Below are 117,518 nucleotides of genomic sequence, written 5' to 3' on the forward strand. Positions count from 1 at the left end.
GACCTTACAAACCCACCCTTCCCTACCCTCAAAGATTCATCAAGCACAAGCTAGACAAACAATTTGGCAAATTCCTTGAAGTGCTAAAGAAATTGTATATCAATGTGCCATTCACTAAGGCACTATCCCAAATGCCAAGTTATGCCAAATTTTTGAAGGAGATTCTTTCCAACAAGAGAAGATTAGAAGATTATGACACCATCAACTTGGGAGAGCAATGCAGTGCTATAATTCAGAAGAAGTTACCTCCCAAACTCAAAGATCCGGGTGTGTTTTCCATTCCTTGTCATATTGGTGATAATTGTGTGGCAAATGCTTTATGTGACCTTGGAGCTAGCGTCAGCCTAATGCCTCTTTCAATATATGAGAAGTTGAATATGGGAGAATTGAAGCCCACAAACATGTATCTTTCATTAGCTGACCGTTCAATTAAGTATCCAGAAGGCATTCTTGAAAATGTGCCTATCAAGGTTGGGAAATTCTACATTCCAGTGGACTTTGTCATTTTAGATATGGAAGAAGACACAAAAGTTCCTATCTTATTGGGAAGACCCTTCTTGGCAACAGCTGGTGCATTAATTGATGTGAAGGGTGAGCAATTGACACTTAGAGTGGGAGATGATCAAATGATATTCAACATCAATCCAGCCATGAAAAGAAAACATGAAGAAGTTGAGTCTTGTTTGCGGGTAGACATTATTGATGAGATTGTTCAAGAGCATTTCAGACAAAGCTATCCACAAGACCCACTTGAAAATTGCTTAGTCCATGGTGGGAGCATTGATGATGATAATCACAACATAGCTGCTTTTGCACAACACTTGGAGAGCTCTCCACCACATCCTGAAGCCACAATTTTTCAACTTGAAGGAGTGCAAAATTTGGAGATCAAACCACCATCATTAAAGGTAGAGGATGCCCCAAAGGTAGATCTTAAACCTCTTCCTTCCAACCTCAGGTATGCTTTTCTTGGACCCAATGAAACATATCCTGTTATAATTAATGCATGTTTGACTGATATTGAGATTGACAAATTGTTGAGAGTTTTGAGAGAATATAGAAGAGTTTTGGGTTATGCAATTGATGATATAAAGGGAATTAGTCCAACAGTTTGTATGCATAGGATTTTCCTTGAGCCAAATAGTAAACCTTCCATTGAACACCAAAGAAGATTGAATCCTACAATGAAGGATGTTGTGAAAAAGGAAATCCTAAAATTACTAGCTGCTGGAATTATTTACCCCATTTCTGACAGTGAGTGGGTTAGTCTTGTGCATGTTGTACCAAAGAAAGGTGGGGTGTGATTGTTAAAAATGAGAATAATGAATTGATACCCACTAGAACTATTACGAGGTTGGAGAATGTGCATAGACTATAGGAAGTTGAACAATGCCACAAGAAAAGACCATTTTCCCCTTCCTTTTATGGATCAAATGTTAGAGAGATTAGCCAAGCATTCATTCTTTTGTTACTTAGATGGATATTCTGGTTTCTTTCAAATTCCAATACATCACGATGACCGGAGAAAACTACCTTTACTGTCCCTATGGCACCTTTGCCTATCGAAGGATGCCATTCGGATTGTGCAATGCGCTGGCACATTTCAAAGGTGCATGATGGCCATTTTTCTGATTTTATTGAAGAAATTATGGAGGTCTTCATGGATGACTTTTCAAGATATGGCACTAATTTTGATTCATGCTTGACTAATTTGTCTAAAATTTTGCAGAGGTGTGCTGATAATGATTTGGTGTTGAATTGGGAGAAATGCCACTTTATGGTCCAAGAGGGGATCGTTTTAGGGCATTTAATCTCAAATAGGGGAATTGAAGTGGATAGAGCTAAAATAGAAATTATTGAAAAAATGCCCCTCCAACCCTTTGTCAAAGGAGTGCGGAGTTTTCTTGGACATGCAGGGTTTCTGGCGATTTATTCAGATTTTTCTAAACTTGCTAAACCCTTAACAAATCTTTTGAATCATGATGTTAAATTTGATTTTAATCAAGATTGTATGGTTGCTTTTGCAGGTTAAAGGCGGCATTAACAACGGCTCCTATCATGCAACCCCGGATTGGACTTTGCCATTGAAATCATGTGTGATGCAAGCGAGTTTCTTTGTTGGAGTATCCTTGGCCAGCGAAAAGATAGAAAACCTTATGCCATTTACTATGCAAGCCGAACCCTTGATGAAGCCCAAGTCAATTACGCCACAACTGAAAAGGAGTTCCTTGCGGTAGTATTTGCACTCAAAAAATTTCGTTCTTATTTGGTCAACTCAAAGGTAATTGTTTTCACTGATCATGCAGCAATAAAGTATTTAATGAGCAAGAAAGAAGCTAAATCTAGGTTGATTAGATGGATATTGTTACTTCAAGAATTTGATTTGGAAATAAGAGATAAAAAGGGTGTTGAGAATGTGGTGGCTGATCACCTTTCTAGGATGAAAACTGAAAATAAAGATGATGAAATTGTGCCAATTGATGAGTTTTTCATGAATGAGCAGTTGTATGTGTTGAATTCTGCACTTCCATGGTTTGCTGATATTGTGAATTTCTTGTCTTGTGGTGTCTTGCCACCTGATTTATCTTGGCAGCAAAAGAAAAGATTCTTGCATGATGTTAAATTTTATTCTTGGGAAGAACCTCTTTTGTTTAGGAGATGCAATGATGGAATAATTAGAAGATGTATACCAGAGGAAGAAATGCATGATGTTATTTACCATTGTCATTCTTCTGAATATGGTGGTCATTTTAGTGTCTCAAAAACTGTTGAAAAAGTCTTGACATCAGGTTTCTATTGGCCTAATATGTTTAAACATGTGAGAGACTTTGTAAGCAAGTGTGATAGGTGCCAAAGAGTAGGCAACATTTCCAAGAGAGATGAGATGCCCCAACAGTCCATATTAGAAGTTGAATTGTTTGATGTATGGGGAATTGATTTCATGGGGCCATTTCCATCTTCTTATGGGAATAAATATATCTTGGTAGGGGTGGACTATGTATCTAAATGGGTAGAAGCTATTGCTACACCTACCAATGATGCAAAAGTTGTGGTGAAATTTCTGAAAAAATTTGTTTTGACCAGGTTTGGTGCCCCACGTGCCATAATCAGTGATGGTGGTAGCCATTTTTGCAACCACCAATTTGAAAAATTGATGAGAAAATATGGGGTAAAGCATAGGATTGCCACACCATATCACCCTCAAACAAATGGCCAAGTAGAAATCACAAATAGAGAAATCAAGCAAATCTTGGAAAAGCGTCAATAAGTCCAGAAAAGATTGGTCCCTTAAATTAGATGACACTCTTTGGGCATATAGAACAGCATTTAAAACCCCATAGGAACTACACCTTATAGGTTAGTTTTTGGGAAATCATGCCATTTGCCGTAGAATTAGAACACAAAGCTTATTGGGCCATTAGAGCAATCAATTTTGATTTACAATTTCTTTGGACACGAAGACTTTTGCAACTTGATGAATTAGAAGAATTGAGACTTGATGCTTATGAAAATGCTAGGATCTATAAAGAAAGAACAAAAAAATGGCATGATAAGCATATCAAGAAAAAGGACTTTAAAGAAGGAGATTTGGTTCTCTTATTCAATTCAAGGTTAAAATTTTTTCCAGGAAAATTAAAATCAAGGTGGTCAGGTCCATTCAAAATTGTGAAAGTTTTACCTCATGGTGCTGTGGAAATTTTTGGTGAAAAATCTGGTAATTTCAAGGTAAATGGGCAAAGGTTGAGGCACTATTCAGTTGGTGAGCCAATTGAGAAGATAGCAACTTGCTATCTTTCTCATTCTCCATGAAATTTTGAGTAAGTATGGTCAAGCTAAAGACCTAAACTTAGCATTTTTGTGCATAACTCCCAATCTTTCTTTCATTTGATTTAAGATTTTTTTTTTTATATACTCCTTATTCAGAGTTTAACATTGTTCTAATTTCCTTGTGCAGATGGGATATAATGCATTGCAAGCAAATGAGCATAAAAAAAAAAAAAAAGCCCACTACCCATAAAAAAAAAAAAAAATTAGTTGCTTAATTCATTAGTGTTTTTAACTTGTTTAGTTAATATTTTGCTTGTGTTGTTTTTTTTTAGTTCCTCATAAAATACATTTTTCTTTTATATCTCTAGTACATTGCTCACTTGCTTTTATGTGCTACTTCGGATTTACACTTGATGGTTACATTTTTGAGCTTAACTTCCTATTTCAACTTTTTGAGTTTAATTGATTTAATGGATTCCATTGCACTGTTTCTTTTGCAATGAGTGCAGCAGCTGTCCAAATTTTATCTAATTAAATTGGCTGCACTTCAATGAGGTAACAATTCTCATCTCAGCTTGTGTCACTTTCAACACAAGTTGTGCTATCGCTTATGCAACAGGGTAATAATTCTTTATGCACATATGAGCTACCCATTTCTTTATCCCATTTCTTTATGCACATAATTATCCCATTCCTTGCACTCTTTTAACATTGAGGACAATGTTCATTCTGAGTATGGGGGAGAGGGTAAATTTTTTGCAAAAATTATTTTTCCTTTTCATTTGCATATAGTGACATACTCATTCATCACTTCATACTTGTACATATTCACATACATACACTTGCATATAGCCTCATATACTTAGTTACGCATACTTAGTTGCATATAGATTGACTTGACATTTACACTCATGCATTTCGTTCATTTAAAATTTTTGGATTTTTTAAACCAGTCTTTGGATTCCATAAGCCACTTATTCAAGCAATCCAACTTGCCTTTAGATGGTTAGTGGAATGAAAGTTCCAGCTGGGTACAAAGTCTTAAGCATTATTCTTTCTCTTATTTAATAGCTGAAAATTAATATATCAATCTAGGTATGCAGTGCTAGTTAGTTATTTTGAGTTTTGAGTGTCTGGATAAGCCTTTAAGGAAGAAAATGGTCATTGTCGTCTCACCATTCCTAGAACAAGCATCTTAGATCTTTCAAAGCGAAATTTTTAACTTGCATTTGATAAGAATATGATTTAGGCATTTCTTCATATTTTAAACCTCACATTTAGCCTTAACCTACCTTAATTTCATTTTAACCCTTGCAAACCCCCTTGAACCTTAAATCCCTAACTTCTTTGGAACCCAAATCATTTACCTAGCCATTAAACCTAAACACTACCACCTATTATGAGAATAATATTTTAGCAATTAAGTGCATAAAAAAAAAAAAAAAAAAAACTTGGAGGATTGAAACATCTTGAAAAGTGCTAGAGTAATTGTGAAAAGTTGATAAAAAAAAAATAGTCACAAAAATATCCCAAAGGTAATTTTGGGTGTGACGTGAAATAGGGACACATACAAAATAAAAAAATATATTATAAAAGTAGTCCCTTTATTGTGTTAGCACTTAAGATTCATTGTGAATTTCTTTCCTCTTGATAAAAAAAATTAGTATTATATAAAAAAAAAAAAAAATGGATGCACTTTGAGTTTCATGGTTAATATTATTCTCATATTTTGTTTACCTTATTCCCTTTCTTTGTTAACCACAATCTTACCCTATTTGACCCCATTACAACCCTTAAAAAGACCTAATGATTCTTTGAAAAATGCTTGTTACATTAGTAGAGTTAGATCTTTTATGCTTGCATATGGGTTTGGCAATATAATCTTTCATACATTACTCACCATCTATTTGAGACACATTGGCTATCTATTTCATTTAGGTTTGTTTTGGCACAATTGACTCTTGTAGCTGGTTGGTATTTGTTGCTTGGGTTGATTGGTTAATTCTTAGCTATTCTGTAATAGTTGAGAGTGCTTGCTTCATTCTTTGTGCTTTTGCTGGTGGGAATTTGGAATGTTGGTGGCTAGAGGTAAGTTGGTAGTTTGGATTAGTGAATTTTTGAGTTTTCAAAGACTGTTTCTATTCCCTTCCAAATGAGTTTCAATGAAATTTTTGCTTGAGGACAAGCAAGAGTTTGAGTATGGGGGAATTTGATGCATGCATTTTATATCATCATTTAGGTATAATTTTTGCACATAATTTACCCTTATTCATAGCTATTATTTTAGATATTAGTATATATTTAGTCAATTTTATAATTTTCACATTTCTTAGTTTAATTTTTGGAATTTATTTGTTTTGTAGGTTAAATCTGGAGAAATTTGATGTATTTTGATCAGAGTAGCCATTTGGAGGAGATTAAAATCGAATTGCAAAAATTTTGAAGTTGAGAAAAAAAAAAAAAAATGGCCGAGGCGACACAACTGCTGACAACCGAATTAGCTCATGTCGCAAGTTGTGTCGATCGTCGATATTCACGCCGAGAGCGACACAACCATGACACAACCGGCTAAACTTATGTCGTTTTCTTGGAAAATTTTTGACGTGGCATTTCCGTTACTCCAGCCTTTTTACCTCACTTTCTCTGGATCCTTCCCCCTTTTACCCATTCTAGAACAGTCCCCTTGCCTATATAAAGTGCCCTTTATCACTTTCTTTCCATATAGAGAGCAAGGGAGTCATTTTCGGTAAAAGTGAGAAAGAGAAAGAGGAGCATTTTCTGCATTTTCTGCATCTTCTTCCAGCAGCAGCAAGGATCACGTTTCTGCACTTTTCTGCAGAGATCCTGCTGCAAATCTGCTGGGTTTTTCTACCCCTTTTAGTTTACATTTCCATTATTTCTTCATTTCTTCATTTGGGTTTGTCTTTAAACAATGATTTGTGAGTAGTTTATTGAGATTCTAGAGATGGGTTTGTAAATATTGATTTGTTTTGTGGTTTTGAACTGATTTAGCCATTTAAATGAAGATTGTTATATTTTGATTTATTGCTTGTGTGCTTATTTCCTTGCTTGATGAATGGGCCCTCATTAAGTTAAGTTTTAATCCTTAATAGATGGACTGAAAAGTGAATATTGGGGATAGATAATCTTGCAATAAACTTTATTTTCTTGGTGTTAGAAATAAGCTAAGAAGATTAAGGGGAACTTTCCAAAAATCAATTAGAGCATTAATTGGGTTTTTGTTAGATTTGAAATACCGTGAAAACAGGGTTTGATTTAATGAAAACCGATTTTGAGATGCTTGAAAAAGGTTTCAAAAATTTAAGAATTGATTTCCCTCAAAATTGCAATTCTCATGTGTTTGGCTAAATTAGGGATAAACCACATGCAATCAATATGGAAAATCCAATCTCTAGAATCATTTTATTTCATTGAATTTAGATTTAAATTCTCCAAATCTCATAAATAGCAATTTCAATTTAAATCCAATTTAAATTTAATCTCTAGAATTACTTTATTTTTATTTTTATTGAATTTAGATTTAATTTTTCTTAATTTCATAAATAGAAATTTCAAATTAATTTTTGGTAATCTAGTTTAATTAATTTTAGTTAATTGTTTGGTTTAGCATTAATTACTTAAATACCAATTTTAATTGCAAATTTCATTTTACATCTTTAATTTTTGTCTTAATTTTAATTTTTAGATTTTATTTTTAATATCTTTTAATTTTTGTCATTCTAATTTGCTTATACTTTTATTTCCAATTTAAGCACAATTCCCTGTGGGATCGATATCAATTTTTAAAACTATACTACTGTGACCCGTGCACTTGCGGATATACACACAGTATCAGCTAGCTCTTCAAGTAACAAAGCATTTGGGAAGCTTCCTAGCCAACCAGAAAATTCAAGGGAGCATTGCAAGGCTATTACATTGAGAAGTGGAAAAATATTGGAGAATGGAGATAAAAAAAATTGAAGAGGAAGTTGAAGAAAAGAAAAGCAGAGAAGGAGATGAACAAACTGAAGCTGAAGTTAGAATTGAAGCTGAGAAAGAAAATTTAGTGGAAGAAAAAGGAAGTAAGGAGAGGGAGAGCAAAGAGGAAGAACCTAAATATGTTGCACCTAAAGCCTACATGCCACCTTTACCATTCCCACAAAGGTTTCAGAAAGCAAAATTGGATAAACAATTTGGGAAATTTTTGGAGGTATTGAAGTCTTTGCATGTGAATATTCCTTTCACTGATGCCTTAGCACAAATGCCTTCATATGCCAAATTTTTGAAGGAGATTTTATCTAACAAGAAGAAATTGGAGGAATTTGAGACTGTAGCTCTCACGGAAGAAAGCAGTGCTATTTTGCAAAATAAGCTTCCACCCAAACTGAAAGATCCTGGGAGTTTCTCCATACCATGTCACATTGGGGATATCAGTATAGATAAGGTTTTATGCGATCTTGGAGCCAGTGTTAGTCTGATGCCATTATCTATCTATGAGAAAATGAAGATTGGAGAAATAAAGCCTACTACCATATCACTACAGTTAGCAGATAGGTCTATTAAATTTCCAATTGGGGTAGTTGAGAATGTTCCTCTGAAAGTTGGGAAATTTTTCATACCAGTGGATTTTATGGTATTGGAGATGGAGGAGGATGTACACATTCCTATTATTCTTGGTAGACCTTTCCTTGCTACTGCTGGAGCTGTGATTGATGTAAAAAATGGGAGGCTTACATTAGAAGTTGGGGAAGAGAAAGTAGAATTCAATTTGTTTCAAGCAATGAAAAAGAAAGATGATTCAAACTCATGCTTGAGAGTTGATGTGATAGATGAAGAGGTTAGAGAAATGCTTAAAAAGTAACATCCTAAAGATCCCTTAGAAGCTTGTTTGGTTCATAACATCAAAAAAGGGGATGAGATTGAGGAAGCTGCAGAATATGCTACAATTTTGGAAGGAAATCCACCATTGCCTATGGCTGATATTGAAAAGATTGGGAACTTGAAGCAAGAAACGACTTCATCATCAAAGTTTGAAAAAGGTGAAGCACCTAAGGTAGAGTTGAAACCTCTTCCAACAAATCTCAGGTATGCTTTTCTAGGGCAAAATTCTACATATCCTGTGATTGTTAGTGCTAAATTGACTGATTGTGAGGTTGAAAAATTATTGAGAGTTCTTAGGAAGCATAGAAGGATAATTGGTTATACCATTGATGATATTAAAGGAATACATCCTTCTGTGCATGCATAGAATTTTGTTGGAAAATGACCATAAAGCCTCTCGAGAATCACAAAGGAGATTGAATCCAAACATGAAAGAGGTTGTGAAAAGGAGATCTTGAAATTGCTTGATGCAGGTATTATTTACCTGTTTACAAAGCAATTGGGTAAGTCGATTCATATTGTACCTAAGAAAGAGGGCATCACAGTGGTGAAAAATGAAAATGATGAACTAATACCTACAAGAACTGTAACTGGATGGAGAATGTGTATAGACTATAGGAAATTGAATAAGGCAACTAGAAAGGACCATTTTCCATTACCATTTATAGATCAAATGCTTGAGAGACTAGCTCATCATTCTTATTTTTGCTATTTGGATGGCTATTCAGGGTTCTTTGGATCCCTACTCACCTAGATGATCAGGATAAAACTACCTTCACATGTCCTTATGGTACCTTTGCATATCGAAGGATGCCATTTGGACTATGTAATGCCCCTGCTACATTTCAACGATGTATGATGTCCATATTTTCTGACATGATTGAGGGAATTATGGAAGTGTTCATGGATGATTTTTCTGTGTATGGTAAATCTTTTGATGAATGCTTATCTAACTTGTCTAAGGTTTTGCAGAGATGTGAAGAGTTCAATTTAGTTTTGAATTGGGAAAAGTGCCATTTTATGGTACAAGAAGGAATTGTTTTGGGACATCTTGTGTCAAACAGGGGTATTGAGGTGGATAAATCAAAGGTAGAAATTATTGAGAAAATGCCACCCCCAACATCTGTGAAGGGAGTGAGGAGTTTCTTGGGGCATGCTGGATTTTATAGGAGATTCATCAAGGATTTCTCTAAGATTTCTAAACCTCTTACCAATTTATTGAGTAAAGATGTGGAATTTAATTTTGATACTAATTGTATGAATGCTTTTTGCAGGATAAAGGAAGCTTTGATATCTGCTCCTATTATGCAGCCACCCGATTGGTCATTACCTTTTGAGTTAATGTGCGATGCTAGTGATTATGCCATTGGGGCTGTTTTGGGACAAAGGAAAGATAAGAAGGTGTATGCAATATGTTATGCAAGTAGGACCTTAGATGATGCTCAAATAAATTACTCTACTACAGAGAAAGAGTTTTTGGCAGTAGTATTTGCAGTAGATAAATTCAGGTCCTATCTTGTGGGGTCTAAGGTCATAGTATACACGGATCATGCAGCTATCAAGTATCTCCTTCAGAAAAAAGAGGCTAAACCTAGATTGATAAGGTGGGTGTTACTCCTTCAAGAGTTTGACTTGGAAATTAAAGATAAGAAAGGAGTAGAAAATGTGGTAGCGGATCATCTATCTAGATTGAGGCAAGAACAAGGAGACAATCTGGGAAAAGAACCCCCAATAGATGATTATTTTCCTAATGAGCAACTGTTAGTAATCATGAATACAAAAACCCCTTGGTATGCAGATTTTGTGAACTATCTAGTGTGTGGAATCCTTCCACCTGATCTAACATGGCAGCAAAAGAAGAAATTTCTTTTTGATGTGAAGAATTATGATTGGGAGGAGCCATTTTTGTTCAAGAAATGTGGAGATGGGCTGATTAGAAGATGTTTAGCTGATGAGGAGATAGGGAATGTTATCAAAGATTGCCATTCTTCACTTTATGGGGGTCACATGAGTGCGACAAAGACTGCAGAAAAAGTTCTTCAAGCAGGGTTCTTTTGGCCACACATGTTTAAGGATGTGAGGAAGTTTGTAAATGCATGTGATAGGTGTCAAAGGATGGATAATATCTCAAAGAGAGATGAAATGCCCCTCCAAAATATACTGGAAGTGGAATTATTTGATGTGTGGGGCATTGATTTCATGAGACCTTTTCCATCGTCCTTGGGACACAAATACATTTTAGTTGGAGTAGATTATGTGAGCAAATGGGTTGAAGCTATACCATCTCCAACTAATGATGTAAGAGTTGTGATTAAATTCCTTAAAAAGTTCATTTTTACAAGATTTGGAACTCCACGTGCCATTATAAGTGATGGAGGTTCTCATTTTTGCAACCATCAATTTGAAAGATTATTGCAAAAATATGGAGTGAAGCATAAGATTGCAACACCCTACCATCCACAAACTAGTGGTCAAGTGGAGATCTCCAATAGAGAGCTGAAAAGAATTCTTGAAAAAACAGTGAATAGTTCAAGAAAAGATTGGTCACTAAAGTTAGATGATGCTCTTTGGGCCTATAGAACAGCTTTTAAAACTCCTATTGGAACTACCCCATTTAGATTGGTTTATGGGAAGGCTTGTCATTTACCTTTGGAGTTGGAACATAGAGCATATTGGGCCATAAGAACACTGAACTTTGACTTAAAAACTGCAGGAGAAAAAAGAATGCTGCAACTAAATGAACTTGAGGAACTTAGACTGGATGCTTATGAAAATGCCAAGCTTTACAAGGAAAGAACTAAGAGATGGCATGATAAGCATATTAGGAGGAAAGAATTTCAGGAAGGTGATGTTGTTCTTCTATACAACTCTAGGTTAAGGTTATTTCCGGGAAAATTAAAGTCAAGATGGTCAGGACCCTACACTGTTATAAAGGTATACCCCTATGGAGCTGTTGAGATAGGCAATGAAACCTCAGGGACTTTCAAAGTTAATGGGCAGAGATTAAAGCATTATATTGTTGGAGAACCCACGCAAAGGGTTGTAGAGGTTTCATGGCTTAGTTCCCCAATCAAGGATGCTTAGAATTGGAGTGGAAGGTCAAGCTTAAGACCTTAAACAAGCGCTTCTTGGGAGGCAACCCAAGCGTATCCTTTTATAGATTATTAATTTTCCATTTCACTTCATTTTCAGTTTTTACCCTCATTAAACTCAAAAGTGACATTTGTTTATCTTTTGTAGGTCATTCATGAAGATTGGGCAAGTTTACACTTGTGGCAAAAACAAAGAATTGAAGGGAAGCAAGTATAAGCAACATTCTGCACTTTATCCAGTGCTTGTGACGATAACACCTTTAAACTTGTGCTAAATTACGATATTGCAATCCACTTGATAGCACATGCTTGATTTTGTGTCTTGTGTAAATTCTGTGATATACAACTTGGATGAGGATCAATTTTGATATTTAGGACTGATGAGAGCTTTATTGAAGTGCAAAAATAGTGTTTGTTAGGTTTTACCTTTTAGTGTATATATAATTTTGTAGTATGTTAGGAATTTACATGTTTTTGTTTGAATTGCTGCTAATTTTTTGCAATCTGCAGATTTTTGCTACTGTTCATGCTACTGTTCATGCTGCTAAAAAGGTCAATTTCTATGTCTTTTCTGCAATTCTTGAATGTTTGGAACTTGTCTCAAATGCTGCTGAAAATATGCTTTTGGTATAAGTTTAGAAAGGAGACCATTTCATTGAATGTGCAAAAAGGTAGTCACAATTGGTGCCTAAATTGAAAAATGCTTGCATAAGCTAAATGAATATATTGTGTTTAATGAGTGCTAAGAGATGATGAACTTAAATCCCTCAATTTTATGGTGTTTGTATGTATTTGGAAATTGCTGGGGGTCATGATAGAATTCCATAGCTTGTGGACTGTTTTTGGCAAGCAAAACCACAATTTTTCCCAAAACCTGCCGAAACTTGCTGATGACATTGCTTGTCAAGCAGAGTCTTAAGCAAATTCTGCTGAACCTTATGCTTAACCCCAAGCATGGCCCATCTTACAACAAGTCTGCCCCACAATTTAAAATAGCCTAAGATGTCCGCCAAATTTTCTAAAAGACTCGCCAACACTCCCGATAAACCTCGTCGACTTCTTTTCCCACGCCATTTCTTCCGGCAATCTTTACAGGAAGCCGAACGGTTTCTTTCCTTTCATTAAAATGGTAAGAACTAAAATGTGGTCTTCCCACAAACCCAAACTCAGCAAATTTCGACCTAAAATGGGTACTCCATCCTCATTGCCCACAAACCCTAACCCCAGCCCCAGTCCGCCATTACCTCAGTCACCGCCACCACAAACGCCACCATTACCACAATCGCCACCACCTCAGTCACCGCCACTACCCCCAAGCCAAATACCACCTCTCATTCCGCCGACTCCCCTCTCGCCGCAATCCGAGCCGCAAAATGAAACACCAATTCTCGACACCCATTCCCCAGAACCTGCGCCTACTCAAGCAAAAACAAAAGGCAAAACAAAAAGGGCCGCAGGTAGACCCAAAGAAACCCCTGTCGGAAAAAGGAAACGAGTACCCTCTGTTCCTTTCGACCTAAACTCTCCACCTCAGCCGTCCTCTGAACCAGTTAGCAAAAGGACCAGGTCTTCCTCGCAAACCACAGCACCAGCGGTCCAAACACCAGTACCTCAGTCTCCCTTACACTCTCCAGCACCTGCATCATCTGCAGATAATATCGAGGAGGTAATTTCTCCATTACCTTGGGCTTTTAGGGATATGGATATGAAAAAGGCCTATGAGAAATTAGTTTCTAAAACTATTTTGGCAAACAAGTATATGGATGAGCAGATTTTGAAAGAATTAGGCATTTATGACTCTGTATTTGCCTATTTGAATGCTGTTAGCTGGACTGATTTTGCTAAAATTAGGGAACCAGTGTACAAGGATCTAACCCTGGAATTTTTGAGTTCCCTAAGGCTGAGTTTCAAACCAACAGTGCCTGAACATAAAGATATGATATATTTTCGATGTGCTGGAATTGATAGGGAGTTAGACATGGCTGCTATGAATGCAATTTTTGGTTTTCAGGATTCAGGATATAAAAACATTGAGTGGCAGCAAACTGTTTATGACCCTGTTCAATTCTGGAAGGATATTGCACCTTTTGGGGGTTATTATAGACAGAGGACTGCAAAAGCCTCTAGGATAGTTGACCATGTATTGAAATACCTCCATAGGTTCATTTCTTACCTTTGTTTTAGGAGGGGACACGATATGATGTGTGAGTCTTTGGTGACTTGTTTCTCTTGTGGTGCATGAAGGAGAGAAAACAAGTAAGCACAGCCCATTTCATAGCCACTCATTGGCACCAAATTGTCACAAAGCATACTAAAGGTAGTATAGTTTTTGGGGGGTATATAACTGCTATAGCAAACTCATTTAGCTTTGATGCTAGTCTATATAAATTGCTGCCAGTTTCTGGGGAATCATATATAGACAGCACAATGTTGCTGCATATGGATGTTTGTGAGAAAATAGGCCATACCTATACTCTGTTACAGCAGCATCCTGATACCACTGGTACTACAGACCCCACTACCTTTACACCAGCAGAACCACAACCAACCACTACCCCACGTTTGTGAGACATTTTATCCCTTTTAAGATCCTTGGAATCCAAATTAACAAGTTTCCTTTGTCCAACCATCTGTTCCTTCACCGACAACACAAAAATTCTTGCTACCTTGAAAAACTTAGAAATCAAAATTGAAACCATGGGTCGATGTGAGTTAACCAAAAGAAGAAGCTAGAAAAGAAACTTAAAAAGAGATTTTTATCTCTTAAAAAGAAACAGAAGCAACACCAAATTCAAATGTTGGAGCTTTACAACAAACTGGCCCAATCCTACAACAACTTATATCATTGGGGCCAAGCCATGTTTCAAGAAATGAAAGACCTCATAGAAAATTTGAAGCGCTTACAAGCTTGGATCACAATGAACCTCTTGCGGAACACAGGCGGACCACGATGCAGCAACAAAGACTTGATAGCAGAGCTTGATTAGTAGCAGCAGTTTTTAATTTCTGTTTTAAGTTTATTTTGTAATCTGTTTATTTTAGTTTTCGAACTTTGGTACTAGTTGTAATACTTTGGTAATTAGTTTTTATGATTATACTGCACTTCTTTCCTTTAGTTTACTTTAGTTTACTTTATTTTATTTTATTTTCTGCTATGGACATAGTTACTCTGTGAATGCTTTTTAGTTTAATTCTTGATTTAACTGTTAGATCTTATTTCTTTACACTTTTTCATCTTCTTGCACATTATTTTTGCACTTTATCTTTTTCTTCAATCCTAATTTTGTTGACATTGATGAGTTGCACAATTTTCTTTGAGCCGCATCTGTTCCACATCAGCTGCAGGTAACAGCTTTCCTTACACCATTTAAGCTTATGGTATGTTACCAATGCTTATGCTTCCGCTTTACCCTACGCAGCAGGTTAAGCAACATCTTAAGCAGTGTCAATTCATACATTTGGGATACCTTTTCACATTTTTCTCTCTAAAGCTTCATTGTTAATATCACTTTGAGCTAATTTTGGAATTCTTGACCTTATATTGATTTAATCCCCAATTGTATAAATTTCGTTAATTGATTAGTTTACACAATTTTGCCCATCTTTGCATTCATTTTAAACATTGAGGACAATGTTTCATTTGAGTTTGGGGGTGAGGGAAAAAATTTTTGCAAAATTTTTTAAAATTTTCTTTCATTCATTTATTGCATTTCATTCATCTATATATAGATAATTCATACACTTATACATAAACCACACACATGTCTATACTCATACACATACATTTGCATATAGTTTTCATATAGATTACACTTAGTTTTAATTTGATTTATGCATTCACTTTAGGATCATGCATATCATAAAAATAATTTTTTACCTTGTCCTTAGAGGATTGAGAGTTGCTTTGAAGAGCAATTGAGCTTACTTTTAGAAGGGTTTGATGGATTGAAAGTTCTAGATAGGTGCAAAGTTATTAGATTCTTGCCTTAGTTTATATCTTCTTAGCCAAGGGCCACCCAATCAATTGCATTGACTTTGAGTGCCTAAAGAAAACTCTAGGATGAGAAGTAGCTAATTGATGTCTCACCAATCATAGAACAATCTTTCTAAACCTTTCAAGGCGAAATCATAGCATGCACTTGAAAAAGAAATGATCTAGGCATTCTTTGAATTTTAAACCCATATTTTAGCCTTAGCCAACCTTACTTAAAAATTTCCCTTTGGAACCAATTTGAGCCTACATTTATCCCTCTTATTCCTTTGGAACCCACATTAATACCTAGCCATAAACCCAAATACTTACCTACCCTCCATGAGAATAATTCTTTGAGCGATAGATACACTTAAAAAAAATAATAATAATAATAATTAGTTGGGAGAAGTGATTCAAAGTAAAAAAAAAAAAAAAAAAGAGGCTAGCAAATTCAATTATGGTATGTAAAGTAATTCACTACCCAAGTACACAAAGAAATGAGTTTGGGGGTGAATTGAAAGGGATAATTCAAAGTCAATGTTATCTATGTAGTCCCTCCAAAAGCTTCAAAATTATATGCTAGCATTGGTGAATAGTTGTAAAGTTCCTTCCCCCATTTGATTCAAAAAAAAATAAATAAATAAATAAAAAAATAAAAAATAAAAAAATAAAAAAATAAAAAAAAATAAAAAAAATAAAAAATATATAATAAAAAAAATAAAAAATAAAAAAATTTTGTGTGTCTTGATCTTTTAATAATTTGATTATTCTCATATTTTGTTACCTTTATCCTTTCTTTGTTAGCCACATTATCACCCCCTTAGCCCCATTACAACCCTTGAAAGTCCTTTTGATCTTTTGATAGTGTTTTGCTATATTAGTGGAGATTGGAATAGGAGAATTGCCTATGGGATTGTGATATCACTAATACATTCATGTACTTCTATCATTATTTGGGACACTTTAGTTTATGGATTACCCTATAGTCTATTTAAGCATGATTATTCTTTGTGATTGATTGGTTTGGGCTTGATGATATGGATAATTGACCCAAGGCTAAGCGGTGATAACTTTGGTAAGGATTAAATTCTTTGCATCTTGAAAGTGGGTATATGGCTTGTTGGTGGCTAAAAGTAAGCTTGAGAATTTGGATAAGTAATTTTCATAAATTTAAGGCAAGGTACCCCAAATTGTATTAATTGTTTTAATTTGCTTGAGGACAAGCAAAGGTTTGAGTTTGGGGGAATTTGTTACACTCATTTCATATAGGCATTTTAGGATAGTTTTGCATCCATTTTGCCCTTATATTTTAGTATATTTTATGTTTTTAGCTTTATTTTAGCTTATTTGTTAACTTTAGATACTTTATATTTGATTTTTGTAATTTTGATGTTTTTGATAGGATTTTGTGGCAAATCGAAGATCAATGAGTGCATTAGGAAGTGATTTGAAGAAATTTAGAGTTCTTCAAGCATAGAGGAAAGTTGAAGAAATCAAGCCTTGAAAGAGCAAGTTAGCCAAAATTTGCTTGAGTTTTTGCTTAAGATCCCGCTTAGGGTAAAGCGGCAATGCTTAAGGTGCAGCACAAGTTAAGCATGAGCAAAAAAGTCCATTTTACTCTAAGTCTGCCGAGATTTGCTGAAGGTCTGCTTAACCTTAAGCAGACAGTGCGACCAGAGGCTAAAATTTGCTAAGAAGCTGCTTAGGGTTAAGCCAAGACCCTAAGCGAGAATGCCCGTAACGTGAATAGTCTTTCTTGACTTGGATAATTTTACACCTCATTTCCTATCCACTCCTTGTCTTTTATTTACTTTTAGGGCAACTTTTAGGGACCATATAAATTCATCATTTCCTTATTTTTGCCATAAGAGGAAGGGAAGGAAAAACAAAAAGGAAAGAAAATTATATAGAAAGAGGGAGAGAAGACGCCATTCTCTCTAGGAAGAGGAGTTGCTGCACGAGTTTGGAGCTCCAGAAACCAGAGACCTTGGTTCTTCCACCTGGGTTTTCCTATTTCAGTCCTTTTGTTATGTTTTTCTTTATTCTTCCATCAATATTTCTTGTAAATACCATCATGAGTGAGTAATTTCTTTAGATTTCAGAGTTGGGAAATATGTTTTAGATTAATTTGTGGATTTGGACTGGGTATTTCCTTATTTTATATGAATATGAGTTTTGATTCCTTCCTTGTGTGCTTGATTTACTTACCTAATGTTGGTACCCATTGGGTATTGTGTTAATATTTGATTGAAGGACCGAAAGGTGAAAGTCATTGATGGGTAATCATGGATGGGAACTTAAAATCACCTAGATTTAGAAATAAACTAGGACTTTAAGAGGAATTAATTATTGGTTACAAAACTTAATGGGTTTTAAAGTAATCAAATACATACGAAAGTAGGTTTGGTTATTTTAGAATACACTTTGATTTGCTTGAAAAAGATATCAAAGGGATTTAGAATCAATTTCCTTCAAACTCTATTTTTCCCTAAAAATTGGAATGCCCAAGACAAATCCCAATTAATTTATGCATAAACCCCAACTGGAATCACTTTTACCATAATTAGACTTTCGTTTAAATTACCCATTGTTAATTTTAGTTTAATTGCGAACTAGAATTAGAATTTATTTGTTTGCTCTTTACCCATTTCAATTAGATTAATCAATTTACCTTGCTCATTTACATTTACCATTTATTCATTAATCATTAGCCCAAATAATCGCTTCATTCATAGTTTAGTAATCAAACAGCAAATCCTCGTGGGAACGATACTTGATTCATCACTTTATTACTTGAGACGACCCGTATACTTGCGGATTTAGTCACAACACATATAAAAACAAACTTTGTAGTTTGTGAAACTTCCCAAAGTAACTGGGGACGACACCTGAGAAAAGATTGTTGTGCATGGCTAATCCAATTAGGTTGATGAGATTTTCCAACCCTGCAGGAATATTGCCTGTGATTTGATTCTCCCCAAGATAAAATAGATCAAGTTTGGTTGACAAATTTGCAACAGAATTTGGTAAAACACCTCCAAAGTTGTTTTTACCCAAATCCAAGATTTTCAACTTGGTACAGTTTATCAAAGAGTCGAGAAAAGCTAAGTCATTGGTTGAATTACTTCCCAGATAATTTCCGTAAACTCGAATCCTCCAGAGCCTTTTAAGATGCCCTATATTCTTTGGAACTTGTCCAACAAAGTTATTCCAACAAGGTCAATAATTTCCAGTTGAGAAGCATTGAATAACGAATTTGGAATTGTCCCGGAGAAACTATTGTATCCACAAGAGAAAAATATGAGATTTGGGAAAGTGATACCTATGTTGTGTGGCAGATTCCCACGGAGTTGATTTTGTATAACTGAAAAGATTCTGATAGAAGATATATTGAAAAGGGATTGAGGATTGCACCAGACAGTTGATTTGCTGTAACACCAAAAGCTGTTAAGCTTTTTAATTTGCCCAACTCGTCTGGAATATTTCCCATCAAGCCGTTATAGGATACACGAAAGGAAGTGAGTGATGAAAGGTTGCCCAAGGAAGCTGGGATTTCTCCTCTCAGATTGTTTGAGTTAAGGCCAAGGTTCTCAAGCTTTGTTAAAAAACCAAGTTCTGCTGGGATTTTTCCTGATATGCGATGGTTCCGTCCCAAATGGAGTAACCTGAGCTGGGAACAGCGAGTCAAGTTGATTGGAATTTCGCCTTCCAAAGTATTGTTGTTGAGAAACAATTTTTGCAGGCGAAATAACCTACCAACTTCTTGTGGAACTTCACCATGAAAACTGTTGTTTTGGAGGTTAATAATCCGAAGAAAACTCACGTTGCCTATATACGATGATATAGATCCAAGTAAATTATGCCCTTCCAAATCTAAGGATGTGGCCCTCTGATGCCGGTGACTGCATATGATTCCAAACAAGTTACAGAAAGGGAGGGAGTCATTCCATGAATTGAAGATTTGATTTGGATCGCTAGTTATTCCTTCCTTCAACTTGAGCAAAGCAAGTCGATCAGTCTCATTTCCTGAAGCATAAGCTTGCTTCCACTGTAAGTTCACAGAAAATAGGAGAATCACTTGAAGATAGATGATAAGAGAAGGAGAATGGAAGCTGATACCACGGAACCTCATTTGGTTTGGAGAGACAGGCAGCTTTTAGAATGTTAAGAACTAGTCATACAATTAGAGTACACATATAATAGCAGTCATTTGAAGAAGTTTTCTTTTTTTGCACTTAGGAATTTGAAAAATTGTTTGAACATGTAGTTTTAGTTTAGCTGAGACAATAAGAATAATACAACAATCAGTAATTATCTGACTGTCTTACGTTCCCAGAAATATTGGTTGTTTCATGAGCTAATAGTTCGGTTGAATAGATGTATTTTTACATTTAGATTATTTTCTTTTAATGGGTCAAATTGATAGCAATAGGATTGTTGAAATTTCTCTCTCTCTCTCTCTCTCTCTCTCTCTCTCTCTCTCTCTCCCTCTATATATATATGTATTCCGTCCACTTTCACATGTTGTGTTGTGCATACTCCCTCCGTCCATCTATTTTACTTATAAATTAGTTGCATTTCGTCATCAAACAAATAGTAAAAGTTCTTTGGGAATTAAATACTAAAAAGTATTTAATATTTGCTAAATGATAAAATTGCTTTAGTATTTGTTTAGCATTATAGAAATTTGAAGCCATGTGTTTGTAACGATCTGTATCTTAAAATTGATGGCACTTTGCGTTGTTTCTTCTACCATGTACTGTGCTTGCAGTATTTTTAAAAAAATGCCCTTAAATTTACGCAGAAATGTCCAATTACAGTAATGCATAAACAGTATTTTCTCATACTTACCCTTCGTATGTGCTGGAAAAGAAATAACTATAGTGCTTTGAAAGAAATGCCCTTGCTTTATATGTGTTGCATTGCCATGTATATACAAAATCTTGCCTATAAATAGCTATTTGGTTGCAGGCAAGAGCAAGAGTGGTTTATCGGTGTGAGAATGGTTGAGTGTAGAGATAAATGGAAGACACTGTGGGGAGAAAGGTGATGAAAACAGAGGGAGAGAGAGAGAGAGTGTGTGAGCGCGCGCGCTTAACCTAATGACGAGTTCAAGAAGCAACGCGGTGTCCAAAGATGGCATTGTTATCTAATTTCTACCAACAATTATGTATCAAGATTTGAAACAACAGACATTGGTACGTTTAAATATCTGCACTAAAATTTCAGCTTCCTTCTGAACTTCTTTGACATAATTAATGAAAATTTGAAGTGCAGTACCAGATTAACAGCCATTTCGCCTAATGAACAAAATTCAACGATAAACGAAGGCAATGCACAAATATCAGAAACAAAATAGTACAAAAGGAAGAGGTAATAAAAAAAGGCTGGGTTAAGAAATTAAGTTGAGGAAAAAAAAAGGGCAACTATGACTAAATTGTGTGATTAATGCCTGGTAGAGGAATTTTTATTCAAAAATATGAAAATAGGCTCACACGTCGCAGTGAGTTGAGTGGTGAAGTGAGCGGTGTAATTCGCTCGACCAAGAAAACTTCTAACTTAATTTTAAAATATAAATTATTATTTATAAATATAATTTATGTATATAATTTTTATGGATACTTTACACGTTACCATCCCCTGACATAATCTAAAGACTAAAAAATAAATTTCTCTTAAATATTTACTATAAAAATTATATATAATCAATTAAAATATTTACAGCAATAATAATTAAATATCTAAAAATAGTTAAAGTTGATTATATGAATATTTTTTGCTATTCAATTATGTTTGAAATAAATTTTGTATCAATTTTAATGTTACATCTTTTCATTGTTAATCCACAATTGTTAATTAATTTTCAATTTTAAAAGTAATTTGAAATTTTGTATAAATTAAAATAGGTTGAGAAAATTGCCAAAAAAGCTTATATTTATAATTTTTTTTTTATAATCATACCTTTCTAAAAAAATTATTTGTAATTTTTAACTCTTATTAACTATACCTATCATGACATTACTTGACAAATGATGTGGCATCTTTATACCATCTAGTGTGGTGTTTTTATTAGTGACATAACAGTTTTGTTAACGATAGGGTAGAATTAATAAAAATTCAAAATTCAAAATTTAATTGATATTTTTTATAGTATACGATAGAATTGTAAAAATTAAAAAAATATAAGTTTTTTTTAACAATTATCCCAAATAAAAAAGGAAAAGAGAAAAAAGACACTAATATCCTAACATTGGTCTGCGAATCAATAATAGACCTAAAGACCTATGTTTTTATATTTCACAAGAATTATTATTTTTGATTGGATTCTTTATTTTTATAAATAAATTATTGATACAAAATTTAATTTATTATATGTGATTATTAAAATTAAATATATATAATTTTATAATTTAATTTATTAATTTCAATTTAAATATTATTAAAATTAACTTTTTAATTTGATTTAATAAAATACATCGCTCAAATCAACTCATTTACACCCTTGGTGTCCGCGACTGCACGTGAGTGAATGACGGAAAAAAGTGAATGGGTCCTATGGTGTGGTGAGATGTACCAAACCTTAGTTGAGAGTAAGTAGTAAATTTTGATTTAGTCCTTCTTAATAAAAGTTCTCTTTACTCAAGTCCATTTTGGCTCTGTGCTTCCAATTTCTTTCTGCTCCCTTTTTTCAACACTTGCCTGCATGCCGTGACAATTTCCTCTTCTGTAAGAAGCTCCAAAAGGGATTGAAGCTCATGGAGCCCAATAAAGGTGGAGATAAGTTTATGAAACATCCCAGATTGGACACCAGAACGATGAACGATGATACTACTGTTGCCTCTTCCTCTACCTCTTCCTCGTCGGTGTGCTATCGCCTCACATAGTCACGTTGTTAGTAATCACCATCAACTCATCATCTTCTTCTTTACCCTTCTCATAAAGCGAAGAGTTTCCTTTTTTTTTTTCCCCCTCTTTTAGAGGCAATGCGCTCTGTGCTGCTTTTGCATCAAAATTGAAACTATTGAACCGAACTGTAAATTTGGTTCGGTTTATTAATAAAATCGGTTTCAATTCGGATTAAAAATTTATGAAAATACATTCTATTCGAAGACCGATTTAGCTCGGTTTTGAATTGAACCGAAGTATTGCTCCCGCCTTTATTTATTTATTTTTTTTCTATTTTTACTGAAAGTCAAGCTGCAATCAGGTGTAAAGAGCACTCTGATGAAAAGTACTGAAAAGGTAAAGAATTTGCTTTCCATTCCCTTCCGATTGTTGATTAAACACTTAACCCAAATGATAAAAATGTATACTATTCCCATTAAATAGGTTTGAAGATCGAAGCAATTATCTGCTAAAGAACTGGAAAGTACAAGATTGACAATAAAGACAGACCAGATGGAATTTTGCAGGATAAAGAGAGACAAGATTGAAAGTAAATGTTTTCGTGGATTTAGATAAGGAAAAAATTGTTCACCTGTTCTACCTTTGTGGATTCAGATACCAAGAAAAGTCTTTTTAATCAACTTTAGTTGTCTGCTGACATCCTCCATGCTCATTCGTTTTTTGGGTGATTCTGCTGAACAGGCAATACCAATTTCAAGCACTGAAACTACACAATTTTGTGCTTTCGCACTCATCATGCTCAGGTTTCCATTACTGTTGGACACTTCTTTTTCTTCTGATGCTGTTGTTGCAGCTTTTGTTTCTTCTATTTCTTCTGTGAGGAGGTTGGGGTCCATGACTTGCACAAGGCTTTCTGGCAATGCTGCCTTCACAAAGCTGCGAAGATTTAAGCCATCTTTGAATATTTCATCAATTGGTGATCTTCCTGAGAACATCTCTAATACAAGGATTCCAAAGCTATATACATCCCCCTCTTTCGATGCTGGACAACCCATTCCATACTCTGCAATTTAGAGAAGAATTATGTTAATCTGTTAATAGCCATTATGAAAACAGCAAGTTTGAAGCAGGAAAAGAAAGAAGTCGGATCAGGTCATTACCTGGAGGAGCATAACCAATTGTTCCTCTTATTCCAGTTGTGGTAGACACACTAGACATGCTTTGAGATGATTTGTTGCTTGTTGAAATGAGTCTTGCTAGACCAAAATCAGATACATGAGCAACCATGTCATCATCCAAAAGAACATTGCTGGGTTTCAGGTCACAATGAATAATTGGATTTTTACATTGCTCATGAAGATATTGCAAGCCTGATGTCACATCAACTGCAATATTTAATCTCTGAAGCAGGTTTAAATTCCTTGATTGAGTTTTGCCTTCTATGTTAGGATACAACAACTTCTCCAAGCTCCCATTTCCCATGAATTCAAAGATTAGAGCTCTGAATTCATTAAGTTTGTAATCCATGCTAGAGCAACATGTCAACATCTTAACAAGATTTTGATGCCTGATGCTTACCAACACTTTGCATTCAGAAATAAAGCTCTTGTAAGCACCCTTTTGTTCAAGCTTCAGGACTTCAACAGCTACTGGTCTTTCAACTTGATCTAAAAATCGTTTATATACAGAGCCGAAGCTGCCAGATCCAATCAAATTTTTGGAGGACAATCCATTTGTTGCACGAGAAATGTCTCCATAAGATACCTTCAAAAATTGGTTCATTATTGACGATGAAGATGATGACCTCCGCTTTGGATTTCTTTTCCAATAAAGAAGAAGAAAGGCTAATATCGATAAGAGACACACAGCCACGAGAGTGAGTATAATTTGCCAGATTATAAAAAGAAGACCCTCCTCTCTTGTAGGGGCATTTTGGTAGATTGAGTTCTGGGACACCGCCGCAAAGCTTATTATTACCGGTTAATGATAGCGCACTTGCATTTCCGAAAACTCCTCCAGTTGGTACTTCACCCTCAAGATTACTGAAAGAAAGATTCAGGTAAAGTAAATATGGAATGTCTGTAGATCTTTTGGAATTCGCCCTGTCAACTGGTTTTGTGAAAGATCTAAATATTGAAGGCCTCTCAGGGACGCCAAAGATGGAGTGATGGTCCTTTGAAAGGAATTACCTTGCAGATAAAGGAATTCCAATTGTTGCAGGAATTTCACCCGAAAGATCATTTTCTGAGACATCTAGTATACCTAAATTGGACAGCTTTCCTACTTCAAAAGATAGGACTCCAGTTAAGGAGTTTAGAGATAAATTCAGTATTTGTGTCAAGGATGGAAGAAGTAAAACCTCAGGGGGAATTACTCCAGTCAGTCTGTTATGTGCAATGTCTAAGTAATTTGGCAGTTTCCAATGCTTGAAGGAATGCTTCCTTGAAAATTGTTGTCTGATAAGTCGAGTTCAAGCAAATGGGTAACGTTTCCGATGGAGGATGGAATCTCACCTGACAACCTATTTCGAGCTAAACTCGAACTTTCTAGTTTGTCAAACTTCCCAAGGTAACTGGGGAAGACACCTGATAAAAGATTATTGTTCATGACTAATCCAGTCAACTTGATGAGATTTTCTAACCCTGCAGGAATGGTGCCTCTGATTTGATTTTGCCCAAAATAAAGTAAATCAATTTCGATTGACAGATTAGACACAGAATTGGGGAAAACACCCCTAAAATTGTTTAGACCAAAACCGAACTTTTTCAACTTGGTACAGTTTATCAAAGAGTCAAGAAAAGCCAAGTCATTGGTTGAATTACTTCCCAGATGATTTCCATAAAGTCCTATCCACCAGAGGTTTTTAAGATTTCCTATATTCATTGGAACTTGTCCAACAAAGTTATTAGAACCAAGATCAATTACTTCCAGTTGAGAAGCATTGAATAATGAATTTGGAATTGTCCCAGAGAAATTATTGTTACTAAATGACAGTAATGTGAGATTTGACAGGGAGACGCCTAAGTTGTCTGGGAGATTCCCATGGAGTTGATTATTTACAACAGAAAATCTTGTGATAGAAGAGATATTGAAAAGGGATTGAGGAATTGTACCAGATAGTTGATTTGTTCCAACACCAAAATAGGTCAAGCTTGTTAATTTGCCCAAATCATCAGGAATATTTCCCTGCTAGCCGTTGTATTATACAAGAAAGGCAGTGAGCGATGAAAGGTTGCCCAAGGAAGCTGGGATTTCTCCTGTCAGGTTGTTTGAGATAAGGCTAAGTTTCTGAAGCTTATTCAAAGAACCAAGTTCTGCTGGGATTTTTCCTGATATGTGGTAGCTCCATCCCAAATCAAGTGTCCTCAGCCTGGAACAGCGAGTCAAGTTGATTGGAATTTCGCCTTCCAAAGTATTAATGTTGAGAAACAAATTTTGCAGACGAAATAACCTACCAATTTCTTGTGGAACTTCACCATGTAAACTGTTGTTTTGGAGGTTGATGGTCTTAAGAAAACTCAGGTTGCCAATATATGGTGATATAGATCCAAATAAATTCTGCCCTTCCAAGTCTAAGGATGTGACCTGTAATACCCCTCACCAGTCTACAGTGTAGCCGAGTCCATATTCGGTGTCGGAGCACCCTATCTTGTCCTGTCGTGTCTCTTGTTAATTTTAAACTTATAGAAATGATGTGGGAATATATATATATATATATATATATATATATATATATATATATATATATATATATATAATTTTTTTTTTATTCACAATATATTTCTGTGGAACTCGGACAGAGTCTCCTCTGTTTTATTAGCATCTAGCGGGTTCCACTGGCTACCTATTAAAAACAGTTTCATATCTATTCATAACTCTACATGTCATATCATGTCCTTTCTTTACTCAAATAATTTCAAATGAATATATTTTTCATTCATTCATTCACGTGAAAATTTATATACATACATTCTCAAAATTAATTTACAGTCTCAAAATATAATTACAATTTATTTACAGAGTTCAAAATTAATATACATTTCATTATACATGAACCAAAATGCAAATCCTACTTACATTGGGCCCTATGTCTAAACTTTCCAATGATATAAATTTTAAGTCATTTGGACCTGACTACAGTGAGTTATGGCCAAATGAATGAACATTGTTCATTTGGTCATTTTCTGGATTCACTAATTGATAATCCGTATTAGGTCAATTTTTACGTCACTTTTTAGGCAGAATTTTGGCATGACATATACATGAAAATTAGTCCATTATAGATCATATTTCACCTCCAATTGGCCTCATACCAATTGGGGTCACACAAGGTCAGTTATGGGTCAAAATATATACTGTCCTCAACAAAACCCAACCTGCACAGAAATTGCACTTCCAATTTTCATTCCTCCTTCTCCCAAACTACAAATTGCATACATCACACTTCTTATTAGCATCAATCACATCTCAATTTGGTCAAATGTTCAGCAATAATACATTCAACTCTATTTGATCAAATGTCCAGCAATTACACGTTTAATTCACATTCCATTAAATTTCTAGTATAAATATTTTCATCAATGAACATATAGCCCTCATTTGCTTATTTATCAATATCACAAATTACCATTTAAATTCATGAAATAATCCATCTCCTAGGTACCTCAAAGCTGCCGAATTACACATTCACATAAATCTTTAATATTTATTTCAAAACCTTACTTCAATGTATCAACCTCAAGCATACACATGACAATTAAGTTCTAGTATATGTAAGCACACTAATCAACCTCACTAATCACCATATACATGAAAGAATTAATCATATTCTCATGAAGATTAAGGCTGCCGAATTAAAGATTGCTCCCAACTTCCATATTCATTTCATAACCCTACTTCAAAGTATCTATTTCAAACTTACACATAACATCAAATTGCTAGTATACGTAATTAGCCTAATCAACTTCATTGCCCATCAATTACATGTAAAAATAACTCAAACTTCTTCAACGTCCATGGCTGCCGAATTCATGCCTCCTACATACTCATCAATTTTCATCAATTTTTCTTAGCAAATAAACTCATCCAAAGCTCTAAACAAGAATTAATGAAGGAAAATAGGAAGATTAAGCACTAACCTTTGGTTTACCACTTCTCAACCTTCACCAAAGCTTCTTTTCTTGCTGCTTATAGCCTTCCCATGATGTGTGGACAATTTCTTGTGAAGGGACTAGTGGAAATCATGGTGAGATTGAGAGAAATTGAAGCTTGCATGAAGGAAGAGCTATGGAGGTTTGGAGAGAGCTTCAATTCGGCAAGGTGATGAAGGTTGAAGAAGGTGAATTGATTAGTGGAAATTTTGGTCCACTAATGCCTTTTATACCTCCACTAATGACTTAATAAAATATTAAAATAATCAAGTTTTATTATTTACAATTATACCCTCCATTTTCTCTTAATTACACTATATGTATAAATTTATCTTTTTATGGGGTTTTTAAAATTTAATATCATTTATTTTTAATGGACATTTAGGTCAAAAGTCAACTTTAGGTGTCAAATGACCAAAATGCCCCTCTTTGGGTCATATTCGGACTTTTTTGGTAATACCAATTTAATCTGTGATCCGCCGATTTCTTAAATTTTCGTTTTCCTCTTTGCCGATTAACTAAATTTTCTTTGATATTTCCAATATTAATTATACCTTAGTAGACTTTTAATTAAGTCCTGAAAATTATTTCTCGGGGTTTCCCGTAGTCCTGAGGTCCGCAATTGCCTTCAGTGTAACTTCCCAGTGCGGTCACCCATTGCTACGATTCCGGCACGTTTAACCCAATTGCACTTTATCTCTTTTATTTTCTCTTAATTTTTCTTGTATTCTCTTATCATTTATTTCATCATTTTATGTCTCCTCACTATCGTTTAAGTGTAGTTCCCGGCATTCTGACTGTACGAACAGATATTAGCCGTCGGAACAGTAGAATATACGGACTACCGACAGTGAGGGCGTTACATGACCCTCTGATACCGGTGACTGCATGTGACTCCAAACCAATTGCAAAATGGGAGGGAATCATTCCATGACTTCAAGATTTGATTTGGATCAATATTTATTCCTTCCTTTAACTTGAGCAGAGCAAGTCCATCAGTCTCATTATTTACTGAAGCATTAGCTTGCTTCCACCGTAGGTTCACAGAAAATAAAAGAATCACTTGAAGATAGATGATAAGAAAAGGGCAATGGAAACTGATACCACACAGCCTCATTTGGTTTGGAGAGACAGGCAGCTTATAGAATGTTAAGTAAGAACAAGTTAATTAGTGTATACTGAAATTGCTTTGCATTCGTTGATGTATATACATATATCAGCCTGCATTTCTCTTTTTATCTAAAAAAAAAAATTAAAAAGAAAGAGATTGTCAAGATTTAAACATTAATTATGTAAAATTAATTGTAAGGAATGGCGAAGCTTTCCAGAAAAATTGTTTGAACATGTAGTTTTAAGTTTAGTTGAGATAATATGAATAAGACAAGAAGAAATATTGGTTGTTTGATGGGCTAATAGTTTGATTGAATAGATGTAGTTTTGGTCCTTTTACAATTAGATTATTTAATTACTTTTAATAGGTTAAATTGAAAAAATTATACAATAAAACTAATGCACATACAACTAAGTTTCACTATAAAAATTCATTAAATTGATAGCAATTGGACATCAAATCCCTAATAACTTTTCCAAAACATGAGATAAGTTTTTTATATATTATATAAATAAAAAATTAGAAGAGTGGGAGCCATGGCCTTCTCTAATCCCATGAAGCTCCGCCCCTGCTCATAGTGCTGTCCATCCTTAGCACTCAACACTCACACCTTACGCTTGGGCATGGGATAAATTTTGACAATCGTCCCTGAACTTATCTAGTATAACATTATAGTCCCTTAACATAAAAATGTAACATAAAACCCCTTCAACTTTCAAATTTTGCACAGTAAAATCTCTCTAACTTCTAATTGTCGGTTTTTCAGTTAGATGCTGACCTAAACAATTCTATCATTGAGCTTAGTCAATATTTCACTTTTTTCTCTCAAGTTATGTGTAAATTGAATCATTTTTCTCACTATAAATAGAATGATTTTTCAGGTGTAGAGAGAATAATTTTACAATTTAAATAAGAGATGAGAGAGAAATATTGACTAAGAGCCATGCGGGAGCTGTTCACATCAGTTTTCAACTCAAAAATCAGTAATTGAAAGTTAAAGGAATTTTACTGTGTAAAATTTAAAAGTTTAGGGAATTTTATGTTACGTTTTAAAGTTTAAGGACTGTAGTATTATAACCATATAAGTTCAGGGATAGTTATTGAAATTTACCCCTTAGGCATGAGCTCGCACGGCCAGGACCTATGCTATGTATCAGTAAAAATTAACCTGTTAAGAAGGATATAAACTTGAAACCTGATTATTATCAGCAAATTGGGACAATCGTTTTTTGAGTTACATCAGTTTTGGACTCGCTTTCTGAAATTAGTAGGCACATGTGGATGTCACAAATGGATATCACATATTAAATTCCTGAAATAAATGGTGTTAACATGTTTCTGAAAGTTTATTTTCTCAAAAGTTGCTGCATTTTCTCATCAAACAAACAGTAAAGTTCTATTGGGATTAAATAATAAATTGCTTTAGTATTAAATCTACAGCCATGTGCTCGTCACAATATAAATATAAATGCTCATTTAGCATTGTCTAGATACATCATAAGTATATATGGTATTTGTGAGAGCAAATTTGGAAAGTTCAATCCACAGTGATACACAACGATGGATCTTGGGATGTTGTGCTTGGACCACTTCCTTCAAGGAAAGCATTCTTAATCATATGCAGTTGGTTGGTGACATCTCTCATGCTCATTCTTTCTTTAGGCGATTCTTTTGAACATGTAACTCCAATTTCAAGGATTGAGAGCAAGCAATTTCTCACATTTGCTCTTTTTTTGCTTAGGATCTCACAGCTAATGATTTCTTCATCTTCCTCTATTAGATTCTGATCGTCCTCTTTTGTTTCTTCTGTAAGGAGATTTGGATCCACAATCTGCATTACTCTTTGTGGCAATGCTGCCTTCACAAAGCCATGGAGATTGAAGCACTCTTTGAACATTTCATCAATTGGTCTTCTTCCTGAGAACATCTCTAACACGAGGATCCCATAGCTATACACATCTCCCATTCTCGATGCCTCACAGCCCATTCCATATTCTGCAATTTAAAGAATTAATTTAGTTGAAATGTTAACAATCAATTAAAGATGATTAAAAATGGAGTTAATGGGAGATTACCTGGAGCTGCATAACCAATTGTTCCCTTGATCCCTGTTGTGCTGAATTGATTTTGAGACGAAGGATGGGAAGTTGAGAGGAGCCTTGCTAGACCAAAATCACACACATGGGCAGCCATATCATCATCTAGAATGACATTGCTGGGCTTCAAGTCACAGTGAATAATTGGTCTTTCACAGAGGTCATGAAGATAATGCAAGGCAGATGCCACATCAATAGCTACATTTAACCTCTGAAGAAGGCTTAAATTCTTGGTTCGATCGATATCAGGATGCAACCACATCTCTAAGCTCCCATTTCCCAAGAATTCAAATACCAGAGCTTTAAATTCATCAAGTTTTCCATCCATACTTGAGCAATATGCCAACAACTTGACAAGATTCCGATGACGGACATTCATTAGCACTTGGGATTCAGCTATAAAGCTCTTTGAAGCACCTTTTGTTTCAAGCTTTAGAACTTTAATCGCTACTGATCTTTTTACTTGATCTAGAAATCCCTTATATACAGAGCCAAAGTTGCCAGATCCAATTAAATTATTAGAAGAGAATCCATTTGTTGCCTGAGATAGTTCTCTGTAAGATACCTTCAAAAGAATGCGGTTCATCATTAAGGATTCTGAAGATGACCTCTGAAGGTTGTGGATAGCAGATTTCTTTTCTGACCTCATCTTACAATACACAAGAAAGGCCAACAACAACAAAGCACAAAAAGCTGCAGAAGGAAGTATGATTGCCAGCTTAAAAGCAAGGGATTTCCCTTTCTCCGTCATCTTCCCGGGGCATTTTGGTAGGTTGAGCTCTGGGACACCACCACAAAGCTTACTGTTTCCAGTTAGTGACAATGCGCTTGCATTTCTAAAGACTCCTTCAGTTGGTACCTCACCCTCAAGATCGTTGAACGAAAGATTTAGATAAACTAAAAATTGAATGCTTTTTAGACCTTCAGGAATTTTTCTTGTCAAGTTATTTCGTGAAAGATCTAAATGCTGAAGGCCTTTTAGGGAAGCCAATGATGATGGGATGGTTCCTTGAAATGAATTATCTTGCAGGTAAGCATATTCCAAACTCAAGCATTTTCCAATGGTTGTCGGAATTTCTCCAGAAAGATTATTTCCAGAGATGACTAATGTCGTCAGGCTGGTTAGCTTCCCTATTTCTGGAGGTAGGTTACCACTTAATGAGTTGTGTGACAAGTCTAGTGCCTGTGATAAAGAAGAAAGGCCTAGAAGTTCATGGGGTATACCTCCACTGAGTTTGTTTTGTGAAATGACAAAGCAATTCAATCTTTTCAAGTTTCCAAAGTTTGAAGGAATGGTACCTTCGAAATTGTTTTTTGATATGAAGAGGATAGACAATTGAGTAAGGTTAGCTAAGGAGGATGGTAACTGACCTGACAATCTATTTCCTGTTAAATCCAAAACTTGTAATTTTTGAAACCTCCCAAAGTAATAGGGAATAACACCTGTGAAGATGTTATAGTGCATCACAAATCCAACTAAGTTGATGAGATTTTCTAACCCTGCAGGAATGGTGCCCCTGATTTGATTGCGCCCAAAATAAAATAGATTGAGTTCAGTTGACAGATTAGACACAGAATTGGGCAAAACACCCCCAAAATTGTTTCTGCCAAAGTCCAAGATTTTCAGCTTGGTGCAGTTCTCCAGCGAGGTGAAAAAAGCCAAATCATTGGTCGAATTGCTCCCTAAGTTATTTCCATGAAGTCGTATCCTCCAAAGATTTTTCAGATTTCCTATATTCATTGGAACTTGTCCAACAAAGTTATTCCAACCAAGATCAATTATTTCCAATTGAGAGGCATTGAATAGTGAATTTGGGATTGACCCAGAAAAATCATTTTCACCAAAGCCAAAGAAATTAAGATTTGGGAGAGTGAGGCCTATCTTGTCTGGGAGACTCCCATTGAGTTGGTTTCTTGTAACTTGGAACTTCACTAAAGATGAGATATTAAAAATGGATGGAGGGATTATACCAGATAGTTGATTAACTCCAACAGCCAGAGTTGTTAAGCTTGCTAATCTGCCCATGTCATCAGGAATATGTCCCACCAAACTGTTGAATGTCACATAAAAGATGGTGAGAGACGAAAGATTGCCTAGAGAAGCTGGGATTTCTCCCTTCAGATTGTTCTTGTCAAGCCAAAGCTCCTGAAGCTTTATTAAACGACCAAGCTCTTCTGGAATCTTTCCTGATAGATTATTCCCCTGTAAACTAATCACCCTGAGTTGAGAACAACCTGTCAAGTTGGTTGGAATTTTGCCTTCCAATGAATTGTTGTTGAGAAGGAAATATTGCAGTCGAAATAACCTGCCAACTTCTTGTGGAACCTCACCACATAAACTGTTGTTTTGAAGGTTGATGAACCTGAGAAAACTCAGGTTGCCGATGTATGGTGATATGGATCCAAACAAATTCTGGCCTTTTAAGACCAAGGATGTGGCTCTCTGATGCTTGGAACTGCATGTGATTCCAAACCAATTGCAAAAATGGAGGGAGTCATTCCACGACTTGAAGATTTGATTTGGATCACCCGTTATTGTTTCCTTGAACTTGAGCAAAGCAAGTTGATCCGTTTCATTTCCTGAAGCAGCATCAGCTTGCATCCACTGTAAGTTGATGAAGCAGAGAAGAAAGCCAAGGGAAAGAGAATATGATTTCATTTGGTACATGGCGTATGGCGAGATGGGTGGTTTAAGAAAATTTTTTAGTGAAAGCTAATACGGTCAGGTACAGAATATATAAGCTAAGATGGGTTAAGTCCCATTTGATATCAAGGATAAGCTGTTTTACGGTGCTTAGGAATTGTGGAGTCATGGTTTGGAAAAGAAGAAAAAAAATAATTATGTACCAACACCATGCATGGTCAGGTCTATTAAAATGTTTAAGCAAAAAATAAAATAAAATAACAATTTCTTTTTGTTAATTGAGTAGGTAAGTCCAAATTAATGTAGTTGAATCTGTTATTTAATCTAGAAAATAAAATTTTCCAGAACTGTAGTTTTTCTTTTTCTTGCAGCGCTTGATCTCTTTACTTTGCTTGGGACGTAAGTTTTGACCAGTTATGATATATGTCTCGTCTATTCCATTATTTTTAGTGTAATTGTTGACAATATATCATGATAGATCATAAAAAAAATGATTTAATTGAAATTTTCATTTTATATATCTAATATAATAAAATATTCAAGATCTTGGAAATCAAGAGGAGATGTTTCCAGCTCTTGTTGGATTACACTTCAACTATTTCTAGTCAGGAGTACAAGAACTGAATAACATGATCATCACCTTTTCCAGTGATTTTTCTTCTTTTCATATCTGCTTTTTCCTCTCTATCTTCAACGAACAGAAGCACAGATCGATTGTTGATTGTACAACCCGGTTACTCCATTTGTGAACTTCTTGTTTCTTCTCCTCTTTGTTACTGCAATAAATCCTTCACCATCACCATTTTTTTCTTTATTTACATCGATTGTTTTTGACTGCTTGTTATCATTCGACTGAGTAACCTGTTCTGTCTTTCCTTCATTTCCATAGAGAATTTCTATGATTGCACTGTCATTTGCAATTGCATCTGAAGAACTTTCAAAACTTTCAAACTTCTTCTCACTGGCTAAAGGCTCGCTTCCAGTATCAACATTATGCTGAACTGAATTCACAATAAAGCTAAAAAGTATCTGCCTTGCAAGTTCTGCCTTCTCAGACTCAGAGCTAGTCTTTCTTGGACTACCATCTTGGACATCATTGCTGGATTCCTTATCTAGTATCTCCTCTTTTGCCCTGCTCTTTTCTAGCAAAGAGTTCAACTCATTTGGATCACTTGAATCTCTATTTCTAGGATTTGTTTGCCAAGCTTTCCTCGGTACGAACTCAGGTGCATGTGGATTCATGCTCCTTGAAGGCATTGTCAGGGGAGTTTGATGTTTCAGCAAAGCTTGTCTCATGCGGTATGCTCTTTTATTTCTATAGAACAGTGGCGATCTAGGCCCACAAGGAACTCTAGCAGCAAGTGGAGATGCCACAGGCTCTGCAAGCATGCTTTGACTAGCTCTTACATCATAAATGCTTGTCATGGCAACTGAGTTTAATGGGTGAACCATGGACAGTGTTCCTGGATTGAATGGTTCAGCTGCAGCTGAAAGCTTACTTCCATTTTTTTCATCTGACTTTTCCTGATTGGATGTAGGAGTCTCATCAAGCTCAGATCCAGATTTTTCTGACTCAGTTCCACTATCATGAATTTCATCTGTTTCACCATCATCTGGCACACTATCAACAACAGAGATATTGTTGCTTTCCTCCTCCATTGATGTCTCATGAGGGACGCTGCATGTTTGAGTTTCAGGATTTTTCTCATTCGTTTCTTCCACTGGTTCCAGTAATGGCTTCAAAACTGTACCAGGCGGTGCAACGGCCACTTCTTTGTAAGATACAGATTTAGAAGCCATAACAGACCGGTTTGCTGGAGAAGATGGCATTTTAGGTAGAGATTTTTCCTGCAGTTTCATGGACTCCTCCACAACACTCATCCCACGTGTTTTTGATTTCTTCGGTGCTGACAACTCAGCTGTAATGGTCCTGGGAATTGCTTTGAGAGCCGGGGAAATGACTTCCCTCCTATAGCTGCTTTCTCTAAAGTTTGTATATTCAGAACCATTTATCTTTAGCTTTGATAGTATCGGTCGCCTACGGCCAGATTTCTTGCCACCAGAAATCCCCAACCTCCCTTTAGAATTGGCATATTGCCATCCTTCATCTGATGCAGTCTCTTCAGCCACTTCAACTGCAATTGTAGGCCTGTATATAGCAACATTATCTTTTTCTTCTGATTTTTCACATTGAACCATGTCCGCATTTATGTCTTCTGTGTTGCCACTGGCCAAAGACACTACATTTTCCGATCTTTCATGGAGTATGGCATCTTCAACTATTTCATCTTGATGGGCTTGAGGGGCTTTATCACTAATCTGCGGTACCTGTCAAATTTTAATAGGAAGATTAGTTGCTATTTTGTTCTCTCTAATTAGTAGATCTATTAGATCAAACTTAAACTTCAGAGAGATGAGAAGATGCTAAATTCAGTGGATAGCACTGACTCTGCTCCAATGGCATCCTTAAGGAACGTAAGATGCAATCTCATGCTCAGCAAAAGCAACAGTCCAAATTTCCAGTTTATAGGGAACTCCAATTGACAGAACTTTAATCCAATGCCAAAAGAAATGTCAAGCTATTGTTTGCCCCTTCTTTTTTTTACTCAATTATGGGCAAAGCAAGATCAACCTGATGTCCTCTTGCCTTTAAGAAAGCAAATTGTATAAAATGCTAATTAGACAGAAGTCTTGATGTCAAACACTAAAGTCAACAAGCCTATTTGGCTATTTGATAGTGGGGATATAAAATTCTTTAGGGAAAAAAAATTAGCAACAGACTAACAGATTTTAACATCAAATTCAATGATGAGTTAAAAAGAAACTACATCTTGGACCGAGTTGTGTTTAAAAGTCCTAATGAAATGACCAATATATACTACCTTCGCACGCCGCTGTTTCTTATGTGAATCGCTTCGTCTAGAATCTTGATCAGGACTGATGTAATCCAAGAGATCTGATACGCTGCAAAAAAAGGTCACAGGTGTTGGTACCCCCAAGCTATAGTTGCAGACCTAAAAACAAGTAATCTGGAGAATACCATATCAATACCTAAGGTGACCTTTGCTTGCAATGGATGCATCTGGCTTTGGAGTTCCATTTCGCGCAGATTCTTGTTGCTCTAGAGCCTTTGATTCAAAATATTCAAGCCATGCAGCAGCATCCTGCGTTAGAAAATGCAGCACCTCAACCAATATTAGATATCACTTTCTCCAACGGATTGACAAGAACAGAAAATCTCGAGTAGACGAAATTGCATGACATCAAAACAAAAGGGCTATCTCCAACCATTAACTAAGTTACCCAGCCCCCTTAAAGTTGGGCAAGAAAAACAGTACAGAGACTGGACAATCAACAGTGAAGGTGAATCTCATGAACTTAGTGATTATAAACACTTGGAAACCAAAGCTGGACACTGGTTCACAAGCCAATAGAGATCATGACCATCCATTTTCTGGTTACCTGCGTACGAAGATCCTCTGGTCCAAGTTTTGCTTGAAGTATCTTTAGTGTAGTTTGCTCATGCTGAACACTGAGGGAATATGCTTCCATTAATGACAGAGCAATGGCTATCGCATGGTAACTTGCAGCTGTCTGTCAGACAAAAAGCAAACAAGTAAACAAAATTTAGCCTTTGTTCCTTCTTACAAAAATGTTTAGCTTAAGAGAATATTAGCATGCCAATATTTTACTCAAAATTTTTGGAAGAGTGACTCAGAGAGAGTAAAAGAGAGAGGAGGGGACCTGTATGTGATCTACTCCTAATAATCTCTGATTGCACTTTAGAGCTTCATGCAGAAATCTAAGAGCAACATGAACATTTCCCATGCCCTCTTCCATCATAGCCACGTTGATGTATGTTGCAGCGGTATTAGGATGAGACAATCCACAAGTAAAATGAAGAAGGAACAAAGCACGGTTCACGTATCTGTCAATAAAAATTAGGACCAATCAACACTGATAGCATATTCAATCAAAAAGTTGCATTTGCCAGAAACAGTTCGTCATGAAATATATAATTACAACATAAGAGTGACAACAGATTTAACAATAAAGTTCATTTGAAGAACTTCTGTTTTTCTGGAATCATTAATCATAGCGTATCTAATTAAGTAATGAAATGCGAAAAGATATTTCCAAATAAAATAAAAAAGTAAATTACAGAAGACCTCTAAGTTTTGGCTTCATGTAAGCTTTTTCTCTTACTTTTCAAAAATTAGTTACTTTAGTCTTTATGATACCATTAGTAAAAAATGTAAGATTTGCAGGAGTAGAGTATTTTAGATGAGACGCGAGAAGTCAATAGAAAGCTAAAGTTTTGGAGAAGTACTCTAGAGTCAGAGGGCTTTAAGTTAAGTAGAACGAAAATAGAATACATGCATTGCAAGTTTAGTAAAGGCCGAATTGGTGATAGGGAATGAGTTAGTTTGGATGGAGTGGTATTGCCCCAAAGTAATCACTTTAAATATCTCGGCTCAATCCTTCAAGTAGATGGGGGATGTGAGGAGGATGTTAGTTATAGGATTAAAGCCGGATGGTTGAAGTGGAGACGTGCCATGGGAGTTTTATGTGATCGCAAGATTCCCAATAAGTTGAAAGGAAAATTTTACCATACAGCCATACAACCGGTAATGTTATATGATAGTGAGTATTAGGCAATAAAGGAATCGTATGTGTCTAAGATAAGAGTTGCAGAGATGAGAATGTTAAGGTGGATGAGTGGCCATACTAGACTAGATAAAGTCCGTAATGAGAGTATTAGAGAAAAAGTACGAATGGTGCTAATGGAGGATAAGTTGAGAGAAGAGAGATTGAGATAGTTTGGTCATATGAAGCGTAGAAATACAGAGGCTCCAGTTAGACAAGTAGAGCATATTGGGTTAGAGGATAGAAATAAAAGAAGAGATAGATCTAAACTGACTTAGAGAAAAGTAGTACAACATGACCTAGAGCATTACACATTTACTATAATTTAACCCAAAATCGTTTAGAGTGGAGAAAGATAATCCATATAGCTAACCCCAATAAATTTTTGGGATAAAGGCTTAGTTGAGTTGAGTTGAATTGAGTTGAGAGGCTAAAGTGAAATATTTCAAAATTTCAAGGACTAAATTCTCATCTAACTAAAAATGACAAGAACTAAATTATAATAAAAATTCATGTCTTATACATCAAGGACTAACGTGTAAAGTTGAGGGGAGAAAATGTATATTAGGACAAAAATCAGTAAAATTTTAGTGATTCGCCCTCCAAAAAAAAAGTTCTGGAGGTGTTCAGTTTTACTTACTTCAAAGCCAACTCAATATGTTGAAGACGATAGTAAAACACAGAGAGATCTCCATAGCTTTTCATTGTATCAGGATGGTCAAGCCCAAGTTCCCTCTCATTAATATCCAAGGCCTTTTGCTGATATATAGTTGCCTAAGAAGTAGAACAAATAAAATAAATTAACTAGCAGTTATATCCTCTATTAGTTCACGGAGATGCCAAAAGGAAAACCAAAATGGGTGGAAACCCACTGATAAACATAGTTGAAGCTTATGATAATTCACATAATTAAAAACATTTAATGTTTTGTTCTGAATTGCATCAATGCTCAGGCATGCAAATACCTATTATATATTACTAACAAACTAACGCTCTGAAGTAACTTCTGATTACTACGTTCAATTCTCGAATAGTCATTCTATAATGAAAGGATATTAAAAACTTGAAATTTTCTGTTGTCCAATCCTACCAATTCAATTCAAATTTTATCCTTCAATTTAACAGATTATTCTAATGATAGAGACAAGTGCCTTTGCAAGAAGACTAAAGCAGATACATAGCCGAGAAGTTTTTATTACCTGATTAAAATCTCCAGTGTGGTAAAGGACTACAGCTAGAAGACTATAAGCACTTGCAGTAGTTCGATGATATGGACCACATACAGCTATCATCTTTGCTAGTGCCTTCAATGCAAGTAGATATATTATGAGAACAATTGGTGTCTAATTTAAACATAGGAATTTTTGTATCCATTGAATGTGTTAACACCTTTGTTCCATAATTAACAGCATCCTCCAGCTTTCCTTTATCAAGAGCCATCTTGGATGACTCCAAGAAATTTCGTCCATCAGCTGAAGAGCATCCTACATGCTGTATACCATATAGCATAAATATTCATTCATATTGAATTTACTAACAGTTCATTAACAACAATATTTTCAGATTGACAGAGGACAAGCTCGAACCTTACACACAGGAACAATGCTGATAATGTCAAATTTCCCGAAGGGGTTCGGGCATTCCATATCATAATCTCTTGGAACCAACTCCAACCCGACCTGGTAAAATAATAATTAGTAAGAACCACATTTCAAATTTATTCAGCAGCCAAAATTTAAAAAGATGATACCTTATGGCAAAGTCCTCGAAGAACAGATAACTTTCTCAAGTGCAGAAATTCATCTTTTAGTGTCCAACCAAATCTTCTAGAAAGAAAAGTTCGTAGCCAACGCAATTTGAGAACATAATCATCCTTCATATTTTGGTCATTATCTTCCATGCCACATGATCCGAGCAAGAAATTTAAGGATGAAGCTATGGCTGCAGATAGGTCTGCTACATTCTCCACAGATGCAATAACTGCTTTCACTATGTGCTTGAAAGCCCTAGTAACCATCTCATGGATGCAAAGTGATTGTATGTGAGGAAGCTTATCTGCCAGTTCAACCTGATTTCAACAAGACCAGAACCAATAAAATTAGAATATTTTACTTAAAACATGTGAAAGTATGAAAATTTTCTATGAAATCACTCTTTTCCAAAAGCATTTTACAACTACAAAATAATTTTTACCTGGCAGTATGCCTTCCAAAGAAATATTTATGACTTGCATGATATGGTTTAAATTAGATGGTTGCTTAAAATGAATTATATATATATACCAAACTAACACACACAGAGAGAATGCTTACCACTCGTCCCAGAGAGCACATCTGCAGTCCCCTTAAATGCATGAAGTCAGTCAGTGTACGGCCATCAACAGGGGAAAGTTCAAGTGAGCCAAAGTCTGTTACCTGATGACGCATGAGATCTAGATGATAAACCATACCCAAAACTATGTAAAATTTATTGAACTAGTCAAGTCAGCATAGAAACAAAATATTACCAGCTTTGGCAAAGCAATTTCATCATAATATCTGTATGCCATTTGGATAAGCTCATCCACTAACTGTTGCAAGAAATAAACTGAAAACAGTCAATCTAAAAGATAAGCAAAAACCTGTTGGTCCCACAAGAAGAACTACAATGATAGAAACAAGCAAAGAATGCATAAGGAAAAGGGAGACTTTCAAAAACCTGCAAATGAAGGCCAGTTCCAGTTTCTTTCAGACGCAAGAATGCTTCTTCAGAAATCAATTCCTTCAATTCATTTTCACTGTAGGACTCCCCATTGCTATGCTGTCCTTCATCAGTTCCCACATTTAGTCTGCAAGGACCAGCTTTAGTTTCTTCCTTCTCTAGGGTGCTATTCATACCTTCTTTTTTATCCCGCTTCTTCAAAAACTTAAATTCCTTTCCAAGACCTTTCACAGCATGTTCAGTCTCGGTATCCTCCTCTGAGTGTTTAGAATCAGTATCTGTTGAAGTTTCCTGCTTTTGCAGATGCTGCAACCAACATGAACCCAATTCCCATCTGATGGACCTTTCAGAAGTAACTGGCATCTCCTCCAACTTGGTCAAACTCTCTTTAATTACTTGTCGAACAAGAAACCTATGCGCTTCTGAATCATCAAAGGAGTGAAGAGGTGACTGACCTCCAGATGATTCCTTGACGCAAGACTTGTGGAGTGGAACCCTTAAACTGCAAAGCATTTTTCACTCCATAAGTCCATAGTGAATTACTAAAGCACTTGTAATCAACAAGAGTAAATTAAGTAAACATCTTACACTCTCAATATGGCAATAAAAAAAGGTTCATGACCTATCCTATTCTATTGGCTCCATAGAAACCTTAATTGCACATGCTTGCTCAACGTTTCATGTTTATGACAATGTGTTATATTACCTCCAATTTTCATTGATATGTACATCAAATTAGGACAGCAAAATAATCTGAAAGTGCACTGTTGATATAAAATCCCCCCTATAGCTGATAAGTGACTGATCACATTCCATCACATTATGGTAACAAGGATCCCAAACAATAGAACCAGAATGTGCTTTCCTTTCATTGGGGATTCCAGTACAAGATTTTAATCCTTTTTTTCCATGAGAGCAGACAGCAACAGCCCTCTTCATTGTGTCCCTGGATATGAAGAATACAAACAAGGCTCATATCCGATAAAAGCCACAAGCTAACTTCCCACACCCTACAGTTCATTCACAATTTTCCTCTTTTTGTGATTGGTATTAGATCTGCCCCATAACCACTCTATCGTTATACCACTTGAAATTGGGGCATCACCTAATATTAATTCCTTTTCGCATTATTTCCTAGCATACAAATCCTATCAACAAGCCATGGCAGGTTTGCTCAACTTTCTAATAGAGAAAGAATTGTATCCTGGTTCAGACCTATTAATGTTAAGAGCATTAGACCCTCCATCTGGTTGATCATTGATTTCAATATCTTGAGCCCTGCAATTTCTCTTCTTCACATCACCAACAACTCTTACTGTTGCAGTGTACCCACAATGTCTCACAATGACAATACCCAGTGAAGAAGTATCCTGTGAAAAATTTATGATATCATTTCAGCACTCTTTGCTTATAATAATTTTGAAATGTATTTAAAATAAATAAACCTTTAAATTTGAACTTATCATTTCTACCATTATGAAAGATCTTCAAATTTCACCCAGTTGAGATGATTTGGCCATGTGCAAGAAACAATAATGGGCTGCACCAGAGAGGGTTGTTGAGTTTCAGTGGAGAGGATGTAGGTTTTGGCAGTAAAAATGATTATGTAATGTGATTTCATAGAAAACAGGTTCTTAAAAAGTTGACCGGCGAGATGGGATTGGCAATGCTAGTACTGGAGAGTTAAGGCATTTCTCTACTAACTTTATTCTTGTTTTTCCCCTTAAGAAGGAAATAGACTTGATTTAGTTAGTTTTATTTCCGAAGACAATAAGAATGCGCCATTTTTATTTCTTAAGACAATAAGAATGTGTTATTTATCTACGCAATTATGTACATACATGAGTTTCAGCACCTGAAAAAGACAAATAGAAATCCAATTACACAAACATGTATATATTTATCTATGCATGTAGGTATTTGTGTATTTATATAGTGAAGTCAAGAATGACTGAATGAGCAAGCAAGAAAGGTGGGGAGGAAGGAAGAAGGAGATAGATTGCAGATGGCTCATGTAATATAGATCAGTAGCTGGAGAGAGAGAACATCAAAAATGGTTGGGAACCTATTCAAAAGAACACAATGCACTACAAGAATTGTTTTGGCAGAGGTGTGGCTTTTCCTGTATATCTCCACTTTTAAACTATTTATTGTCTTCCCATGGATATGTTTCATGTTTGTACTTGCATTTGTGCAAGCAGATGGGCGCTTACAAGACAAATGGGGAGAAGGAAGAATGCACTTACATGAACAACTACACTCTCATCTGCAGTTACCCCTTTAAGCAAATTCCTTTGAGCAACTTCCTTAGCAGAGATACCAGATAATTGATGGCCATCGACTTTTTCTGTAGACTTCAAGCTTGCATCAGCCACATCACGTTTTACAGCAATGGACAAGTCTCCCACACGATCTTCAAACAGTATGGAGCCTGAATTACAATTTACTGTTTCTTTTGCACATATATGGGAATCAATGAGGTGGCGTATTGCTCCAGCAGCTTTGAAAATTGCAACATCAACAAATTGGCTATGAAGCAGAAAGGCCTTTCGGTCTCGTCTCACTCTCTCATCCTCAGTCTTGCATGGTAGGCTAGCCAATATTGCAAAGTCTGTGGCCCATGGTCGAAGATCATATTCATCATTTCTTCCCTGCCCTCCACCATTGCCACCCCAACTCTCATCTTCTGCAGGTAGGGATGGGAAGTTTGATGGAGACTCTGCTACAGGTGGAGGAACAAGCCATGTATTTGCACGAAATCCATAGGGAAGATTACCAAACTGGAAAGGTAAAGTCAATGTGATATCGGACATTTTGCCATGAAAATAATCACATCTGTGGAAATCAACATCATGATGAGTGTCAAAAAGTTACCTTATTGTGTTCTACAAAAGCTTTCATGAGGGAATCATATGCCTGCATTATCACAACACATATATCTATTAGTTACAAACGGAAAAATGAGGCAATTGAATTTAAACAAAACCGGGGGATAAAGTCCTGTGGAAACATCTAGTACACACATTAGCAAAAGCTCGGCTCAGACTTTGCAAAAGATCCACCAGGGAGTGACTCTGAGAAAACTGCTTTCCCACAGTATAGAACCCCTTTGCTGATGCAACCACATGGATTAGTTTCCCATTGCAGATTTTGACCTGCATGCAATTAGTCAAATTGCAACTTCAGTAAACTCAGTTGCTAGAGGAAGAACAAAATCCATAGAAGGTTTTAAGGCTGTAATTTTTCTATTTGCACTTCACCATTAACTTTCCCTCATAAACAAGATACAATGTGGATGTGAAGTGCAAGAAAATTCGTGCACCTGAAATTCAAAATAGTCACCTTGGCGCCTCTGCTCTTCATCCTTACTGTTACACCTCCACAAATCTGCATTCAAAAAACTTTGAAAAGTTAAAAACATAACTTCGACAATTCAAAAGGGAGGAGGAAAACACTAAGCTCTAATTTTTTTGGCAGGAAACCCTCAGTCTTGCTTTTCATGTCTCCTTTCTCTGCATAAATTCTAATCCTCAAGTCAACTAACCCAGCATTACAATTCCACTTCATTTTCTTTCACTTTCCTACATTTTCCCCATAGCCAAACAGAAAAGCAAGCGAAAAAATTGAAACACAAAAAACGACACTTACTGTGGATGGGAGGAGATAGGTGAGAGAAGGAGAAGAATTCATAGAAATCCGAAAGCTTTGGCGTTGGTTGAATAGCCGCCATGTCCATATCCTCCGGCCCCGCCACCGAAACAGACGCCTTACCAGATGGCGATGATGAGGTGTGGAGCCCATTGCCAATAGAACTGGGGTTAGCCTTTTTGAATTTGGATTCTGATGGCGGAGTTGATGGCGATGATCGCTTGGACTTGTTGAACCTGGTGGTGCACGCGACGATGTCCAGAAGCCTCCGGACGTGAGCTACGGCTTGAGCTTCCTCAGCATAGTCCTCTGCCCAACGGTCAGTGGCAGAGATGTAAAATAACTAACAAATATTGGGTATTGTGGAACTATATTACCTTTTTTTCCTAAAAATATGCAATATATGACATCATATTATATTGAATTATTCAATTTTAATTTTTTTCATATATAATATTACATATACAAGGGTATCTAAAACGAGCACAAGAGCAAGGGAATAAGGACAAGTGAAAACGACGAGGCGTTTTCCTTGGAAAATACTAAAAAATTACAAAAGCTTTCATTGATTTTGGGAGAACTTTTGTCGCATGTGCGACCTGCCTGCGTCGCGTGGAATGCATACGTCCCTATTATCAGAGGCGGCAGGGAACTTCAGTCGTAGTTTATGAATTGCTTGCCCCTTCCCTTCTTATATAACTTCGACCTTTTTTCATGAAAAATATTTTTTAAAAAAGTTTTTATAATTTTTTTATTTAAAAATATTAAAAAAAATTAGTTTACGTGAAATTTTTTATAAAAAAAATTAAGTTATTTTTTTAAAAAGCATTTTTTATTTTTTTATTTTTTAAATTATAAAAATTTTATTAAAATATAAATATATTTATATATATATAATAAATATTATTAATTTAATATTATGATTAAATAATAAAAAATATTTAAAAAAATATTTTTTATGAATTGAACGAAGTCTTAATTAGAATTAATTTTCAAGCAAAATTGTAAAATTTTTTAATAATTAGACGGTGGGGTAGTGGGGTTGATGAGATTGAAAGGTCTATATCCATTGTAATTTGTTTATAAGTAAGAGATGTCATAAAAAAAAAAAATGAGAGCTACCACATGGGTGGGTGCATGGATGTTGAATTTTCGGTATAATAACTTCACCTACCTTCAACCATTTTCAGCAAACATGGCTTCAAGGTAGCAATTTCTACTCTGTCATTCAATCTCTGCCCTTTAACCTGGAATATATTAATTAAGATTATTAAAATTTTACGGGAATAACATAATAGAAACTATATATTAAATTTTCTGCTACTCACTTCATGAGATAAAGAATAGTTTGTAAGGTGGCATGTTTCTACTTTCACAGCCAATAGCTTCTTCACATCAAGTATCCTGTCAGTGGAGATACCCTGCAGAAAAATTTCAACAGGTTAGCCAACTAATCGTCATTTTTTTACCAAATTGATGAGATGATGTATTCAAGTTTGGTGGCTTAAAAAAAAAAACTAATGGGTAATTAAAACTAAGTACTCTTCACCTTCAGAACAACTTGTGTATCATATGGAGTGATCACAATGATGTCAAGAAGGCTGGGCGCTACCACTGCAATACACAAAGATGACAGAACAGTGAAGCAAAATGAAAACTAAACACAGTAAATTGGATTTTTGAAGCAGAATAACTATTATTATTACCTTTCTCCTCTTTCTTTTTCTTCTCTGCCTTAGCTTTATTTGACTTGCCTCTTCCCGGCCTTGGGGCCATTTCTTTCTCTCTTTGTTCTTTCTTTTTTTTAATCTGGACCAATTAATTTCAGATACCCTTTTCAAAAACCATTGATAGTAGCAACACTATTGTATTTAAAGAAGGTATTGATGTGGAGGAAGATTATGGAATGTTGGCCAACAAAGAAATTAACCAAAAGAAAGAAAGGTAGGGAAAGAGAATGAGAGGAGGACAAAAGAGAGAAGCTAGCAAGAGGACTTGTTATCAAGAATGAGAGAAGAGAAAGAGAGAGAGAGAGAGAGAGGGAAATCTAGAGAAAAGTTTTCCAAGAGGAAAGAAAAAGAGATAGGATAAGGGTTTTGGGTTGGGTTTACCCCCTTTTGTAGATTTTTAAGCAATTCTGGCCGCTCCTTCTTGCTAAAACGTTGATTGCCCTGCTCCTTCCTCTCTCTCTCTCTCTGGAATGACCGCTAATTAGACAGTCAGTGGCTTAGTGCCTTATATCCCATAAAAGACCAAAGGAAACCCATGCAGCACTCGTAGGACAATGACAAAACTGTCAGTACACCCACAAGGTCACCGTTGATAGATTAACACGTGGCAAGCGATGGTGGGTTGCAAGTTGGAGCTCCATTGTTAGCCCGGCAGTCTTGTTTAATAACATGTGGGAGTCTGCCGTTGGCATTGGCTACCAAAAGTTTTTGGATTTGTGGGTGTGATTAAATGGGAATATGCCAATTTGGCGGCAGGAAAGAAGCTGCCGTGTAAGTTAATTATTCAAAATATTAGTTTTTTTTTTAATGGTTATTCGTGCTTGTATTTATTCCTTTGTTATGTATATATCTTACAATCATTGGAAGGTTATTTATAATCCTAATTAGTCATTAGTTTATTAAGTAATTATTTATGTAGTTAAATTATTTTTAAATGACTGATAAGTAACATAGCTTATAAATATATTTATTATTAAAATTATTAAAAATAATATTTAATAAAATTTTAAAATTAAATAAAAATAATATAATAAAATATTTAATCTAATTAGTTTATAAATATAATATTTATAATATTTATAAATATAATATTTATAAACACTGAAATAAAAAAAAGTTAGTCATCAATTTAATTTTTTAATTTATAAATTTAAAAAATAATAAATAAATAAATTTATTTTTAAAGCTTATAAATTTATATATCATCTTATTCGCTTAAAACAAAGCTGAAATATATTTATGATTAATTTATAAAGGAAATATTTTTTACAAATTATATATAATTAAAATAAAAGTATGCAAAAAGGTCTTGAAATGTGGGGAAGAAAATATCCACACAAATTTGATTTTGGGTCAAGGTGATGTAATTTTGCAACCTCAAATTTTTTTCTAAATAATGTTGGCAGGGCAGCCATTATTAGACCAACATATATATAATAATTCCTTAGTCAAATAAAATAATAAAAATATTAAAAAATAATTGGTTAAATTTCCACAGATTGCAATATTTTACAACCACAAGTAACCCTAATTAATTAATAAAAACATAAACTATGACAATTATATATGAATTCAATTCCTACTCATGCATGTTTTCCCTGCAGCTACTCAAGAAATGGAAGAAAAGAAAAAGTTTAAATTGAAAACTTTGAACAGAATCCTTGTGATAGGATTGAAAATGCAGGCAATTCAACAAGGAAAACTGATGAAGTAGTTGACAATAGAAACAAAATAAACCTCATATTTATATATCTAACACACTTGGCTTAACTAAGCAGAAGAGCCAAGCAATCAGACAACCCAATTCAATTCAAATCTGTACACTACAACCCACCTCTCAGGTGTTTTTGTTGACTCTAATTTACATGAATTGGACTGCTTACTTTAACTAAATTTAAATAATCCTATATTTTTTTTAGTTTTAATTAAAATCCAACTTAAAACTTTAAAGCTTTTTATTTGGGTAATTATCATATGTGTTATTCAACTTATAAGTATTTTTATAAAAGTTATTAAATTTTAAATTTTTTTATAAAATTAACTAAATTTTATTTGATTTTATAAAAGTAATTATGATAAAAAATTAAAAATTTTTAAATAAACTTATTGATCTGTCAATTATTTCATAAATAAGATTATATAACTAGTAATTATTAATTAAAAAAAAGAGAGAAGTTTGACAAACTAATAAATTAAAATAATTTTATTTATAAAGTAATTGATAAGTCAATATATTAATCTAAAAATCTTTAATTTTTAGTCATAACAGAATTACGAACGGTTCTCAGGGGTTTCAATTTGAACCAAAAAAATCATATTGAATTGACAAAAATCATATAGATTATTTTGATACTTTAATTCGGTTCAGAACTGTATCAGAACTAAACCAAAACAGAACTGAGAATCAAATGTTTTCTATATATTTTTAGATGTATTATATACTTTTAATGTAATTATATATATATATATAATTATAAATTAAATATAATTTTATATTATATTTAATTTTTTTATATTTTTTAATATACATTAAATTTCATTATAATTGTATTATATATCATATATATTAATTTATAATTATATAATTAATAAATAATTAAAATATATATTATATATTATTCATATATTATTACAATATATACACTTAATGATTATAAAATTTAGAATAGTTAAAACATATATTATATAATTTAATTTAATTTAAAATTTAAATATTAATTTAAATAAAATTTTTTTAAAAAGATAATTACATAAAATTATTTAAAAAATTAAAAATTAAATCAAAATTATACTTAATTAAATTAAAATAAAAAAGTCGAGAATCATATCAAATTAGATCTAAAATAATGAATAACCAATTCAAATCGAACCAAAATTTCAGCTAAATTCTTGTTTCTAGGCAAACCCTCGACCCAACCGCACGCCCCTGATTGCCCATGCAACGAACAAACGGGGGAGGGCACTGGCTTATGCTTTTGCGCAACAGGTATGATGAAATCCTTTCCGGGAATCCAGAGAGAACAAGAATTTGAGTTCTTGATTAATATAATTTATCCAATCTGCTAATAGGTAAGAATCTGTTTAAAGAGAAAACAGAGCAGATATGATGATACAGTACCTGACATGTTTGGGAATTGTCTAGAGAGGTGGATGACAACCTGACTTTCAGAATGCTCAGTTGAAAGTCGTACTTTGTTGATTGATAAAAAAGGCATCCATCAAGGCTTGGGCCAAACTAACCATGAAAAGAAGGCTCATATCAGTTGGTGAACAAGGTAGCCATGTTTTCAACCAAAATTTGAGAATTACCCAATTGGGAAAATCTGGGAGGATTGAAGATGCCATTAAAATTTTTTCGCGAATGTCCCAGAAAAACACAATTACATACAATTCCATGATCTCAGCCTACGGGAAAAATGGCAGAGTTAGAGATGCACGCACTATATTTGATAAAATGCCTCGCAAAAACTTGGTATCTTGGAATACCATGATCTCCGGCTACTTGCACAATGATAAGATTGACGAAGCCTATGAGTTGTTTGTTGAAATGCCTGAAAGGGACCTTTTCTCATGGACTTTGATGATTACTTGTTACACTCGTAATGGGGAGCTTGAAAAGGCTCAGGAACTACTTGATTCACTTCCTTGTAATTTTAAGAAAGAGGCTGCTTGTTGGAATGCAATGATTGCTGGTTATGCCAAGGAAGGCAGATATGATGAGGCCAAAAGGTTGTTTGATGAAATGCCGATTAAGAATTTAGTTTCATGGAATTCGATGCTAAAAGGTTATACCCAGAATGGAGAAATGCGTTTAGCTTTGCAGTTTTTTAATGAAATGCACGAGCGTAATGTAGTTTCATGGAATTTGATGGTGGATGGGTTTGTTGGACTGGGTGATTTGGATTTTGCTTGGGAGTATTTTAAAAAAATTCCAGAGCCGAATGTTGTTTCTTGGGTTACAATGTTGTCTGGATTTGCGAAAAATGGAAAGATTTTGGAGGCTAGGAAACTCTTTGACCAAATGCCAACTAGAAATGTGGTTTCTTGGAACGCCATGATTTCAGCTTATGTTCTGAACTGCCAAATTGATGAGGCTAGTAAGCTGTTTGACAAGATGCCGGAGAGGGATTCTGTGTCATGGACTGCGATGATTAATGGGCTTGTTCGTGTCGGTAAACTTGACGAAGCAAGGAAGATATTGAACAAAATGCCCTATAAGAACATTGCCGCCCAAACAGCAATGATATCTGGTTATATACAATATAATAAAATGGATGAAGCTAGGAAAATTTTTAATGAGATAGACACCCATGATGTGGTTTCTTGGAACACCATGATTGCAGGCTATACACACTGTCGAAGAATGGATGAAGCAGTCCATTTATTCAAAAAGATGGTCGTTAAGGACATAGTGTCATGTAACATTATGATTACTGCTTATGCTCAAATGGGACAAATGGACAGGGCTCTGAAGATCTTTGAAGAGATGGGGGAGAGGAATTTAGTTTCCTGGAATTCTTTAATTTCCGGTTTCATGTTAAATGGGCTATATTTGAGTGCACTAAGATGGTTTGTGTTGATGCAGCATGATGGAAAGAAACCTGATCAATCGGCTTTTGCTTCTGGACTAAGTTCATGTGCTATTGTTGCTGCTTTACAAGTTGGCAGGCAGCTTCACCATCTTGTTGTCAAGAGTGGTTATCTGAATGATTTGCTCATTTGCAATGCTTTGATCACCATGTATTCTAAATGTGGAAGAATCTCTGAAGCTGAGCATGTGTTCAACGGAATTGATCATACTGATATTGTTTCTTGGAATTCTTTGATTGGTGGGTATGCATTAAATGGATGTGGAAAAGAGGCGCTTCAGCTCTTTCAGGAGATGGCTTTGGAAGGAGTGGTCCCTGATCAAGTCACATTCATTAGTATTTTATCTGCATGTAGTCATGCTGGTCTCACTGACCAGGGTTTAGAATTATTCCAACGCATGACTCAGGTATATGGAATGGAATTATTGGCCGAGCATTATGCTTGCATTGTTGATTTGCTTGGGCGGGCGGGAAGGTTAGATGAGGCTTTTGAGATAGTAAAGGGAATAAAAATTAAGGTAAATGCCGGTGTATGGGGTGCATTGCTAGCTGCTTGCCGGACACATAAGAATTTGGAACTTGGAAAATTAGCTGCTCAGAAGCTTTTGGAATTTGAACCTGACAAGACGTCCAATTATGTGCTCTTGTCAAACATGCATGCGGAGGCAGGTAGATGGAGTGACGTGCAAGAAGTAAGGATATCCATGAAAGATACTAGTACGAGAAAGCAACCAGGCTGCAGTTGGATTGAGTTTAGAAATCAGGTGTATACTTTTCTCTCATCTGATTCAAGTTGGCCTAGAGCAGCAGAGATTCGCAGTGCTCTGCAAACCTTAAGTGCTCAAATGAGAAACATAGTTTGTATGTATGAAAGCTCAATTTGACAATTATGATTATTATTTTTTTCCCACTTACCAAGTCATTAAAGGGCATTGGTGTTTAATCTTCTGATAATGTCTCCCTCAATATGTATATGGTGAATGATTTTTTTAATAGTGAACGTGAACCTAGCTGAAAATAGATTCTGTCATTGACAGTCTCCATCCAAAAACTCAATCCCTTGAAATTTTTGTTATCCAGAGTATCTTCTTCCCCATTTCCTTCTGTTTTCAATCACCTCTCATGGAAGATGCTTTAATATATTATTCTATTGATAAATTACGTGCAAATATATTGGAAAAAAACATATTATCAGAAGAAAAGATGGTAAAATGTCTGTTGCATTCGAAAGCTACAATTGAGCTTTCAACTTTCAGGTCAATTCTAGTTAAAGAATATATATATATATATATATATATATATATATATATATATATATATATATATATATATATATATATATCAGTTCAATTCCTGCTGTGCTGACACTTTAAATAGTAAAAAAAAAAAAGCATCTTATTTTCTTAATAATGATTTTAACAATAATGTTAAACGAAATTCTTAATTTTTAAGTATTTTAAAGGGCAGCCCATATAGAGACAGCAGCCAGTTCTTTTGTGAAAAGCATGAATAGTTTTCTAAAAAAACTTTTTTTGAAATACAGAGTTTCCCGGTTAGATGTGCCAGTTTAACTGAAAAACAAATGTTTCGATTTGTTTCTAAAGTAAAAAATAATGACTTTCTATAATTAAATTATATCAATTTTTTATAATTAAAAGTAACTAATTATTTTAAAAAATATTTATTTATAATAATAAATAAATAATACATATTAAGAAAATTTTAATATCAAAATAAGTTTTTATATAATAGTTTTTAGTTATAAAAGATATGAATAATTTTTTAAATTTTTTGAATTAAAAAATTATTTTATATTATTGATGAGTGAATTTTTTTTTCATAATTTTTCTTATTTTTTATAGAAAATTAAAATATAATTTTTTTATAAAATAAAAAATTAAAAACAGAAAATTATTTTCTTAAAACACCCCAAAATTCTCTTTTTCTAATGAATGAATTAGTGAGAATAAATTAAAATTTGACACCAGATATAACTTAATGACTGAGTGATTATTTTGTAATATAGAAGGCTTATTTTAAAAATATTTACAGAACAATTGTTAATTTTTCAATAATTTTTCTAACCCAATCAATTTATTTTTATTATTATTAATATTTCAGTTATTTATTAATTTATTTAATTATTTATTTTTTCACAATTATTTTTCACTAAATTAAATTATGATAAAATAATAAATTGTGATATAATTATATCTTTCATCTTACACTTTTGTTAAAAAGAAAATGCCGACAAGGGAAGAATGCTGGTCATTACTAATTAGGCAACCATGGATCCCAACAAATTCCGTTATAACGCCACCGCGGTCCACCAACGGTCTCCAAATTCTCACTGCCACAGTGCCATCCAATCTACGCTCAAGCTTCCTAGTCTTCCACTTAACAGTACCGGAAACGGAATCTACCGACAATGCTGGAGCTACCGGAGGTGGAGGCGGCTAGAAGGGCCCAAGAGGAGCACTGCTTAGGCAAGATGATCAAGAAAGATATCATAGCTGATGACCCTAAAGTCATCGACGGGGTCTCTCCCTTGGATTTCGAGTCTTCTCTTGTGGGAAAAAACCCTAATTTCTGCTCTTCGCAAGGGCAAGAACCCCTGGCTCCAGCTTGATTCCCCTCCCTTCCCTTCCTTTTAGTTCATTATGCTGTCAAATACCTAGAAAATTGAGGATATATTACTGAATTTGAATTTGTGTTTTCTGCAAGTGGAAAAAAGATGAGAAACTGTAGGCTTTAGTTGTTAGACTGCTGAGTTTTTGGATTTTCAATTGAAGCTTTTATTTTGTTGCGACACGCAAGTGAAGAAATAATAGGATAGGAGGAGGCTGTGTTTGGTTGTTCAATGATTGTGAACGGATGAAACTGGGAGCTGAGTTGGAAATGTGTTATACATTCTGTCTTTAAAACCATTTCTATCTTAATTTCTTTTAAATAAATAAAAAAAAAGTGAAAGTTCAAAAGTTTTTAATCTGTTCGTCGTCTCATTGAGCAACTTGTATGATTGAGGAAAGGCATTTTTGGTAGCCCGATTGTGTATAATGTTAAAATTTGCTTTACAGGGATGGCTGGTGCTATATATATTAAGGGAGTTGCTGTTACCAAATATAAGAGGTGAGTCATGTTCTGCACTGCCCAGGACCGCAGGTCCTCGCAGCAGCTTTGTTTTGTATGCAAAATGAATTATTTTATGCTGAAGAAATGATATTAAAAAAAACCAATTTATATAGTTAAATGACTTTTGTTTATCCTGATGAGTTTATGCAAAGATTCAAGTAACTGAAATTTGAGTGGCACACTAGTCAATACTTTTTTTGTTTTTTGCCATAAATTTTTTCATTTGATATCATGTTTAAGTTGCTTCTAGAAATAGGAAACTGTAGTTGAAAAAGAAGGTCCTAATTTTTAAACGAATCATAATTTATTTATTTATTTGTTAGCACTAAACAAATGAGAAAGCACACTTACTTCACTAGCTAAAAAGATAAGGAGTAAAATTTGATTTGCCTTTCTTCTTAATTTTCATCATTCCCAAGATACTATAAACATTGAGTATCATACTCAACTCAACTAAGACTTTATCCCAAAAATTTGGGGACGGCTATATAGATTCGCTTTCTCCACTCTAAACGATTTTGGGTTAAATCCTCAGAAATGTGTAATGCTTCCAGGTCATGTTGTACTACTCTCATAAACATTGAGTATCATATCATATCAAAATATTTGAGGTCATTAATAAGATCTTATTTTCAATTAAAGTAACAAGACTGACTGACTTATTGCACGACTATATTTTAATTAACTTTTCAATCAGGTTATGACCGTAATAATGTATGTAATGACAATGTATCTAATTGGTGATTTTTTGTGACTTGATGCATCTCACTTCAGATGAGATATCATTGTTTTACTATAATGATTTCCACTTGCAGAATAATCTTTTACTGTTAATTTTGGTGGAGTATTTTTCATATGTCTGCCGTGAATGACATTGATGAGTGGGCATCCAAATATTCAAAGCTATTCATTGAAGTAAGAATCTGCAGATTATCATGAATTGAACTATTTTATGTTTTTATCCATGCTTTTATTAGATAACTAACTTATTATTTGTATGGGGTTCATGCAAGTAGTGCTATTTGAAATTTTACTTGTAGCAAAGTTAGTTAATTTATTCGTTTATAGTCCAACAAAAGTACACTGGATATTGTTGTATGCTTCTTAAGTTTCTGAGGTTTGGTTTTCAATTGAATTGGGGTTGTATATTTTGATCAAATGCTTAGAATTTATAAACTTATTAAATTATAAGTGAGACCTATTGCACAGTTGCATTTTTCAAGTTAATCATTTTTTTGAGGATCTAATAAAATATGGTGGTCTTGTTTAGAAAAATGAAAATTATGCATAAAGCATCTTTTACACATGGTATAAATGAACAGCAGGATTAAAATCTGGAATATTGCAAATCATATTACTGTTTTGGACTTTACAATGTGTCTGTGAGACCATAAACCTGTAGTGGTGAGGGAGCATGCACTTATCTTTTCAAATAATTTAGCCCCTATTCTACCAGTTAATCAATATGGAATACACTTGCAGCTAGATGATGGACTGGAGCTTTCTTTCACTGGTAAGAGGCGATTTGCTAAAGTCTGTTTGCTCAAAGAAGTAATTTACCATTTGCTAGTCTTCATAAAGTTTCTGCGTTTAACTAACTTCGTAGACATCTTATTGATTTTTCATCACTTGATCTTTATTTTATTCTGTTTTTTGGGTGCAGCCAACTTCTGTGCCTCCAATTTCTGAGCTTGGCCCTAATGCATTATTGGAGCCAATGAAAGTTGATGAATTTAATGAATCCTTACACAAGAAGAAAATTGCAATTAAGGCGCTGTTGCTTGATCAGGTTAAAAACTCAGCTTATTTGCTTTACCATTTCCAAGATAATACAACTTGAAGGTACAAGTGAACGAGGCAGCTATGACAGAGAAAGAAGTCACCATAGGTCAAAGTTTTAAAATGCATAGTAAAGAATCTCTGTTCAGTTTGAAAATATTATGACCGAAAATTGGTAAGAATTGAGGTATGGTATATATTGCGGCATTTAAAGTTTTAGATTTGATCATGTGCATGGGGGGGCAGTGTCTATGAGATTAAGAAGCAATAATAATCTAGATAAAGAAGTTATAACCACATTTGCAGTTCTAGAGGACCCTGAAGTGCCAGGCATTGGTAGGTTGGGATAAAAATTTTTTAGTTGAAGAACTATAGATTGCTGTTTCAAGTATTTGTAGTACACTTGGAAACCATATAGATTAGTGGGCCCATTGTTTCAAATGCTTTAAATATAATGTTCAGTACTGACTCTAACCTGTGTCTATCTTTGCAGAGTTTTATTTCTGATATTGGAAACTGGATTGCAGATGAATTGCTATGCCAAGTTAGTGGTCTTTAACACTAATGCCAAGTGTAGTGTTTTATTAAAGCTCTAACCAGATTCATTGCTCAATGTTTTCCATCAACATTAAAGCTTTGAATTTAAGTACATCCAGGCGTGTTTTATGTAACTTATTTTTGGTGAAACGCTAGGCTCGCTGGATTTCTTATTTTGTTCTTTTAGCTTTTAATTCTTAATTTCGGATCATGATAAAAGGATTTCTTGCTAGTGTATGGAACTTTAAGAGTTTCTAAGGCATAATTTACATTGGAATTGCAGGATTTTGAAGGGATAATATGTTAGTGAAGTGTGTATAAATGGAATGAGATGTGAAACCGGACAAATACCTGTACCAAAATGTAAATAAAATTTATACAATTTTAAAATGTAGACGTACTGGAAATAGATGAAAGTATTGTCTAAGATGGCTTGGTTATGATCACCAAAAGGTAACTGGTGATGTGGTAGCAAGGAGTTGCTTGACCAAAATAATATGGAAAGTAAGTCTTGCTAAAACACTAGATGGGAAGGAACATCATTGTGACATTGCCTACAATAGAGAATGTGGCTGCTAAAGACCACAACTAGATGGGGATTAAGGTTTTGTGCAGTCCATAACTGTTTCTTGAGATATACTATTGTTTTTGCATAACAATATCCTCGTTTTATGAATTGTCTTTCATATCATTGCTTTGTTGCAGTCCAGAATTTATCGACTACAAACTGCTTCCAGCTTGTCCAAAGAAAGCTGTGAACATTAACCAAGTGCATCAAGGAGGTAGGAGAAAAGTGTTCTGCTTCCAATCAAGATTCAAGAGTCATATTGGCAGTTGTAAAAAAAAAAAAAAAATTGTTTATAAAACATGCAATTTTCATGAAGAATAGAAGAAAATATCTGTAGGTTATTCAATATGTGGTTCAAGTTGATGCTAATTGTAGCCACTTTCCTCTTGAATGATTGTTTCATTTTCGATGGGGCAAAATACCAGGAACAGCTAATGGTAAGAAATCTTTCATATGAGAGATCATTTTAATGAAAAAAATTGTTTTTACAGGTCATTGAAAAAGCAATAGAAATTGGGGCATAGAGTAGTCAGTTCCCCAACAGTTGAATTTTTCATTCCCAAGAAAAGAAGCCTGGGAATGCTTTTGTTGATGGTTTGGCTCCTAACGTACAGGATATCTCATATTTTCTTCTCTCTTTCTCTCTATGCACAAACATATTACATTTTGTTTTAAGAGTGGTAAATATTTAATTGTTATCTAACATTGTATCTTAACTCACCATTCTTTCTGTTTTTGCTTCTTAAACACTTTGGATTGAATTGTGTACAAATATTGATGAGTTTTTTTGGTTATGGAAGGGAAGAAAATTGATTTTATCACTGCTAGTGGCAGGGTATGTTATTTTAAAACAGAGCTTATCAGATCATTGTTGTTGCTCTATTGAGTAATTGTCTTCTTTATCTTTTCATATCTCAGTATGTATAAGTACTTAGTTGCCAAAGGAAGAAACATCGTTAGTTGCTTTATTGGTTTATATCTCAGTTTGTTAAAGTACTTAGCTAGCTGGTGAAAAAAAATAGATCCATAGTTTACTTTATGGACTTGTATTTCTGGTTTTAGACAACGGCCTGTGTACCAGAGTTGCAAAAGTTGAGTGGAGGTCAAGCTGTGAAAGCAGCAGGAAAACCGAAAAGACAAATGCCAAACAAAAAAAAGGGTGAGAATGATGATGAAGATGAAGGTGAAGATGATGCCAATGAAGCAGGAAGTGGGGAGGAGGAAGAGGAAGCTACTAGAAAGGCTAAATCACAAAGAGAATTGAAGCCTAGAGGTCATGTCAAGACACGTCCAACAAAACAAAAGTCCAAGTCAAGTGATGACAATGATGAAGAAAATGACAATAATCCTGCTGCTGCTGATGAGGATAATGGTCTTGATGATGATGATGATGATGAAAAAGATCAGAAGAAGAAACCACGCCTAGTGACCAATGATAAACAGGCCAAGGCAAAAAAGGAATCCAACAAGAAGGTCACCAATAACAGTAGAAAGCCAAAGAAGAAAGTGAAGTAGATTTGTGTGTCAAACACAGCCCACATTTTGGAGCCATAGAAAGTTGGGTGTATTGTTTAACAGTTTTTTGGGTAATTACTTCGGGTCAATTCTGTTGAAGACGGTGCCTTTCTTTCCTTGGCAATAATGTTTGGTGTAGTCATGTAATACTTGGGAGGAATAGTATTTTCCTGAAAGAGGTTTCAGCCTTTCAGGCGATGTAAATTAGTAGATTCAATCCAAATAGACTTGTGCGAAAGCCACAGGTATCCCAGTTTTTTAAATTTATTTTCAGCTAGGTTCATGGTTGAGTCATTGATAACAAAACCGGTGAAATCTATCTATGATTTATAAATTACTTTGTAATCATGCCAGCTCCAAAAATGTTAGTGTTGGCTGCTGATCAGAAAATACAAATGCAGCAGCCGCTTCTGGTAACTAGTCAAATAGTCATACTTGGGGCTTTTATATCTGTAACTCCAGTTGGAATTTATCCTCGGGGTATATGTTACAGGTCAACTTTGTTTATGTAGCAGTTGTATTCCTGTCATGCCTTGTCTCTAAAAGGAGGCAAGACTCGTCTTTGTGGGTCTTGTATACAAAAATTTCACACTAGTTCTACCTTATTCATGAACAAAATTGAGCCTTGTTTAAGGGTTTACATGTGTCATGCCTGCATGTCCTAGTGTAGTAAACCTCTGAGAAGGTTAATCCAATTACCTTCAATCTCTTCTATTGCTGAAACTAATGTCCCTCATCCTTGATACTCAATTCAACTAAACTAAGCTTTTATCCTAAAAATTTGGAGTCAGCTATATGGATTCTCTTTCTCTACTCTAAATAATTTTGAGTTAAATTCTTGGAAATGTGTAATGCTTCTAGGTTATGTTGTACTACTCTTCTCCAAGTCAGTTTAGATCTACTCCTTCTTTTCTTTTTATCCTCTAATTTGAGTGATTATATTCTTTTTCTTTTTCCATAGACTTAAAAGAATTAATTTTCATGCCAATCAGAGAGTAGCATTGTTTGTTTTCTTTTACTTTTACCTTTAAAATGTAAGGAGTGAGGCTGAGCCTACATTGAATAAAAAAAAATAATAATAATAATTTTCATTATTTAGATTTATTTGACTTAATTGGATACATGCAACTTTAATTTTGATCATCAGCAAAAGAATGGACGGGTGCATTAGATCATTATTTATTTATTTTTATTGTTGGCCTTAGCTTATGCATGACATACATGTGAGTCTGATTTAAAAGGCTTGCCATAGCCCCATTAACATATGCATTATCAAGGAAAAAAAAGGGAAGGGGAGAAAAGAAAAAGAAATATGTAATTAAGATTTTTTTTTCTCTCTCAACTTGTCTCCTTTTCATGGTCATCTTTGCTGTGGTCAGATTGCTGCTCAGAATCTCATCTGTAGAAGATTTTTGAAAACCAAGGACATTAAGATACAATATGGCTACTGATGCAAAAATATTCTCCAAAATAAGTAGCTAAAGTTTCTCACCCTAGTCAAATAGAACTGCAACTGAAAAACAGTTGCATAGCTACATATTCTCGTTGTTGATTCATGTGTTGCATTTAAAAGAACACTCGCAGAGCATCCACAACTTTCTCAGGCCTATTAAATCAAGTAAAAGATTTGAATATTTGATATGGGAAAAGAGACGAAAAAGAAAAGGCACAAAATAAGTGGTGCATACAAATAAGGTATGAAGCACAATTACCAGTCCTCCTGTGGCATATGACCAGCACCTTCTATCCACTTCAGCTTTACAACATCAGGATTTCCTTTCTGGAACTCTTCTGCCACAGATTGAGGCAAAAATTTGTCTGCTATTCCCCAAGCAAGAAGTATTGGTTTATCCCATCTGAAGAATTTATAATGCACAGATCAGAGAGTGAAAAGTGAAAAATCAGAGTTTGTGCATCGAGTGGATATAGAAATTCAGCTAAAATTGCTTAAACTCATGTAATTGACAGTAAAAACATTATACCTTTCAGTTGCAAAGCCATTGGCTATTTGGCTTGAAATATCTTGGAAATTAATCTTTCTTGCAGCCTCGAGGAGAGCTGAAACAACAATTTTGAACTTAGCTCGCCTTGACAATTGCAACCGCTCCGTAATCAAAGGATTACTTGTAATGATTGATGCATTTTACAACACAACCATATGGTATGTGTGTGTGTCAGCTGTCAGCTTTCAGCTCAATGAAAACAATTGCAGTATCAGTTCTTCTTAAATGAAGAAAAAGAATTGAGATACAAACCAAATCCTGGTCCACTACTTGCCAAATATGGTAATCGGTAAACGTCAGCCTTTTCTGTCTTCAGGACATAACTGCAAAAGTGATTCTCATATTGTAAGAGAACATCACAAGCACGGAGTTATTGGACAGACTTACACAGCTCAGTCTACAGAGATACTAAATAATAAGGTACTTGGATTAATCTATAGCTGTTAAACAATTACATTGTTCAAGTCATTCCTCCAATAGCATACTAAAAACATCATGATGGGAACAGCAATCAAAGTTTGAAGAATTGTTATGTTATTTAAGAATCAAAAAAGAAGAAGAAGAAGAAGAAGAAGAAGAAGAAGAAGAAGAAGAAGAAGAAGAACAGAATTTGATAGAAAACATCTTTTGAAACTCAATTAAACTACTTTGTGATAGAAACAGATGGTTCTACTAAAAACCAGAGGATCAATTTGAAGTTGGTAAGATCTGGAAGTTGGTTACAACTTGGATACATACGGGCTACCTGCTTCAATAAAGCGTTCAGCCATAACAGCATTTTGGGAAGTAAATTCTCCAAAAAGAGGAATTCTGCATACAGTGTATAAGAATAAATAAATAAAAATAAGAAGAAAGAAAATAATTAAAAGAAAAAAACAAAGGTTGGACATGCTTGAAAGAGACTACGAAAGAAGCATCAAACCATGCAAGGCTCACAGGTAGCTTATATAATCCTCATAATACAACATGTTATGGGCATTTTATCAAACAGAATAATCACAGAACCTTAGCTTTTGAAATAGCCCAGGAACAGGAGATGAAACTGTTAATGGACTGTTCAAAATTGCCATCTTTGATATCTTGCTATTGTTTTTCAGGGCCCAAGTCAATCCATAAGAACCTACAAGAAACCCCTTTGGGGAGAATATGAGACGCACACATTAGGTGCACAGCTTTACTTGAATAAACCTCTAAAACAATTTATCAAGTTACTGGAAAACAGAACCAGCATATGCAGATTCAGGATGTTTTATAAATGTATTGATGCCCTGCATAATATTTTGCCACAAATGCAAATCAATAACTTGTATTCAGAAGCTTCACCCAAACCTGAACAACAAGAAAGAAGGGAGATTTAATGTCCAGAACATCAAGTAATTTATCAAATGCCTCATGGAACTCCTTCTCTGCGCAGTAGAAATTGGGAAATGTGAGACATGCCGTGAAAGAATAATGTTATTGTATTACAATAATATTAACACCAAATCAAAACCTGTGTAATCAAAACCATATCCTGGCTGCGGCTTGTCACTGAAACCAAACCCTATCCAGTCAGGTGCAACGCAGTGGAACCCATAATCTGACATCTATGCAAGAAGGCGGCAAAAAAAATGGAAAAAAATTTATCATCATTGAAAAAAAAGCATATTTGATTTTAGAAGACAGCTCGAGCAGATGAAATCACAATTTACATAGAGCTCAGAAGCAGGTATATAGTAACCTAAGCTACAATCCAACCCAAACAGAAATCCTCAAGGAGAGTTAAGAAACAAGGTTATTAAGGCATGACAGCAGAAGCCTCGCGTATTTCAGAAATTGCAACAACCTTATAGAACTTCTCTAATCAGAGCTCATCAAATATTATCAGGCTGCTACCTCCAAAACTAGTATCTTCAAAGAACGGAGATATAAGGAAAGCACATGACTATTCTGTCAGTCATTTAAATTTCCATACCACAGGACAATCAAATTCAATAAATTCATTCATAGTTGATGATTACTTGTTATGTAAGAAGTACAAAGCATAAAAACTTGCTTTTCCATAGCGAATGTTAGGTCATAGCATTCGAAAAAAGAAAAAAGCAAAATCAGAGACCAAGTAAATCAACCTGTGACATGACTACTCGATAGCTGTAAGATTGAGTAGGAGCCCCGTGTAGGAAGACAATTGTTCCCCGTCGACTCTCAGGTGGTCCTGCATCCCCATTTTTTGTTTAAAAAAAAAAAAAGAAAAATTTACTTGTTAAACAAAGTGATTCAAAATTTAACAGAAGGAAGAATTAAATAATATTGCCATAGAGATAAGTTTTACCAGTTTCTCTAACAAACCACGTAAACTTCCCAGATTTTACATATGAACCATATTCCTTTCCCTTGTCTTCAATCCTCTAGAACCAAAAAAAATCATTTAATATACGGGAACACACCTATAGAAAATCTTTAGTCTGTATGCAAGTAAAGAACAAAACAAACTTACATTGAGCATTTGGCCAACATTGCCGTCCTCAGCAGGGCTCTCAGGGAGCTGGATGGCACTACGGCTGGAAGGGTTATCTGTGACAAAACCAAAAGGATTAAATGCCGGGGCATCATCTTTGCCTTTGTCTTTGCTGCCTTCACAGTTTGTGGCATTTGCTATAATTTTAGTTGCTCTTCTTAAGTGGTTTGTGTTGCTTATTTTGGCGGCACAGGTTGCTAGAGGAGGAGGAAGAGGAGAGAGCAGAGCCCATGCCATTTGGTCTGCTTGTGTGCGTTTGTTTCTGCGGGGAGCTTTGATTTTAAGACTGAACAGCCTACGCCACTCCTTTGAGATGTCTTTTTTTTGTGGATGTTCTTTTTTTTTTTTTTTGAAGGGCATTTGTGTTCAGTTGGGGTTTCATGGACCCACGCGCTTTCTTATTGGCTCAGGCTAGATTCAAGCTTGGAATCTTATAGGGTGCAATTTGAAGGCAACATCAATGGGAGCATGTTGAAAATTGGGGCCAGGTCCCATATCAACCACAGGCAGTGGTTAATTTTTTGGCTATGGCATTTCTACCTATTTCAAAAGTGAAACAAAGAACCTCTCTTAGAAATGTACCATTTTCAAACACACTGAGGTCCTAAAAGTCGCAGTGAACCACAAAGTTGCCTTTTGTAAGATACAACCACGTTACCAACTCCTATAGAAGCCACCGTAAGAAATAAACAGAACAGAATTCTGCTACATCCCAAAGAACATAAAGCATGAATCAGAAATCCAGAATATTACATAGGCCAGTCAAGCCAGCTTTATTGCCTCTAAAATAAAGTACCAATGACCTTATAGCGGCCACTTAGAACAGCTTTAGTAAAGTACTTACAACCATTCCAAAATAACAAGTTTCGGAGGGTTTAAAACTTATTTAAAGCCATTAAGGCATAACTAGTAGATATTAATAACAAAGTAGACACAACCATGCAACTCAGAAACCACCACGAAGGCGAAGGACAAGGTGCAAAGTAGACTCCTTCTGGATATTGTAATCAGCAAGGGTCCTCCCATCCTCAAGCTGCTTTCCAGCAAAAATCAATCTCTGCTGATCTGGTGGGATTCCTTCCTTGTCCTGGATTTTAGCCTTCACATTGTCAATAGTGTCCGAACTCTCTACCTCCAAAGTAATGGTCTTCCCAGTAAGGGTCTTCACAAAGATCTGCATGCCTCCACGAAGACGAAGAACCAAATGAAGGGTGGACTCCTTCTGGATGTTGTAGTCTGCAAGGGTGCGGCCATCCTCAAGCTGCTTTCCAGCAAAAATCAACCTCTGCTGGTCTGGCGGGATGCCCTCCTTGTCCTGGATCTTGGCCTTCACGTTGTCAATAGTATCAGAACTTTCAACCTCCAAGGTGATTGTCTTACCTGTAAGGGTCTTCACGAATATCTGCATGCCACCACGAAGGCGGAGCACCAAGTGGAGGGTGGACTCCTTCTGGATGTTGTAGTCTGCAAGGGTGCGGCCATCCTCAAGCTGCTTACCAGCAAAGATCAACCTCTGCTGGTCTGGAGGGATCCCTTCCTTGTCCTGAATCTTGGCCTTGACATTGTCAATAGTATCAGAACTTTCAACCTCCAAGGTGATTGTCTTCCCTGTAAGAGTCTTCACAAATATCTGCATGCCACCACGAAGGCGAAGCACCAAATGGAGAGTGGACTCCTTCTGAATATTGTAGTCGGCAAGGGTGCGGCCATCCTCTAGCTGCTTACCAGCGAAGATCAGCCTCTGCTGGTCTGGTGGAATGCCCTCTTTGTCCTGTATCTTAGCCTTAACATTGTCAATTGTGTCTGAGCTCTCAACCTCAAGGGTGATTGTCTTGCCAGTGAGGGTTTTCACAAAAATTTGCATGCCACCACGAAGGCGGAGTACCAAATGGAGGGTGGACTCCTTCTGAATGTTGTAGTCAGCCAGGGTGCGGCCATCTTCTAGCTGCTTCCCAGCAAAGATCAGCCTCTGCTGGTCAGGTGGAATTCCCTCTTTGTCCTGGATCTTAGCCTTAACATTGTCAATGGTGTCTGAGCTTTCCACCTCGAGGGTGATTGTCTTTCCAGTAAGGGTTTTCACGAAGATCTGCATCTGTTTAGCAGAAATAAACCAAAACACAATGACTTTGTTGTTGTTGTTTGTTTAAAAGCCTTGACAACAGAACATAATGACAAAAAAAAGGGGCTTCTAATCAAGTTTTGGCAGATCAATGTATAAGTTCTAAATCCAATTTCAACAGATCAGTAAAAAAATTGATATAAATATAATAAAATTAGCAATGACTATAATCAAGTTCTTTTTAGGTATCATAACCCACAAAAGTAAACCAATTGGGACTCATTAAAAATCTATCCTGGTTCTTTCAGAAAATAAAGATAAAAGATCATTAACAAAATATACTGAACTTCTACAAAACAAAGGAAGAACATTTGCCAACAATAAGTTAAAATTCCGAACAACACCTTACCAAGGGCCAATTTATCAGATTAGAAGTCCAAAATAAAACAGGAAACATGTCCATAAAGAATAGGCCAACTGCTTGATCACATCATCTCAAATCAAAGAATTTATTACTTCATCAAAGAAAACAAGCACAAACCTATACATTAAAACTCTGTTTGGATAGAAGGAAAAGGGAGAGAAAAGAAAATAAACAAGAGAAAATAAATTGTTATTTTTCTTTTCCTTGTTTGAAAATGAAGAGAAAATAGGGGGTTTTCTCTCCAATTTGAATTGAAGAGAAAGTAACAAAAGTGTTCTTTATACATTAAAATTATCAAATCATCTTTTTTCAAAGTATTTTTTTTTTTTAAATACATGAAATAAAATTATAAATTTATCCTATTTTTCTTTCCACTCTTTATTTTCCTATCTTTCTATCTAAACAATAACAAAAAAAAAAAACAAAACAAAAAGAAAATACCATTTATTTTCCGCTCTTTATTTTCCTTCCCCTTAAAAAATTCCCAAACATAGTGTAAAAAAAACCCCACCATACAAAACAAAGATCGATCCCTAAAATTTAAGCATCCCCTTGAAATATCCATAGATCTTAAAAAACTAAAGACATAAACAGGATCTAAAATCAGAAAACTCCGAATACAAATTACACCAAAATCAAAATCAACGAACGACAAAAACCACTAGAGAGTAAAAATTCTCACGTAATCAGATTAATCATCTAAGAATCTAAACAAAAATAATAACTAATAATCATTTCCAATAGCCAAATCGGGAAAAGAACAGTAGCCGACCGAGAAAGGATTACCTTGAGAGAGAGGAGAGAAATTTGATTACGTTTAGATCTGAATTCTGAGCTTTGAATGGTTGTGTGAAGATTTTCTTTGGGGTTGGGGATCTCTTATAGCGCTTGTAGCCAACCAAAATGACCAAAATGCCCAATGAATTATTGAAAATTAATTTGGAATGAAGTCGGCGTTACGTTATTCAAGTCTTCGGTGGCTAGCACTTGCCCACGTGCCAAAATTAGTTCCTAATTTTTACCCTTTTAGTTAATTTTTTATTTAATAACTAACTAATAAAAGTAATTAAAAAAAAACTAATAAAAGTAATTTTTATTATTATAAAAATAGTAAATTTTAAATTAAATCAATAAAATTTTAAATTCGAGAATTTTTCATTTTTTACATTCTAAAAATAAAAAAAAAATCACATTTTATTAATTTTTTATGAAAAAATAGGATATCACATTTAATTTAACATTGATGAATTTTTGTACTTAAATAAGGAATAAGATATATTAGTTAAAAAAGCATATTAAATGCATACCAAAATAAATTTATAATTTTAATACAATATTTTTTCCTTTAATATATTAACATTTTTTAAAGAAGAATATAAATATTAAAATTGAAAAAAAATGTAAACTTTTATAATGTATATATAATAGTTTTTTTAATATTTTAAAATATTTTTCTTGAATTTTAAATTTCCAATTTTTAATTTCTTGTTAGAGAGTTTAATTTCATTTATAAACCATAAATCAATAAAAAACAGTATCATTTTTTTATTTTTATTTTAATAAATTTATCATTATTTTTTCATTTAACTTCATTGTTACTAAAGTAAAAATTATTATTATTTTTTTATTTCACTTCGTTGCTACTAAAATAAAAGTTATTATTATTATTATTCCAACTATCCTTCTCGTCCAAATTTATATTATATAATTAGATAAGATAATTTATATGAAATAACAAATTAATAAATTAAAGTGAATTTTAAAAATTATAATTATTAAATAATTTTTTTTAAAATTTTAGTAATTATATTTATATATTTATGTTTTAGTATTAATGTAAAGTGTTGATATAATAATACCTTTTACTATATAATTCTCTCACGATGCTCCAGGAAAACTATTTGTACTTAAAATACATCGAGATGACCTAAAAAGGAGTGATCTCAGTGAAACGACATCGTTCTTTGTCGTTCCAAGAGAAATCCATCTGATGCTGCCTCATGATCTCAATTTGACGTGGCTCAATCACAGCAGCCAACTGCAAAGCACTCCCAACAAACTAACCGGATACGACCATAGCTCCGGAAATTCTAACCTCACCCGTCGAGCTCTCTCACTTTCAGCAACAAGCAAAGGCCAGAAAATAGGGGGGAAAAACCGCCGGTCGCCACCGCGATTCTCCGGCTCGCCGGATCCAAAGTCATCCAGCGGTGAGTGCTTTAATAAAATAAAAAACGTACCTTTGCTTTTCAATTTTTGCGTTTTTGTTTCTCAAATCAAAAGTTTCTGTTCTTGTTCTTGTTTCCAACAATTCTGGTTTTGCTGAATTTTATTTTAATTTTAGGTAAAATAATATAAGTCTTATTGTTCAGCAGCGGAAATATGAATTAGTTGTTGAGAAAGTGTGGTTAAGTTTGTTAATTATGATATAACAACAGTGTTTTTTTTTTTGGTAATGCTTGGATTATGCAACAAAGCTCTATTCCATGGGAGATGGCTTGTAATAATTGCTATAAGTTGAGTGAGTTGTTTGTCTCTTTTTGTTTTCTCTAATTTTTGTTAGGATTATAGCTTTGCTATGCTCTGCTCTGCTAATTGTAATTCCTTGAAGGACAAAAATAAAAAGGAAGCTAAGATATAATACGGTAATTGTTATGAATCTTGTGACTAAGGTTTGATTAGAAATGCAGAAATTTTGGCTAAAGGCTCCAGTCCATTGAAGTAGGGGGGGCACCCGCCTCTCTGAGTCATTTGTGAATCATAGGTTTAATTTTGTGGTGCATGGCATTCAACTGGAGGAGGTGACTTGTATTGCACCAATTGACCCCTGGAAATGAGTGGCCTTTATTAGTTTGCTGATCAAAATGAAAAGTTTTATGTGAATTACCGTTCTTTGATTTCAAGCTTTGCCTTGCATTGAAGTTTGTTGGGGTTGGTCATTAGCAAACTTCTGCAAAATAGTATGAATTCTTAGATACATCAGAAGCTGTTGGTTTTTGTTGCTGATCAGTTCATATTGGTGTTATTGTTCTCATGTTTAAGTTTAGATCACTATATGAGGTTTTTAACTCACCTATATTTTGTTTTTGTGTCTCTCTTTTTCCTTGTTAGTTAACCATTTCTATGTTGAATGGAAGTGAGCTAATTACTTCTATTTTAGGCAATCCAGTTTTGGACAAAATTGGGAGATTCTTCAAAGATTTAGATCTCCGTGGCCCTCAGGATTGGGAGCTGAGGAGTTTCAGAGACAGGTAATACTTATATTTTCTTTGCAGATGACGCATGAATTATCTACTCCTTTCTACAAGTTTTTTGGGACTGGTTTTGGAGCATCATCTTATTGACTTCTTCATTTCTATACACATAGATATTCAATAATGGTTTGGAATTTCTTTCATAAAAAATATGGAATTAAGCTGATAGTTGACAATGATGATCAAGATATTCATCAAGGGGATGTAAATTTTTCAATGATAGTCTTTCATTAGTTGCTTTTAAACTTTCCTATGGGAGATGGCAGTTAGGTGCTAGTAAATTAATGGATAATAGAACCTCAATAAATGCCTGAGTCTTTATTTACCACCTGTGCTAGATCTGGCATAGTATTTCAGGATTTTTTTATATTTAAATGTTTTCATCTCTTTGTTTCTTTGATATTTTGGTTTTTGTATAGCCATATTTATCTTATAGTGGGATTTATTTGGTTTGACAGATGGCAGAAGCCCCCTGTGGCATTGAACAGGTACCTGATGTTGAGTTGATCGAGCATCAGAAAGAAAAGGATGGTGAGACAACAGATTTGCATGGTGAAAATGGCATGCCTGAAGAAAGGAAAGAATTCGTTCCACCTGCTGTAGGAATGGAGTTTGAGTCTTACGATGATGCTTATAATTATTATAATTGCTATGCTAAGGAAGTGGGTTTCCGTGTTAGAGTTAAGAATTCTTGGTTCAAGCGAAACAGTAGAGAGAAGTATGGTGCAGTGCTTTGTTGCAGTAGCCAGGGTTTCAAAAGAATTAAAGATGTTAATCGTTTAAGAAAGGAAACACGAACTGGTTGTCCTGCAATGATAAGGATGAGGTTGGTGGACTCCAAGAGGTGGAGAGTGCTAGAGGTTACACTTGAACACAACCACCTGTTAGGTGCTAAGATATACAAATCAATTAAGAAGATGGGAACGGGAAACAAAAGGAAGTCACAGTCAAGTTCAGATGCAGAAGTGCGAACTATTAAGTTGTACAGAGCACTTGTAATAGATGCAGGGGGTACGGGGAACTCAAGTCCAAATGCAAGAGAAGTCAGGAATTTTTCTGAACTTCCCAATCAACTGAATCTTAAGAAGGGTGACGCACAAGCTATTTATAACTACCTTTGCCGTATGCAGTTGACTAATCCAAACTTCTTTTATTTGATGGATCTCAATGATGAAGGGCATTTGAGAAATGTGTTCTGGATTGATGCTAGATCAAGGGCTGCATGTGGCTACTTCAGTGATGTCATTTATATTGACAACACATATTTGTCAAGCAAATATGAGATCCCACTTGTGGCACTTGTTGGAATAAATCACCATGGCCAGTCTGTTTTACTGGGTTGTGGCCTACTTGCGGGCGAGACAACGGAGTCTTATATTTGGTTGTTCAAAACATGGCTTACATGTCTATCAGGGTGTGCTCCACAAACAATTATTACGGACAGGTGTAAAGTTTTGCAGAGTGCAATTGCAGAGGCATTTCCAAGATCTCATCATTGTTTTGGTTTGTCACACATCATGAGAAGAGTTCCGGAAAAATTGGGAGGATTGCTTAACTATGATGCAATCAGAAAAGCCTTGATTAAAGCAGTGTATGAGACTTTGAAAGTGATTGAATTTGAAGCAGCATGGGTATTCATGGTCCAGCGATTTGGAGTTGTTGATCATGAATGGCTACGATCACTGTATGAAGATCGAATTCGGTGGGCTCCTGTTTATTTAAAAGACACATTTTTTGCTGGAATGTCTGCTGCCCTCCCAGGTGAGGCATTGAACCCATTTTTTGATAGATACGTGCACAAACAAACTCCTTTGAAAGAATTTCTTGACAAGTATGAACTAGCCCTACAAAAAAAGCACAAAGAAGAAACCAATGCAGATATTGAGTCTAGAAGCTTAGGCCCAATGTTGAAAACCAGATGTTCTTTTGAGTTGCAGCTGTCAAAACTGTACACTAGGGAAATATTTAAGAAGTTCCAATTCGAGGTGGAAGAAATGTACTCTTGTTTTAGCACAACACAGATACATGTCGATGGACCGATTATAATATTTTTGGTTAAGGAGCGTGTTATGAGTGAAGGAAATAGGAGGGAAATTAGAGATTATGAAGTCCTGTATAATAGAAGTGCTGGAGAGGTTCGATGCATTTGCAGCTGCTTCAACTTCTACGGGTATTTATGCCGTCATGCGTTGTGTGTGCTTAATTTTAATGGGGTGGAGGAGATACCTTCGAAGTATATATTATCGCGGTGGAAGAAGGATTACAAGCGCTTATATATTCCAGATCACGGCTCTAGTAGAGTTGATGCTACTGATAGGGTTCAGTGGTTTAACCAGTTATATAGAAGTGCTCTGCAAGTTGTGGAGGAGGGGGTGATTTCTCTAGATCATTATGGTGTTGCATTGCAAGCATTTGAAGAATCACTCAACAGGGTTCATGAGGTAGAAGAAAAGCAAAAATAGACATTACTAAGTAAAGGAAGCAAGATTTATTGTAAATATAATTGCAGTCTTTTATCTTTTATCTTTTTTTTTTTTTAAGCCAAAAATGGAATTTACGTTTGTTAACAAAGAAGAAAATTGCTAGATTACAATGTATGAACTGCTTGGAAAATTGATGTTATATATTATTAAGTTAAATTACTATCATTATTTAAACATTAAATAGCATGAATTTGTTATTTAGTTGATAGTCTAATAATTAAATGAATATTTTATAATATAAAAAAAAAACATTATATATATATATATATATATATATATATATACACACACTTAATTTTTTTCAATTTTCAAATTAGTTCTCTTATTTAAATCATAACAATGAAAGCAAAAATTTTTTAAGAATTTAAATTAATTAAATTTATTTTTTTTATTAATTTTTATATTTTAAATGAAAATTTTTAATTTTTTAATTTTAAAAATTTTATTTTTATAAAAATAAAAATTAAATATTATTATATGAAAATGTAATTAATTTTTTTTAAAATGATTTATTAAAAAAAAACTCAATGTTTTATTGTTGATTTTAGTGTTCGGCCTAACTAAAATTTCTTTCAAAATATTTTCTTTCAATTTATTTTTTATTTGAAAATTTTCACTTAATATTTTAATTTTTATACAATAAAGTTTAATTTAATAATAGTATATATATATATATATATGAAATAATTGAATTTTATATAAGAAATAATAACGAAAAAATTTAGAATGAAGTTGAACATCTTGAATTATAATTAATAAGAGTTTCATTTTTAAAGATTTCATAAAGAAAATATGCAACATACCAAATATGTTCGTTCGGTTTAAACCTAACCTCATCAATTTGAAATGCAAAAAAAAAAAAAAAAAAAAAGTCACTATAAAAATGGATTTTATTACAATCTCAAGAAGATGTCATCCAAAAGTGGCGTTCTCTTAGCCCTCTGGAATTGGAAGCTTCCATTCACACTCTGGCTTTCTGCGAAGGAGATTAGCGTCCTCTTCAATCAACTGACTCTACAGACTTGATTACCTTCAATCAATAATTTTCCAGGTGAGTCACTCATTTGGGTTGAAACCCTGTAAATCCTTGCCTCACTCTTACTGATTCTTTTTGTTTCACAGTGATTTCTTCTTCTTCTTCTCAATCATATATCATGCTTAATTATGTGGTAGGAATCTCAATCACGGGGTTTGGAATTCTGAGTGGTGGCTTAATTTGAAAAGGGTCTGTATGCCCTTGGTTGTTTCTGTTTTATTGCTCTTGCGGGATAATATGGAGAAGATCAAACTTCCATCTCTACTAACCTCAACCAAATTCTAGCCTTTTAAGATTGTGTCCGATTTCTGTGGCTGCAGTGGACTGTCGGTTCTGTTATTTGACTTAACTTATAGGTGGAATTCTGGTAGTTTGTAGTCAAACAGTTGCCTTTTTCGTTGAAGGTAGAACTTCAGACATTGTAGCTCACAGGCACTTCATTCCTTCCAATAGGGTTGTGGGTTCAACTGTGTAGAGTGGATATTGTTGGCTTTGATTAGAGAAAAAAGAGGGAACAAAAAAGGGATACATCTAATGTTAAAAGTTTTTGCAGCATGGATTCCTCTAAAGAAAATTGTTAGGAAGCAACTTTCATTATTGTTGCTTTTTTTTAGTTAGCCATTATAGACATGTGGTATCATGAGTCGGTATTGAGAAAAAATATTAATTTATGATTAAAAAATGATTTTTTTTTGTCCTTTTTAGTATCTCTAATTTCAGTAATCTCATTTATCATTGTTGCATCCCATGCTTTTGTAGACGGATGAAGCGTCTCTCAACACTAAGCCAATACGTGATGATGATGATGCTGATGAATTTGAGATTGAAGGAGATTGTGGAATAACAGAATATGTTGGTCAAACTGGTGCAATCCAGGGAGAGAATCCAATCCCTCCCGCATTTGGAATGGAATTTGAGTCCTAAGAGGATGTGTATTACTTTTACAATTGCTATGCGAAGGAACAGGGATTTGGGGTTAGAGTAAGTAATACATGGTATAGAAAGAGTAAAGAGCGATACAGAGGAAAGCTTAGCTGCAGTAGTGCAGGTTTCCAGAAGAAAAGTGAAGCGATTTGGCCAAGACCTGAAACAAGAACTGGTTGTCCAGCAATGATAAAATTCAGGTTGATGGAAAACGAAAGGTGGAGAATTATTGAAGTTGAGCTTGAGCACAATCACTTAATTAGCCCAGCAAGTGGAAATAGGTGCTGGAACCAAAAGGACATTGCAATTAGATGGTCCTGGTGAAGTGCAGAAAATTAGGATGTATCGCACTGTGATAATAGATTCTGAGGGCAATAGAGTTGTAGATGATGAAGGTTGATTTGGAAACCTTCTCCATTCCAATCAGTTGAAGCTTAGAGAGGGAGATGCCCAAGCAGTTCAAGATTTCTTTTGTCGCTTGCAGTTGATGGATCCCAACTTCTTTTATGTGGTGGATCTCAATGAGAAAGGATGGCTGATGCAAGGTCAAGGGTTGCTTATGGCTATTTTAGTGACGGTGTTGCAATTGACACTACATGCTTGAAAGACAAATTTGAAATGCCACTGGTTTCATTTATTGGAGCAAATCACCATGGGCATTCCATGCTATTGGGCTGTGGTTTGCTTGCAGGTGAGACTACTGAATCATATATATGGTTGTTGAGAGCCTGGCTTACATGTATGTTAGGACATACTCCACAAGCTGTCATCACTGACCATTGCAGAAATTTGCAAACTGCTGTTGCTGATGTTTTCCCAAGAGCTTCACATTGCTTTCATATGTCTTGTATCATGCAAAGATTTCCAGAGAATCTGGGAGGTTTTTTTGAATTTGAAGCAATTAAAGAAGCATGGAGTAGAATAGTTTACTATTTTCTGAGGCCTGAGGAATTTGAAGCTGCTTGGGAGGAGACAGTCCAACATCTCGGAATCAGGGATCATAAATGGATCCAAACTTTATATGAAGATAGGAAAAGGTGGGTTCCTGCTTATGTGAAAGAGACATTTTTGGCAGGCTTGTTTCCATTCCAGCAAAATGAGATTTGTGCCTTCGATTTTTGAAGGGTATCTGGGTAAACATGCTCCTCTATGATCAAGCTCTACAGATGAATCATCAACTTGAAACCTTCGCAGATATGGATTCAAGGAATTCAACTTTAATGCTGAAATCTAGATGTTATTTTGAGCTGCAACTCTCAAAATTGTACACAAATGAAATATTTAAGAGGTTTGAAAAGAAGGTGGAGGGCATGTATGCTTGTTTTAGCACAAGAAAGATAAGTATTGATGGGCCATTAATAACATACATAGTCAAAGAACAAGTTGAAGTTGAGGGTAACAGGCAGAAGACAGAGGACTTTGATGTTATGTACAATGCATCTGAAATGGATATTCTGTGTGTTTGTGGTTTGTTCAACTTTAAGGGTTGTTTATGTAGGCATGCCCCTATGTTTCCCTAACCAAAACGGCTTGGAGGAGATCCCATCTGAATACATTCTTACAAGATGGAGAAAAGATGTAAATAGATCCTATGTTCTTGACCACAGCTGCGGTGGTATCGATACTAATCACCCAGTTCACAGGTAAGACCATTTGTACAAATGTATCGTGCGAGTTGTAGAGGGAGGGAGGAAATCACAAGATCGCTATAAGGTTACTCTGCAAGCTTTGGGTGAGACATTAAACAGGCTTCATCTTTTAGAAGACTAGCCATGTAAATTATTAGGGACCTTGATGACTAGTTGTGTGGAACTACATGTTTGTGAATCATGTTATTGGCTCTATATGCATATGTTTATGTGCATTAAAGCTGATAACATCACACTGCATCATTTGGAAACATGTGCATGGGGATCTCAAATTATGAAATCTTTACTTAACTGCTGAATGACTTTTCTAGTGGCTATTCCAAGAAAGAGAAAGAAAGAAAGAAAAGATTAAATTAGTGTAACACAGGCATCTTCGATCCCTTGACTATTGTTGAGAATGAAACCTTTACATATATATATAGGGATTGGAACAGATTTCTGCCAAATAATTGAAATATAATATTCTCCATCAAAAGTATACTACGATACAATTCTTTTAATGCAGTTTGATTATTGGAATTTAATATCTCTATTCAGAATCACTTCTAAGAAAATTGCTTTTCAAGAAAGTGATTTTTATGAATGTAATTTTATCATATTTGTTTTTTTATTTGAAATCACTTCTTTGAGAAAATAACTTTCTAAAAATGTGATTTTAAGAACGTAAAATTATCATATTTAATTTTAATTTCTTTAATAACAATTTTTATGTTTGATTAGGTTATGAAAAATATAAATAAAGTGAAATAAATTATTACAATAATTATGATTTACACGAACAATTATCTAGTACATTCAATTTCTATATATATATGTAAAGGAGACAAGGTTGGCTTGCAGGATTGACAGGTCTTGAGCTCACAGACCTGACATGGAAGTCCCATTAACAAGAACAGAAGCAAGGAGAAAGAAAGGAAAGAAGGAGAAGAAGATGCAAGAAAGAAGGGGGCAGGAAGATTCGAGAAGACGAAAGAAGAGAGATATATGTTGTATTTTTTTATTGATTGCTTAATCAGATACATTGCTAAGATTGATTGCTTAGTCAGATACAATGGTAAGGTATATGCAATTAATCCTCGGCTATTCTCCTCTAAAATTGTTTACAAATCTGTTACACAGCTAACTACTTAACCAACTCAGCTCTCAGCTCAACTAACCAGCTAACTCAAGTTTTTGTCCTCTGCTATACACTGCATACTAACATTCTCAACATCCCTTCCGGCTGAAAGCAGGAAACTGATGCTTTATAAAATCTACATCCTCCCAAGTGGAATTCTGAAGAGGTAAAGTGCTCCATTGAATCAACACTTGATGCACTGAATGATTCTCTCTTCTAATAGTATTAGCGTCCAGAATTGAAAGAGGTTTAAGATGAAACTGTCCATACTTGGTATGGTCAGGCAAAGAAGATTGAACTGACTGATCTGGACCCATCTTCTTCGTTAGAAGTGACATCAAAAACATCGTGAATCAAAGCATCATCGGGCAAATGGAGTTTTTATGTAAGCAACTGATCCAATCTTTTGGAAAATGAGACGAGGACTACAGCATTTGGTGTAAAGCTTAGCATGCTTCCTAGGTCTCAAAAAAGTCTGTCTATAAAGATGACGCTTCAAAAATACACCCAATCTCCAACTTCAAATTCATTCAGTTCTCTTAGAACTAGCATATTGCTTCATTATGATCTGAGCTACCAGCAATTAGTTTATAAGAAATCCTCCACCTTAACTACTGACAGAAGTTGTGCCCACAGTCAAACAATTTGGAGGGTAGCCGTATAAAGCCTAGAAGTGTGGCATTTTAATACTTCTGTAGTAATTAGAATTATACCACCACTTTTCTAAGCTCAACCATTTGCACCATTTGTGAGGTTGATGAAAAGTCATACAGCTGAAGTAATTTTCTAAACATTTATTCAATCTTTCAGTTTGGCCATCTGACTAAGGATGATAAAACAGTACTGAAATGCAAATTAATATCCAAAGCCTTGAAAAGATGATTTCAAAACAAACTTGTGAAGATTTTGTCTGTATCAGAAACTATGTTGTTAGAAATGCCATGCAACTTGAAAATGTTATCAATACAGAGCTTATCCTCTTTCTCAGCGGTAAAAGAATGAGTCAAGTGTATAAAATGTGCAAATTTGGTAAACCTCTCTACCACCCCCAATATTGTATCCTTCCCCTCAGATTTGGGCAGCTATTCAACAAAATCCATGGAAATACAATGCTAGTCTTGTGAAGGGATAGTCAAGGGCTACAATCACCCAGGGTATGGCACTAATTCACCCTTGCATTTTTGGCAAATATTACAATGTAGCACCCACTTCTCAATGCTTCTCAACTTACTTGTCCGGTAAAAGTAGGGGAGAGCAGTTTTCGGTTTAAATCGAAAAACCGAACCGAACCGATTAATTCGGTTCAATCGGTTTTGTTTTAAAATTTAATCGGTTCGGTTCGGTTTATAATTTTGATAATTTCAGTTAATCGGTTCAGTTCGGTTATTTTCATAAAAAAATCAAAAAAACTGAACCGAAATTATTAAGTATATATAGGAAATAAAAAAAAATCGAATCAAATTGAATCAAACCGAACCAAAATCAAAGAAAACCAAACCGAACCTTTAGATTTTTGAGTTTTGATTTCTAATTTTTTTTGTTTTTATGTTTTTATTATTTAGATTTAATGTTAAAAATATGAAATTTTATAAATTTCGGTTTGATCAGTTTAAAATCGAACCGAACCGAAATTTATCGGTTCGATTCGGTTCGGTTTTCTCTTCTCAATCGGTTTGGTTCGGTTTTTAAAATTTTTTATTTTTGATTTTCGGTTTTGTCGGTTCGGTTCGGTTCGGTTCGGAACCGAACCGACCGTTTGCACACCCCTAGGTAAAAGTACTGATGGAGCTTCAAGTAGCTCTTATCCCAGAATGGCCCCTTATAAGAGAATCATGGGCTACTGCCATCAACTTTTGTTGAAACTCCACAGCATTACCAGTGTCAATTTACGTTTGGAGGTACAATAAAGTTCCTCGTATAACAGGCTTTACAGCAAAACCAAAGATCATAACTTTAGACATTGTATATACTGAATAATTTTCTGATCCAAATAATTAGTGGCAACAGAGAAGAGACTTGGCGACTGATCATTAAAATCCTACAAAACTTGTCTACATGAAGTACAAATTGTTTTAGAATTTATTTACCTACTTGTTGGCGAATACATAAAACTACCAGATTCATGCTAACTAGTTTCCAGCCAAAATACTATAAAGAACAATTAGATTAATAAATTTGCAATTCACCACTGATTCAACTCTCACCAATAGTCTTTACAAGAGCATGAACCGTACCTGAAATGATGGAAACGAGTTCGATCCCTGACAATCACTTCTCTTTCATACACCTTTGACACCAACTTTGCCATTTGATGACAATCTACACACATTCTGAGGTTCTTCACAATTCTAATTGTGGATCCATTTTCTGAACTAATGAGCCCAAATGCAATAGCCAGCTTCTCACTATGCTGGTAAAGTGCACTCTCTTTATCTTCTTCCCCGATGTCAAGAAACACCTCGGAAGTATCAGGCGAATACCCTGAAAATTTCAAGTCACTTGTCATTTCATCTAACTTCAGATATATGTCCTTAATTTGAGGATGAGACTGGTCCCCAGCAACAAATTCATGGACAACGCCATTCATTTCTATCAAACTGCAACCAGGGATTTTCTTGATGCCTCTATCCATCATATCTTTCCTTAATTCACGCCAATTATCCCACTTATTGCAAGCTGCATATATATTACATAGAATAACATAAACTGCCCCATTAGCTGGCTCTAATTCAAGGATCTGTTTTGCTGCCATTTCAGCCATGTCCGCATCTTTATGAATTCTACATGCGCCAAGAAGGGATCCCCAAACAATTGAATTTGGTTTCATGGGCATATTCTTTATTACTTCATGAGCTTCTTTTACATGCCCAGCTCGGCCAAGAAGATCAACCAAACATCCATAATGAGTCACATTTGGCTCAATTCCATGTTGGGTGATCATGCTCGCAAAAAACTTTCTTCCTTCATCTACCATGCCAGTGTGAGTACAAGCACAGAGAACACCAATATAAGTTATTTCGTCTGGAATTACTGAAGCTTTCAGCATTTGGGAAAACATATCAAGGGCAGCTTCACCATATCCATTAATGGCAAGACCAACAATCATGGCTGTCCACGTAAATTTGTCCCGCTGAGACATATCATTGAATAAGTCTTGTGCTTTTATAACATTCCCACATTTGAAGTACATGTCTATCAAAGCATTCGCCACATAGGCATCATCCTTGACCTTGTTTTTGTCAATGTAAGCCTTTACCCATTCTCCTAGTTCCAGTGCCCCAAGTTGAGCACAAGCTGTAAGTATGCTAACCATGGTGAACTCATCTGGTTTTACATTGGAAGTTTGCATTTGACGGAAGAGAATCAAAGCCTCTTTGAAGCAATTAACTTGAAGGTATCCATCTATCATGCAAGTCCACGAAACATGATCTCTTTCAGGCATCTGGTCAAAATGCTTTCTGGCTATATCAAGTTGTCCCATATTCACAAACCCAGTAACAATAGCAGTCCAAGAAATCACATCCTTTCTCTTCATACTCTCAAAAATCCTAAGTGCAACGGTCATTTCACCACATGACGCATACATATCAATTAAAGCATTTTCCACTATCAAATTAGACTCCACAATGTGGTCAGAAACATACTTATGAACCAGTTTGCCACATTCTAAATCCTTCAACTTAGAGCAAGCTGATAATACCGAAACAAGAGTAACCGTTGATGGTAGCACTTCTTTCTTCTCCATCTCATAGAAAAGCCTCCTAGTTTTATCATATTGCTTTATTCGATTGTAACCAGAAATCATTGCATTCCAAGTGACCACTTCATTCTTAGAACTCATATCAAAAATTCCACGGGCCGTATCAATTAAACCACACAAAGAGTACTTATTTATCAACGCATTTTGAACAAACACGTTGGAATCAAGACCATATTTCACTACGTGACAATGCAGCCCTTTCCCATATTGGAGTGCAATATCACGCGTAAAACCTTTCATCAAGAATGGATAAGTGTAACAGTCAGGCTTAACATCCCTCTTTAACATTTGTAAATACATAGAAACTCCTAGTTTAGGACAATCAATCCGAGAATACCCTTTGAACATCGTATTCCAATGGAAGACTGTTGGTTCAGCAATTGCATCAAATAGTTGTCGTGCATAATCCATATCCCCGAATTCTTGAGCACAGCAACAGACAAAGATCTTATTTTGTATAATGGGATTGCATATGATGCCAGTTTTGATCGTTTGGGAGTGGATTTGCTTGAGTTGGTCCATGGATTTGCAGCTTTGGATGAGGGAGAAAGGTGGGTTTTCCATGGAGTGGATGTGGGTGGGCGGGGATAAGTGCGGAGAGGAGATAGAGGCCATGGATATAATTTGCTTGAGGGCTGAAGAATAGTAAGGAATGGGAAGATTAAGTTGGGTTTTGTAGAGAAATGAAATTGGCATAAAACAAGAGCATCAAAGAGATTTTTGCTCAGGTAGGGAGGAATAAGGTGAATGCATCATACATACATTGTGTTCAATGATTATTATTTATTTTTTTAGGAGATTGGGACTCTAGCCCTTCTTCTTCTTTATCCAAATGGCCTACTTACTGGGAGTTCACTTTCTCATAAGTTGAGTAAATAAGCCCAATAGGTCATACTAGCTGGAACCAAGAAAAACATTAGCTACTACCCAACGTGGGTGAGATGGGTCTGTTGAGGGTGGGCTTCCTAGTGGCTGTGTGTGTCGAGGGAGATAAGGTTTGCATGGAGGAGAGAGTGGAAATGCGTCAAAAGATGGGGAATGGGTTGTAGGTGCTGCCAAGAGGCAGTGGTGCGATGTTGATGGAGGGAAATGGCCACCTTGGCAATGTGGAAAGCGGCGAGACTGTGCGACAATGGGGATAGGTGCTGAAGACTGAGACTAAGTCTTTACCATGTTGCGAGAAAATGTAAGAAGGGGATTGAGATGTTGGAGAGGAGATGATGGTAGACGTCGGCGGCGACTGGCTGGAGGAACGCAAAATAAATCCTTTTCCTCATTTTTTTTTTTTTTTTACTAAGCCCTCTGCCGTTAACTAACGGTATCTGTTAAAAAATTTACACGGAAGTATTAAACAGTATCATTAAAAAAATAAAATAAAATACATATTAATTACATTTTAAAATTTTAGGGACTAATTAATAAATTTTAACGTGACACAGGGATGTCATAGCAATTTATCCGATAAAATTGAGGACTAAATATAAATTATTCTTCTCTTATAGGAATAGGAACTCTAAAATGTTGGATTTCTGAAGCTGGAGCCGGTCAAGGTGGGGGCATTGAGCAGACAAATTTATTGTAGAAAGATTTGTCTTTGGCCACTCAGAAGAGGAATTCTTCTCGTCGTAGTCTACCCAGATAATGAATGAGTAGACATGGTATCGTTAAACAAATTGTTGGTGACCTCTCTTTCGTCAACTCCTCACCCTTCGCAAAACTCTTGGATTCATGTGTCAAATCCCACTCTGCCCGCGATACAAGTCGCATACATGCACGCATCATCAAAACCCACTTTGCCTATGAAGTGTATATACAGAATAAACTCATTGATGCTTATGGCAAGTGCGATTGTTTGGATGATGCGCGCAAGGTGTTCGATAAAATGCCCGAGAAGAACACTTTTACCTGGAACTCCATTATGAGCACGTTGATGAAGTCTGGTTTTCTCGATGAGGGCGCTTGGTTATTTGCATCAATGCCCGAGCCTGACCAATGCTCTTGGAATTCAATCATTGCTGGTTTTGCTCAGCATGATCGGTTTGAAGAAGCTTTGGATTTTTTTGTTAGGATGCATGGGAAAGGTTTTGTTCTTAATGAGTATACGTTTGGTAGTGCTCTTAGTGCTTGTGCAGGGTTAAAGCATCTGAAAATGGGTACCCAAATTCACGGTTTGATGTTTAAATCTCAATTCTCATTGGATGTTTATATGGGCTCTGCTCTTGTTGACATATATTCTAAATGTGGGGTTGTGGCTTGTGCTCAAAGGGTTTTTGATGGGATGAGAGAGAGGAATGTTGTTTCTTGGAATAGCTTGATTACGTGTTATGAACAAAATGGTCCAGCAAGGGAAGCTTTGGAAGTTTTTGAAAGGATGTTAGAGAGGGGGTTTGAACCAGATGAGATTACATTGGCCAGTGTGGTAAGTGCTTGTGCAAGCTTGGCAGCAATTAAACAAGGTTTAGAAATTCATGCCTGTGTGGTGAAATGTGATAAACTTAGGGATGATCTTATATTATGTAATGCATTGGTTGATATGTATGCAAAATGCTGTAGGATTAATGAAGCTAGATGTGTTTTTGATAGAATGCCATTTAGGAATGTGGTGTCTGAAACCTCCATGGTGAGTGGTTATGCAAAGGCAGCAAGTGTTAAAGCTGCAAGATTAGTGTTTGCAAAGATGATGGAGAGAAATGTAGTGTCTTGGAATGCCCTTATTGCAGGATATACTCAAAATGGGGAGAATGAAGAGGCACTTGGACTCTTCTGCATGTTAAAGAGGGAAGGTATATGCCCAACCCACTACACCTTTGGGAACCTATTGAATGCCTGTTCAAATCTTGCTGATCTGCAGCTTGGAAGACAGGCGCACACTCATGTTTTGAAGCATGGATTTCAGTTTCAATCCAGGGAAGATTCTGATGTTTTTTTAGGGAATGCTCTCATAGACATGTACATGAAATGTGGATCAGTTGAGGAAGGGTGTCGGGTTTTTGAAAATATGGTGGAAAGGGATTATGTTTCATGGAATGCCATGATAGTAGGGTATGCACAAAATGGTTATGGGATGGAGGCCCTTGAATTATTTAGGAAAATGTTGGCATCCGGAGAGAAACCAGACCATGTTACTTTAATTGGTGCTTTATGTGCTTGTAGCCATGCAGGGCTTGTAGAAGAGGGTCGACGATACTTTTCCACAATGACGGAGGAGTATGGTGTGGAACCATTGAAGGACCATTATACATGCATGGTTGATTTACTTGGTCGAGCTGGATGCCTCAATGAAGCCAAAAATTTGATAGAGGCAATGCCTATGCAGCCCGATGCAGTTGTCTGGGGATCTTTGCTTGCTGCTTGTAAAGTTCATCACAACATTACCTTGGGGGAGTACGCTGCAGAGAAGCTATTAGAAATTGACTCAACAAACTCTGGACCCTATGTTCTTCTCTCAAATATGTATGCTGAGCTTGGCAGATGGAAGGATGTCATGAGAGTAAGAAAATTGATGAGGCATCGAAGAGTCATTAAGCAGCCTGGTTGCAGCTGGATTGAAATACTAGGCCATGTGCACGTTTTCATGGTGAAAGATAAGAAACACTGTCGGAGGAACGAGATCTATTTGCTTTTGAAAATTCTTACAGAGCATATGAAGAGAGCTGGATATGTCCCAGACGTTGGTGATCATGAGGCTTACGAGGAACAGACTGACTTAGAGGTGAGCACGTGCTTCCAAATGGAAATACCAGAAGAGTTTGCTGTCATGTAATTTGTGTGGGAATGATTTGGTTCCAATGTTCTATTCTTGATGCTTGTTTTACCAAAGCCTGACCAATTGTTTTATTAACTTACCGATGGGAAATAAAAGATCCTCTGCCATGTTATGCTCAAAAGTTACACACTTTGATAAGAGCCAATAATGTTTTATTAGAGGCAATCTTATTGTTATACATATGTTGGACATATATGCGACAAGGGAATGAATCACTGCCCTTTAGATGGGGTTATGCTATAATTACATTGTTTACACTTTTTCTAAGCCTAGTACTAATATATAGCTTACATACTAAAAAATGGTTTCCTCCACAACTAGAACAAGTTAAATTTGTTACAACTAGCTCATTTTCAGTGCCGCACTTTCTACTCCATGATATAATTTTCGTTTCTGCTTAAATCTAAAATTTCTTGCTCTGTATGAAAGCCATGAAATTCTACCACTAAACCAGTCAAAAGAAATTGTCAAGGTTATTGCATTTGGGCCAATGAGTTGAAAAGGCAGGTGAACTAGCTTGATAGCAACAACATAAAATGAACTCTCTTCCAAGAGGTCTTCTCCGCTGGAATGCCCCTTTCTTGCTAGAAAGATTGGCAAAGCTTCTATTGCTCAACACAGAGAATGTAAACGAAAAAGCTACTAGGTCCTGCCTCTTCTTTGCTCCATTCGGACACTCTTCTAAAGATTTCAAAGGATTTGATAATTGCATCCTCCGGTAGGCAATGAGTTCTTTGGTTCGAAAATTAATCCAAACCTGTTAGTCTCTTTTTCTGTGAAGAAACTGAAAAGATATCTTTTCAAGTACACAAAAGCTGGAATGGTAGAAACCAAAAGAGCAGTGAGAACAATTTCTAATAAATAAGTAGCATACGAACTTTGACCTCATGAAAATCAGCTGAAACAGCTCTGGAGTCTGGATGAATATTCTGTCGAGAATAACCATTTGGGTTAAAGGGGAAACGAGGGAGTTGATTATAAATTTACAGGCGGAAGAGAAGTAAATAGTGGCTTGGGTATACGAATTGTAGCCCGTCAGCTGCGCCTTTTCTTCTTATGCAGGAGACGCGATGAATGGGATAACAAATGATCATCGTGCAGCCTAATCGGGGAAAGGTAAAAAGATATGAGAACCCCCTTTCTTTTGATTTCATATAATATATGTTCTTATACAATTTCTTTTCCGTACTAAATTCCCAACCAGTGGATTTCAAAAAAAAAAAAAAAAGGAAAAAGAATTACCAATCACCGGAACGGCCCTATGATTGACGATTTAAACCCAAGCAATGGTGGTAGCACCCATCCCTTTCAAAATGCCTGGGCAGATGCAAGCTTCCCATCACCACATTAAAATATTGGCCAATACCGTACAAGATAAATCCTGAGCATGGCAATAGCAGACAATTGAGTTTCTGCTATTATAAGCGCTGATTACAATCAATAATCCATTCAACATATCTATTTGAATACCATGAAGGCCAAGTGACATCATCTGGAAAGGGCGCAACATGACACTTTTAAAAGTCACCCAGAAATAGGTGGGAAGAAACACCAAACAGCGGGAGAAAGCTGCATATCAGAACTCCATACAAGAAAATGCATGGACTTACAAGTGATTCCTGAATCCAACATCAACACAACTCCTTCAGCTAAAAAGGAAAATTTCCTAACAGAAGCATCTCATGATTAAGGGTAAAATTGAAAAATACAAAACTAAAATCACAAGCCTAGAAATGCAAGTCAAAGTACCTACCCCGTAGGATGAAAATTGATTCCTATGAACCTAATATTCCATTTTAACAACTGCATTTGAAGTCTCCATTGACAATGCCGACGATCCATATTGGAGCCAATCCTTAGCACAAACAAGGGCTTCAAGTGTCACAGGTCGCAATGAACTCCGGTAGCTATCTATCTTTTTACTTCCAGTGTCAAATACAGAGTCTGGAGCAACAGTAGAAATTGGTACTGACAAAATATCAGCAGCCATCTTAGAGAGAGTTGGGTACTTCAGTTTGTTTAGTTTCCACCAACCCAACACATCAAACTCGTGTACCCTTGGCAAAAGAGACTCCTCCAGATACTGATCCAATTCTGATTTCATGTGTTGGCTATTTACAATCTCAGAGATGTATACATCAAAATCTGAAAGCCCATCTCCAATAGATAGCAGAGGTAAATCTTGGTGGTGCCCTTCATAAGGCAGTATCTCTCGTGAGAGCTCATGATGGTGCATCTCTTGGGAGAACTCCTGATGGTGCATCTCTTGAGTTTCTACTTGTTGAGGATGCATCTCTTGACTCATTACTTCTTGATGCAGAGTCTCATGGGTCTCTGCTTCTTGAGGGTGAATCCTGTGAGTCTCTGTTTCTTGAAGGTGCATTACATGAGCATGTACTTCTTGAGAGTGCACATCATGAGTCTGTGCTTCTTGAGGGTGCATCTCATGAGTCTCTGCTTCTTGAGGGTGCATCTCATGAGTCTGTGCTTCTTGAAGGTGCATTGCCTGGGTCTGTGCATCTGGAGGGCACACCTCCTGGGTCTGTGACTCTGTAGGGTTTATATCCTGGGTCTGTGATTCTATAGGGTGCATCTCCTTGGTCTCTGATTCTGTAGGGTGCATCTCCTGGTTCTGTGATTCTGCAGGGAGCACCTCCTGGATCTGTGATTCTGGAGGGTACATATGCTCAGTTTGTGCTTCTGACAAGTGCATCTCTTGAGTCAACACTTCTTGACTGTGCACTTCTTGAGCCACCACTTCTGGGGGGTGCATCTCTTGAGTCGGTACTTCTCGAGAATGCATCACCTGAGAAATAACTTCAACTTGCATCTCTTGAGATGGTACTTCTTGAGTGTGCACCTCTTGAGCATGCACCTCTTGAGCAGACACTTCTTGAACATGCATTTCTTGAGCAGACACTTCTTGAGCATGCACCTCTTGAGCAGATGCTTCTTGAACACGCACCTCTTGAGCAGACACTTCTTGAACATACACCTCTTGAGCAGACACTTCTTGAGCATGCACCTCTTGAGCAGACACTTCTTGAGCATTCATCTCTTGAGCAGAAACTTCTTGAGCATTCATCTCTTGAGCAGACACTTCTTGAGCATGAATCTCTTGAGCAGACACTTCTTGAGCATGAATCTCTTGAGCAGACACTTCTTGAGTGTGCATCTCTTGAGCAGACACTTCTTGAGTCTGCATCTCTTGAGCAGACACTTCTTGAGCATTCATCTCTTGAGCAGAAACTTCTTGAGCATTCATCTCTTGAGCAGACACTTCTTGAGCATGAATCTCTTGAGCATGAATCTCTTGAGCAGACACTTCTTGAGTGTGCATCTCTTGAGCAGGTACTTCTCGAGTGTCTGCATCTTGCAATGGTACTTCTTGCAGCACTGGTGCTTCTTGAGTGTGCATCTGCTGCACTGGTGCTTCTTGAGTCTCCATCTCCTGCACTGTTGTTTCCTTAGTCTTCATCTCCTGCATTGGTGCTTCCTGAGTTTGCATCTCTGGCACTGGTGCTTCTTGAGTGTGCATATCCTGCTCTGGCATTTCTTGAGCGTCCATCTCCTGCACAGGTAGTTCCTGAGTCTGCATCTCTTGCATTGGTAATTCTTGACTGTGCATCTCTTGTTGGGCTACTTCATGATGGTGTATCACTTGAGGAGATGCATCTTGTGGAGATTCTTTTTTAGGGTGCACTTGGGGAGTAATTTCTTCAGGCTTTACATCTTTAAAGGCTGCTCCTTGAGAGTGTTCTAGAGAAGGCACATCTGCAGAGTACACCACTTGAAGGGGTACTTCTTCAAAACATGCTTCCTGGGGTGCTACTTCTTGATTGGGTGCTTCTTGAAGAATCTCTGATCGGGAGATACCCATATCCTCCGCTTCCATAAAAGTTGTTGATAGAGAAAGATTTGGTGCAAGATATTCAAGAAAGAGTTCATGAATCCCATCATCAACAATCTTGATCCACATACCAGCATCCTCTCCAAATATCCTAGAAAAACTGAATTCAACAAGCTTCATTTTAAATCTCGGATCCATCACAACAGCAATTGCCAAAACAAGGAAGCAGTCCCTCCAATATTGATCAAACTTCTCTTTCAAAGGTTTAGTCAGGTTGCTGACAAAGGGATCCTGACTCATGGCTGCATGTGTCAGCTCTAGCTGGACTTTGGACACTTCATGATAAAATGCATTGGCAGGAGGATATGTTGGGGCAGTTAAAATGCAAGCTGCATCATAGAAAAGCTTCAAGTATGTGCAGAGAATTTCCACCTGCTTCCAATCATCCATTGATGGATTTATCTTGTAAACAGGGTCAGAGGTGTCCAAGCAAGCAAAGACTTCCTTTAATTCACAGGCAGCCACCAGCATTTGGTAAGTAGTGTTCCATTTGGTTTGATCATCAATGATGAGCTCTTTTGTACTAGGGACTTGAAGTCGTTGCCTCAGCTCAGCAAACTTCTCATCATGCGTTTCTGAGGTTTTCACATACTTCACACTTTCACGAATTCTCCTGGTAACTTCTCCCATTGCTCCAAGTGCATCTTGAGCAAGACGACTTAAAACACGAGCATAGCAATTCCCTTTCAACAATTGACCATTGAACATGAGTGGATTCCTGACAGACAAAAGGCCTCTGAGATTTCCTACCATAGTTTCATTTGCAAAGGATTGATCAAGGGTAAGGGTAAATAGCCTGTTCTCCAAATTCCAATCAGATATACAAGACACAACAGCTTGATTGAAGGCATAATCTGAATCAGGAAAGGGAAGCATAACAACATTAAGGACCCGGCGATGTAAATTCCAATCATCATCAATGAAGTGTCCTGTTAGAAATGCATAGCCAATATTGAGGTTTGAGGTATTTAAATCCAATGTAAGGTTGACTCGTCCAGGAATCCCTCTGATAAGATTCAAAAGGTTTTGCTTTTCCCCTAGGTAAATTGCCACACATTCCCCTTGAATAGTGTTAAAACTCACCATATTGAACTGGGGTTGAAGAGTTCGGACAAAATCAATAAAGGCAGGATGTTCCACTATGTGTAGTGGATATTCATGCTGTATAATCATCTTAGCTATCTCATGGTTGCAACGATCCTGATCAAAGGGAATGTTTCCAAGTCCAGGAGTTGCTCGGTAGCGTCTTTTAGGGGGATCAGTTTTCACGCCTGGTGTCAATTGGGATGCTTCATTTTTCTGACGGCTTACTGGACAGATCCCCAAGGCAATGTGTCGCTTAAGGTGGCTGGTTCCAGCTAGCTTTGAACCAGTTATATAAGCAAATGATTTCTTGCACTGCTTGCAGCATGCCCTCATGCAACCAGCACCAACAGTTTCTATAGTGAAGTGTTCCCAAACAATCGACTTCTTTCTTCTGCGTTTATTGGGCTGCTCCTCAGAAATGGAGGCTTCATTGTTATCAGGAAGTATTACAGGAGTAATGGCCATGATGGGGGTTGAAGGGGAATCTATATCCATAGAAGTCATAATCCTACAACAGAATATAAATGCAGCAGTGAGAAAGGCATGAATAACAAATAATACAACAGTTAAGGACAATAATTCATTACAGGCTTGGCAGAACAATTTTGAATTGACAAAAAAAAGAAAGAAAAGAGAGGGAAAAGGTGTCTAGCATTTAGCAGGCCAACCTGTGAGCAAAAGAAATATTGCGCAGAAGCCAAGTAATAGTAGCTTCTCAAGGCAAACAAACCAAAGATGCTCTAACTACAATGATACGGCAATGCCTTACATCTCAAGGTCGATTCAATTAAAGCTTTAATAAAGCAAAACAAAAAGATAAATCCATAACTAGTAAATAGTATAATGCTTATATGATTAAAAACAATGCATAGGATTGCACGCACAATAAATATGTTTCACAAATTGAACAACGTAAACATCAATATAAGATAATTTTGCAACTTGATATATGAAATAGAGAATTTTTATTCACCTAGTAGTCAAATAGACACATGCACAAAAATGTGTTTTGAGAAGATAAAAGGATAGAGTTACATTTACAAAATAACCCAAATGAGATTTTTTTTTCTTTTTTTTTTTTCAACTGAAAGGTCCCAGATTGTAAAAATTCCCAGCTGCCACAAAAATTTGGAGTAGACACCATAGAAAGAATTGTGCCTCATATACATCTAAGCACTATAATCCAACAAACTGCACAACATTGCACCAAATTCAAACAGTTTACTTGTTCATTTTCCGGTGCAACATTTTAAGACAAAAATTATCCACCTGAAGCTCTAAGAGCTTTGACTGCATTAATCAGTAGGGTGAGTTAAACGACTCACAACCCCTTTGGGCTAAGAAAAAGGTAGACACAAGATCTTCTACTTTTTTAGCTAATTATCCAAGAAAATGATCTGTTAGCTTCAGTACAATTTGCCTCTTTATGATTACCCTTTCAAAAACTTTGACTGTAATAGAAACTATATATGCCTGTGCTCCTCTTATTTCTGGTTATTTTGACGTCATCAAAGAAAAGCATTAGTTATCTTATTCTTTTTTTTTTGGGCCCTAGTGAGATAGCAGCATTTTAAATTCCTATAAACCTGTTGATAATATATCACTATTGTAAAAGAATATGTTGCTGTTGTTTTTGCTATTACTAAGGTGCTGTTGTTTTTGCCAATATTATGGGAAGAATATTGCTCCAAATCATGCAAGTAACAGCAAATAATATTTCAAATTTCTCCCAAGAACTTATTTTTACATGAAATGAACAGATTCTGAAGAATGTAAGGTCCATGAGCAATTGCCATATAGATACCTCTGGTGAATTGTGGCAAACGCAGGTAGTTGGATAGCAGTCAGAATTTCTCCTATGAATTTATTTCACCAAGATAAACAGCATCTAAAGTACTTGGATCTACCTGAGATGGTTGTGATAGCAGCTTTTGCCTAAAAGGAGCCCCTATGAAAGCTTTTGAGCTCAAATGGGGGTTTAGTAAGATACGAAGATCTGGGCTACTAAAAAGAAGCCCATCGAACAAATAACTACTAAATAAATTATTTCGCCAAACAACTCCAACACGATCTGAACAGCTAGTACGAGTAGTCCCTTCAAACACAAGGGCCTAACCAACCAAGCATCTCCAGTACATATGAATATGATTGAGAAGGGTATAAATTAAAGGGTTACTGGAACTCTGCGACTACATCTTGCAGTTGCAGATCCTTAGAAAAGCTGACAATTCAACTAATACCATAAAAAAAAAAAACTCTTAACACTGAAAGTAATATAACTACAAAAGAAACAGATAGCTATTGTATTATGTCAAGTCCGAGCAGCCAAACAAGCACAGGAATTCAATTAATAATATAAACAGAAAATAACCTGCAAAGACTTTTAATAATAATAATAATAATAATAACTGAACTGTAACCTTAAAAATTGAAGAATGCTAAAATTGAGATCTAAGCCAAACCTAGCAACAAGAGAACCAAAACCACAAAAAAACAGACGGTAAATCCATAGATCAAAGAGTCTTAAAAAGCCCTAAAATTGCGAGAAAACGCAACAAATTACCAACAAACAAGCAAAGTGGTTTCAATATCTGTGTAAATAAATCGGAAAAGATAAAAATTATCCACAATAAAACGTACCTCGATTAACAGATCTGCAGCGGAGTAAATCAAATAAACGATCGATAACCCGCCGGATAAAACAAATCCAGAATGATAGCTTTTAAATTTCCGGAAAAAAAAATCCGAATTACAGAAAGAAATTCGAATTCTGCACAGAAACTGGAGGTGGAAGACGAAGGTAATGGGCTTGAGCTTCAAAGTTTTGAGCTTCGAGGTCAAAAACCCTAATTGGACCTAAAAGCTAGGGCTAGGGCTAAAAGACTCGACGAGATTTCCAGGCCTTATATGGGGACAGGGGAGAGTTCTGAGTTCAGCTACGAGAAGAAAAAAGGGCAAAAACGTCAAACAAAAGAAAATAAAGATAAAAATTGGCGTTGGATATGGACCTGAGGTCCATCAAGGCTCACACGCGTGTAGTTAATCACACCTGATGATGGACCGTGAGTCTTGATCAATACGGTCATACATAGAGCCCACATGATGAATTAACGTGTGGTTGGGAATTTTTTATCCAATAGGAATGAGACAAGTGGATGATGGGACAGTCATAGTGAACCATAGTTTGTAAGAAAAATGTTAGTGTTTATCGAGAAATTACCAAATTTTTGCAAAATTTAAAGTGAATGGCTAGAAATATTTGATATTTTATATTATTAAAAATATGTCAATTTATTATAAAATGATGATGTCGCCCTTCAATAAAATTTTTACCCGATATTAAAATTTCTTAATTAATAGTATATGTTTATTTCTTAATTAAAATAAAAAAAAATATTTAATGACTTAATTTAATGATAAAAACAAAATTAATAAAAAGTTAATATTAATATTATTAACGGCAAATACTATTTTATCAAGGAGTGTATCTTGTTCTTGAACTGTCTGCATATGTGTGTACTTTTTAATAAAAAAAAACTCAAAAAATACCTCAAAATTAGTAATACCAAAAAAAAAAGTTAAGAAATAATGTTAGGATAATCTATTTACCAGTCTAGCTAATTAGGCAATACTAAAAGATAAATAAAAAATAAAAAAAAAATTGAGCAAATACATTCATTTCAAAGGAGTTCAAGTTTTTTTTTTAAGCCTAAGATATAATGTCATTAAATTATAATGTCATTAAATATGTGCTAACATGACATTTAAATGATTAACATGGCTGACGTGGCATTGATGTGGCACTAACATGGCACCAAGTCATCAATTTTAATGCCACCATATATTTTTAGAGACTGAATGCAAAAAAGTTGAAAAGCATAGATCTCTCAAGTGTCAAAAAAAAGAAAGTTTAAACTTGAATGCTAAAAGTTCAAAAGTATAGGATATTTAAGTGTACTTTTTCTTTTGATTTATAAATAATCATTATATTTTGATAAATATGTCTTCAAATATTATAATTATTTCTAATTCTTCTCTCTCTCTCTCTCTCTCTATGTCTTTCACCCTCTTTCTCTTCTTGTTTGGGTCTCTTTCCCTCTCTCCATATATGTCTCCCTTGTCGCAAGGGTTTTGCGATCGCCGGACGAATTCTCACAAAAGTGGAAAAAGTGAGGAGTCGCCATTTTAATTTTGAGGGAAATTAAAGAAAACTATTTGTAAAAATTAAAATCCACTTTGAAAATAGAGATTCTAGGTTCGGGATCCGTATATGGGTGGGGAAGGTATTAGGCACCCCACCTCGTCCCTCGACGAGGGTAAGCAGATTTAATGTTGTGCTCTTTATAAATTGATAATTTAGGGGGTAAAATGATGATGTTAATCCTTTGTGTGGATAAAAGAAATATTTGATATTTCACTATTTTGGGTTGCCCAAGAATATGAGTACATGAGATGACCCTTAGTGAATAGGTGTTGTGTAATGGATTTTTGTTGGGGGGTTAATTTGAATACTGAAGTTGTGATATTCTCAAGGAAATTTTTGTCTTAGAAATATGAGTGCCTTGAGGAGAACTCTCCATCGGGCCTTAACCTAGTATTCGGGATACTTTGGGAGGACCTCTCCCGCCGATCCCTTGGTGTATTAAGCATTTAATTCAAGAGCTCGGGTAAGAACTCTCCCCCAATCTCTTAGTATATTTTAGTTTGAATTTAAGATAAGAGTATTCGGGTAAGAACTCTCTCCTGATCTCTTAATGTATCCTGTTAAAATTTAGGTGGAGGATTTTGGGTAAGAACTCTTCCCCGATCTCCACATATTTCATTAAGATTTTGACCGAGAATTCGGGTAAGAACTCTCCCTCCATCTCTATATATTTTATTAAGATTTTGACCGAGAATTCGGGTAAGAACTCTCCCCCGATCTCTATATATTACGTTAAAAATTAGGCTGAGTTCGGATAAGAACTCTCTTCCGATCTCTAAATGTATTGCGTTAAAAAATTAGGCTAAGCTCGGGTAAGAACTCTCTCCCGATCTCTTAATGTATTGGGTTAAAAATTAGACTGAGTTCGGGTAAGAACTCTCTCCTGATCTCTTAATATGTTACGTTAAAAAAATTAGGTTGAGTTCGGGTAAGAACTCTCTCCCGATCTCTTAATATGTTGCATTTAAAAATTAGACTGAGTTCAGGTAAGAACTCTCCTCCTATCTCTTAATATGTTGCATTAAAAAATTAAGTTGAGTTCGGGTAAGAATTCTCTCCCGATCTCTTAATGTATTGCGTTAAAAGATTAGGCTGAGCTCGGGTAAGAACTCTCTTCCGATCTCTTAATGTATTGCGTTAAAAAAAAATTGGGCTGAGCTCGGGTAAGAACTCTCTCCCAATCTCTTAATATATTGCGTTAAAAATTAGACTGAGTTCGGGTAAGAACTCTCCCTCGATCTCTTAATATGTTTATTAAAATGGCGTTTTATAAGAACTTTGAACTAAGGATTCTGGTAAAGGGTCCTTCTTGACCCCTTTTATATGAGAATGAAGTACTGAAGACGCAGGAAACCCCTATGTAAAGCTTTTCCTAGCCCACGGGACCTTATAACTAGATGGTGGATGAAAGGCCGAACTCCTTGCCGATCTTTCGCATGATCGCTTTATCAGAACTCTTTGATTTGTGACATCTTATCTCTTTTTAGTCGCTCCTGAACTTATCTTGATTCCCGATATATTATCTTACCGCCTGGGTTCATTCCAGGGTCCGATCTCATAACTTATTTGTTTGACCTAATCTTGTTTCCAACCTATTCGACCTTCGCTACACCTATCTTCCTCTATAATTTTTCTTTTATTCAGACCAAAAACTCTCATGTTAAAGTACTCCTGCCTATATTCTTTAAAGTATTTACGAGTAGCCGATGACTCGAACATCTACTCTCGAAAGGAATGAAAACTAGGTGACGATAAATGGAGTTTACGAATGAATAAAAAGAAGGCACAGGAAATAACTACAGGCCTAGATAACCTATTATGAGATATAGTGTGACTGGATATAAAAGAAACTTTAAAAGAAAACTGGAGAAAAAAAAAAAAAACTAAGGATGTTCAACAAAATGACAGTTTAGACGCTTACCTGTGGAAAGTTAAGGAGATAGGCAAGCTGACTCTGGTATCCACAAATCTTGGATAGGTGAAAGCTGACAGCCAAAGGACTTGAGCTTACCCGAGGTAATGGGAATAGATCGGAATGAAGTTGAGCTCGGAGGGTAGTGTACAGATACTAGGGCGGTGGGAATGAGGTGGAGTGAAGGTGGTTTCACAGGGTAGTGCACAAGAACTGAAAATGAAAATCTCAGGATTTAGAGGTCCTTTTGATGAAATACTTTAGAAAACTGGTTTCTAAAGTTTCTCAACACTGTGAAAGCTCCGAATAACAAGTAGTAAGACTGAATCAAAGTCCAGAGTCTTTCCACGATAATCACCACCTTTTTTTTCTACAGTGTTGCATGCAGGTATTTATAGGGAATGGGTGCCCAAAATGAAGGGTCAGGATCTTATCAGGAGAAGACGGAAGGCTTAGATTCAAAAGGACATAATCTGATGTCTGAGAATTAAAGAGAATCAAAATGGAGGGTCGGGATTCCGTTCAAAATATCTGTCCTTTCTCCCCTTAATCTAATGGTCAAGGGTCTCGCCTTATGAAATGGATCTAAAGGCTGGGAATAAAATGCGCCAAATCTGTCATCTGCTTTTGATCTGAGGGCTCCAGATCCATCCTTACAATTATAATCAACGGTGTAGATCGGAATGTACATGGCTGCTTTAACCGTTTTAGCATCTGGTGGCTAGGAGGGTGTCCTTGCGAATGAGATGTGTGGTGAGGATCTGATCATGCCTGCCATGCTTTAACTAACTCGGATCTAACGGTGGGGGAAACTAATTAAAGGCTAAGATCGGTAGTTATTCAACTCCCTGAGTTCTCCGATCTTATGGGTCGTTCTTTGCTTTTCTGATCTTCCCATTATGACCATCCCCTTTTAGGGTCATTATTCCGATCTCTATCTCTTGCATCGGGTCCCCTCTTATTTCCCGATCTCTCTCATTCCTGATCTTTCCTTTCTATCTAATTTGCATTGGTCAAAGCAATAAATTCTTCAGTTATCGATACATCCACTTTGGGTTCTGTATGCAATAAATGCCGAGGCCCTATATATATGCCGAGGGATTTTTCTTTGCATATTCACAACTTTCTCCGGTGAACCTTCAATATTTGCATTCTTCAGTTCCTGGCTTTTCCGGTAAGAATACTTCCCATGACAACCACTTTAATATTTTTTTGAATGCTTTCTTTGTTCATTTCCCGAAAATGAGCAACTCCGGTGATCAGAGGTTTATGAGAGTATCATCCGATGATGGTGAGGGAACTGGACTAATTAACCAATCAAGGTCAAAACTAACTAACGCACCGATCTCGGATCGGCCCCTCGACATAGCTCGTAGACCGATCTCTGACAAAAGGATCATTAATTTCAATCTTAATATCGGAGACCACCTCTTAAAGTTCACTTGGTTCCTTACCATCTCGAGGGTCCCGATTGCAGCTCGGTTCTGATCGATGACATCAACAATGACGCCACTCAATATCATGAGAGTCATAGTCACCCCACCTGAACTGTACATCTGCCCAGTATTTATTGCTGGCTTTCTGATCAAACACATCTTTTGATTTAGCCACAATACTAGGCTTTGACATAGGCCAACATTCTGGGCTTCGGAATAGTGCTGGTTTTGAGAGATCGCCCAAATGATATAATATGATATTTTGAGATCGCCCAACTGATGTAATCAGATCTTTTGAGATCGCCCAAATGATGTAATCTGATCTTTTGAGATCGCTCAAATGATGTAATCTGACCTTTTGAAAATGAAATGAAATTTTTACTTAAATGTTTTTGTTTTGCTATTACATTGGTTATTTTTCCGATCTCTGATAAGTGTACTCGATCTGATCCTTAGACGAATCGCCATTCGCCGATCCGTGGGTTTGGAAATTTGTTCAATCCGATGACCTTAGTTGACCGATCTCATTTATCCAATTTTTTTACTATGTTTCTGGAACCTTCTTGCGACGTGTCGAGGAGGCGGCCCGGTTTCGCTAACCGATCCGTCACTTGGGACTTCGTGAGCATTTAATGCTCAGACGGGTATAAATAGGGGAAAGGTGAGTCATTTATTTCCTTATGTCATTTTCAGAACTTCCCCTAGCGATTGCAACACTTCCTCTCACTTTCTAAAGTTTTTAGGCACCGATTCACACTCCGATAAGGGTTTTAATCTTTTCTCAGTTAATTTTCCTTATTATTTTGTGAAAATGAGAGGTACCGAGGGTCAAAGAGCTACAAGCCCGCCTTCCGTCCATATTTCGTAGACCTCGAAAGAAGGCGACACGATTAGACTAGGCGGACGATCCAGCACAACCATCATTTCGGTTACTGGTCCAGCTACCAGACTGAAGAGAGGAACGTCTTCGAGAAAGGAGAACCTGCCAATTGATGAGCTGCCGTCAGTCCTTAGAGAAACTGATCTCCAATCCATAAGTCAAGAATACAATTTGCGGATCGACTCTTTTGAACTGATCAGATACCATAGCGATCTTCGGGCCGATCACTTCTTTGAAGAAGGCGATCTTATCATAGTGCACTAGGAGCAGCTAAAGTCCGGGCTCCATTTTCCCTTGGATGGATTTTACAAGGCTGTCCTAAAATTTTACCATGTCTCGGTAGCTCAAGTGCATCCGAACTCCTAGCGGACTTTAGTAGCCTTCAGAGGCCTCTACCGAGCCAAGAAACTGGAGCCCACGGTTAGGGTCTTTGCTGAGCTGCATAGGCTTGCTTGAAGAAAGGATGACGAATTCTAGTTCTTTCAGGCGAAGCCGAACTGTGGGCTTTTCACCGATCTCCCTTCTTCGCTGAAGAACTGGAAGGATCGATTTTTCATCCTTAGGAGCAAGGATCGAAACGGCTTTGAGGGGATCCCACATAATTAGAATTATTTGGTCTCCCAAGTCCCTAAGAAGCTTACTTTAAATAAAGACGAAGAAGCCATGGTGAAAGAATTAAAAACTCAAGCGGCCACCCATAAATATTCATGCTTAGATGCGGTCATCGCCGAACTAAAATGGTGAATGATGCGGCTGATCTCCAACGAAGATTACGAGCTTTAGCTTTCTGACCTCGGTCCTGCTACCGGTACAATCTAGATCTCTAGTCTCTCAATCTTAATGAACTCACTGACTTCTTCTTTGTGCAGGTATGGCGGGTGGCAACACTTCCAAAGAGAACCACAAACGAAAGAGGGAGGTCTCCCTAAAGGTACGAGCGATGAAAGAGGCTACTGCCACTGCTGCTCAGACACCTTGACAAGACTTGGTAGAAGTACCGAGCTCCCCTCCTTGACCTTAAGAGCAGCCGGTCTCGGAAGTAGAAGTCGTCGTCTCTCCACCTCAGCAGATAAAATGTCTGCCTCCTCCGATCTCTTCCAATGTAGAAGGGGAGTCTTCTAGCCCTACTGTTAGAACACTCTCCCGAGGAGCTCAACTCCTTATCCAATTGCTGAAAAGAAATCATTCCACCCGAGGGAATCCTGGTCTAGCTAAGGTCATGGGCGCTTCCATCTGCTTCCAAGAAGATCGGAACCGATTGGCTGAGGAGAGTGTAACGAACAGGCTCCAACCACTAGAGGAATTGTCCGCTTTGGCCATAGGCCTCATGGTTTTGTCCCATAGTTGGAATGGAGAACTTCCCAGGAGGTCACCCATTCTAGGATATCTCTCAAGCGAGCACGCTTAACCCTGGAGTTCTTCCAACTCTCCAGGCCATTCCACCAAAAGGCGCCTCTTGTGATTAGTCCCCCCATCTTATATATCATTACTTTTTGAACCCAAGACCATCTCCGTGCCATGCCGTGCTTTGCCGATGTGGCACAGAGATGATCTTGGGTTCAAAAAGTAATGATATATAAGATGGGAGGACTAATCACAAGAGGCGCCTTTTGGTGGAATGGCTTGGAGAGTTGGAAGAACTCCAGGGTTAAGCGTGCTCGCTTGAGAGATATCCTAGGATGGGTGACCTCTTGGGAAGTTCTCCATTCCACCTATGGGACAAAACCATGAGGCCTATGGCAAAAAGTGGACAATTTCTCTAGTGGTTGGAGTCCAATCATTACAATTGGTATCAGAGCCGCTCGCGTGTCCTTTTGGGCGATGGTGGGGCAAACCTCAGCGAGGACGCTGAGTCCCGAAAGGGGGGGGAGAAAGGTCCCTTAGGTAAATCCCACATCGGCAAAGCACGGAGATGGTCTTGGGTTCAAAAAGTAATTATATATAAGATGGGGGAACTAATCACAAGAGGCGCCTTTTGGTGGAATGGCCTGGAGAGTTGGAAGAACTCCAGGGTTAAGCGTGCTCGCTTGAGAGATATCCTAGGATGGGTGACCTCCTGGGAAGTTCTCCATTCTACCTATGGGACAAAACCGTAAGGCCTATGGCCAAAGCGGACAATTCCTCTAATGGTTGAAGCCCAATCGTTACAGAGAGTATTAACGACATTCTAACTCAAATAATGAGTTTGGGCTTGGAGGCTATTGTAAACCAACACGTGATCAGAGAAAAAGCCCATGTCTTAAGGAAGGAGATTCTTAAGGCGGTCCAAGATGCAACAGCTGCAAAGGCTCAACTCTCCACTGCCAATGATTACATCATCAAACTGGAAGATCGGGTGAAGTATTGCGAAGAGAGGATAGCTGAAGTGGAGCGGGAACTAGAAGTCTCCTTGGCTGGTCGATCTGTCGATCTCGCTCATTTTTCTGAGTAACTTCGGGCGAAGGAGGAGGAGCTCCAAGCAAAGGAGGAGGAGAGTACTACAAAAGAGGCTGGGGCATATGTGAATGCCCATAACGACCTCCTGTCTGAACTAAAGAAGCGTTATCCTGAGGAGCACATCTCCTGGATGGATAAGCTCATCCCAGAGGCCGAAGAGGACAGCGATGAGGACCACGAGGGTGAGGAGGGAGAGAGGAATGTAATTGGGGCGTAGGGCGGAGAAGACCCTCTCGCTAATTGACTTGTATATATTTTATTTTTGAAATGAATTAAAGTCATTTATGTTCAATTTCTTGATAAGATCGGAAAGCATCCAAACCAAACTGTCTGAGTACTTAATTGATTGAATGTAGTTGAACATTAAACCTGAGAGCGACTATTAATCAAAAGATATCCAATTACTCCAAAAGATCAGAAAACATTACACGCGAACATGAGATCAGACGGAGCCATGACCAAATACCGAATGGAACTTTAGAATATTAGAATTGCAAAGATTTGACACTGACTTGAACTTTTAAGGTCAGAACCATTATTAGACAGGATAAAAACCTTAACTTCATTTTGAGGAATATCTGGGCAATTCGAACGAGAAGCCCGATCACAACATTAGTCAAATGAAATTCTGCAATATTTGTACATAGAGAGATCGGAGAACAACAGCAGGTAAGATTGGATGGTCCGGAGACCCAATATTGACTCGAACTCATCTGATGAAGACCAAGAGATCGGAAAGCAATCTAACTTGAGTGTGAGATCGATTTGTTCCAGGGACGAGCGATCAGTAAGTTCGGAAAAACTACCTGTGATTGGGACATCGGTCGAGAACGGATAATAGAGTTTCAATTTTAAAAGATCCTTGCCTTCGAAGGTCGGCCAAAATATGGTGTCTACATCCCTCTATCCACCTTTTTTACCTACCTCTCTTCCTATTTGTGTTATCCTCCCATCTCTCTCTCCCTTTCTCTATTTCTATCTCCATCTATCCATCTCTCTCTCCCCCTCTCCTTTTCTCTCTTCTCATTTTCAGTTATCTTTCTTGTGTTTCTCTCACAATCTCTCCCTTGTCTATCTCTTTTTATATTTCTTAAAAGTATTTCCAAAATTCAAAAACAAGTTACAAGATTCACAGCTCCAAAACAAATTACAAACCATGAGTAAAAAATTTCTCCACGTGGTGTTGAAACTGAAGAACATTAACTTGGTCATAAATAGTAGGCTTCTAGGTGAAAGATGGCAAGAATGAATCATTTCACATAAAAAAAAAAAAAAAAAAAAAAAAAGATGAAAAGTGAAAGACATTCATAAGGATGTGATTTGTCTAATTGCATTGCACAAATTTAGGCCCGATGATAGTGAGGCTCAAAGGACAAATCTATGGGGTTGGGTGTTACTATTATGATCCAATTCTGCAAGTCAAACAGCACTAGGGCTTGGGTTAACATAAGACTCTTGAAGCTTATAGTAAGCCTTATTATTCACTAATCCTGTAATAAAGCCCAAACTCAAATAAATGTAACAATAAATAATTTCAATTCAAATATGAGAAGTCCAATTCTACCCAATTCATAGCACAACAATATAATTGAAATATCTACATATCAGTTGAAAATTATATTATTAAATAATAAAATATTAATAAATATATTTAAAATATTTAAATTTTATTTTAAAAATTTCTAAATGTTACCATTCCAGCATGGATTGGCAAGAGAAGAACACGAGAATGAGGAAAGAGAAAATTTTTAAAAGGGACAATGATGGTAATAATTTGAAATTAGCATTCAAAATTTTTTAGGAAAAAGTACACTTATATATTATGTATTTTTAAACTTTTAGCACTCAGGACATGAGTTTTATTTTTTTGGCACTTAAGAGATTTATGTTTTTCAGTCTTTTACACTTGAATCCCAAAAATAAATAATGACATCAAAATTGATGATGTAGTGCCATGTCAGTGCCACATCAACACCATATCAGCACATATATGACACCATTAGTTAGCTTGTCTCTTAAGTGTTAATGGCATTATACCTTATGCCCTTAAATGTAAAATAAAAGAAACCTCACGCTCTTTTTAAGAAAACACGTAAACCACAAAATATTTAAGTGTATTTTTCTCTAATTTTTATTTTTAAAAAATAAATTGCAATTTTATTTTATTTTATGCATTCTTTCTTGGCTATTACTGCTTTTTTTTTTTATAAAAAAAAAAAAATCACTTGGTTCAATGTCATGTATGTTGTTAGAAAAACCTTCTGTTATTTGCTGCTGGTCATTTGAAAATAAGGGAGCATAGATGTGTAGCACATGTTTCTGATCAACGGAAAGCTACTTATTATTGGAGAATGCAAAAAGGACATAGCTCATTGCTTTGATTTTAAATGCACAGCATTTCTTTCCCAATCAGTCTATCTATTGGTTTAGCTTTTTGTTATGTTTCAGATTAAAATTGACTTGTTAAAATCGAGGGATGATAGTTGAAATATTAGAAGCTGGAGTTATACGCCATAGAAATATTTCTTATGCTAGTTCCACTATCATGGTTAAGAAGAAAGATGGCTCGTTGCGCCTCTATCTAGACTATAGAGCTTTAAATCATGCTACTGTTAAAGATAAACATCCTATCCCTGTTATTGAAGAATTATTGGATGAGCTGGGGGGCGCTTCTTTTTTCTCTAAGATTGATCTACGCTCATGTTATTGACAGCTTCACATGGATGAAATTGATATTCATAAAACAGCTTTCAAAACGCATGAGGATCACTATAAATTTTTTGTGATGACATTCGACTTCACTAACGCTCCAACAACTTTTCAAAATTTGATGAATAAGGTGTTCAAAACGTTTCTCCATTCTTGATTTTTCCGATGATATTCTCATATATAGTTCATCAAGAGAGGAGCTTGTTGAGCATTTGAAACAAGTCCTACAAAGTGATGCGTGACGATCAGCTGTGGGCAAAAAGAAGTAAACGTAATTTCAGATGCTCTTTAGTAGAGTATTTGGGCCATGCCTACTGATGGGGTGCAGACAGACTCTAGCAAAAATTTAGATTATTCAACAATGGCCATCATTCTAAGGAATCAAAGATTTATCTTACTAATAATACTCATGTGGTATCGAGATACAAAAAGCCACTATGACCAAATAAATCTTAAGATTATGCCCTTTTGTATTATTATATAAAATTATATTTGGAGGACTATAGTAATGGATCAATGAACTAGTATTTTCTGATACATAAGATCCACTTAAGAGTGACAAGTATAGAGCATACTCATGATTTAAGAGAAAATAATATGAATAAGATAAAAGGGGAGATGTATTAAAATTATAAATTCAATTTCTACAATCTCTTAAAAATTATGTGCATTTATTTAATTAATTTTTACCCTTTTGTGCATTTATTTTAATTTAAGTATTTATATTTATTTCAAATATGTGTATTTGTGTATATTATTTAATTAACTTTATTCTTTTATGTATTTATTTAAATGATATTTACATTAAAATTAGATTTCCAATTTTACACTCTCTTAAAAATAATTTATATTTTTATATGTTATTTTATTTTGAATTAATTATTAAAAATAATATAATATAATAAAAAATTCTTAACAACTTGTACGCACCAGGAAAACACCAACTCAATGCGTTTTCCAAGTGATCAAATCATATATCAGACACAGAAAGCAAGGCAAGTAAACTAAAAATTTAGGCATTGAAATTGACAAATATCTCGGTAAGCGAGTCATTGATAAGGGATTATTTGAAAAATTGTTTATAAGTAGCCCGTCTAGCTCAGTCGGTAGAGCGCAAGGCTCTTAACCTTGTGGTCGTGGGTTCGAGCCCCACGGTGGGCGTTTTTTTTTTAGCTCTTTTTGACTACTATATAAATTTATAATATTTCTTTTGTGAATTCATATTTGACTACTATATAAATTTATAATATTTCTTTTGTGAATTCATATTTGACAGGATTACTATGAATATTATTTTTTTCAAATATATTCTACATATTTAATTTTAGCTTCTATCAAAATTAATAGTTTACAAATTAATAATGAATTATATATTTAATAGACAAAAATAAATATGATTTGTTATTTTTAAATTAACCGAATTACACATTCATTCAGTTTTTTATTTTTAATATTATTATACACTCATTTTTTTAATCAAGTAAAAAGTAAAAATACACTTTTATTATGGATAAATTATTAAATATTTTCGGTGAGAGTAAATAATTAAAAACAAACTAACGTGGTATTTATAATAATTAAAAATAATAATTTAAAAATCTTAGATAAAACGCTGTCGTCCCTTCTTTCACTCAATTCTCGATTCTTCCTTCTCACTTTTCAATCCCTCTTTATCTTGCATTCGCTCAATTCTCAATTGTCAGTCTTTTTCAATATTGCTTGTCATTGTCACCCTTAGCCTATCTCTATTCTCTCCATCTCTAATAAAATTAACATTGTATTCATAACAAAAATATTTTTTGAGATTCTCACTCATAAGTTTCAATTTTCAGATTAAACGATTTTTTCATGTAATATCAAAATCTTTCAAATTAAAAGATTTAGAGTTTTTTATTTTAATTGTCCTTATTTATAAATTAAATATTTTTAACTTATGGAATGATTAAAGAAATGTGGTGTTACATTGGTTTGGAATAAAAATTATATGCTAAATATAAGATTTGGACAAATTTCTTACTTTTGAGTTAATTTTTGGGATAAAATTAGACTCGTTTATTTTTTTTTATAATGGCATCAGAGTTTTATCCTGCATCAATATTAGACACTCACAAATATATTTATCTGTAAATTTCAAGTTTCAGATGCTGACATAAGAAGGTGCATTATTCTAAATTCGTATGAGATAAATATTTTATGCTAAATATAAAATTTGAACAAAATTTCTTTCTTTAGACCTTTTGAATTAATTTTTGAGTTGGGTTAAGGTTGGTGTATTAAATAATATATGGATGTGCAGCCAAAGTTCCAAATAAAAGAAATTGAAAGCTGCAATTTCAAAGACAAACTAATGTGCGATCAAAGAAGGAGGTGCAGGCTCTGTCACGACCCAAATTAAGAGCCGGACAGATACTAGAATTTGGGTCAGTATAAGGCTCCCAAAGCCTATAGTAGGTCTCCCTGTTCAAGCCCAAACTACAAGCCCAATTTCTAAAACCCAATTCAAGAAAATAACTGAACAGAGTTCGGCCATAAATAGGATCATCTAACTGGGAGTTTTTAGCTCACCCAACCTGTAATCACAATACACATATATATGGAGAGCTCAGCTCTCATTCACAATTATCAACAAGTCAATATAAGATCAAATGGGAGTCCAATTTCCTCATACCATCATGATCATCCATCCACTCATTCCACATTCATATATTAATAAGTTTATAATTTAAAATAATAAATCTTATAATCCCAAGCAAAGTAAAATGGTTCTACACATGCAGAGGTCTAAAATTCAAATTTAACAATACAAAATACGAAGATCACGACTAATGGCCCTACGAGGTAGGAAGCAAGTTAAACACAATAATAAGGTCTCCTGTGTCATGGAAAAATGGGGTGAAGAAGAGTGAGTATTCGACTCATAGAGTAAGATATTGATTTTAAAAATAATTTGTATAGCTATCTAATTCTAATGTATCCCTAAAGATGAAATGCAACACCGATCAACAATTTTCACCAAATTCAAATAATATTCGGACAAAAAATAATTTAGAGTAGTCACACACCAATATATCACATCAAATAAAATACATATAGGAGTTGATTCCCTATACAGCTCTCTTAATCCAAGGTCTGCCAGCGAGATCAACTCGAGCTGGACCTTCGCTTAATAATCTAAATGCGGGAGTCAGCGAGATCAACTCAAAGCCGTATTCACCCCGACTTTCTCCAAAAGGACCAGGCCCCAAGTGAGACTAGCTCAAGCCAATTTGCCTGTCCTACCCAAATTCATCACACCACACCACACGCACGGCGACACATGCACATAACTCCAAATTACCCTAAGGCAACATTCACATCCATTTTTGCAAACAAGAAAATGCAACATAAAGCGTAAATAGTATTTAACTGCATATATATATTTATATGTGATACATGAACATGCATTGAATATATAATAATATTGAAATTATAAATAAAATCAATATTTACTCACAGTACTCAAAAAATTACTGCGACGGTTGGGCAGAAGAGGAAGGCTAGCCCGGCCTACCTAGACATTATATCAAAAATTTATCAATATTTATTCAAATAAAACTTCAAAGAATCAAAGGACAAATCCTAAATTTTGCCAAAAATCCGACAGAGTTTCCCTTATATGTAGGACCTACCCAACCTGCAAAATGATTTAAATTCACTTCTAATATTCAAATCCCATATCCACATCTCATCATCATCATATGGCCCCTCCTGGGCCCTCCAAAACAGTAAATATTCACAAATTTAAAAAATTACATTTTAATCCCTATAACTATCATTTCATCATAACTCATTCAAACGAGCTCTAAAATTTCTAGCTACTCACGAATATTTTATGAAATTTTATTCTTAACCGGACACCATGAAATTGAAGAAACGCAGAGTTCGGGTTTACACCATGAAATTGAAGAAACTCAGAGTTTGGGTTTACCTACGGTAATTCTGACACTTGGAATGCGTCCAGGGCATCTGAAAATGGTGGGTAGACTATTACTTTGACTCGAATTGAGAGTTATTTCGGTAGCATGTCTGTCCGGCTTGAAAATGTAGACTCGACTAATGGTCGAATTTCCTCGAAACAAAAGTATTTACGTGAAGCCCATAACACCAAGGGTTCGAATAACATTGTTCGAAAATTAATTAAGCTCATTTGGAGTTCGGAAAAATACTGCGAAGTTCAAAGGATCCACCAAAATTTTGGTGTCGAAAAATTTTGAAATTTATATGGTTAGGAAGCTTTCGTCAAGTTGAGCACGCCGATACTCTCAGAATTTTCGTGGGATTCTCGGTTTGGGAGAAATTTAGCCAAAAAGTTAAAATGGGCTAAAACTTCAAGGACAAAAATTGGACAAACCGCTTAATAAAATTGGATTTTCTTTGTGTCTATGAAAAGCTCTTGAGAAGTATAAGATGTAACACCCCAAAAATTTTAAATTTATGAGCATTTTTGGTATTTAATTTTATTTAAATTTTAGAAATTTTTTTTTTGAGATTTTTCGGATTTTAAAAATCGGGTTCGATTTTCCGAAAATATAAACTTTGATGATTTTTAAAAATTAATTTAAAGACCACGTGGCAAAACTAAAAATATATTTGGAGTCTACGTATTTTTCTGAGTTTTCTGAAATTTTTTCGAAATTTTTGGACCTCGTTTTCGGTCCCGAGGCAGAGTAAAAATTTAAAATTTTGTATTTCGAATCGAACCGGCCGAATCAAACCGGACCGGATCGGACCGGTCGGATCGGACCGGCTCCCTTCCCTTTTTCTTCCTCCCGCGCGCGACGTTCCCTCTTCCTTTTCTCTCTCTTTTCTCTCTTCTCCCTCCCCTGCCGCCGGCCAGCCACCTCCCCCTGCCACCCCAGTGAGGCCGTGCGCTAAGCCCAAATGCGGCGGCCGCTAACGACCGGAAAAACGCGCGTGAAAACGCCCCCTGCGCGCGCGCCGCTTCAGCTTCCCCAGCCAAATCCGGCCGATCCGGCCACCGATTGGACCGGGTCTTGTGTCGAAAATCATCTACTCGGCGAGAGCTTTCCATAGACACCAAGAACGCCGAAATCCATCAAGCGGTTTGTCCGATTTTTGCTCGGGAAGATTTTAGCCCATTTCGACTTTTGGGCTAGATTTCTCGAAAACCGTGAATCCCACGAGAAAACCGAGGCTACCAGCACGCTCCACTCGTCGAGAGCTTCGCGGCGACATAAATTTCGAATTTTTTCGACACCGTTTTTCGGTGGGTCCCACGGAACTTCGCAGTGTTTTTCCGATCATTAAATGAGCTTAGAAAATTCTGAAAAATTTATGTACTAACCCCCGTGTTATGGGCTTCGTGTAGGTATCCTCGATTCGCGAAAATTCGACAGTTGACCGGGTCTGCGAAATTCCGGCTAGACAGACCCGATACCGGAAAAGTCTCCAAATTGGACCGAGATTTTGGCTACCCCCCCATTGTCAGACGTCCCGAGTGCGTCCCCGAAGTCGGAATCGGCAAAGGTAAACCCGAACCTTGTTTTTTCGTAATTTTCTAGTGCTTAAATAGGATTAAAAATCCATAAAATATTCTTGGTAGCTTAGAAAACTACGATTCTTTTTGCAATAGCTTAGTAATATTGCTAAGGGCCGCGGGGAAAAGTTTTATAATTTTTAGAGCTTGTTTGGGCAATTTTTGCAAAAATGATCAATAATAAGGACTAAATTGAAATTTTGCGTATTGTGATGGGTGATTGATTTGATGGGCCCAGGAGGGGCTGTGTGATATGATTGAACTGTTGATATATGGATTGTGAATATAGAAGTGCGTTTTTAGCCCTTTTGCAGGTTGGGTAGGTTCTAGGTATAGGGGAGACTCTGCCGGATTTTCGGCACGACTTAGGACGTATTGGTCTTTTTCTTTGTTTGTATTGAGTCAGATTGTATTAAATAATTGTAATATAATTGTCAGGTGAGCCGGGACAGCCTTCTTCCTCCGCCCAGCCGCCACAGTGATTGTCGTCAAGTCTGTGAGTAAAATATTAATTTTAATTGTAATTTCGATATTATTATATGTTTAGCATGCCCATGCATCACTTATATGCATATATTTATGTAGTTAAACTCTAGGCATGATTTATGATGCATTGATAACTGTTAAAGTGCCATGATGTTGTTGTGGTAATTTGGAGCAGTGTGCGTGCGTTGGTGTGCGTGTGATGTGGTGTGGACTATGGATAGGACGGGTAGTCACGGCTTGAGTTCTTCGCTGGGAACCCGATCCTTCGAGGGGTAGTCACGGCTTGAGTTCTTCGCTGGGACCCTCGATTTGGTTTATTAAGCGAAAGTCCGGCTTGAGTTCTTCACGGCACTGTGTTGGATTTAAGAGAGCTGTATAGGGGATCAGCTCCCATATGTTATGATTGATGCTACGGGGTGCGTGAGTGCTCCAAATTACCTTTTTGATGTTATGATGTGAAAATGTTGTTGATGTTGCATTTCACTCTACAGGGTGCATTAGTTTTAAATAGTTATAGAGATTATGGTTAAAATTGATATTTTACTCTCTGAGTCGAACGCTCACTCCTGTTCAAAAATTTTTACAGGCCACAGGAGGATATTTTGTTCTGGGTTAACCTGCTTTTCTACCTCGCAGGTTGTTTATCAATATTTGTGTAATTTTATTTACTCCTAGAATTTCCGCATGTGTTAGCAGTAATTATTTGAATTTGGTCTGTAATATTATTATCATGTTGGACCTGTAAACTTAATATTTTAAGTCTGTTTTGATGGATTGGATGAGGGAGCTGAGCTCCCATTTATTATTATGTTGATGAGTATGTGGAGGGTGAGCTGAGCTCCCCAATGGATTGTTTATCGTGTTTACAGGTCGGGTGAGTCGAAAACTCCCCGTTGGAAAGTCCATTTTATGGCCGGACTCTGTCCTTTTGTTTTCTTGAATTTGGGCCCAATGGGCCTTAGAGTTGGGTTAATGAATAGTTAAGGCTTACTACGGGCCTCGGGGGCTTTAGGCTGGCCCAGGTCCTAGTGCCGGTCCGGCCCATAGGTTAGGTCATGACAAATGTGGTATCAGAGCTTAGGCTCTAGATTCATGGGAAATAATATAATTGGGAGTGTAAAAGGAGTCTTGTTAGGATGTTACATGCGGAGTATAGGATTCTGTTTTGTCTTTTCTGTAATTCTTTGTTTCTAGATTCTGCGTTATACCTCGGGAAATATAAAAGTGCCTCAATTAGTGTCTTGATTTTCGTGGAGTACACAGAAATGTGAAATAGAGCTAGTAGACATGTGAGGTCTATCATGAGGATACGTACTCCAAGAAATGCTATGTTTCTGTGTGTATGGGTTTAAATGGTCTGCCCATTTCGTGCAAGGCACGAGTACATAAAGGTAAGTCTTGAAAGTACAGTTGCCCTAGATAAGGTGAGAGATACATCTGTAGAAGGTGTCAGCATGGAAAATGTTCCTGTTGTCAGAGAATTCATGGATGTCTTCCCTGAAGAGCTTCCAGGGTTGCCACCAGAAAGGGGAATAGAGTTCTGCATTGATGTTGTTCCGGGTACAAACCCCATATCGATGCCACCTTACAGGATGGCACCAGCAGAATTGAAAGAGCTGAAGGAGCAACTACAGGAGCTTTTGGACAAGGGTTTTATACGTCCGAGCACTTCACCTTGGGGTGCTCCTGTTCTATTCGTGAGAAAGAAGGATGGGTCATTGAGGTTGTGTATTGACTATAGACAACTGAACAAGGTGATTGTGAAGAACAAGTATCCACTTCCTCGGATCGATGACCTGTTTGATCAGCTCCAAGGAGCTAGATTCTTTTCCAAGATAGACCTGCGATCAGGCTACCATCAGTTGAGAATCAGGGATGAGGACGTGTCCAAAACGGCTTTCAGGACAAGATATGGTCATTATGAGTTCTTGGTGATGTCTTTTGGACTCACTAATGCACCAGCAGCCTTCATGGACTTTATGAACAGGGTGTTCAAGTCATTTTTGGACCGTTTTGTCATCGTATTCATAGATGACATTCTGGTATACTCTCGGACCGAGGAAGAACACGTGTGGCACTTGAGAATGGTGTTGCAGACGTTGAGGGAGCACCAGCTATATGCCAAATTTTCAAAATGTGAATTTTGGCTAGAAAGCATCTCATTCTTGGGACACGTGGTTTCTAGTGACGGCATTCAAGTGGATCCCAAGAAAATTGAAGCTGTAACTGATTGGCTTAGGCCTACAACAGTCACTGAAGTGCGAAGTTTTCTGGGTTTAGCTGGCTACTATAGGCGTTTTGTGCAAGATTTCTCCAGGATAGCGGCTCCCCTAACTAAGTTGACCAGGAAGAATGTTCCATTCATTTGGACAGATGACTGTGAGGTGAGTTTCCAGAAGCTTAAGGAGTATCTAACTACTGCCCCTGTGTTGACACTACCTGTGAGTGGTGAAGGATACACCGTGTATTGTGACGCCTCCAGAGTTGGCCTAGGGTGTGTCTTGATGCAGAATGGAAAGGTAGTGGCTTATGCTTCAAGGCACTGAAGAGGCATGAGCGTAACTACCCCACCCATGATTTGGAAATGGCGTTTGTAATCTTTGCACTAAAAACTGGAGACACTACTGTATGGTGAAGTCAGCGAGATATAAACCGAACATAAGAGTTTGAAGTACATCTTCCAGCAGAGGGATTTAATCTTGAGACAGAGGAGATGGATGGAGCTTCTGAAATACTATGATTGCACCATCAATTACAACCCTGGAAAGGCTAATGTTGTGGCAGATGCCTTGAGCGTAAAAATCTTCCGCGCGTTTGGCGCACATTTCAAGAGAGAAGAGACCACCGATTCAGAGGTACATGAGTTGATGGATCAAGGTTTAATCGGATCTTTCGATGAGGGGGTATTGTTGGCTCACTTTTCGGTGAGGCCGGACTTGAGGGACAGAGTTAGAGTTTTCCAAAGACAGAGACCAACAAGCGATGAAGATCATAGAAAGAGTACAAAGAAGGTGAAGGTGGTGAGTTTGGATTTGCCAATGATGGTGCCCTAGTAAAAGGTACTAGGATATGTGTGACTGATTTATACAAACTCAGGAATTAAATCATGCGAGAGGCACACAACACATCGCATGATGTCCACCTGTGTTCCACTAAAATGTACCATGATGTGAAAGATAGCTACTGGTGGAATGGCATGAAGAGAGACATAGCAGACTTTGTGTCCAAGTGCTTGACTTGTCAGAAGGTGAAGTTTGAACACCAGAGACCGTCGTGAAGTCGCAAGAGCTCCTATCCCGTAATGGAAGTGGGAAATGATTACTATGGATTTTGTGACTGGGTTGCCTCGTACCACGCGAGGATATGATTCGATATGGGTAATTGTAGACCACTTGACCAAATCAGCTCACTTCTTACCTGTGAAGACTACATATTCTGTGGCACAGTACGCCCGGCTCTACATTCGAGAAATAGTCAGATTGCATGGAGTTCCGGCTTCCATAATATCTGACAGAGGGCCTCAGTTCACTTCTCAGTTTTGGAGAAAGTTGCAGGAGGCACTTGGCACACTGATTGAACTTCAAGACGGCTTTCCACCCTCGCATGCACGGACAAATTGAAAGGACAATCCAAACACTGGAAGACATGCTTCGCATGAGTGTCTTGGATTTTGGAGGTCAATGGGATGAGCAGCTAGCTTTAGTGGAGTTTGCCTATAACAACAGTTATCACTCCAGCATAGGGATGGCACCCTATGAGGCACTATATGGAAGAAAGTGTAGGTCTCCTCTGTGTTGGACAGAAATGGGGGAAGCGAAGGTGCATGATGTAGACCTAGTGCAGTACACTTCAGAGGTAGTTCCTTTAATCAGGAACGATCGAGGACGGCAAAGAGATGTAAGAGTTATGCAGACCCCAAACGGAGGGATGTGGAGTTTGCAGTGGGCGACTATGTATTCCTGAAGGTTTCTCCAATGAAGGGAGTCATGAGATTTGGAAAGAAGGGCAAGTTGGCACCTCGGTATATCGGACCTTTTGAGGTTACTGATAGAGTTGGAGCAGTTGCTTACCGGTTGGAGCTACCACCCAACCTTTCTCACGTTCATCCCGTGTTTCACATCTCCATGCTCAGGAAATACATTCCAGATCCTTCTCATGTACTGCAGCCGGATGTGATAGAGCTAAAAGAGAACTTGACATTTGAGGAGCAACCTGTCGCCATAGTGGACTACCAAGTGAGACAGCTGAGATCAAAACAGATCCCTATGGTTAAGGTTTTGTGGAGGAGTCAGTCAGTGGAAGAGTGCACCTGGGAGTCAGAACGGGACATGCGTAGCAAGTACCCTTATTTGTTCAATGTATAATCATGTGCTTTATTCTGCCTTGTGTAAAAATTCGAGGACGAATTTTCTGTAAGGGGGGAGAATGTAACACCCCAAAAATTTTAAATTTATGAGCATTTTTTGTATTTAATTTTATTTAAATTTTAGGAATTTTTTTTTTGAGATTTTTCGGATTTTAAAAATCGGGTTCGATTTTTCGAAAATATAAACTTTGATGATTTTTAAAAATTAATTTAAAGACCACGTGGCAAAACTAAAAATATATTTGGAGTCTACGTATTTTTCTGAGTTTTCTAAAATTTTTTCGGAATTTTTGGACCTCGTTTTTGGTCCCGAGGCAGAGTAAAAATTCAAAATTTTGTATTTCGAATCGAACCGACCGAATCGAACCGGACCGGATCGGACCGGTCGGATCGGACCGGCTCCCTTCCCTTTTTCTTCCTCCCGCGCGCGACGTTCCCTCTTCCTTTTCTCTCTCTTCTCCTTCTCCTCCCCGCGCGGCCACCACCTCCCCGCCACCCAAAGACGGCCGGCCAGCCAATGACCAATGGCCGCCGCTAAAACGGAAAACGCTAAAACGCCCCCTGCGTGCGGGCGCCGCTTCAGCTTCCCCGGCCAAATCCGGCCGATCCGGCCACCGATTGGACCGGGTCTTGTGTCGAAAATCATCTACTCGGCGAGAGCTTTCCATAGACACCAAGAACGCCGAAATCCATCGAGCGGTTTGTCCGATTTTTGTTCGGGAAAATTTTAGCCCATTTCGACTTTTGGGCTAGATTTCTCGAAAACCATGAATCCCACGAGAAAACCGAGGCTACCAGCACGCTTCACTCGTCGAGAGCTTCGCGGCGACATAAATTTCGAATTTTTCCGACACCGTTTTTCGATAGGTCCCACGGAACTTCACAGTGTTTTTCCGAGCATTAAATGAGCTTAGAAAATTCTAAAAAATTTATGTACTAGCCCCCGTGTTATGGGCTTCGTGTAGGTATGCTCGATTCACCGAAATTCGATAGTTGACCGGATCTGCGAAATTCCGGCCAGACAGACCCGATACCGGAAAAGTCTCCAAATTGGACCGAGGTTTTGGCTACCCCCCCATTGTCAGACGTCCCGAGTGCGTCCCCGAAGTCAGAATCGGCAAAGGTAAACCCGAACCTTGTTTTTTTGTAATTTTCTAGTGCTTAAATAGGATTAAAAATCCATAAAATATTCGTGGTAGCTTAGAAAATTACGATTCTTTTTGCAATAGCTTAGTAATATTGCTAAGGACCGCGGGACAAAGTTTTATAATTTTTAGAGCTTGTTTGGGCAGTTTTTGCAAAAATGATCAATAATAAGGACTAAATTGAAATTTTGCGTATTGTGATGGGTGATTGATTTGATGGGCCCAGGAGGGGCTGTGTGATATGATTGAACTGTTGATATATGGATTGTGAATATAGAAGTGCGTTTTTAGCCCTTTTGCAGGTTGGGTAGGTCCTAGGTATAGGGGAGACTCTGCCGGATTTTCGGCACGACTTAGGACGTATTGGTCTTTTTCTTTGTTTGTATTGAGTCAGATTGTATTAAATAATTGTAATATAATTGTCAGGTGAGCCGGGACAGCCTTCTTCCTCCGCCCAGCCGCCACAGTGATTGTCATCAAGTCTGTGAGTAAAATATTAATTTTAATTGTAATTTCGATATTATTATATGTTTAGCATGCCCATGCATCACTTATATGCATATATTTATGTAGTTAAACTCTAGGCACGATTTATGATGCATTGATAACTGTTAAAGTGCCATGATGTTGTTGTGGTAATTTGGAGCAGTGTGCGTGCGTTGGTGTGCGTGTGATGTGGTGTGGACTATGGATAGGACGGGTAGTCACGGCTTGAGTTCTTATTGGGAACCCGATCCTTCGAGGGTAGTCACGGCTTGAGTTCTTATTTGGGACCCTCGATTTGGTTTATTAAGCGAAAGTCCGGCTTGAGTTCTTCGCTGGCACCAGGTTGGATTTAAGAGAGCTGTATAGGGGATCAGCTCCCATATGTTATGATTGATGCTACGGGGTGCGTGAGTGCTCCAAATTACCTTTTTGATGTTATGATGTGAAAATGTTGTTGATGTTGCATTTCACTCTACAGGGTGCATTAGTTTTAGATAGTTATAGAGATTATGGTTAAAATTGATATTTTACTCTCTGAGTCGAACGCTCACTCTTGTTCAAAAATTTTTACAGGCCACAGGAGGATATTTTGTTTTGGGTTAACCTGCTTTTCTACCTCGCAGGTTGTTTATCAATATTTGTGTAATTTTATTTACTCCTAGAATTTTCGCATGTGTTAGCAGTAATTATTTGAATTTGGTCTGTAATATTATTATCATGTTGGACCTGTAAACTTAATATTTTAAGTCTGTTTTGATGGATTGGATGAGGGAGCTGAGCTCCCATTTATTATTATGTTGATGAGTATGTGGAGGGTGAGCTGAGCTCCCCAATGGATTGTTTATCGTGTTTACAGGTCGGGTGAGTCGAAAACTCCCCGTTGGAAAGTCCATTTTATGGCCGGACTCTGTCCGTTTGTTTTCTTGAATTTGGGCCCAATGGGCCTTAGAGTTGGGTTAATGAATAGTTAAGGCTTACTACGGGCCTCGGGGGCTTTAGGCTGGCCCAGGTCCTAGTGCCGGTCCGGCCCATAGGTTGGGTCGTGACATAAGAGGTTTGGGGCAAGACTTAGTACGATTGGTGACAAGATTAGCCGAATTTTGGCTGAGAAATTTAACTGGCGGACGCGTTTTTCCGACGCCTAAGGGCGGCGGGCGACCGGCGAGGAGCGGGGGAGGTGTGCCATCGACTGAGGGAGGGGAGGCCGTCGGTTGGTCAGAGGTGGAGGGAGGAGAGAGAATCGGGGGAGAGAAGGGAGGGTGTCGGGAGAGGGAGGAGAGAGGAAGAAAAAGGAAAGAAGGTTGATCTGATTTGATCGGTTTGGTTCGATTCAATCGGTCCGATTCATGATATCCAAAATTGAATATTTATTCTATTCTGGGACAAAAAACGAGACTTAAAAATTTTAAAAAAATTTCAAAAACTCAAATATATTTTTGATTTTATCACGTGATTTTTAAATTAATTTATAAAAATTATAAAATTATAGTCTTCAAAAAATTAAATCTGATTTTTAAAATTCAGAAAAATTTTAAATAAATTTTTATAATATTTAATATAATAAAATAATAATATTAATATATAAAATAATTATTTAAAAATTAGGGTGATTGCATGTTCATCATAGAAAATCTAAAAATTATGTGAGCAGACAAATATTTATCCTTGTTCTATAGGCAGATATATTATTTTATATTAAGGGAAAATGCCAAAGAGAGAGATTAATCATATTTTTATATTAAGGGAAAATGCCAAAGAGAGAGATTAATCATATTCTTGGTGATGATGGATATTTAAAAGAAAAGAAAAGAAAAGAAAATGAAAGAAAGTAAAAGGAAAGGAATCTTCCTCTGCCACACATGCATTAGCAACAATCTGTTCTACAATCTCTTTCCATTGTCAGTTTTTGTATAGAAAATATCTCCTCAATTACAAACATCAACAAGAACCTTCACAAAATTTTATTTTTTCTCTCTCAAAAAAAAGAAAAAACTATATTAAGGTATGAAATTATTTAATATACCTTCATAGAGTCTCTCTCTATATATATATAATTAGTATGAGAATTATAACAAAATCCTTAATATTAGTTTGAGATATGAATAATGTCTTCATTATATAATTTTTAGATATTTATTTTTCTTTGAGTTAATTTTTAAAATGAGTTAAGCTTAATTTATTTTCTTAAGATAATATTAAAACTTCTTAAATTAATATTTAGACATTCTATAAATATTTTATGCTGTAGATATTTAATCGTAAATGTGATGAGGTGTATTAAGATCTCTTTATTTATTTGGAATAAGATAACGTGCCTTTTATATGGCTTTAAGTATTATTTTTTTTGAATTAATTTTTTTGAGATAATTTAAATCTGACTGACTTTTTTAAAAATCAAAGAGGTTAATTAAATATATATTAAAATCACTTAATTAGGAGAAAATATATAAATAAATCTGGATTTTGGGAAAATTATATATATTGCTACATTGTTATAAAAAAAAAAAAAAGGTTAATTATGATCCATAATCAACAAGCATTGCCTCAAAAGCATCAAATTGTACCTTACCCTTAATGTCATAGTTCCATATTCATGTGAACAAAATCAAAAGGGGAAAATGTGCCTGAAATTGAAAGGGAAAAAAACATATATATATAAATCAATGTATAATTCAAGAAATAAAATAATGAGATTAAAAAGAAAAAAAATCAAAGTCCTCATGAGTTGCCATTTTCTCCCACAGCTTTCTTGAACTTCTATGCCATTCACACATCAAGAAAGAGGCTAACTAGAAGAAGAAGAAGAAGTTCAAGAAAGCTGAGGAAAAGCATGACAGGACCTTTTCCCATTCTTCTGCTCTCTCTCTTCTCCATGACCATATCTCACTTATACAACACAACATAATTAAACTCTCAAAAAGAGAGAGAGAGATATATATATACAGAAGGAGAAAGGAAGAGACAAAGAGACAGAATTAATTAGGGGGACCCTTTGTGTATAGAATAAGAGGACCACCACTGTATCGTCATAACCATGATATTGATGATGATAAGAAGAGGAGGGGTGAAAATGGGGTAAGCCGGTGAGGTTATAGGGTTTTAATTTTATTTTATAGGAAATTATTCACTTATAGTTAAAAGTTGTATATATATATTATTTTCACTTAAATTTAAATTATCCAAATGTAAAAACATATTAATTTTACGAGTACTAAATAAAAATTAAATTAATTGCCTCAAAAATTAACTTTAAGGTTTTATTTGTTTAAAAAAATAATTTATATGTAAAATATATCTTTCATAAAAATTATTTTTTAAAATATATTTTTCATAAAAATATTTTTGTTATTTATTTATAATATTAAATTAATGATATGTGTTTTATTTCATGCATATATAGGTGTATTTATATTTTAACAAAATTATTAAAATTTAAAAAATAAAAAATAATTTATTCTTTTAAAAAATAAAAATTATTTTTTTAAAAAATGACTTAATTTTCTCTTTAATTAGAAAAATATTTTTTATTGAATAATTTTTCTGAGTAT

The 117,518-nt window shown here is 36.1% G+C and overlaps 11 protein-coding genes, 1 long non-coding RNA gene, 1 other non-coding gene and 2 pseudogenes across 18 annotated transcripts; 7 read left to right on the top strand and 8 right to left on the bottom strand.

The window, feature by feature from the left end:
• The first annotated feature begins 12,927 nt into the window (after positions 1 to 12,927).
• Positions 12,928 to 13,577, top strand: LOC131183762 (vegetative cell wall protein gp1-like). The gene is made up of 2 exons (XM_058154279.1): positions 12,928 to 13,407; positions 13,569 to 13,577. The coding sequence occupies exons 1-2, from the start codon at positions 12,928 to 12,930 to the stop codon at positions 13,575 to 13,577; spliced, it is 489 nt and encodes a 162-aa protein (XP_058010262.1).
• A 5,459-nt stretch (positions 13,578 to 19,036) lies between these two features.
• LOC110634838 (putative receptor-like protein kinase At3g47110) lies at positions 19,037 to 28,827 on the bottom strand (annotated as a pseudogene).
• Positions 27,246 to 27,892, bottom strand: LOC131180849 (uncharacterized). The gene is made up of 2 exons (XR_009149518.1): positions 27,699 to 27,892; positions 27,246 to 27,597 (listed from the first exon to the last, which is right to left on the bottom strand). It is a non-coding gene; the product is annotated as an uncharacterized LOC131180849 (long non-coding RNA).
• Positions 28,828 to 30,191: 1,364 nt separating the features above from the next.
• On the bottom strand, positions 30,192 to 33,726 carry LOC110634836 (putative receptor-like protein kinase At3g47110). The gene is made up of 2 exons (XM_021783984.2): positions 30,897 to 33,726; positions 30,192 to 30,816 (listed from the first exon to the last, which is right to left on the bottom strand). Exons 1-2 carry the CDS (start codon positions 33,583 to 33,585, stop codon positions 30,359 to 30,361), a joined length of 3,147 nt encoding a protein of 1,048 aa, XP_021639676.2. The 5' UTR covers positions 33,586 to 33,726; the 3' UTR covers positions 30,192 to 30,358.
• A 329-nt stretch (positions 33,727 to 34,055) lies between these two features.
• LOC110634851 (protein REDUCED CHLOROPLAST COVERAGE 3) lies at positions 34,056 to 46,751 on the bottom strand. Of its 2 annotated transcripts, XM_058148611.1 has the most exons (23): positions 46,263 to 46,751; positions 46,106 to 46,170; positions 45,885 to 45,977; positions 45,731 to 45,803; positions 44,557 to 44,865; positions 44,231 to 44,295; positions 43,932 to 44,063; positions 43,783 to 43,824; positions 43,155 to 43,688; positions 42,124 to 42,278; positions 40,906 to 41,410; positions 40,715 to 40,777; positions 40,521 to 40,622; positions 39,959 to 40,276; positions 39,795 to 39,887; positions 39,598 to 39,699; positions 39,408 to 39,512; positions 38,849 to 38,982; positions 37,306 to 37,489; positions 37,024 to 37,155; positions 36,613 to 36,725; positions 36,444 to 36,525; positions 34,056 to 35,889 (listed from the first exon to the last, which is right to left on the bottom strand). In XM_058148611.1, the coding sequence occupies exons 1-23, from the start codon at positions 46,330 to 46,332 to the stop codon at positions 34,252 to 34,254; spliced, it is 5,109 nt and encodes a 1,702-aa protein (XP_058004594.1). In that variant the 5' UTR covers positions 46,333 to 46,751; the 3' UTR covers positions 34,056 to 34,251. The 2 variants fall into 2 exon arrangements, with proteins under 2 accessions (XP_058004594.1, XP_021639689.2); XM_021783997.2 differs by lacking the exons at positions 45,731 to 45,803; positions 45,885 to 45,977; positions 46,106 to 46,170; positions 46,263 to 46,751 and having other exon boundaries at positions 44,251 to 44,295; positions 44,557 to 44,858.
• Positions 46,752 to 49,153: 2,402 nt separating this feature from the next.
• Positions 49,154 to 51,823, top strand: LOC110634879 (pentatricopeptide repeat-containing protein At4g02750). Its single transcript, XM_058148690.1, has one exon. It carries the CDS (start codon positions 49,528 to 49,530, stop codon positions 51,757 to 51,759), a length of 2,232 nt encoding a protein of 743 aa, XP_058004673.1. The 5' UTR covers positions 49,154 to 49,527; the 3' UTR covers positions 51,760 to 51,823.
• A 1,315-nt stretch (positions 51,824 to 53,138) lies between these two features.
• Positions 53,139 to 58,669, top strand: LOC110634868 (formamidopyrimidine-DNA glycosylase-like; annotated as a pseudogene).
• Positions 58,670 to 59,573: 904 nt separating this feature from the next.
• LOC110634871 (uncharacterized) lies at positions 59,574 to 63,496 on the bottom strand. Its single transcript, XM_021784021.2, has 12 exons — positions 62,886 to 63,496; positions 62,721 to 62,796; positions 62,518 to 62,603; positions 61,902 to 61,995; positions 61,739 to 61,815; positions 61,415 to 61,542; positions 61,148 to 61,219; positions 60,662 to 60,732; positions 60,389 to 60,464; positions 60,119 to 60,262; positions 59,899 to 60,012; positions 59,574 to 59,805 (listed from the first exon to the last, which is right to left on the bottom strand). Exons 1-11 carry the CDS (start codon positions 63,264 to 63,266, stop codon positions 59,973 to 59,975), a joined length of 1,245 nt encoding a protein of 414 aa, XP_021639713.2. The 5' UTR covers positions 63,267 to 63,496; the 3' UTR covers positions 59,574 to 59,805; positions 59,899 to 59,972.
• A 146-nt stretch (positions 63,497 to 63,642) lies between these two features.
• On the bottom strand, positions 63,643 to 66,331 carry LOC110634872 (polyubiquitin). Its single transcript, XM_021784022.2, has 2 exons — positions 66,176 to 66,331; positions 63,643 to 64,998 (listed from the first exon to the last, which is right to left on the bottom strand). The coding sequence occupies exon 2, from the start codon at positions 64,996 to 64,998 to the stop codon at positions 63,853 to 63,855; it is 1,146 nt and encodes a 381-aa protein (XP_021639714.1). The 5' UTR covers positions 66,176 to 66,331; the 3' UTR covers positions 63,643 to 63,852.
• A 980-nt stretch (positions 66,332 to 67,311) lies between these two features.
• On the top strand, positions 67,312 to 71,291 carry LOC110634848 (protein FAR1-RELATED SEQUENCE 6). Of its 4 annotated transcripts, none has more exons than XM_021783992.2 (3): positions 67,312 to 67,599; positions 68,501 to 68,640; positions 69,102 to 71,291. In XM_021783992.2, exon 3 carries the CDS (start codon positions 69,102 to 69,104, stop codon positions 71,103 to 71,105), a length of 2,004 nt encoding a protein of 667 aa, XP_021639684.2. In that variant the 5' UTR covers positions 67,312 to 67,599; positions 68,501 to 68,640; the 3' UTR covers positions 71,106 to 71,291. The 4 variants fall into 4 exon arrangements, with proteins under 4 accessions (XP_021639684.2, XP_058004723.1, XP_021639683.2 ...); XM_058148740.1 differs by having other exon boundaries at positions 68,527 to 68,640; XM_021783991.2 differs by having other exon boundaries at positions 68,550 to 68,640.
• A 684-nt stretch (positions 71,292 to 71,975) lies between these two features.
• Positions 71,976 to 75,743, top strand: LOC110634849 (protein FAR1-RELATED SEQUENCE 6). The gene is given in 7 exon segments (XM_058148745.1): positions 71,976 to 72,177; positions 72,922 to 73,352; positions 73,354 to 73,619; positions 73,622 to 74,187; positions 74,190 to 74,591; positions 74,593 to 74,729; positions 75,576 to 75,743. Coding segments are annotated over 6 exon segments (1,671 nt in total). The 5' UTR covers positions 71,976 to 72,177; positions 72,922 to 73,068; the 3' UTR covers positions 75,592 to 75,743.
• A 54-nt stretch (positions 75,744 to 75,797) lies between these two features.
• LOC110634859 (putative pentatricopeptide repeat-containing protein At3g15930) lies at positions 75,798 to 80,918 on the bottom strand. Its single transcript, XM_021784006.2, has 2 exons — positions 78,087 to 80,918; positions 75,798 to 77,777 (listed from the first exon to the last, which is right to left on the bottom strand). Exons 1-2 carry the CDS (start codon positions 80,306 to 80,308, stop codon positions 77,699 to 77,701), a joined length of 2,301 nt encoding a protein of 766 aa, XP_021639698.2. The 5' UTR covers positions 80,309 to 80,918; the 3' UTR covers positions 75,798 to 77,698.
• Positions 80,919 to 81,119: 201 nt separating this feature from the next.
• Positions 81,120 to 83,621, top strand: LOC110634860 (pentatricopeptide repeat-containing protein At2g13600). Its single transcript, XM_021784007.2, has one exon. It carries the CDS (start codon positions 81,258 to 81,260, stop codon positions 83,373 to 83,375), a length of 2,118 nt encoding a protein of 705 aa, XP_021639699.1. The 5' UTR covers positions 81,120 to 81,257; the 3' UTR covers positions 83,376 to 83,621.
• Positions 83,622 to 84,809: 1,188 nt separating this feature from the next.
• LOC110634858 (zinc finger BED domain-containing protein DAYSLEEPER) lies at positions 84,810 to 91,310 on the bottom strand. Of its 2 annotated transcripts, XM_021784005.2 has the most exons (3): positions 91,015 to 91,309; positions 85,132 to 88,882; positions 84,810 to 84,997 (listed from the first exon to the last, which is right to left on the bottom strand). In XM_021784005.2, the coding sequence occupies exon 2, from the start codon at positions 88,876 to 88,878 to the stop codon at positions 85,162 to 85,164; it is 3,717 nt and encodes a 1,238-aa protein (XP_021639697.2). In that variant the 5' UTR covers positions 88,879 to 88,882; positions 91,015 to 91,309; the 3' UTR covers positions 84,810 to 84,997; positions 85,132 to 85,161. The 2 variants fall into 2 exon arrangements, with proteins under 2 accessions (XP_021639697.2, XP_021639696.2); XM_021784004.2 differs by having other exon boundaries at positions 84,810 to 88,882; positions 91,015 to 91,310.
• Positions 91,311 to 103,039: 11,729 nt separating this feature from the next.
• Positions 103,040 to 103,112, top strand: TRNAK-CUU (transfer RNA lysine (anticodon CUU)). The gene has a single exon. It is a non-coding gene; the product is annotated as a tRNA-Lys (tRNA).
• Positions 103,113 to 117,518: the final 14,406 nt, after the last annotated feature.

The sequence above is a fragment of the Hevea brasiliensis genome, chromosome 1 (assembly GCF_030052815.1).
Source record: "Hevea brasiliensis isolate MT/VB/25A 57/8 chromosome 1, ASM3005281v1, whole genome shotgun sequence".
Classification (NCBI taxonomy): domain Eukaryota; kingdom Viridiplantae; phylum Streptophyta; class Magnoliopsida; order Malpighiales; family Euphorbiaceae; genus Hevea; species Hevea brasiliensis.

What these genes read in the sequence shown, in the direction of transcription:
- LOC131183762 (XM_058154279.1), top strand. Translation starts at nt 12,928, where the DNA reads ATGGGTACTCCATCCTCATTGCCCACAAACCCTAACCCCAGCCCCAGT.
- LOC110634836 (XM_021783984.2), bottom strand. Translation starts at nt 33,585, where the DNA reads ATGTACCAAATGAAATCATATTCTCTTTCCCTTGGCTTTCTTCTCTGC. An exon ending in AATTGGTTATGCAGCTCCAG is followed by an intron (nt 30,817 to 30,896) that starts GTAATCTCCCAT and finishes TTTAAATTGCAG; the next exon opens with AATATGGAATGGGCTGTGAG.
- LOC110634851 (XM_058148611.1), bottom strand. Translation starts at nt 46,332, where the DNA reads ATGGCCCCAAGGCCGGGAAGAGGCAAGTCAAATAAAGCTAAGGCAGAG. An exon ending in TGTGCTCTCTGGGACGAGTG is followed by an intron (nt 40,277 to 40,520) that starts GTAAGCATTCTC and finishes TGTTGAAATCAG; the next exon opens with GTTGAACTGGCAGATAAGCT. An exon ending in CTGTTAATTATGGAACAAAG is followed by an intron (nt 39,513 to 39,597) that starts GTGTTAACACAT and finishes CTTGCATTGAAG; the next exon opens with GCACTAGCAAAGATGATAGC.
- LOC110634879 (XM_058148690.1), top strand. Translation starts at nt 49,528, where the DNA reads ATGAAAAGAAGGCTCATATCAGTTGGTGAACAAGGTAGCCATGTTTTC.
- LOC110634871 (XM_021784021.2), bottom strand. Translation starts at nt 63,266, where the DNA reads ATGCCCTTCAAAAAAAAAAAAAAAGAACATCCACAAAAAAAAGACATC. An exon ending in CCTTCTTTCTTGTTGTTCAG is followed by an intron (nt 61,543 to 61,738) that starts GTTTGGGTGAAG and finishes TTCTCCCCAAAG; the next exon opens with GGGTTTCTTGTAGGTTCTTA. An exon ending in GGGCTATTTCAAAAGCTAAG is followed by an intron (nt 61,220 to 61,414) that starts GTTCTGTGATTA and finishes CACTGTATGCAG; the next exon opens with AATTCCTCTTTTTGGAGAAT.
- LOC110634872 (XM_021784022.2), bottom strand. Translation starts at nt 64,998, where the DNA reads ATGCAGATCTTCGTGAAAACCCTTACTGGAAAGACAATCACCCTCGAG.
- LOC110634848 (XM_021783992.2), top strand. Translation starts at nt 69,102, where the DNA reads ATGGCAGAAGCCCCCTGTGGCATTGAACAGGTACCTGATGTTGAGTTG.
- LOC110634859 (XM_021784006.2), bottom strand. Translation starts at nt 80,308, where the DNA reads ATGCCAATTTCATTTCTCTACAAAACCCAACTTAATCTTCCCATTCCT. An exon ending in ACTCGTTTCCATCATTTCAG is followed by an intron (nt 77,778 to 78,086) that starts GTACGGTTCATG and finishes TTTGCTGTAAAG; the next exon opens with CCTGTTATACGAGGAACTTT.
- LOC110634860 (XM_021784007.2), top strand. Translation starts at nt 81,258, where the DNA reads ATGAGTAGACATGGTATCGTTAAACAAATTGTTGGTGACCTCTCTTTC.
- LOC110634858 (XM_021784004.2), bottom strand. Translation starts at nt 88,878, where the DNA reads ATGACTTCTATGGATATAGATTCCCCTTCAACCCCCATCATGGCCATT.